Here is a 134,476-nt window from a genome sequence, read left to right as displayed (position 1 = left end):
ATATTGATACAGTACTTTTTAATATCGATACAGTATCGTGAAGTGAAATATGATATATTGCGATACCGGTCTACGTGACCGACTTCCGACGCTACGACGTGTTGAAAATGTCATGTGATTCAGTTATGGGCAGCCTGTGACCGTGGACCCCTAAGGGTTACAGCTACAGGCTCTTATTTTTATCCTTAGCAACTTGTCAGTACACTGACATGAAATATGACCTTGTAAATCATAATGATGCAAATATTAAATTATTATGATGTAAGATGTTATTAAATGCAATCAAATTATAAAATCACTAACCAATAAGGGAATTGAAATTGCCATCAGTTACCCAAACTATGCATACGGCGCCTATACAGGGTGTGGGAAGATAGAACACTCATTGCATGTGGGATTGTGCAGTGCATCAGTGAATATTCATTGAAATATCAAGGCTGATCAAAAATTCAACCAACATCTACATTATCCTTATTGAAAAAACATGAAAAGAGCTTGAATGAGTGAAAATGTAAAGTGTCTCATATTTTCCCGGTATTGTATCTCTATCTGTGTTGCTGCATTGCTTTCTTTCTTGTATTTTTTCATACCTGTAATCGGATTAATTTTTGTGATTTTTGTGTGTTGTTTTTAAGGGAGGTTCAGTACAAAGGGCAAAAATAATTTTCTGCATGTTAATAGTCACTGTAAGGGGAGAAGGGAATGATTTCTTTGTTCTTAAACAGACTTTTCCAGCCTAATGAGGGCAGCTCATTAGCGCCGTCCAGGTCCTCAGACTAATCCCGTTGCCGTGGTTGCCGTACACTATGTCCAGGTAGAGAAGTGACCGGCCTGAGGCAGATTTATCCTTCCTGCATTCAGCTCAGTTGTTTGGAGTCTGTCGCAGTTGTCAAAAGTGTGTTAGATGTGATTCCAACGCTGCATAGAGGCTGAAAACAACCGCAGTCTGAGGGAAAAACGCAGAAAAAAGAAAGAGTCTGATAAATTAACAATAAGGTAAATGTGTTTCAATGCATTTCATTCAGTTTATAAAAATGGAAACTACTCCCTTAAGCGGGTGTGAGGCTTATTTTAGTTCAGGAGTCGTATTCAGCCCAATATGAACTGATGTGGGCGGGGCCAGGACAATATTAAGGCAAGGCAAGTTTATTTCTATAGCACATTTCAGCAACAAGGCAATTCAAGGTGCTTCACACAGGACAGTGAAATACAGCGACAAGGGAAAAAGAAACACATTTAAAACATTATAAAGAAACATGTGAAAGGTGATTAAAAACAGCAAATAAGAAAGCAACACAAACCCAAAACTATAAGAACACACACATATTAAAGTAAGAGTTGCAGTGCAGAGTTTCAAAAGAGAATATAAAACTTAAAAAGTAAAAAGCCTTTTAGTCAAAGGCAGCAGTGAACAGGTGAGTCTTTAACCTTGACTTAAAAGAACTCAGACTCTCAGCAGACCTGATATTTTCTGGTAGTTTCTTCCAGATATACGGAGCATAGAAACTGAACGCTGATTCTCCATGTTTAGTTCTGAACAGTGAAATAAGTACAATTACATGATCAAAATGTTTACATCTACAAAGTATCCTTAAAATGTGAATAACAGGAACAACCTGATTTGTCATAAGAAAACTAAGTACAATTTAACAATATTCTGCCTCAGCTAATTATTTATACAAATTAAAGTTACAGATCACAGTGGATCTACAAATACACAAAGCACTTAATAACAGCTAGAATATTGGTAAAATTGCACTGACTTACTTTAAGACATTTCAGGTTGTTCATATTTGTTCAGATTATTCATATTTTTTGTGAAAGGATTATTTATAAATGTAAACATTTTCATGTAATTTTATTTTTTTTCCCACGAAAACATAGAAAAATGTGTAGTTGTCATTATTTATAGGTTATTATGATAAGATTTTACTGGCCAAACCCACTGGAGATCACATTGGTCTGTTTGTGGCCCCTAAACTAAATGACTTTAAAATCCTTGATTGTTAATATTCACAAAATCATCCCATGGCCAGATTGAACCCTATGGTGGGCCAGTTTTGGTCCACGGGCCGTATTTGACACCTGTGCCCTAAAGTGTATGTGACTCGTCCTGGTTCCCTTGGTAACGATACTAGATCATTAATAAACTCAAGCCGCTCTAATGCAGATATTTATCAAAGTGGATATTTTTCTGTACGGTTTGGCGTCTTGTCATCATTTAAACAGTGTTTTAGTTTTAGATTTTCTAAACTCTGGTATGTGTTTATCTGTGTGTTGGAAAACAATGGCATCACACACAAGTTTGCTTTGTAGGGCATGTCTGATGACCATGAAAAGCAGAAAGACTGTATTTTACCTCTATTATTGACATGTATTGATAGGATTAGTGGATCAACGGATATTAAATATTTTAGATCAGTAGGTGGTTTTGGTCAGCGGTGCCTGTTTAGGTTAATTGACAATGAAAAGAAAATGATTTTCTTTGCTGGAGCTTCACTTTTGTACCCCGTCCACACTAATGTAGATATTTCCATTACAGTTACATGCAAATTTCCAGTTATGCAATTTAGGTGATGACATCATTGAGCAACTTCTAGCGACTTTTAGGACAGACAATAGCTACTTTCCTTGGCAACACTGTCATCATGTGTTCTTCTTCAAACTGAAACACACAGACCTAGACGTTTATTTTAACAGCCAGTCAAAATAACACTGTCTTATAATCTTCACGTGCTGCATCAGCTGATAGTTTATATTCTAACTTTGTTAGCTTAGCTCTGTTTTTAGACAGAAAACAGAACCAGTAAAACCACAAATCACCTTCTTATTTCCTTTTTTTGCCATTTTATACCAAATGTTATCAGGACGTCACAAACTGAGCCTTTAACGGTTTGGAAAATATACCTGTTGATATACTTTTGTGATTTTATGTAGTAATAATATTCCACACTGTCAACCAGAACACACTTAGCACTATCAAAACCACCAACAAATCAATGCTATATATCTACAGATTGTATCAGTCACTGAATAAAGTGTACAACTCATTGTTTTTACACATCAGTATTATCAAGTTTTCTTCTGCAAATTAAAACTCATGGACACTTATTTTAACATTTGGTCAAAATAACACTGTGTCTTATAATCTTCATTTGCTGCATCAGCTGATAGTTTATATTATAGCTCTGTTAGTTTAGCTCTGTTAGCTTAGCTCTGTTTTAGACTGAAAACAGCCACAGTAAAACCACTAATCACCTCTGTTTTCTGTTCGGGTTGTGATGTCAGTAGCTGAACTAAAGATGTGTTTGAATCCAACAAAAAAGGTCAGAACCATCACAGTTTAGTCTGAACCGTGGATCAACAAACGGCAAACTAGCAAAGATAATAACATCCCGTAATAACTTCATACCTTCATAAGCCTCAGAATCAAACCCACCCCTGTAGAGGAAACACTGACATTTGTTTCTAGACTTTATTTAACAGAAATCTGACCTAAACAAATGGCTTTTCATCTGACAAACTCCATAAACTTGTATTTGTTCGTATATAATTGCTAGGGCTGGACATGAGGGTCAATTCACTGAACCTCCTACAGTTTTCCTTTAATGTTGTTGGTTTTTTTTTTTTTTTACTCATGAACTGATATTTCATTCACTCTCTATAAGGATAAAAAGAAGACTTGTTCTTGAAAACCATCGAGGCGTGTAATCGATTTCTTTGTTGCTGTTCTTCTGTGTATGATTAATTCCTCGTTCTGCTTTCCTCAGTGTGAGGGTTTTTCTGCATTTCTTTGTCCTGATTATGAGCTGTTTTGTTGTCAAATCGCCAATTAAATCGATTTGTTGATGAAATGACAGGAATCAGCAATGGGTTTGATAATAAAAGGCTGTTTTGTTATATAGTTCCTGTTATGTGAGGCTGTTTTCATCATTTATCTTGTAAATAGAATATCGTGTGAATGTTGGATCATTAGTTGAAATGGTATTTGTGGTTGTCAATCAATATCTTCAGGTTTGTGACTGTTTTAACATGTTGATGACCACAGATAATCATTTGACAGATGAATCTCTAGGGCTGCAAATGAGAATTATTATTGTTATTGCCAGTTAACTTGTTGATTATTTTCTGTACTAATCATTGTGTTAGTCATTTGGTTTGTAAAAAGTGTCAGTGTTAATGTCCTCAAATGTCTGAAATACTCAGTTTACTGTCGAAGAGAGAAGAAATCAGACAATATTCAACTGTACAAGGTTAGAATCAGTGAATTTAGTTGAATCAGTTATCAAAAATAATGTTAATTGATTTCGTAATGGACAGTTTTGTCTGATTTATTGATTATTGTAGTTCTAGAAATAGCAGATGAATTCTTTGACAGTTTTTCACACATTTTTTCTCAAAACTATTCACATAAAACCCAAAGTTCAGACTAAATTTACGAAATCTGTCACTATTACGGCAAAAAGAAAAAACAAAACAACTGCCGTCAAAACTGTTTTACCTCAAAAGCAAACGCTGCTTTTAGATCATATTCTGTAATTAAAACTGTAACTGAAAAGCAGATTACAGGAAAAAAAAACACAAACTGGAATAGTAATGTTTCGTCCTTTCTGTGTTGCGTTCAGGGACACTCTGTTCTTTTGCTCTTGAGGTTCAGCTGTAGAAGAACTGACACTGATGCATCATCTTAAACACCTCCTGCTGTTTGTTGGTATTTGCTGTACTATCATTTGGAACAACTTGTGTCAAACTGATGACGCTGGTACTTTTGCAGCTTGCGTTCACCACTTTGCTCATTTGGTTCACAGCAAAAAATGTGTTTTGTTAGTGAGAATGCATGGACTTTTGCAAAAAAGTATGCTACAGATTTGCAAATGTTGTCCCAAAAGAGTGGCTGATTTGATAAATTGTTTATGTTTCAGAATAATGAGTTCCGATATGGCGTCTAGTGTTTTAGGGAATCAGAAAAACTGATGAGAAGGTTCAGAGTTCAATTCCCAGTTGGCTCGTATTTGTGGTGTTTGGATGTTCTCATGTCATGCAGGTTTCCTCCAGGTTCTTCAGTTCACTCTCGAAAACATGAAAAGTCAAGGTTTTGGTCAAGGGCACTGACAGGAGAATAAATGTAGCATTCGTGTCCCTGACCAAGTACAGGCTTAGATCTGGAGGTGTTAGGTTAGATTAGGTTAGGTTAGTTAGGTTAAGTTTGGTTAGGTTAGTTAGGTTAGGTTAGGTTAGGTTAGGGTTAGTTAGGTTAGGTTAGTTAGGTTAGGTTAGTTAGGTTAGGTTAGGTTAGTTAGGTTAGGTTGGTTGTTGGTTTTGGTTAAGTTAGGTTTGGTTAAGTTTGGCTAGGTTGGTTGGTTGGTTTTAGTTAGGTTTGGTGTGGTTTGGTTAGGTTTGGTTTGTTGGTTGAAAGTCAAGGTTTTGGTCAAGGGCACTGCCAGGAGAATAAACCTAGCATACGTGTCCCTGACCAAAGTACGGGCTTAGATCTGGAGGTGGTTGGTTAGGTAGGTTAGGTTAGGTTAGGTTGGTTAGTTTGGTTTGGTTAGGTTTGGTTAGTGGTTGGTTGGTGGTTGGTTATGGAAATATACCATGCATCCTTGTTGATTTTGTGAAATTTCCCTTTTTTTTTTTTTTTTAACTTTTTATTTAGATTTTTGCACAAAACAAAACAAAACATCTGGGATAAGACACACATAAAAAAAAAAATTACACCACATAGTAGTATTATTGTTGCAGACACTACACTACATCTATAGATACATTGCCAAATATCAAAACATTCATATATTTGTATTCTTTGCACACATCTATATAATACAAAACACCTCATGTCAGGGCTTATAAGAGCAATTTTCATTAACAACCCAAAAAGTTTAATTATACAAATAGTCTTCAACCATGTGCCATCTCCGCTTAAAAGATCCATTTTCATTTGTAGTGATGCAGTCATTCTTTCCATAGTGTACACTTGTTTCAGTCTTTGTTTCCATTCTATTACCGTTGGTGATCTGACACTCTTCCAATTTACTGTTACTATTTTTTAGCAATCAATAGTAAAATGTAAATATATCTCTGCTCTGCATTAAAATCATTGATCGGTATGACTCCAAGTAAAGAACAAACATTTGAGGGACTTCTCTTTTTACAATTCTTTCAATTTCTTTGAAATTTCACTTTTTTGAGGTTATTCGCATAATTTTTGCTAAAGGACAGTTTGTAGACATTCCAGGTTGTTCGTATTTGTTCAGGTTATTCAAATTTTTATTGTTAAAAGATAATTTGTTAATGTAATTTTTTTCATTTTTCAATTTTTCATTACTTAATGTTATTTTTTGCACAAAAAAAGACAAAAATTTGGAGTTGTCATTATTTAGCTTGTTATGCTGTTATTTCACTTGAGATATTGGTCTGTATGTGGAAATTTGAACTAACATCCTTGACTGTTAATATCTTCAGTGTAATTTTTGCACTTTGCAAATTCTCACAGGCCGGATGTGAATCCTGGTGGGCCAGTTTTGGCCTCTGGGCCATATCTTTAACACCCTACCCTAAAAGTTTATAAGTCTGCCCCCCCCCCAACAAATAGAACCGATAGAATGTGTGAGATTCTGAAAACTGAGTAAAGACACTGATTTGGCTGTGGTTCATCAGAGGTCTGAAGGAGAAGTCAAATGTAGAGGTTGTGTTTTCTTAAGGGGTTCATTGGTACGTGGCGTTTGATGAAGGCCAGGCTCACATGGAGCCTCGTGCCCTCAGGTTTCCTTGAAACGTACTCGGGCCTAGCGCCGGCGTTGCGTCGATGCTCTGCCCGCGGCTCGGCTCTCTTTCCGTGGGACTCCTGCTGCTCGTATCGTGACGCTTCGCCCCAGCGTCTTCTTCATCCGCCTGCCCTGCAACCGATCTGCCAAAACAGGCTGGAGGTCAAAAGCAGATGTGTGTGTGTGTTTGTGGGGTGTTGTGTGTGTGTGTGTGGTGTTTTGGCCCAAACACTGTCTAAAATAGGCAAAAAAAATACACCACAGTGACTCTGCAGCATGAAGATGAAACAGAATATTAGACTGAGGCATGAAAGGAGGCTGAATGTGATGTAAGACATGATCGACAAATGAAAGATTTACAGATCATTTGTTTTTGTCACGGAGCAGGAATGACACATGACGCATCGCCGCCCTGCAGTTTTAACTCATGTCTTACAGCAGTGGTTTCCAACCTTTTTTGGCTCGTGACTTCTTCTAACATCACACATTGTCTGGCGACCCCAGACATTCAAACTGGAATCTTTTTTTTTTTTTTTGCTAAAATTAATTTGTTTTTTGATCATGTAATGTGTGCTATGCTATGTTGCTAATAAACGCTAATTTAGATGACATTTAGTCTATATAATGTACAGGGTGGGGAAGCAAAATTTATACATATTTTGAGCAGGGATTGAAGACAGTGTATGACCAATTAGTTTATTGAAAGTCATGAGAATTTATTTGCCACAAGAAATGGACATAATAGAAAATGTTTTTATTCTATGGGTCCTCCTTCTTTCTCAATAACCTGCCTTCACACGCTTCCTGAAAACTTGCGCAAGTGTTCCTCAAATATTGGGGTGACAACTTCTCCCATTCTTCTTAATAGTATCGTCCAGACTTTCTCGTAATAGTTTTGCTCATAGTCATTCTCTTCTTTCCATTATAAACAGTTCTTTATGGACACTCCAACTATTTTTGAAATCTCCTTTGGTGTGACGAGTGCATTCAGCAAATCACACACTCTGTGACGTTTGCTTTCCTGATTACTCATATGGACAAAAAGTTCTGAAAAGGTATGGATAATAGGTTAGGTATGATTATGACATCAGTATATTGTTGGTTTCAAAACAATTGACGTAGTGCCTGCTGAGAAAAAACACTAAATTTCATTGTAAATTTTGCTTCGCCCACCCTGTATGTTATTATGGACGGAGGCAGAAAGCCGATGTAGATTACTGCACAAAGGGAGAATTTGAATTTCCTTGGTCAGGATATGTACAGTCAGTCCGCTTGGTTTACAAGCTGACAATTAATCTGAACAAACAAGAACTCAAACTATGAATTATGAAGACTGCAGCATCTGAAACTGTCCCAATGAACATTTACCAGATAAACCAGAACCACAGTGCTGCAGTTGCAGCTCAGTTTGTCATGTCTTTATGGATTGGGATTGTCTCTGTCAACTCACCATATATTTTTACTAGTAAGTTTTGTTTTGTTTTGCTTTTTTTTAAATCAATTTCTAGACATTTCAGGCAACCCCATTTGAATTCCAGGCGATCCCACATGGGGTCCAGACCCCAAAGTTGAAAAACACTGATTTAGGGTATGATGATCTCAAAGGGGTGGTAAAATAATATCCTATAAATGGGATTAAATAAGTTTTTTCTTCTCACTCCTTTTCAAGTGTAATGAATGATGTTGGAATTATTTAACCCTCTGGTATCCAGGTGCGCTTTTTAGGCACACTTTGCACTTCATTTTAAAAAAATTCATATTATTTTTCACAATTTAAATAAGGTTAGTATTCAAAAGTTGTTCATTTTTGCATGATCTTTAAAATTCTGGCCACCAACTAAATTTGCACATTGTAAACAAAGAAAATTACCAGACTAGCATCTGTCTCCCAAGTGTGCCTAAAACGCACTGTTTCTTCCACTTGATCTGTATGATTAGGGCTGAGCTTGATTTACAAAAATAAAATCAAATTAGAGCAGAAAAATAAATCAATACATAATATTTGATAGTTTAATTTATAGGTGTGCATTTTATACACACTGGTGACAGATGCTAGTATTTTTGAACATTTGGACCTAGCACCAAAAATACAATGCAAATTAACCAATGTTGGAGTTATCATTGGCATATGCCAGATGAAAAAAATCATATAATATGTGATCCACTTTTTATTAGTGTATTGAAAAAAATTTTTTTTTGGTGTTTTTGCATCCAAAAAATGGTTCGTTTACATTACAAACACAGCATTTAAAGGGATAAAAAACGTGACAAATTATTGAGTATTTGGTATTTTTATTTACGGCCCAAGTTGATGAAATAGAAAAAGTGTAAAAGAATTAAAAACAACTGTATGAAAATTTTTTTTGGACATTAATACCACAGTGTGCCAAACAAGGTACACTTGGTGCTTAGTAAGGGCCTTGGTGGACGGGGTACCGGAGGGTTAATTTACATGTATTCTGTAAATGCTCCAAATAAACAATGAATGATTTTAGTATTTTACTGGTCTGACCCACTGAAAATGAAAAAATGGCTGATTGAAAATGAATTTGACACCAGTGTTTGTTAAAATTTCAGGGTAATTTTTGTATTTCGTAACTTAATCCCATGGGCCATATTTGGACCCTTTGATGGGCTGGTTTTGGTCTGCGGGCCACATGTTTAACACATTACTATCAGTTTTTTTCACTACATGCACAGAGATCAACGACCGCCATATTGAGTTCCAGTTCTAATAGTTTTATTGTTTTTGTTTCTCTTGTAAAAGCAGACCCCACCCAAAAGGACAGTCTGTATCATGCACCCACGTTGCTGCAGCTTCTTCTTCTTCTTCTTCTTCTTGTTTTTTTGTGGTTAATTCCGTTAGCAGACTGCGAGGCCTCTGCTTTGACTTTAGTCCCTGCTGAGCTGAGAGCAGGCCTTCACTCAGGCTATTAAAGCTCATTTAACCTGATTATGGCCTGTGTTGTGTGAAGGAGGGCCACCGAGTCTTCAGCCCCATGACGTCGGCTCAATCAAATAAAGAGGCACTGCTTCACGGGCGCCGTTTTCACCGGAACGCCGTCTGTTAGAAAGTGAAACACTCCAGGGGAAATGGTCAGCGCTGCCCACGAACGTACACTGATAGAAGAAGCCTGTGGTTTACTGGTGTCAGAATATTATCAACAAATACTATCTATCTATCTATCTATCTATCTATCTATCTATCTATCTATCTATCTATCTATCTATCTATCTATCTATCTATCTATCTATCTATCTATCTATCTATCTATCTATCTATCTATCTATCTATCTATCTATCTATCTATCTTCATTATTTTGTCTTTTTCATTTTGTGCTGATTTGTTTATTTTTTGTTCACTTTGTTTGTTGCCTATTTTCTTAAATTTTATTCATTTTTCACTAATTGTGTTGCTTATTTTGTGCTGATGCTTATGTTTGTCTGTTGTACCAGTGTGTTATCACATAACTTTTTTGTTTTTACCATTTTTAGAATAATCTATTCATGAAGTTGACATATTTTTCCATTATTTGTGTCCTTTTCTGTTAATTTTATTTATTATTTTGTTCTTATTGTTCAATTTTGTTGCTTTTTGTTATTTTATTTATTTATTTTATTTATTTAGTTATCTCCCCGGTAAGTCGCTTGTGGAAAAAAGCGTCTGCCAATGCATAAACATAAACATAAACATTTTGTTGCTTATTTGTTTTTTTTTGTTTATTTTGTTGCTAATTTTTGTTTCTTATTGTTTATTCTATCTATCTATCTATCTATCTATCTATCTATCTATCTATCTATCTATCTATCTATCTATCTATCTATCTATCTATCTATCTGTCTATCTGTCTATCTATCTATCTATCTATCTATCTATCTATCTATCTATCTATCTATCTATCTATCGTGTGTCAAACCATAAAATACTATCATAATAACCTAGAAATAATGACAACACCAATTCTGTTTTTGTTTGAGTGTAAACATAAAAACATAAAAAATGTGGGAAAGTGTTTAAATTTACATACTATCCTTTGACAAAAAATGTGAATAAACCTGAACAACATATAACATCATGAAATGTTTTAAGAGAATTAGATGGATTTTATCAATATTTTGCCTGTTATTAAAGTTTTGTGTATTGTAGATCCACTGTGATCTGTCAGTTGTAATGTACATGTGTAAATGATAAACAGAGGCATAATATTGGTTAAAATTGCACTTATTTTCTCAGTCAATTTTAGTGTTTTCATGGTTTGTCATGTTTTCCGTGTTTTTTTTGTTTTTTTTTAAAGGATAGTTTGTAGATGTAAATGTCTTCATAATCTAATTTACTTTTTTAACTCAAAAACATTAAAAACATCAAAAACTTTATTCATCTATAATGTTTCGTAACTGCTGACACACTAATCCTATTAAAAACATGTAAATAATTGGTGTAAAATACAGTTGTCATCTTTTCATGGTCATCAGATATGACCCATCTGGACGTTCAGTGGCTCCGTAGTTACCGTGGAAACACTGTCATCTTCTACAATATTGATCATCAGTAAAACCCATGGAGTGAACTCAATGACAGTGGATGGAGACACGGGGGTTTATGTTCACTTATGTTTTATTTTGTTGAAAAAGTCACTTTTCTTCAGTTTTCTCTGTTTTTGATATAATCACCCTCAACTTTAATCTTGAGCTTTTTATGACATCTGCCAGATCAGTGAATTAAATATATAAAAAAAATAAGATTTACAGCTGAAAATGCAAAATACAGAGGACAATATTATAATAACTGGTATAAATTACTTAAGAATCATTAAATAGACGTATTTGAAACATAAATAGAATAAATAAATTTGGCGTAATAGTAGAAATCAGTCTTAGTTTGGGCAGTTGTTGTGTCTGTCCTCCCATACAGCACTAATGTCTATATGATGGAATCAGTGTTCTCTGATGCCCTTCAGACTCCTGCTGCTGTGAAGAGGTCAGTGTCAGCTGAAACAGACACCTCGAACCTCCCGCAAGTCAGGAAAAGGCAAACAAAGGCATGACTAAAAAAAAAAAAAAAAAACCCTTATATCTAATCAAAACTGGTCCTGAATAGAGGTGTCCCATTTCCAGGTTGATTATATCCAGTGAAAATAAGTGGCTTTAAGTCCGGGTTCATGGAAAAAGGTCTTAAAATAGACTGTGTGCAGCGAAATTCAGTCTGGAATAGAAGCCTCCTGTCTCAACACTGTGGACCCTGAGCAAAATGAGTCACTGAAGCAGCTGTAATGAACGGTTATGGTGACGCTATAAAAGCATCGTCGTGGTGACGGCGGGGGTGTCAAAGTCATTTTAGTTCAGGTTCTACATTCACCCAATGTGATCCCATGAGTCAGACCAGCAAAATAATAACATACTAAGCCTATAAATTAATGACAAGTCCAAATTTTTCTCTTTGTTTTATTGAAAAAAAAAAACCCATTCTGAAAATATATACATTTATAAACTGATTGTTTTAACCAAAAAATGTGAATAACCTGAAAAAATGTAATTTTTAAAAGGAAAATAAGTGCAATTTTTGTAGGTTACAGATTCATCCCATGGGCCGGATCGGACCCCTTGGTGGGCCGGTTTTGGCCCACGGGCCTCATGTTTGTCGACCCTGAGCTGAACCTGTCGGACTTTGTGTAGACTTTTACTGGTCTTTTCCCTGTTATTACATAATGGTCTGACTCAGGGTGGTCTGAAATGACTCTGATCATTCTGCATAATCGTGATAATTGCTTCCATTCACCTGCATGAAAACAACCTGATGAAACAGAAACACAAATGTCAGTCCTTCTCTAATTCCCCATGATTTTCCACCTTTTGAAGTTGAATGTCATCCTGTTTCGTGCCCTTGTAAACCACTTTCATTTCTCATGCTGACTCATAGTGGAAATAATTGTGTGTTTATGTAATACTGTGTTTTTATTGAGTCCCATCGGGTGTAAATCAGTGACAGTGGTTCAAACTGTGACCTTCTGACTTGTTGTAATGGATCTAGTCTGTGTTGGCGTACGGACATATGGACAAACAGACGAACAGATTGACACTCCCGGTGGCGTCGTCGGAGTTCAGAGCTTATCGTCTGTCGCAGGCTTATGTCCGACCTCAGGGGGTTTCAGAGGATAACTGTTAATAAGTGAGACATGTGCAGACAGCCAGGCAGTCTGGGCCCATGACACTGATCCAAGACCCAGGTGCACTGAGCAAAAATGGATCTTAATGGGAAAACCGTCCAGGAGAGCTTTGTTTGAACATTTTACTGAACACCTGCTTCACTTACCAGTAGGGATGTAACGATATGAAAATTTCATATCATGGTTATAGTGACCAAAAATATCACGGTTATCATTATTATCACAGTATTATTGAAATTGTGCTCAAAATTTTAAGAAGTACTAACACACACACTGAAATTCTTTAACCAAGTTGTATTTAAAAAAAAAAAAGATAGCTGGCACAATGTACCTTCTGTTGCAGAAACATTCAAGTATTAACCCTTAGTGGTCTGAGCCTATTTTGGCTGTTTTTCAGTACCTTTGATTTTGCCTTTATATACTATATAAACAAATGTTCACTATACCCATGTTTGGTATCTTTTTTTTTTCAGCACAACTTCATCTATATCATCTGCTTTTTTTTTTTTTTTTTACTTTAATCTACTATATCAATGTAAATGGCCAGAAAACACACAAAAATATATAAAATCCAGTTTGAAAAATGTATATAATTTATTGCATAAATAACACACAGATGCTTAACGAACCTTTTCATAGACTTTAAAAGTGAATATTGGTTCCAAATATTAGGTATATAAAATCAAAATTGTAATAAATTACAACTATACTCAAATATTTGACATAAAAGCATAGCTTTACATAGGGTTTTTTCCTCTGAAAGTGCGGCAATCAAAGACGGTTATCATGATAATTAGAATTTAAAACGGTAATACTAACCGTCTGTAATGTTACAGCGGTTTATCGTTACTATCGTTAATCGTTACATCCCTATTTACAAGGTTATCAGAATCAGAGTTTACTATATTATTCCCTGGAGGAAATGTTTGGTTTGTCACAGTGGCTCCATTTTAGTGCAATAAGAAGCAGCAGGAAAGAAATTATCAATACAACAACAATAAAAATAATAAATACAAATATATATGTACAGTTACAGTCGCAGAAAAAATTATTAGACCGCCCTTGTTTTCTTCAATTTCTTGTTCATTTTAATGCCTGGTCCAACTAAAGGTACGTTCCTATGGACAAATATAATGATAACAACAAAAATAGCTCATAGTAGTTTAATTTCAGAGCTGATATCTATCCATTTTCCATGTTTTCTTGATAATAACCTAAATCACTTCAGTTCTGACATAAATATCTATGGTAGGGGTGTCAAACTCATCTAGTTCAGGGGCCACATTCAGCCCAATTTGATGTCAAGCGGGCCAAACCAGTAAAATAATAGGTTTATAATAATAATATAATAATAAGATAAGATAAGGTTTTCCTCCAGTTGACAGCAGGAAATACAAAAATAAAGTGCAAAAAAGACAGAAAACCGAAAATATACACTTGTGAAACATAAAATATAGAGAAAATAGCATTTATATAAATTCTGTCGTATAAATAAGCGTGCAAAAGTAGTTGTGTTATGTAAAATAATGTGGTTATACAGTAGAATTAAAAAAGTGTGAAGGCCACAGGCAGGACTGATTTCCTGTGTTGTTCAGTTTTTATTCAGGAAAGAAATAAGCCGACGCGCTTGTCTGTGTAGATGTTGCGTAACAAGTCGGTGTTGCAGCGGGACTAAAATCATTAAAAACTGGTGTGCGGGGTACTTAGCTGAATTAGCAGCATTAAATCATCTGAAGGACCGAGACTGATCCAATACTATGAACGCAAGTAAGCAGAAATATACAGAGGCGGAGACGTGAAGCATCTGTCCTTCAGTGCACACTCAGGTTGGAAGCGTTTAATCAGCAGAGACACTAAATATCAAACTGACATGTTCGAGAGGATTTAGACTAATCCTCTAAACGCCAACAACACACACACACACACACACACACACACACACACACACACACACACTGCAGCGACACTCACCCTTAACTTTAACTTACTATTAGAAGTGACATTATGTACGTGTTTAGGTGAAACTTTAAAAGGGCTAAATGATGTAACAGGGATCACAGTAATACAGCAAAGCAACAGGAAAAACTTCATAAATAATAAAACACCTCAAATAGTATAAGAACATTTTTTCTTCGCTCATCTGAAGTGACAGGAGTGAAATCTGAGTGGAAAAGTGGAAAACCTGTGACAGACCTGATTCATAGACTGTAGATAAAGATGGACACAGTGACGACTCCCCAAAAGTGAAGGCAGAACGTCTCCGTCTCCCCCTGGTGGCTGGATGAAGTACAGGTCATAGATCCCACCTAGATTAAAGTCACAGTCAAAACCAAATGTACCAAATGTCTAAGGACCTGTTTATGTAAATGTACTGTATAATTTAAAATCTATCTATGTAATAATGCACGTTCTGGGTCCGTCCAGGCGTCCGGTGTCCCCGTGTCCGATCGATGTTGCAGCCTGGGAGGGCGTTTTAGCCACGGGTACAGTGCCGCTAGTATAAAAAAAACAACAAATAAAATAGAAAAACAAAACAAATGTATGCACCCAAAACGCAACTCCTGGAAGTTTTATTCAAATGTTTATTCAGAACAGTCTCAGATATTATACAAAACATCATTCATACAAAGTACACTGTTCTTTTTTTTTTTTTTTTTTTAAGAGAAAAAAAAAGGGTGTCAATAATGCTCACTGAAAGGAAGAAAGAGAGAAAAAAAAAGAAAAAAAAGGAGTATAAGTAAATTAAATGAGTGTATAAAAAAATGGATAGTAATAGTGATATGAACAAGCCTGCACACATAGCCAACTGCACATCTAGGAAATAAGATTAAAAAACAAAGAAAAAAAAAGATGCATAAATACATATATATGTAACTACTGGAAGTTTTGTCTGTCAAATACAAGTATATTTTGTTTATATATATATAACACCTAATGGATATATACAGGTTATAGAGGACATATAGAAGTATGTTGTGTTTATATTTACAACGTACTGGGGCGCCGCTAGGAGTTGTTGGCCCCATGAAAGCTAAAAATTGTGGGCCCTTTGTAAAATTCACAGTATCTTGTGGATTTGTTGGGGGGGGGGGGGGGGGGGGGGGGGGGGCGGCAGTGGTCTAACTAATGCAACTAACGCTGGTGTGAAGCGAAAGTGAAACTTAACATACTTTCAACGACCGATTCCTGGCGTATATGCCTCTGTCATACAGTGGATCTTACACCACATTTTCACAGCTTCTAACCTGTATCCACTGGACCCCCTCCACTGCTCTATGGGCCCCCCAGAAATGTTGGGCCCCATGAATTTGTCACGTTTACCCCCCCTTTACAGTACCCCAGACAACATACAATGGATATGTACAGGTCATATAGGATATAGAGTATATATATATCTATATTACCCCAGTATAAGGGGTATTTTTTTGGTTTGGTTTGTTTGTTTGTTAACACTTTACCAAATTGGGGTTATAGATCGCCAGTGACCCAGAATAGATGTCATTACATTTTGGAAAAAATAGGTCAAAGTTCTCATTACCTCCACCTGGAGGTATTGTGACCACTTTGCTTTGTGTTTGTTTGTTAGCAACTTTACAGGAAAACTATTCCAACCATCTTTACCAAATTGTCCCCACAGATAGGCCTAGGCCCTGGGACCAACCCATTACCTTTGGGACAAGTTGGCCAAAGTTCAAGGTCACAAAATCCCAAATTTTCCTCTCTCTCATCATTGAGCAATTTTGAAAATTCATTAAAAAAATTCAAAACGCCTCCAGTTAGCCTCCAGTGTGATCCACCTGTTGCTTAGAACAATATCTTGTATCTGGCAACAAAATTGTCCACATCCACTGTGGAATCTGGACTCTGTGGACATTTACATTTAACTCTGAAAATCCCATTTACCACACATTTTTCATTATAACTCAACAAATATTGATTGGAATTGAATATAATTTGACATGCACATGACTGGTACCAAGCTTCACCTTGTTCTGCTGTATGGAACAACCTGGAAACTGTTTAATTAAAAAAGAAATAGTCGATCCACACATGCACACTGTTCGGGGTGCTTGGCGGAGGTTTGCGTTCTCTGAACACTTGTTTTTCAAGAATTTTTAAGATCTTTTTTCCCATTTACTTATAATGAGCTAAATTTGTCTATGCTGTCAATGTCTATGATGACATCAACTGGATCGATGCCAAAATAAGCCACAATATGTGTGAGGGGCGGGGTTTGTTGTGCCTGGCATCACTTGTTATTATTATTATAATGTAGGATATATACAACACATATTGGATATATACAGGTAATATAGAATATATACAAGTATACTGTGTTTATATTTACACTAAACACAACCGATGAAAACAGTTTTGTGGGCTCCATCTGTATGTTCTGTCCAAGTCCTGAACAGCCTCAGTTCATCCACACATTTGTAAGGACGTGACACCGAGCGCAGCCCTGAGCTGAAACACAGGAACATGTTTCGTATTCTTTGATCAAACCCAGGACAGAAGGTTGCTAGGAAACTGAAGTGAGAAGATGTTACAGCGTGAGAATGTCATTGGTGCACAAAGACTGGGAGAGACAAAAATATAATCCAGGCTCTGAAGCTCTTTACAAACAGCCTTGATAAAGCTTCTTCTGTCCAACGCAGAGTCATTGAGTGCAGGTGAAAGAGTCTGAATCCCAGAGGACGTTCAACCACTTGGTCTGTACTCAGATGAGTGCAACAGGTTCACACTGACCATGAGGACGGCAGCACATTTCAGTTATATAACGCAGAGGGGGGTTTTTTTATGAGGTGCTATACCTCCAAGGCTGAAACGGATAAGTGTTATGGAGTTTATGTGAGAAAGAGATTTAATGACATGTTGTGATCTTATTTACCTCCTGAATAAAACCAAAGCTGTAACATCAAGTATGTGGACAAAAGTATGTGGACACTTTGATTTCAGGTGTTTCTTTTCTAACAGGGGTCTGGGATACAAAACAATAATGACTTATGTAATAATATAGTTTTATGATGGCATAAATATCATTGCATTGGTTAGTTTGGTTTAAATTGTTATCTTTGTTTCCCAAATGCCTCACTGATAATTTTTACTTAATTTCTCTCAACATTATTATTATTTTTTTTTTTTTTTAACTATGACTATGATTTTAAATGTTCTACCTCTAAATTTCTAAAATATTTTCATGCTCCGACTGTAAATAATAATTTTCTTCCACAACTAACCATCTACTTTCTTCACATCTCACTGAGGAAGAGAAATCTCCCTTAAACTTTAAGAAAATATTGATGTTTTTATCTCAAATCATCATGAACAGGACATCTTACAGCTGTAGACATATATCATCCATATAGTTTATACACATCAATGTCATTTATATATATAATACAATATAATATACACATCAAGTAAAGTTTACTTAAAGTTTTTCTACAAACTCTCCTCAAAAAAAAGTGAATAAGATTGACAACCTGAAATTTCTTGATTGAAAACGTGCAATTTTAATGATATTGGGCCAGATCTATCAAAGGTCTGCGTGTATTAAAATGTGTGTCTATGACAAAACTCCTCCAACGTCACATTTCCGTGAGTCTGGATCATTCAGTCTCTGTTCCCATTAGTGCTGGTTTATCATTAGTGCTGCTATTTCCCAGAGCAGTTTTTACAGCATATTGTCTCCAGTAGCGCACGCAAAACCCTCATTTAAATAGGGCGGTCTGCAAGACTTTGCACCTGTTATAATTTACACAAGCAATCTGCATAAATCACCCTCAAACCGTGGTCACACCCCACACGCAAAATTCTAGACTGCGCAAGCAAATTGCTACACACAAACTGGGATCTTAGTAGATCCGGCCCATTATGTCTCAACTCAGAAAGGGCATTTAATATGTGATTTATCATCTATTTAGAATTTAGAGCAGGGGTGTCAAACTCATTTTAGTTCAGGTTCCACATTCAGCCCAATATGATCTCAAATGGATCAGACCTGTAAAAATATGTTTATGTTTATGTTTATGTTTATGCATTTGGCAGACGCTTTTTTCCAAAGCGACTTACAGGGGAAAACCAATGAAATCACTCAGTCAATCAAATTTTGTTTATATAGAGCCAGATCACAAAAAAGTTATCTCATGACACTTTATATATAGAGTTGGTCAAAACCAGACTCTAAGCCAATTTACAGAAACCCAACAGAATCCTCCAGGAGCAAACACTTGTGACTGGTGACAGTGGAAGGAAAAACTTCCCTTTAACAGCAGAAACCTGGAGCAGACCCAGACTCCAGGAGGATGGCCGTCTGCCTTGACCAGTTGAGGTTAAAGAGAGAGGGTAAAGAAAGAGAAAAAGAGAGAGCGATAGAGACTGGGGGAGAAGGGGGGAGTAGGGGGAGACACATGGAGGCAGTTGAGGATAAGTGGGTGATGATGATGAGGGCAGGGGAGAGGCAGGACCACCGCAGCAGGTCCAGAGATAATCCTGGGAAAAACCTGGGAAATAATAACATAATAATTTAGAAATAATGTCAAGTCCAAGTCCGGCGTCATCTGTTATTATTATTGGTGCATACTGTATATGTTATATTTTCTATGCAGAGATGGAAATATAAAAGACAGTTAATGCAAACACACCCGCTTGTACTCTTTTATTCTTTCACCCAATGAGAATCAATAAGGAATTGGATCGATAAGCAAAATCGATAATAGAATCGGAATCGTTAAATTCTTATCGATTCCCATCCCTGTTTATACACCTGGATTTAGGGATGTAACGATATGAAAATTTCATATCATGGTTATTGTGACCAAAATTATCACGATTATCATTATTACCGCGGTATTATTGAAATTGTGCTCAAAATGTTCTAAACGTACTTATACACACACTGAAATAATTTAACCAAGTTGTCTTTTGAAAAAGATAAATAAATAAAATAATCGGCACAATGTACCTTCTGTTGGCAGAAACATTCAAATATTAACCCTTAGTGGTCTGAGCATATTTTGGCTGTTTTTCAGCACTTTTGATTTTGCCTTTATATACTATATAAACAAATGTTTACTATACCCATGTTTGGGATGTTTTTTTTTTTTTAGTACAACTTCATTTATATCAACTGTGTATTATTTTTTCCACTTTAACCTACTATATCAACATAAAAGGCCAGAAAACACAAAAAATATATAAAATCCGGTTTGAAAAATGTATATAATTTATTGCATAAATAACACAAAGATGTTTAACGAACCTTTTCAAAGACTTTCAAAGGGAATATTAGATCCAAATATTGGGTATAGAAAATTCAAATTGTAATAAATTAAAACTATACTCAGATATTTGACATAAAAGCAGATCTTTACATAGGTGTTTTCTCCGGAAAAGTGCGGTAATCAAACACGGTTATCATGATCGTTAGAATTTAAACAGTAATACTAACCATCTGCATTTTTACCACAGTTTATCGTTGTACCGGTAATCGTTACATCCCTACTGTATATGTTATATTTTCTGTGCAGAGATGGAAATATAAAAGACGGTTAATGCAAACACACCCACTTGTACCCTTTTATTCCTTCACCCAATGAGAATCGATAAGGAACTGGATCGATAAGCAAAATCGATAATAGAATTGTAATCATTAAATTCTTATCGAGTCCCATCCCTATTTATACACCTGGATTAGATGTTTCAGGTGCATCGCACAAACACATAACAGACATGAACAAAATGGAGTGTGACCATAAATGCACAGTTTCTAAAAAATGTACCTCTGGAAAAAGTTTGGAAGAGAAAATGTGAATGAGAAAAATAGAAACTAGGCAAAAGCTCCTCATTAGTGTGGACAGGGCATCAGCTGGAATCTGTAAACAGCATTAAAAACTGAACACGTCAGTAAAAATAAGAATATTATAGCAGCTCTGTGGGATCATCTTAAGAAGTCTTAAGGAGCTCAGCATAATAAATATACGCAGAGAGACTTCAAGATGGATTCACCCATACAGACCCAGAAATACTTTTCTCACATGATATTTTCTCTCTATTTAACATTTCTTAAGTGATTTATCACCATTTATTATCATGTTATCCTCTGTATTTTGTGTTTTTTCAGTGTAAACCATGTATTTTCCTATATTTAATTCACTGATCATGTAGATGTTCATAAAAGCTCAGATTAAAGTTGAGGGTTATTTTACCGGAAAAAGAGAAAACTGAAGAAAAAGTGACTTTTTCAGCAAAATATACCAATAACTGAAGCTAAAAACAAGTGTCTCCACTGTTCTAGTTCACTTTATTGACCACTTTGGCTGTTTTTGTTCATTTTGTTACTTATTTTATTCTTTTTTCCTTCATTTTAGTCAACTTTTTGTTTATTTTTTTCAGGTTATGTATTATTTTATAATCTTTTATACATTTTATTTATTTAATACAAACCCAGTGTGTCCATCCACTGTCACTGATCCAGCTCCATGTTTTGTTTTGTTTTTTTGTAACTTATATTTTATTAGTTTTAAAAGAACAACAACAAAAAGAAAACACAACAACATAAATAGGTCTGGGTAGCACAGTCTTATCAATTATTTGCTTATATAATGTCCATTTTTTCCACTTTTTGCTCATTTGTGGTTCTTGTATGCTCAATCTGTGTGTTAGTTTTTCCATTAGAAATATGTCCTCAATCGTAGTTAACCATTGATCCTTTGATGGTACGTTCATCTTACCCCAATTCCTTGTTATACATTTTTTTGCAGCTATCAACACCACCTTTACCAAATATTTATCGTATTCACGTATAGTGCCATCACCAAAGTTGCATAAATAAAGAATTTCAGGTTTCTTTGGAATTGTATATCCTAATACTTGACATAGGACATTGCAGATCATTTCCCAATATTCCGAAAGTTTTGAACATTTCCAAAAAAACATGAGAATGGTCAACATCCATCTCCCTGCATTCTCTCCAACATTGCTGATGCCTCTGGAACTGTTCACTTTTAAATTTATCAAGGCTTTATATAATGCTGAGATTATCCTGATATTATTGTCTTTATATGCTTTAGTCATGATTTGAACCCCACTGATTCACCAGTAAAACCCATGGAGTTCAAATCAACTCCATGGGTTTTACTGGTGAATCAGTGAGCCTGTTTATATGACCAGAAAAATCCGATAACTGGGAGTAATCCGATAATTGCCACAATCGGATACGATGCTTCAGAAATGCGATAATGGAAAAACCCTGGTTTACATGTTTCAGTCCGTTATTTGATTTCTTCGGAGTATGTACGTACGTCATGACATAAAACGTACACTTCCTGTTATTTTCAAAACATCCGGTCTGGTTTCGGATATTCTAAAGCACAGGTGTCAAACATGCAGCCCGGGGGCCAAATTCGGCCCACCAAAGGGTTCAGTCCGGCCCCTGGGATGAAATTGTAAAATGCAAAAATTACACTGAAAATATTAACAATCAAGGATGTTAAAATCATTTTAGGTCATTTCAGTCTAAAGTGGATCAGACCAGTAAAATACTATCATAATAACCTATAAATAATGAGAACTGTAAATTTGTCTCTTTGTTTTAGTGTAAAAAAGTAAAATTACACAAAAATGTTTACATTTACAGACTAGCCTTTAACAAAAAATGTGAATATCTGGAATGTCTTAAGAGAAGTATGTGGAATTTTAATAATATTTGTCCTGTTATTTAATGTTTTACGTATTTGTAGATCCACTGTGATCTCTAAGTTGTGATTCACTTGTATAAATAATACACTAAGGCATAATATTGTTAACATTGCACTTATTTTACTAAAGAATTTTCAAGTTATTAATATTTGTTTATGTTATGTTCAAGTAAAATTCATAGATGTAAAAATTTTCATTACGGAATTTACTTTTTACACTCAAAAGTTCTTATCCTATTATTTATATTATTTTATTGGTGTGGCCCACTTTATATCAATTTAGGCTGGATGTGGCCCCTGAACTAAAATGAGTTTGACACCCCTGTTCTAAAGGACAACTTTTGGAATCTGTTGCAGTTCCTGTATTTGATGTTGACAGTTTCATTTGTTCTGGCATGAAATTTGTTTCCTCTTCACTCCAGAAGTGAGTCTTTACCGTGTTTGTTTACCTTTGTCCTTAGGCTCATGTCGCTGCATAACTTCCATTTATATTGATTTTTTTTTTTTTTTTTCTTACACATGCGCAGATGTAAAAGAACAAAATAAATCACATTAGCCTGTATACATGCGTGAAGACATCGAAGTATTGGGGAGAAATCTAGGTGTGTTAATCCGATTTCTCCTAATCAGATTACTGCCGTTATCGGATAAAGTTTATCAGATTATCCTGTTTACATGATCACTTGAATAACCTGAAAACTCCAGAAATCGGATAATGATCAGAGTATTGGTGTGCATGTAAACGGGCTCACTGTTGTAGAAGATAACAGTGTTTCCATGGTAACTACGGAGCCTCTGAACGTCCAAATGGGTCATATCTGATGACCATGAAAAGATGAATAACTGTATTTTACACCAATTATTGACATGTATTAATAGGATAAATGGATCAACAGGTATTAAACAGTTTAGATCAGTAGTTGCTGTTGGTCAACACTGGATGTTTGGGTGAAAATACTGACCTTTACTTATAGAAGCCTTTTAGTTCGTGTGTGTTTTTGTTAATGTGCACATGCTTACCGTATATTAATTTTTTAACTTAATAGAACATGAAAAATGCTGAAAAATACTGCATGTGCATGTAAATGTATGGAATAAATGAATATAGGCCCATGACTCTGCAAAAACAGCAGATGACTGCGACTGTGAACAGTTCTGGAAATGAGACGCTGTGGCTGCACATTAATAGAATTACAGCTGTAATTTATCACAACAATGGGAAAAAAAAGAGGCACAGCATCTGTTTTTTTTGTAATATCTTAGATTTAGTGGCACTGAGCAGAGTCGTCCTGTGTAAAACAAATAGGAAAGGGACATTTTTGTTGTGTTTCATATAGTTTTATTCTGTACTAGAGCTGCTTTTCTTCATTTGTTTTGCTTTACTGTGTGTTTTAGCGTCAAAATAGGGTGGAATAACAGAAAAAGACAAAGAGAGGTACTGAAGTTTGACAGGTTTTGACTAAATAAGACAGTCAGAATGAGGAGATTTAGGATGTTGAACAAGAACTGTGAACTGGAACCAGAGGTGATTTCTCATCGACTGAAAGGGAAGCTCCCCTAAAGTTACTGAAATTAAATGGTTAAATATGTACGGTTGTGTTGACATTTTATTGACTACAAATGTGTTACAACACGTTCATCTCACAGACGAGTTCGTTCAGAATCAGCTTTATCACAAATCAACAGACTGGATGTTGTTCACTTCTCCTCCATTCCCACGTCTCTGTTTTCTCATTCGATCTCTGCTCAGTGCATTTGTCCGTAGACGTCCATGCACTTCAATGGGACTGAGTGGAACAGTTTTTTTCATTGCCTCAAAACTGGACGGTAATTGGATAAATGCCACGGTTTTGTCCCGCCCCCGGACGCCCGGCTTCTCTGGGGGTGAATGGAGCTGTGGGCGGAGCTCGGCCGGGCTGGACGCCAGGCTTCCACGTGCTGATTGGAGGATCAGTCGAAAGGCTGAATCCCATTTGATTGACAGCTAGTTTGAGAACTACTCCTTCACTGACACAGTTCAGTTTAATACTGTCGCACATTCTGCTGTGAAACCAGAGAAACCACTACAGAATGACTTGTTCATTTCTTGCACTGTAAATAAAACACACTCATTGTACTTCCTTGTTTCAATTTAACATAATTTCAGCGTTTTCTTGTTTCAGTTACATGATTTAATCATTTCTTGTTTGAGTTTAATATCGTTTTGTAGATAGTTAAATCAATCATACTGTTGGCTAAGTCGGAGTGAACTGGCAATCTAGTAAGGTGCACACGATGGCAGACAATGCTAATGGAACGGAGGGCCGAATTTATGTTTAAATAACGAATTTAAAAAAAATCTTCAATTAAGTAAAAAAAATCTTCAATTAAGCCAAAAAAAATTCTTCAATTATGTAAAAAAAATTCTTGAATTAAGCAAAAAACAAAAAAATCTTCAGTTAAATAAAAAAAATCTTGAATTAAGTAAAAAAACATCTTGAATTAAGCAAAAAAAAAAAATCTTCAATTATGTAAAGAAAAAAATCTTGAATTAAGCCAAAAAATATCTTCAATTAAGCCAAAAAGAATTTAAAAATCTTCAATTAAGCCAAAAAAATCTTCAATTAAGTAAAAAATATCTTGAATTAAGCCAAAAAAGGAAAAAAAAAATCTTCAATTAAGTAAAAAAAAAAATCTTGAATCAAGCCAAAAAAAAATCTCCAATTAAGCCAAAAAATCTATAATTAACAACTTTTTTTTTCTTTGTTCTAGTGCAAAAAATAACATTAAATTATGAAAATATTTACATTGACAAACTATCCCGTAACACTAAAATGTGAATAACCTGAACAAATATGAACAACCTGAAATGTCTAAAGAAAATTAAGCCCAATTTGAACTATTTTTCTGCCTGTTCTTCAGTGTTTAGTGTCTGTGTAGATCTGGTCCAGAATGCACATGGACAAATGAGAAGTTGCGGAATAATATTGTTAAAATTGCACTAAATTTTCTTGCGTTTTTTAATTTAAATTTCAGTTTTTTCAGGGTTTTTTTTTTTTTTTTTTGGATAGTTTATAAAAGTAAGTATTTAATTGGGGGGGGGGGGGGTGTTACTAAAACAAAGACAAAATTTTGGACTTGTCATTATTTATAGGTTATTCTGTTATTATTTTTCAGGTCTGGCCCACTGCAGATGAAATTTCGCTGAATATGGCCCCTGATCTAAAATGAGTCTGACAGCCCTGGGTTAAAGGGTTAAATCTAAAACATGTAGACTCTGGGCTCAGCAGTCGAGGCTCATCCCTCCTGGTTTTACTCTGTCTCTGAGGTCAGATGAGCTTCGTCGGTGCCTCGGTTGAACCTCAGGGAAACAGAGCGTCCATTGTCTCCGTCTGGTCGTAAAAGCTTTGCATAGATTAACTGTGTGTGAATGAACATTAGCATCAGAAAATACAGGACGAAGCACTTTGGAAAGGGTTCATGTGGGTAAATATGTTCTATATGTTCTGACAAATGGGAAAAAAGTGACAGTAGTGGCACCGTGTTTGTTTTAAAACTCTTCTTCACTTGTTGTAACGTCTGTCAACCTGCTTTTTTTTGTACTTGTGAATCTAGTTGCGCAAAAAGGTCTTTCCATCGCTGTTTTGTGTAATGTACCAATTTCACTGCACCTGAAAAACCACCTCTTGCAAGCGCCAAAACTTTTCATTGAAAAATGAGAATTTGGGCAAAATTGTCGTTTTTCCATCAGGCAAATTTTTATGCTCAAGTTATATTTGGACAATTTGAGGGTTTGTTTATTTGTTGTTTATTTATGTATTTCAAATATTGCAATAAAATCAAACAACAAAAGAATTATATGAAAAGAAAGTAAACCATTCAAAAAGGAGCGGGATGAAGTTTAATTTATAAAAATAGATTCTGACTATGCACACAACACAAAATGGCTGTACATATCAAGTATAGACTGTCCATTTTGCTGCAGCATTACACATGAAAATAAACTGTGTCCATTTCATAACAATATTACACATATTAAACTAAAATAAACTCTGTCCTTTTCATAACAATAATACACATGTTAAAAAACTAAAATAAACTGTCCATTTCATAACAATAATACACATATCAGAAAAACTAAAATAAACTCTGTCCATTTCATAACAATAATACACATATCAAAAACCAAAAATAAACTCTGTCCATTTCATAACAATAATAACCACATTAAAAAACAAAAATAAACTGTCCATTTCATCACAATAATACACATATTTAAAAACTATAATAAACTCTGTCCATTTCATAACAATAATACACATATCAAAAAACTAAAATAAACTCTGTCCTTTTCATAACATTAATACACATTAAAAAACTAAAATAAACTCTGTCCTTTTCATAACAATAATACACATTAAAAAAACTAAAATAAACTCTGTCCTTTTCATAACAATAATACACATTAAAAAAACTAAAATAAACTCTGTCCATTTCATAACAATAATATACATATTAAAAAACCAAAATAAACTGTCCTTTTCATAACAATAATACACATATTAAAAAACTAAAATAAACTCTGTCCTTTTCATAACAATAATACACATATTAAAAACAAAAACAAACTCTTTCCTTTTTATGACAATAATACACATATTAAAAAACAAAAATAAACTCTGTCCATTTCATAACAATAATACACATATCAAAAACCAAAAATAAACTCTGTCCATTTCATCACAATAATACACATATTAAAAAACTAAAATAAACTTTGTCCTTTTCATAACATTAATACACATTAAAAAACTAAAATAAACTCTGTCCATTTCATAACAAAAATGTGTGGAGCATCGGCATCTCCTTCTCATCCGTCTGTCTTCCTTCCTCTGATCAAACCTCCCATCCTTGACTCGTGCAGTCGAGCGGTGACTCACTCCCCCGATGATGTCACGCCTCCTCGGTTGCTATGGCCGTCGTCATAGCGACCAGCGTCTCTCTGTTTCTGTAGCGTGTTAAGGGGCGACTGACAGGAGAAGCTGAAGGGGTTTCATATCAATAGCTGGGGCCTAATTATGTTCAGAGCGGAGGGCTCAGGTGTCTGAGAAAATACCATCAGAGGTGAAAAGATGCAACAAAACAACAAGTGTGAGCGATTTTCCCACCGGGAAACACCAGTAGAGGAGACGGAACTGAGCAGAAAGAGGAGAGAACACATTATAGACCACAACCTGGTGGGCTTTACTCTGCAGACGCACACTTTTATTATTATTAGTAGTAGTAGTAGTAGTATTAATAATAATAATAATAATAATAATAATAATAATAATAATATGTATTATTATTATTATTATTAGTGGTAGGGGTAGGAGTAGTTATAGTAATTATTTTTTATTTTTATTTATTTATTGCCATGGAGTCAAGTATTAATATTTAGTATGAGAATTTTCTTAATATTCTCAACTAATTCCTTAATTTGTTTTGCCCATTTTGTTGATTTAATGCTTATTTCCTTCATTTTATTTTTTATTTTATGATCACTTTTGTTCATTTTTGTCTAAATGTTGTCTTGCTTGATGATATCATTATAAGTTTTTTTCATTTTGTTAATTGAATGCTTATTTTCTTCATTTTATTTTTTATTTTTCTTCATTTTCTTGATTATTTTCTTCTTAATTCTCTTGATTAATTCCTTAATTTTTTGCTCATTTTGTTGATTTAACACATTTTCTTCATTTTACAATGGCTGTTGTTCATAATTCTGTTTTTTTCTATCTTTCTTGATACTATCCTTTATATTTTTGGTGTTTTGTTGATTTATTGCTTATTTTCTTCTTTTTATTTCTATTTTTATTCATTTTTTGGATTGTTTTCTCTTAATTGTCTTGGTTAATTCCTTAATCTTTTGCTCATTTTGTCAATTTAATGCACATTTTCCTCATTTTATGATTACTTTTGTTTATAATTGTCATTTTTTTATCTTTGTTGATGAGAGCCATTATATTTTGTTTTGCTCATTTTGTTGATTAAACACACATTTTCTTCATTTTACAATGACTGTTGTTCATAATTTAGAATTTTTCATATCTTTCTTGATGCTACCCATTATATATTTTTTTGCATTTTGTTGATTTATTGCTTATTTTCATTTTTCATTTTCTTGGTTATTTTTTCTTATTTCTCTTGCTTAATTCCTTAATTTTTGGCTCATTTTGTCAATTTAATGCACATTTTCTTCATTTTAGATTACTTTTGTTCATAATTGTTTTTATATATATATATATATATATATATATATATATATATATATATTCGATGAGATCTATTATATACATATTTTTTCATTTTCTTGATTTAATGCTTATTTTCTTCATTTTATTTTCATTTTTATTCATTTTCTTGATTATTTTTTCTTAATTCTCTTGATTAATTCTTGAATTTTTTTGCACATTTTGTCGATTCAAGGCTGTTGTAGTATTTAGTGTGACCTCCCTTTGCTCTTAACACGTCTTTAACCCTTTTATTCAGACGATATTAGATTTATTGCAATAATTTTATGAGGTTTTACACCAGATTTCATTCAACACAAGTAGTGGTGATGGGAGATAAACCTCATTTTCAAATCAGTTTATTCTACAGCTTTACAGTTTCCTTCACCTGTCGACCTATAAACCCACATGGAGCGTCCTTTCCCATCCATGTACTTCCATAAATCAGCCCAGATGACTGCTCTCGGCCTCTGACTGCAAAAAAACAAAAAAATAAAATAACAAAAAAGCTGTAGCCGAGTCTTGAGGAAAATGCGACTGACATTTTCCTTGTGTATAATAAAGCTCGTCTGTCATCTCTGACCTTCAGATGTGGGTTTGGAAGAGAACGCCTCGATTTTCTGTCAGAGTACAGGATCGTTTTTACTGCTGGGTTTTGTAAGAAGCCGTTCCGAACAGGGAGGAAATGTCAGAAAAGAGAGTCAGTGCTTTTGTAACACTGACCGATTTGACATGAAAGTCAGCCCAAAAGGAGTAAATCTCATCATTATCAGTACATGAAACAAACACACTTTTTTTTTTCCTACTTAAATGATGGAACTGCAAATTTCCACACTTCCATTCTTATTGCTGTAAATATTAGCATCAAAAATACAGAAGGAAACACTTTGGAAGGGTTTTATGTGGGAAAATAAGGTATTATGTTTTGACAAAAGGGGAAAAATTACTCGTTTTTCCATTGACCCTCAAATTGCGCGAATATAACTTGCACATAAAAGTTTACCCAATGGAAAAAGGACAATTTTGTGAAAACTCTTCTCAGTTTAATGCACATTTTCTTCATTTTATGATTACTTTTGTTCATAATTTAAAAAAATTTTTCATTGTTGTTGACGAGATCCATTGTATATACATATATACTTTTTTTTTTTTGCAAATTTTGTTGATTTAATGCTTATTTCCTTCATTTTATTTTTAATGTTATGATTACTTTATAGTTTTATCTTTCATGATGATATCCATTTTTAAAAATTCATTTTGTTAATTTATTTTCTTAATTTTACTTTAATTATTTTTTAATTTTCTTGATTTTTTTTTTTTTTTTTTTAAATTCTCTTGGTTAATTCCTTAATTTTTGGCTCATTTTGTCAATTTAATGCACATTTTCTTTTTTGCACTCTCGTTTTTCAATTTAAAGTTTTTGCTGTGGTAAGAGGTGGTTTTTCAGGCATAGTGCAAATGGTGTATCAGGCAAAACTGCAATGAAAGGACCTTTTTCAGCAATTAGTCACGTGAATTAAAAAAAACAGATGTTGACACACATCACAACAAGCAAAGAAGAAGAGTTTTAAAAGAAGCGTCACGGTATGTGTGGACACGCCAGGCAACCCAATAATTTTTTAATTTAGTAGGAGATAGAGGGGTAATATAGAATAATAATGAATAGGTCTGTAAATAAACACAATATTTATGTTGGTTGCCATGTTTATGGAATGACTTCTCATGTCATCTCACAATAATAAATAAACAAATCATCACATTATGCACTTCTGTTTTTTCAACATTTAGTAAATATCAGTAAAGTTTTGCCCATATCTCCAATGGAAAAGCAACTATTGACTTTGTGTGATGTGTAATTAATATTTGTCTGTTTATGTGGAGCATTTGACAACCTGAAAATCAGCGCTTTAACATTCATTTAAAAAAGAAATATTTAGCTTCTTTGGGACAATGTCTACAAAGTTTGTTCACAGTTTTGAGAAATTTAGATTTTTGAATTTTTGACAAATTTTTGTCATATTAAAAATGTGTCTTTACTTATAATGGTCCAATTTAAGATAAGATATGCCTTTATTAGTCCCACAAGGGGAAATTCCAGAATTAATTGTTATTATTATTATATTAATAATAATCCTACTATATAATGCACATGTCGGCCCCGCCCCATGTCCCATCGATATCCGCTCGATCGATGTTGCAGCACGGGAGGGTGTACGGATACAGTGCCGCTGTTGCACCACAGGAAGGCGCTATCGTACAATGGCACCGCGGGTACAGTGCGGCTGGTGATATTTACATTATATTTATGCATTTGGCAGATGCTTTTTTCCAAAGTGACTTACAGGGGAAAACCAAAAATTTAAAAAATAAATAAAAAATAAAATAAAACACAAGAATAGATTAAAGACGTAAAGCAGCTGTACAATTAAATATATAATAATGATATATGTTTTGTCTGTACTTTTAACCTGTGTTTTTAAATTTATTTTATTTGTTGCTTCCTTGTTTGTTTGTTTTAAAATGGACTGCCGAGTCTGGAAATAATGATGATGATGATGATAATATATTATTAATATGTTAACCCTTTCATACATACTGGTCACTACAGTGGACAGCTATTCTACAGCTGTTCTCTTGTATATTCCTGGGTTTTGTTGTTTTAGTTCCATATCAGCCAACACAGCACCATCCCATACACTGCAATTCATACCATTACTGTAACTTTCCTGTTCTTGGTAAACCTGATCTGCACTAACATGTTTGAGTGTAAATCAATTGCTTATTGTTTTTAGACTGTAATTAACAGTTTTCTTAAACAAAAAGTTTGTTTTTGTTTTTTTTGCATATTATCTCCATGAACTGAGTGATAACTAGTATTAGAGTATGATAAAAGATGAGAAAACATCAGATCTGCTGCATTAAAAATGTTTTTATTCCATAGTTTTCACACAGTATATCATTTTCTGATATTACAATTTAAATATGTTTCTTTGCTTCAAAAATTAAACACATGGTGTCCAAATGAGTGGACTTTTTTTGTAACTCCACAAAAAATTGGTCCATATAAAAGATATTAAATCACATTCTTTTTTTCATGCCTAAAGAGGAATAAAAACACTCTGGAAAAAAATCTTGAGTAAGGTTCTCAAAATTCATGCATGAAAGGGTTAAATATTTTGATGGATTATAACATGTAAATAGTTAAAGATATCAGTATATGTCCTATTGATCACTGATAGGAAGTCGTATACTGACTTTGACTGAATCAGTTGAGTTCTCCTCCAGTGAAAGTCCCGCCCATTTTTATTGGCAGATGGATCTCCTGCATCAGGACCACAGGACTCTAATATAGAGACAGAACCGGACAATATTGCAAATTAAACTTGATATTGATTCTTGATAGAACATGACGCTAAGTTACAGGGACATTGGTTCTATTTCAGTTTTTTTTTTTTTTTTTTTTTTCAATAATTGCACTGGTTCCTAATTTCAGTGCACACACAATGACAACAAAGACAATTCTGATTTTCTTCTTCTGATAATGACAGAAATGATCATGAATTTAAGATGCAAACATTAACAAGTGCAGCTGAAATGTCCATTTGTTGCGAAAATGTGTCTAAAGACCCCTGAGTCGGTGCAGGTGTTTGACGTAAGTGTTGTTTGTCCGTCTGCAGGGTCTCATCTGTGTCCTCGGAGTTTAGATTGCGCCCGAGCAGGACGTCACTTCTGCCAACAGGGAAGCTCGCACTGCGGCCCCTGTCTCCGCCCACTGGTGGAAAACTCCCACGGACGCTGCGTGATCAAGAGGAGACACCTTTCCCACTCCACTCAGTCCGCTAAAGGTGGGTCACCAAGTCCGAAACACACCTAGGAGGAAATGTCTTTTTTTTTTATTCAAATTTTTATTCAGAACAGTCTCATAAGACATTGTACAGGACACCAATAGTAAAAAGTACACTGTTTTGGGTTTTTTTTTTTTTTGTTTTTTTTTTTTGGAAAGAAAAAAAGAATATCAATAATGCTCACTGCAAGGAAGAAAAGGAACGTGCAAAATAAATAAATAAATGAAAAGAATAAATAAAGTAAATAAGTAAAAAAATGGATAATAATGATATTAACAAGTTTGTGCACATAGCCAATCACACTTTTAGGACATAAGACAAAGAAAATTATGCATAAATAGATATATATATGTCTACGCACAAAGTATTATTTATAGTCATAGTTCAAAGAGATAGAAAGAAAGAAAAAAGTAAATGAGTAAAAAAAGGATAATAATAATAATAATAATAATAATAATAATGATATTAACAAGTTTGTACACATAGCCAATTACACATTTAGGACATAAGACAAGCAAAATTCTGCAAATATATATATATATATATATATATATATATATATATATATATATATATATATATATATATATACATATATATATGTATGCACACACACAGTATTATTTATATTTATAGTCAAATAAGTACAAAAAAATGGATATTAATAATGATATTAACAAGTTTGTACACATAGTGAATCACACTTTTAGGACATAAGACAAACCAAATTATGCATAAATAGATATGTATACGTATATGGGTTTTTTTGTTGGGTTTTTTTTGTGGATCAAACCAAAAACTAATAGAGTTATAGCCGATTAATAATGACAATTCCAAACTTTTCTCTGTTCTAATGTGAAAAATGTAAAATTACACGATGTAAATGTTTACATATACAAACTATCGTTTCACAAAAAATATGAAGAATGTAAACATTCATGAACAACCTGGCATTTCTTAAGAAAAATAAGTGGAATTTTAACAATATTATGATTGTTACTAAATATTTTGCACCTTTGTAAATCCACTGTGATCATGTCGAAATTGTTGATCCATAATTTTGTTAATATAGGACTAAAACAAAGGCAAAATTTGGAGGTTATTATTTATAGGTACTTATGTTATTTAAGTTTATATTATTTTATCGCTCCAACCTGCTTGAAATCTTTTTTTTTTTTGAAGATGCAATGTCTTAAAGGCACAGGTTTGTAACTGTAATCTTCACACCTCTGAGCCTCTGTGCTTGGCCTGGATTTTTCCTTTTTTTTCTTTTTTTCAGTGCTTTTAGTACATTTATGGACATTGAGGTTGTACCTGCAGCCAATAACAGCATCACACAGTGTTTATTTATTTATTTAACCTTTATTTAACCAGGTTAATTGATAACTGATTCGCATTTACAATAACAACCTGGCCAAGAGACAATATAACTGCATACAGGTGGATATTATGTAGAGCTGAAGCCCCGCCCCTTCTTGTTACCTCCAGTGGCATGCATTACAGTCAATGATGAAAGACAAGTCCATTTTTGATCCCATTTGATTCCATTATTTACACATAGGTTTTTCAGTTTAACCCCTAAAGACCCAAACATCCACCATCGAACAAAATCATCTACTGATCTAAACTGTTTAACTCCTGTTGATCCACTAATCCTATCAATACATGGAAATAATTGCTGTAAAATACAGTTTTATCTCAATTATTCATAGGATAAAATGTACAAAAACTTGTAAAATGACAATAAAAGGAGCAAAATACTTGAAAAATACAGAAAAAATTAACCAAAAAACTTAAAATATGGTATAAAAGAGAACAAATCCTTCTAAAGTGAGGAGAAAATGAGTAGAGTTCATCGTTTTCTAACATCTTGAACCCTGTATTTATTCTGTTAACCCTCAAAAACTAAAACCATCTACTGATCTAAACTGTTTAATACCTGCTGATCCACTAATCCTGTCAATACATGGAAATAATTGGTGTAAAATACACTTCTTCATCTTTTCATGCTCATCAGATATGACTCATTTGGATGTTCAGAGGCTCGGTAGTTACCGTGGAAACACCGTCATCTTCTACAACATTGATTCACCAGTAAAACCCATGGACATCCACAGTAAAAGCACATGTGTCCAGTTGTGAGGCGTGTGTGTGTGTGTGTGTGCGTGTGTGTGTGTGTGTGTGTGTGTGTGTGTGTGTGTGTGTGTGTGTGTGTGTGTGTGTGTGTGTGTGTGTGTGTGTGTGTGTGTGTGTGTGTGTGTGTTCAGAGCAGACTCCTTCAGCTTCCATTTCCCTCAGTGCAGATCAGATCAGATCCAGACTGGACTCAGCTGTCAATCACAGTCCAAACTAGTGCAGAATGGACTCAGTCTGAATCTGAAGGACTCATGGATCTAACGGGAGTCACTGATGGGTCTGGACAGGGTGGACTTCATCACACTGCTCCTCCTTCTCCTCCTTCGTCACCCTTCTCCTCCTCCTTCCCCTCCTCGTCTTCTTATCGCATCTTCTTCCTTCTCCCCCTCCCCTTTCATCACCCTCCTCCTCCTTCTCCTCCTCCTCCATCTCCTCCTCATTCTTCTTCTCCTCCTTCATCACCCTCCTCCTCCTCCTCCATCTCCTCCTCATTCTTCTTCTCCTCCTTCATCTTCCTTCTCCTCCTTGTCTTCCTCCTTCCTTGTCGTCTTCCTCCTCCTCCTCCTTCACCATCTCCTCCTCCTCTTCCTCCTCCTCCTTGTCTTCCTCCTTCCTTGTCGTCTTCCTCCTCCTTCACCATCTCCTCCTCCTCTTCCTCCTCCTCCTCCTTCACCATCTCCTCCTCCTCCTCTTCCTCCTCTTCCTCCTCCTCCTCCTCCTCCTCTGTCTCCTGTCCCTCCTTCCTCCTCCTCTTCCTCTTCCTCCTCATTCTTCTCCTCCTCCTTCATCACCCTCCTCCTCCTCCTCCATTTCCTCCTCCTCTGTCTCCTCCTCTTTTTCCTCCTCCTTCATCTACCTTCTCCTCCTCGTCTTCCTCCTTCCTCATCCTCCTCCTTCATCACCCTTCTTGTCTTCCTCCTTCCTTGTCGTCTTCCTCCTCCTCCTCTTCCTCCTCCTCTGTCTCTTCCTCCTTCCTCCTCCATCGTCCTCCTCCTCCACCTCCTCTGTCTCCTGTTCCTCCTTCCTCCTCCTCTTCCTCTTCTTCTTCTCTTCCTCTTCCTCCTCCTTCTTCTCCTCCTTCACCCCCCTCTTCCTCCTCCTTTATCTCCTCCTCTTTCTCCCCCTCCTTCATCTTCCTTCTCCTCTTCGTCTTCCTCCTTCCTTGTCGTCTTCCTCCTCCTCCTCCTTCACCATCTCCTCCTCCTCTTCCTCCTCATTCTTCTCCTCCTCCTTCATCACCCTCCTCCTCCATTTCATCCTCCTCCGTCTCCTCCTCTTTTTCCTCCTCCTTCATCTACCTTCTCCTCCACGTCTTCCTCCTTCCTCATCTTCCTCCTCCTCCTTCATCACCCTTCTTGTCTTCCTCCTTCCTCGTCGTCTTCCTCCTCCTCCTCCTTTTCCGCCTCCTCTGTCTCCTGTTCCTCTTTCCTCCTCCTCTTCCTCCTCCTCTTCCTCCTCCTTCACCCCCCCCCCCCCCCCCCAATCACAGACTGAACTGTGTGTGAGTTCTCTTATATTCAAACACATCAGTGATGAATCCACTGAAGTGTGTGGATTCATCACCATGAACTCAAACACTGTCGTTTATTCTGACTCAGCCGGAAACACTCACTACTAGAGCTGTCACGACCAGGACGTTTGAACTACTCATTAATAGTAGAAGTCCACCAGTTTTGGTTTATTTTTAGCTCATCTGTTGTGAAGGTGCTGTGTCTGATGTCACGGATGTCATGAATTAGAAGGTACTAGAATCAAGCAGTAATAATAAAAAATAGTCATAAATGAATAATTATGTTATAATATGCAATAGATAGATAGATAGATAGATAGATAGATAGATAGATAGATAGATAGATAGATAGATAGATAGATAGATAGATAGATAGATAGATAATTAATTAATTAATTACAGGATAAAAGTTATAATAAAGTGATAGTAATCATAATAGTAGTCATAACAACAATATATAAGTAGTATACTATGTAAATAATAGTAATAATAAGCAATAAGAAAAAAAAATTACATCAATAAACAACATTGCACAACATAAACTACACAGTCCCACTGGTGGAGCAATAATATAATGTGATTTCTGTAGAAAACTTCCCCATTAGGTAAATCATCTTGGTTTTCAGACAGTAAACAGGGTTAACCCTCCGGTATCTGGGTGCGCTTTTTAAGCATACTTTGCACTTCGTGTTTAAAAAACTTCATATTATTTTTCACAATTTAAATAAGGTTAGAATTCAAAAGTCGTTCATTTGTTCATTTGTAAACAAAAGAAAATTACAAGACTAGCATCTGTCTCCCAAGTGTGCTAAAAACACACTATTTCTTCCATGATAACCACTGTTTTTGATCTGAAAGCCATTAAGGCCTAAATCCTGCTTTTACTGATATCTGGGCTTCATTTGAGAGGTGAGGGTCTAAATTAATTTATTAACATTGTTAATGTTGCTTTTCATCATTGACATATGCCAGGCAGCAAAAATCAAATGATATGTAATCCAATTTTTAAGTAGTATTTTGAAAAAAAAAAAAGACATTTTGTGTTTTTTGCATCAAAAAATGTAGTGACATCATGATGAAAAGAGATTGTTTAAAGAGTTTTTAAAAAATCTAAAATGAATGATTATTTGACATGTATTAGGGCTGACCTTGATTTACAAAAATAAAATCAAATTAGAGCAGAAAAATAAATCAATATATAATATTTAATAGTTTGATTTATAGGTGTGCATTTTTGGCACACTCGGTGACAGATGCTAGTATTTTTGAACATTTGACCTAGCACCAAAAATAATAATGCAAATTAACCGATGTTGGAGTTAATCATTGACATATGCCAGGATGAAAAAATCAAATAGTATGTGATCCACTTTTTATGTAGAATACTGAAAAAAATTAGTTTTTTGTGTTTTTTGCATCCAAAAAAATGGTTTGTTTACATTACAAACACAGCATTTAAAGGGTTAAAAAATGTGACCGTTATTGAATATTTGGTATTTTTATTCATGGCTCAAGTTGATGAAAAAAAGTGTAAAAGAATTAAAAATGGATGGGATACTGGAGGGTTAAATCTGTGATTGACAGCTGTACCTACCAGTCACTGATCAGATTCAGAGTAGACGTGGACATGACTCTGCTTCTCCACTACTGGCTTCACTTTTCTCAGATTTACATTCAAACCAGTCACTGAACTCCACCGTGACAACCCTGCAGTTCTTCATCCTCCTCCTCAACACAGAAATCCCTGACTCTCCTTTCCCTCCTTCTCTTCCTCTCTTTCCTCCTTGTTGCCATGGTGACAGTTTTCATTCATGCTTCTCGGGAAGGCCTGCTCCACTGTCAGGGTTGTGTTTGGTTTTTTCTTTTGTTTTTTTTTTTTCCCTCTGTCCGCCCACACTGTGATCAGGGGACAGTAGAGCAGTGGGCCACCCACCCACACTCAGCGATACACACCGAGTACTACTATAATAAATGAAAGTACACACATACCCATACAGTGTTTACACCAAACACACACACACACACACACTGCGTCACTCTGTCTGTGTGGCTTCACCCACTCGTCACTGATGTAAACTCCCTCTGCAGCATACAGGAGGTGGAGGCAGCACCAGGAAAAACACACTGGATGCAGTTGTTTTTGACACCACACAGAGGCGGTGTTATCATCAGCCCTCTGCACATTCCACACTTTTAATTCCAACAGTCAGCAGAGGGTTTATCTGTGGAAATTTCCACTGGAAAAACAACAATACAGTGATTTAACCCAGAAAACTGAATTAAAGAAAAAATTACAACAGACTGATAATAATAACACAACCATACAAGAAAAACTATATGTAAATATAAAGAAGAAGAATATATATAATTTATTATAATATATATTTTATATACCAAATATATCACAGGTGTCAAACATGCGGCCCGGGGGCCAAATCTGGCCCGCCAAAGGTTCCATTCTGGCCTGCAGGGTGAAAGTGCAAAAACAGTCCAGGTTGTCCAAATCCTTTTGGTTCAGGTTCCACATACAGACCAGTGTGATCTCAAATAAAAATAACAACAATAACCCATAAATAATTACAACTACAAATTTTCTTTGTGAAAAATTATGTGGAAAAAATGTAAGTGGAAAAAAATAACATTATACTGTGAATGTATGTACATTTGCAAAACTATTCTTTCACAATAAAATGCAAATAAATACGGAAATAAAAACAAAGATGAACAACCCCAGATGTGCAATTTGAACAATATTCTGCCTGTTACTAAATGTTTTGTGCATTTATGGATCCACTGTGATCTGTAGTTGTGTTAATATAAGATCTAATATTGTGGAAATTGTTCAAATTTTAGTTCCAAAATCCAGAATTTTAACAATATTCTGCCTGTTACCAAATGTTTATGTAAAACTGTGTGTAAATGTACATGTATAAATAATAAGTCGAGGCATAATATTGTTAAAATTGCACTAATTTTTCAAATGAAATTTCATTTTTTTCAGGTTATTCACATATTTTTTGTAAAATATAAATATTTTCATCATTTAATCGGGGGTTTTTTGTACTAAAAGAAAAAGAAAAACTTGGATTTGTCATTATTTATAGGTTATTAAGTCATTATTTTACTGGTCTGGCCCACTTGAGATCAAATTGGGCTAAATATGGCCCCTGAACCAAAATGAGTTTGACAGCCCTGAAATATACATTTTAAACACTTTATTAAACACAGTTAGAACAGCAACTTCTATAGTATGTACTAGACAATGTATTTTCAATATGATAGTTAAAGAAATATACATAAATAAGTGTGCAAAAATATTGTCTGTAAGTAGAATAGAATAGAATAGAATAGAATAGAATAGAATAGAACAAAATGACAATTTTCCAGTATGTACAGGTAAATATAAATAAGTATAAAAGTTACATAGTAATATAAAAAAGAGTACCATCATAGTAAAGGTAAAAAATAAAATAAGAAATACATTACATATATTTTACATCAGGTGCTACGTATGAATGTTTTTTATTTGATAGAAAACCAAAGCAGACAGGCTGAAAATCCCAAAAAAACAGTACAAGTATTGCATAAAGGTTTTCATACTTGGAAAGATTTCTAACAGTTAATTGTAAATAAGTGTAGTTTAAACACATTTAGTGAAAAATGATGTGTTTGTGAAGCACAAATAATGTGAACAGATGCATGTTTTCTGTGCGAACCACACGTTATAAAAGCGAACCTCCTCCTGCACTGAATTACAAGTAGATGTGTAAATATTCACCAGCGTCACGGTTCAGTTTATTGAATTTCATGCATTCAGTTTGTTTATTTATTCAAATTCCACTTAATAAGGAATACTGTTGGGAGCCACCTGCTCTGCTTCTGGTAAAATAATGTTGAAAAGCGCTGTTTGTAATAATGTACATAAAATGTTTATAGCTAAAAATAATAACACCTGCTTATATACACAACATATGGGAACCCTTTGATAGATAGTATGTGATAGATTTTTCAGGGGTAGTTTTGTTTCCTGGATTAGATCAACAAACAGCAATTTAACAAAGATCATAACATCCCATAATAATTTAATAGCTTTACAGGCCTCATAATCAAACTCACTCATGTAGAAGAAACGCTGTCATTTCAGTGTCAGACTGCTGCAGACACTGACTCACTACTCCCTCTGTTGGTCACATACATGTAATCTAATGATAAATTTAGGTCATTTTTGATGTTTTATGCTACAAATACTGCATTTAACACACTTTTTTTCAGGGGTGGTTTTGTTTCCTGGATTAGATTTGTGTGTGTGTGATCCATGTGTGGTATAAGATGAACACATTGTCTGGTCTGTAGATGTTGTGTCAGTGATGATGTGTGTGTTTTTGTGTTCCTCCAGGTAAGATAAGCCCTTACCCTGAACTGGACGAGGAGATCGACATCCTGTCGGCCATCATCAGTGAACAGAGGACTGAGACCAGACTGCCAGGTACGACTGTCACACACCTGTCACATACTGAGTGTACACTGAGGCTGTAAAGGTGGAATACAATATTTTCTACTTCCCCTCATGAAATGACTGTGACAGTGTGATATGTTGTTAATAGATATGTTAGTTTTATATTAGTTGTTTATTTTTACTTTTGTTTTTTAGTTGAGTTGTACAGGCTATAAGTCTATATTTATTTTATTACAGATCTGTTTAAAACGTATTGTTATAAATCTGCTCTATCTTGGTGATGCAGTGTTGTTTATATCATTTATTGTCTATCCCAGTTAGGGATGGGAATCGAGAACCGGTTCTTTTTTAGAACCGGATCCCAGTAGCTCGATTCCTTGGAATCGAGCTACTGGGATCCTGCCTGCCTGCCTGCCTGCTTAACGATTCTGCTTATCGATTCCACCTTTGTTGTGCATGACGTCACACGTATGCTACATTGTTTTGGTCAGAACGTAGTCAACATGGCGTTGAGGCAGAAATGGTCCAAACAGACGACACCAGGTCCACTGGAACACTGTCAAAGCTTCCATTTCTTCAAAAGGGTGGATTCCCTCCAATATGGTCAAGCATTTGTCCACAGCTTGTGATTCATTTGATTCACTACTTAGCTGCGCTTGTGAATGTAGCAGTAGACTGAACACCAGGCCATCATTCGGACCCAGTTCCGGTTCCGGTGCGGGCAACAAACGTCGTACCCCCTCAAATACAAGTTTCCAAAGGTAGGGGAAAGGAAATGAGGTGCACAACAACGGGAGACGGGCAGAGTCGAACCGGTTCCACGTAGTGGAAATGTGGCAATAGAGGAATTAGTAAAGCATCTTTAGTTTCACTGTCACTGCATGCCCACCCCCCCAAACCGGTAGCGGCGTCATATGTTGTTATTATTTGTGCATACTGTATTTGTTATATTTTCTGTGCAGAGATGGAAATATAAAAGACAAACACATTCTTTTGTACTCTTTTATTCCCTCACCCAATGAGAATCGATAAGGAATCAGATCGATAAGCAAAATCGATAATGGAATCGGAATCGTTAAATTCTTATCAATTCCCATCCCTAATCCACATACTGTACATACTGTGCATATTATAATATGACAGAATTACTTTTTAATTATTATTTATTATTAGTAGTACTTTGTTATTTATTATGTATTTCCACTAGTACTTTCTAATGAGCAATTGCCTGTTATTTGGGGGGGGGGGGGTTCACTGCTATTTTTATAGCTATTGTTATTACTATTTTCTTTGCTTTTGTTTTGTTTTATTTCTTATATGCATAAATTCAGTGTTGTGCTGCTTCTGGAACCCTAATTTCCTGAGGGCTCTGCCCAAGGGATTAATATAGTTCCATCTAATCTAATCTAATCTAAATCACATTAAAGGTGGAAACTACTAAACTAGGCCTACATGAAAATAAACTGACTTTCACTTTCTCAACCTGCAAAATTGTTCAAACTATCTTTTTAATTCCAAACATTATAAATTAATAGCAATATTTATATGCTTTATTTAACCCCCAGTAGTTGAGACCAAATATGTCCATTGCTGTAAAACAACTGTTGAATCCCTAATCGTATCAATGTGGAGTTTATCTGTTTTTTTGTTGTTGTTGTTTTTTTAATTAAGATTCTTCATAATTTATGCTAACATATATGTTTTGCTGTTGCTCATAAAGTCAGACTAAATTATTTTTATTTCTTCTGATGAAATGATTGTGACAATGTCATTTATTGAATATTGAACTCCATTCTTTACATTTACAGCTGTGTCCAGTGGAGAACACCCTTTTTATTAACACTAATAATTTGGTCTTTTTTACTAGCACAAAAATGGACCAATTAAATGCAGGACATTACTCATAATATTTCATAAAAGAGCTGAATATTTATCTTTTTTTAGACAAATATCAGGTTTATGTAGAGTTCAAAGACAGGGTTTTTTATGGTCTTTAAGTAGTGAAGACAACATGGAAATGCAGCTGATTGGGTAAATGTAAAGGACGATCTTTCACCCAATGTGGGGCTCGAACCCACGACCCTGAGATAAAGAGTCTCACGCTCTACCGACTGAGCTAACCAGGCTGGATTTTACAGAAAAATAGTTGAAATTTCCATCCTGATTAACACGTTTTCTGAACATTAACAACTTCTCTTTCTTACCAGCATGAATATCTACAAGAACTTTTCCCCAATGTTTAGAAAAAGACCAGAAACTTAAGGTATTTCGGAAACGTTACCACCTCCACCTCAAATAATCAAACTTAGACGAAACGCTGCCATTTAAAGGATCAAACGGTTGCAGACAGTGACTCACTACTCCCTCTAGTGGTCACACATGTAATCAATAAATAATTTTAGGTATTTTTGATACTTTAAACTACAAATACAACATTTAACACCTTTAATACTCACATCCTCCCTCCTCGTCTTAGCTCCTCCCTCTCAGGATGTCCCCAAACCCAAATCGAAGGAACTCAGCGAGCCTGGCCCCGCCCACACGGCGTCCGCCACAGAGCAGCCAACGAGCACCAGCGCCGCCAGCGTCTTACCTGTCAGCTTGACTCCGCCTCCCATCGCCACAAACCACACCCCCGCTCTGCTCAGGGGCCCCGTCATCGTCCCGCACCCGTCCAACGACCACGTCTTCATCAGTAAGTTAAGGTTTAGCATCGACATAATTCTGAAACAATAGTTTTTATGATATATGATAATGGGGTTATATACAAATTTCAGATATTAAAAAAGTTATTAAAGCATTTGAAGACATTTGAACAAGTAAAGTTAAATTGTAAAAATCTTTCCATGCACATACCAGTGTTTCCTGTTGTTCTATAATCTGTCAATATTCTCAAATGTGTATAATTCGATAATTTTGTGGTACTTTTACAAACTCCGAATCCAGTAAAACACATATTTGAGCGCTTAAAGGCAAACACTGTCTTATTATAACCTGACAAAGTATTCAAGACATTAATTTAGACAATAGAGAGAGAAAATAATGAAGCAAACACAATGGGTCTAATGTGAGAATCACTCATATCGTCACATTTATTCTGTTTTTTTTTTCACATTATGAAGCTTCTTTCAAGTGTGAATGTATTTTATTTCAGACCTCTTGAACAAATTACATGTAATGAGTTTGCTGTGATTCTAGTGGAAGTGCTCTATTAATAATTATCTGTTAGCATTTAAGCGGGGCTGGATTCAGGAGGGAAAAGTAAATTTGCGATTATATCATTGCAATTTGAGACTAATAGCTTGGTGATCAAGGAAAATGCACAGACTTAAAAATGAGCAAAAGCACTAAGAAAACACTAACTCAAGGATAAGGTAACAGCTATAAAGAATTCCGCGTCATTAAATCCGAAATACCACCATAAAGCACAGACTCGGTTTAATTTATTTCATTTCTACATTAAATGTCCCTAAATCCATTGAACATTCACATTGCAGCCTTTTCCAATTATATGCACAGCTGGAATTGTGAATTGTGCACCCGCACTTGGAAGCAGTTTGGAGCTTTTAAGGACCTCAGTTCCAAAATGAAGCTAGTATCATAAAGGTGTAATACCACTGACTGCCACTAGATGCTGCTCTATAAAACTGTGGCTTCAGTAGACTGACTTTCAACTTTTCTCTTAAGATACTAGTCACTAATATTTTTCCAGGAGTCATTCTGCTCTCATTTGTTGTATTTGGACCCTCTAGTAAGTGTTCTGGTCCATCTTTAAATTAATTTTCTTTTATAAGATCTCAAGTCACGTAAAAGCTTTAATGTCTGCTGTTTCCGATTTTGACTGAAATATGTATTTGTGTGGTTAACCGGTTCCACTAACAAGACTGGAAAATTACTTTATTGCACAATACTTAATGAACTTTACTATTTTTATGGCATCAGCAAGCTAATGTTTAGCATTAGCTTACTTCTGATCCCTTGTGCTCATGTTGTCCCACCCCTTTTGTCTAAATGTGGTCACTTCTGGCTCCAAAAAGCAAACATGGCCATGACTTAATCACAAACTACTGCTTTTAAACAGCAGTTCAGAAACCAGTGGGTGACATTATGGTTTCTTCATCTAATATTCAGAATTCCTGACATTCTGCTTTACACAACTGGTTGCACATGATGCGTTCTTCATTTTCATGCAGAATTCTCCTGTCGGTGCACCTGACCATGGTGCTGATAAAGATCTGGAGTTGGTCCCGGAATGCTTTCAATGGCAGCTCACTGCTCCTAATGCTAATGCTAATGCTAAAGCTAGGTGCTGTGTGTGTTAGAACAGGAGAAATCCACAGACTGACTTTCCTTACTGGATGACAAAGCAAGTTAGCCTTTAACCTTTAACCTTTTAATAAGTATAATTGGTCATATTTAGTGGAGTTGGTCCCTGAGCACCTTCAATGGGAGCTCACAGCTTTTAATGTGTGCTATGTGCCAATGCTAATTGCTAATGCTAGGTACTTTGTGTTTATTGATATGGTAAATATCTGAGACTGAATTTCCCTACAGGGATAATAAAGTGAGTTAACCTTTAACCTTTTAATAAGTATAATTGGTCATATTTAGTGGAGTTTTTCCCTGAGCACCTTCAATGGGAGCTCACAGCTTTTAATGCGTTCTATGTGCTAATGCTAATTGCTAATGCTAGCTACTGTGTTTTTTTTATCTGGGTAATATCTAGAGACTGAATTTCCATACAGGGATAATTAAGTGAGTTAACCTTTAACCTTTTAATAAGCATAACTGGTCACATTTAGTGTAGTTGGCCCCTCAGTACCTTCAGTGGCAGCTCACAGCTTTTAATGCACGCTATGTGCTAATGCTAATTGCTAATGCTAGGTACTTTGTGTTTGCTGACATGGGTAATATCTAGAGACTGAGTTTCCCCACAGGTATAACAAAGCAAGTTAACCTTTAACCTTTTAATAAAGTATAATTGGTCATATTTAGTGGAGCTGGTCCCTGAGTACCTTCAATGGGAGTTCACAGCTTTTAATTTGTGCTATGTGCCAATGCTAATTGCTAATGCTAGGTACTGTGTGTTTATTGATCTGGGTAATATCTAGAGACTGAATTTCCCAACTGGATAACAAAGCAAGTTAGCCTTTAACCTTTAACCTTTTAATCAACCATAATTGGTCATATTTAGTGTAGTTGGTCCCTGAGCACCTTTAATGGGAGCTCACAGCTTTTAATGCACGCTATGTGCTAATGCTAATTGCTAATGCTAGGTACTGTGAGTTTTTTGAGACTGAATTTCCCTGCAGGGATAATAAAGCACGTTAGCCTTTTAATAAGCATAGTTGGTCATATTTAGTAATTCCTAATAATAATAATTGCTAATGCTAGATACTTAATTTACACAGTTTGCGGAAGTTATTAGTGTCTAGAATCTGTTGCAGCATCTCTTAAGAATCCTACTATACTGAACGTTCTGTGTCCGGCGTCCGGTACAGGGTCCGATCGATGTTGCAGCACGGGAGTGTGCTATCGTACAATGGCACGACGGGTATAATGCCGCTTGTCCACTATAATAGAAAAGTTTGGATACATAAACGTTCTTTCATGTGGCAAATGTGTGTTCAACCTAATACCACACACACAGTCCTGACATGTCGTAACTGAACACATGCATTAAATTTTTATCACCGTTGGACAAAGTCTCTTTATTAAATTTCCGACCCTGTTTTGGTTGTGATAACCTCACATAGACTCTTTCTATTTGTTCAGGAGGTTTGAATCACCTATTGTGAGAACCTAGAATCATCTCATCTGAAAACAAACAGAAGTCACAATCTCGTACCAGCACAAGGAGTGAGGTTTATAAAAAAAAAAAAAACCCAAAAAAACAAGTTCTGGGAATTCCAGCAGGAATTTGCCGCCTTTGAGGTGGACAAATCAGGAGTTGAACCAAAGAGAATCATTTAATCCTTTTACCCAACGCGGAAAAACCCACAGGAACAAAAAAGACCATCTATATACAACATTTAAAGACACTACAGTATGAATACGTTTACGTTTTTGAATGTAATGAACAGTCACACTTTGTAATCCACACCATGAATGCAGTAGGTGATGAATTTACCTGCATTTTGTTTTATATTATTACATACTGCGGTGGTTATAACAAAATGCACTGTTGCACTTTTGTATGATAAAAATCTATTGGTGCAGTTATTTAAAAAACCAACCAAAATGTGTGCGCTCAGTTATAAAAATTGTCAGACTTTCATGTAATTCTAGTTTAAGGCGTTGTACAGCGGTTGTGGTTGGGAAATTTTCTGTCAATTGACAGGATATTTGAGGTTTTATTTTCACATGTTTTAGTTTAAAGCATAAAGTGTGTAGACCCATTTACATAACCAGGGAGTTTGGAGTTTATTGCAAGGAAATGTACATTTTTTTTAATGAAACGTGGTTAATTTCACATCACTTTAGATCACAGGTGTCAAAACCAGCCCGCCGAAGGGTCCAATCTGGCCCCTGGGATGAATTTGTGAAATACAAAAATTACACTGAAGATATTAACAATCAAGGATGTTAAAATCATTTTAGGTCAGTTCAATCTAAAGTGGGTCAGAACCAGTAAAATACTATAATAATAAACTATACATAATGAAAACTACAAATTTGTCTCTTTGTTGTAGTGTAAAAAAAGTAAAATTACACAAAAATGTTTACATTTACAGACTAGCCTTTTGCAAAAAATGTGAATAACCTGAAATTTCTTCAAAGAAGTATGTGGAATTGTACCAATATTCTGCCTCTTACTAAATGTTTTGTGTATTTGTAGATCCACTGTGATCTGTAAGTTGTGATGCACATGTATAAATGATAAACTAAGGCGTAATATTGTTAAAATTGCACTTATTTTACTAAAGAATTTTCAGGTTGTTCATATTTGTTCATGTTATGTTCAAGTACGGTTCATAGGTGTAAACATTTTCATAAAGGAATTTTGCTTTTTTCACTCAAAAACATAGAGAAAACTTTGGAGTTGACATTATTTATAAGTTCTTTACCTATTATTTGTATCATTTTACTGGTCCGGCCCACTTTAGATCATATTAGACTGTATGTAGCCCCTGAAATGAAATGAGTTTGACACCCCTGCTTTAGATAATTATTTTACCATAATAACCTTCTCTGTGTACAAAAAATTGGAAAAGCCAGAACAGATAATAAATAAATAGAAAGCTTAAAAACAAAACCCCAACTTCTACATCTAAGAAAATGCTTTGAGACAATGTTGATACTTAATGCACTGATTCACTGCAAGAAAATGTACAATTTTTCACTTAAAAGTGTATGATTTCACATTACTTTAGATAATTACTTTACCATAATGACCTTCTCTGTGTACAAGAAATTGGAAAAGCTAGAACAGATAATAAATAAATACACAGCTTAAAAACAAAACTCCAACTTCTACATGTAAGAAAATACTTTGAGATCATTTTCATACTTCATGTATTGATTCACTGTAAGAAAATGTACAATTTTTCACTTAAAAGTGTATAATTTCACATTACATTAGATCATTATTTTTGCCTTAATGACCTTCTCTGTGTAGAAAACAGCTGGAAACTATAGAGCAGGGGTGTCAAACATGCAGCCCGGGGGCCAAATGCGGCCCCCCCAAAGGGTCCAGTTCGGCCCCAGGGATGTTTTTGCCAAGTGCAAAAATTCTACAGTCTTGAATTGAATTAAGCAAAAAAAGAAAACATTGGCTTGAATTAAGGAAAAAATCTTGAATTAAGCCAAAAAAAAAAAACAAACTTCAATTAAGTTAAAAAAAAAAAAATCTTCAATTAAGCCAAAAAAAAAAATCTTCAATTAAGCAAAAAAAAAAAATCTCAAATTTAGCTATATATCTTCAATTAAGCCAAAAAATCTCAAATTTAGCAAAAAATCTTGAATTAAGCCAAAAAAAATCTTCAATTAAGTAAAAAAAAATCTTGAATAAGCCAAAAAAAAAAAAATTCAATTAAGTAAAAAAATAAAATTCTTGAATTAAGCCAAAAAAAAACTCTTTAATTAAGTAAAAAAAATCTTCAATTAAGCCAAAAAAATCTCAAGTCTAGCAAAAAATCTTCAATTAAGCAAAAGAAATCTTCAATTAAGTAAAAAAAAATCTTGAATTAAGCAAAAAAAAAAATCTTCAATTAAGTTTTAAAAAATCTTCAATTAAGCAAAAAAAATCTTCAATTAAGTAAAAAAAAAATTTAATTAAGCCAAAATAATCTTCAATTAAGCAAAAAAAAATCTCAAATGTAGCAAAAAATCTTGAAATAAGCAAAAAAAAAACTTCAGTTAAGTAAAAAAAAATCTTGAATCAAGCCAAAAAAATTCTTCAATTAAGGTAAAAAAAAATCTTGAATTAAGCCAAAAAAAAAAGAATTCAATTAAATAAAAAATCTTGAATTAAGCCAAAAAAAATCTAGAATTAACAACTTATTTTTTTTCTTTGTTTTAGTGCAAAAAATAACATTAAATTATGAAAATATTTACATTTACAAACTATCCTGTAACAATAAAATGTGAATAATCTGAACAAATATGAACAACCTGAAATGTCTAAAGAAAATTAAGCACAATTTTAATAATTTTTCTGCCTGTTCCTCAGTGTTTAGTGTCTTTGTAGATCTGATCCAGAATGCACATGGACAAATGAGAAGTTGAGGAATAATATTGTTAAAACTGCACTAAATTTTTGTATGTTTTTTAATTTAAATTTCAGTTTTTTCAGGGTTTGTTTTTTTTTTTTTTTGGATAGTTTATAAAAGTAAGTATTTTCATAATTTATTGGGGGTTTTTTACACTAAAACAAAGACAAAAATTTGGAGTTGTCATTATTTATAGGTTATTCTGTTATTTTTCTGGTCGGGCCCAGTTCAGATCAAATTTAGCCAAATATGACCCCTGAACTAAAATGAGTTTGACACCCCTGCACTAGAGCTTAAAGCTTAAAAAAAACACTCCAACTTCCACACCTAAGAGATCATTAGATAATTTTGATACTTTATACATTAATTTTACAGTATTTTGGTTTTATCTGTGGCCAAATTGGCTTATAACAGAAGGGAAAATCCTGGAAATCCACCACTGATATGTCATGGATAATGTACAATGTAGTGATGCATGACTGATGCGGATAATTTGTTTTTAATTTCGTTGTAATTATTTCCAAAACGCCTTAAAATGAATGAATTTTCAAGTGCGATAACTGAGAGGGCCCTGTTTTACATTTTTTCCACTGGTCTTAAACTCCTCTTAAACTGACGTCATTTACACCAGTGGAATAAACAGATCCTACAAACAGGACTTGACTTCTAATTTGCTCCGGATCTGTTTTCTTGGTCCCGTCAAACCGAGAACTAGACCACAGAACATGTGGACGACTTCAGGAAAATGGTTCCTTTGTCTGAATCGATGTTGGTACAGATTGTTTGTAAATGTCAGGACTGGCCTCAGATTTACTCCATTAGTCGTGCCTGGCTTCCATGACCGCCTCCACAGTTATTTTCAGCGTCGCTTCTCCAGACCCGTACGTGCTTCGGACTCGTCTGAGCTCAGTCGCCATCATGTCTTCGGCGTCTAACGTCCCCAGACCCACCGACCGTCCCTTCGTGCTCACTCTCTGTATGTATTTCTTCTCAGTTCTCAGCAGCGTCTTCGTCGTGGGGGGGTCGGTGGCCCTGATCATCGCTGGAACCTGTTGGGTCAGGTAGGACGTCCAAAAAAAAAATTATAAAATATACTGTATGTGGATGGAATTGACCTTTTTACAGCAGATATTTGGACTCATTATGGTGAAAACATACAGATGTCTTAAAAAATGGTTGCATCTTTTGTAGGTGTCAGTGTAGTTTGTTGTTTTGATGCTGATTCATTAAAATTGTTAAATAATAATAATAATAATAAAATACAACAAACCACCATTAAACCATAAAGACCCAGTGCTAGTTTTGTGCCAGTTCCCGAATGAATTTTTCTCTATTTCTACCTTTCTTAACTGATTTATCACCAGTTTTTAATATACACAACAAACAAAAAGTTAAGGATATTTCTTTTTTTTTTTTTTTTTTGTCATTTTTGCCATTTGTAAATAAAACTATGTCTGGTCATTGAAAAAAATTGTTTCAATTCACACACAAAAAAGTAAAAAAAAAAAAAAAAAAAAAAAGTGCTGTGCAAGAATCCCAACTGAAAAAAATTGCCCCAAAATTTTTAAAATATCCTTAACTTTTTGTTTGCAGTGTATGTAGGTGTCAGTGTAGTTTGTTGTTTTGATGCTGATTCATTAGAATTATAAAAAATAAATAAATAAATAACAAAATACAACAAACCACCATTAAGCCATTAAGACCCAGTGCTACTTTTGATGAATTTTTCTCTTTTTCTACCTTTCTTAACTGATTTATCACCAATTTTTTAATATACACTACAAACAAAAAGTTAAGGATTTTTTTTTTTTTTTTTTTCATTTTTTTGGCATTTTTACTGTTTGTAAATAAAACTATGTGTGGTTAATGCAGTTCACACAAAAAAGTAAAAAGCGCTGTGCAAGAATCCCAACTGAAAAAAACTTGCCCAAAAATTAGAAATATCCTTAACTTTTTGTTTGCAGTGTATGTAGGTGTCAGTGTAGTTTGTTGTTTTGATGCTGATTCATTAGAATTGTTAAAAAAAAAAATACAGCAAACCACCATTAAACCATAAAGACCCAGTGCTACTTTTGTGGCAGTGCCCAAATGAATTTTTCTCTAGTTCTACCTTTCTTAACTGATTTATCACCATTTTTTTAATATACACTACAAACAAAAAGTTAAGGATATTTCTCTTTTTTTTGTCATTTTTGCCATTTGTAAATAAAACTATGTTTGATTAATACAATTCACACAAAAAAGTAAAAAGCGCTGTGCAAGAATCCCAACTGAAAAAAATTGGCCAAAAATTAGAAATATCCTTAACTTTTTGTTTGCAGTGTATGTAGGTGTCAGTGTAGTTTGTTGTTTTGATGCTGATTCATTGAAATTGTTAAAAAATAAAAATAAAAATACAACAAACCACCATTAAACCATAAAGACCCAGTGCTACTTTTGTGCCAGTTCCCAAATGAATTTTTCTCTAGTTCTACCTTTTTTAACTGATTTATCACCAATTTTTTTAATATATACAGTATATATATATATATATATATATATATATATATATATATATATATATATATATATATATATATATATATATATATAATATTATCCTCTGTATTTTGCATTTTTTGGTATAAATCATATATTTTCCTATATTTAATTCAGACAGCATGTTGATTTTCATGAAAGCTCTGAGTAAATTCAAAGTTAATTATATAAAAATGAAGAAAAAGGTACTTTTTCAGCAAAGTTATTGCTAACTGACTGTAAAAACAAGCGTCTCCATCCACTGTCATTGATCCAACTGTGAGCTCTGGAAACCGAAATAAAAACATTCCCATATTTTCTAGTATTGTTTCACTATCAACAGCAAAAGTATGTAAATTTATGTCAAGCATTTCATACATACACATTCAATAATTCAATAATGATTCAATAATATAATAAAAACAAACCAGTAAGACCATATTTCCTGAAACAGATAAAGATTAAGAAATGATAAGAAATAATCTCCTGCCAGATAAAAATACTCTTACTAGGAAATTAAAATTGCACGAGACGGCGATGGAAATTGGTTCCATCTGAATATTTATATGGATGAAAAATATTTGCTTCACGAGATAAACGCTTTAATTCCAGTGTGTCACACAACACTGACCTCATTTTACTCTCACGAGTCGATCACTGTGTTGTAAAGAAAAGACACACACCCCCCCCCCTCCTACTTTTTCTGTTTCTTTTGTAAATAAGTGACAGGTCGATGGATACCACTGTGAGTTCTGTCTTAAAAATGAATATGATATTTAGAAATATACTTAAAAATGACTACAAAGTGGAAATAACCTTCTTCATAGTTGAGTTATTTTCATGTTTGGATTCATGTGTACTCATTTATTTTAATTAATTAATAATGGTCAAATTTAGCTGCCATGTTTTCTCAAATAGTGACCAGGCTTTTATTTTTCTCAGCTTGACGTTTTGCTATCTGTTCTATGTATGCAGCACGTCTTTTCTGGTTTCAAAATAAGAGCCCTCTAGTGTTTTATTGAACTGAAAACATTCTTTGCAGGACAGAGTTTTTATTTTGTAAAATGTCTTCACTGAAAAAGAAAGACACACACCTGCAGTGACCGAGATCCGACAGTAAGACTTCAGATGTACAAGTGTTGAAAACAGACAGATTATATTATTGAATGTATTAGATTAAACATGAAAATAACAATTGTTTAACTGGCAACACATTATATGGACAGACACTGGAGTTTTAGACATTTTTTTTTTTAATATTTTTACTTTTTTTTTTTTTTTATATGAGGAAATTGTATTTACTTGTGTCACCTTCAACACTAGCTAATATTAGAGACAAGTTTTGTAATTAACCACTTTCTATATGAGGAAATACTGTAAAAATATGACAAATTGCCCCTTTAAATAGATGTTTTTACATGCTGCGTATGAAAGGAAAGCTGCACTTGTTTTTGTTCTGATGTTTGTTTAAGACTTGGATAAATATTATAAAAATACAGCAAAATGCTCTTTTCCACAGAAGCATTTGAAATACATTTGATTTCATTGTGGCATTTATATCCCTTGAATTAAATTAATCTCTATTCTGGTAAATGTCATTAGAACTGAAGTGAAAATAACTGTTTTTACAGGTTGCAGAAAAGTGTTCGTCTAACCCAGAAGGTGGACTACCCCGCATATGGACTGATGAGAGCCCAGACCTTTGATAATGTGGTGAGTGGAAACTAAGATAATGGAGGAAATATTACAAAAATTACACCAAAGTTGTTAAAATCCTTTTAGTTCTGGTTCCACATACACACCAATGTGATCTCAAGTGGGTCAGACCAGTAAAATAATAACATAATAACCTATAAATGATGACAAATCCAAATTTTTGGTAAATTTGAGATTTTTTTTTTTTTTTTTTGCTTAATTGAAGTTTTTTTTTTTTACTTAATTGAAGATTTTTTTTTGGCTTAATGGAATTTTTTTTTTTTTTTTTACTTAATTTAACTTTTTTTTTTTTTTTTGCTTAATTCAAGATTTGTTTTAACTTAATTGAAGATATTTTTGGCTTAATTCAAGATTTTTTTTAACTTAATTCAAGATTTCTTTTGGCTTAATTCAAGATTTTTTTTTACTTAATTGAAGATTTTGTTTTGGCTTAATTCAAGATTTTTTTTTTTACTTAATTGTAGATTTTTTTTTGGCTTGTTCAAGATTTTTTTACTCAATTGAACTTCTTTTTTGTTTTTTTGCTTCATTCAAGATTTTTTGCTAAATTTGAGATTTTTGGGGGGGCTTAATTGAAGATTTTTTTACTTCATTGAAGATTTTTTTGGCTTTTTTTTTTTTTTTTCTTGGCTCAAGATTTTTTTCTTGGCTCAAGATTTTCTTCTTAAGATAATGGAGGAAACATTACAAAAATTATATCAAAGTTATCAAAATCCTTTTAGCTCAGGTTCCACATACATACCAGTGTGATCTCAAGTGGGTCAGACCAGTAAAATAATAGCATAATAACCTATAAATGATGACAAATCCAAATGTTTCTCTCTGTTTTTGTGTGGAAAAAGTAATAAAACAATTAAAATATTTACATTTACAAACTATAATTTCACAAAAAATATGAATAATAAAAACAACCATGAACAACTGGAAATTTCTTAAGAAAAATAAGTGGAATATTGTGCCTGTTACTAAACGTTTTGTGTATTTGTAGATCTATAATCCATAGATCTGTAAGTCGTGTAAATGATAAGCTGAGACATAATATTGTTAAAATTGTACTTATTTTATAAAGATGTTTATGGTTGTTCATGTTACTCATATTTTTTAAAGGACAGTTTGTAGATGTAAACGTTTTCATCATGTAATTTCACTTTTTCACTCCTAAACATAGAGAAAATCTATCTATCTATCTATCTATCTATCTATCTATCTATCTATCTATCTATCTATCTATCTATCTATCTATCTATATTATTTTGTTCTTTTTCATTTTGTTGCTGATTTGTTTATATTTTGTTCATTTTATTTGTTGCCTATTTTCTTAAATTTTATTCATGTTTCACTAATTTTGTTGCTTATTTTGCGCTGATGCTTATGTTCGTCTGTTGTATCAGTGTGTTATCACGTACTTTTTTTATTTTATTTTTTTTTATCATTTTTAGAATGATCTGTTTATCAAGCTGATTATTTTGTCTATTTCTACTAACATTATTTATAATTTTGTTCTTATTGTTCATTTTGTTGCTTTTTTTGTTTATTTTGTTGCTTATTTGTTTATTTTTTGTTTATTTTGTTGCTTATTGTTTATTTTATCTATCTATCTTTCTGTCTGTCTGTCTGTCTATCTATCTTCATTATTTTGTTCTTTTTCATTTTGTTGCTTATTTTTTTTTTTTTTTGTTGCTGATTTTTTTTTATTTTGTTGCTGATTTGTTTGTTTTTTGTTCATTTTGTTGCTGATTTCTGTTCATTTTCTTGTTTATTTTTTGTTCATTTTGTTTATTGCCTATTTTCTTAAATTTTATTCATTTTTCACTAATTTTGTTGCTTATTTTGTACTGATGCTTATGTTTGTCTGTTGTACCAGTGTGTTATCATGTACTTTTTTTTTTAATTACCATTTTTAAAATGATCTATTTATCAAGCTGAAAGATTTTCCATGATTTTCTCCTTATTGTTCATTTTGTTGCTTATTTTTTGTTTATTTTGTTGCTTATTTGTTTATTTTTTTTATTTATTTTGTTGCTTGTTGTTTATTTTGTTATCTATCTATTCATCTCATCATTATTCTGATAGTATTTTACTGGTTTGACCCATTTGAGATCATACTGGACTAAATGTGGAACCTGAACTAAAGAGAATTTCACACCCCTGATATAGAGCGTACATTAATAAAGTATGACTCTACATCATTAAGTTGAGCTGTTTTCACTCATAAAACCCTTTGTTTTTTTCACATATTTGTTGGATATCATGTGTATTGTTCCCAGTGTCGGTACATGTCTTTACAACTGTGTCATATGATTCCGTATGATGTCAAACGCTTCCATTCTTGAACACGTGCAGTCCGGACACATGCTGTGCAGTCAGTGTCATCAGCAGACGTGACTGAGTGCAAACTAAAGCCTTTGTCATGTCCACTCTTACCCCTCACTGTGTTCCAGCCCGGGGATAAGAAGCTGGCCCACAGTGCCCAGATGTACCACTATCAGCACCAGAAGCAGCAGATGCTGTCCCTGGAGAAGTGAGTCACCCCCCCACCCCCCCATCTGCCCGTCAATCTACGCAGTCGCCTGGAATATCTTACCCATAAACACCCAGTGCTACTTTTTTTTTAAACCTTTCTTAAGTCATTTATTTCCATTTTTTATAATATTACTTTCTGTATTTTTCATTTTTTCAGTGAAAATCATGTATTTTCCGATATTTAATTCACTGATGATGTAGATGTTCATAAAAGCGCAGATTAAAGTTCAGGGTTATTATATCAGAAACGGCGAAAACTGAAGAAAAAGTGACTTTTTTTAACAAAACATAACAAAAAGTGATCATAAACCCAGTGTGTCCATCCACTGTCACTGATCCAACTCCATGGGTTTTACTGGTGAATCAATGTTGTAGAAGATGACAGTGTTTCCATGGTAACTACAGAGCCTCTGAATGTCCATATGGGTCATATCTGATGACCATGAAAAGATGAAAAACTGTATTTTACACCAATTATTTCCATGTATTGATAGGATTAGTGGATCAGCAGGTATTAAACAGTTTAGATCAGTAGATGGTTTTGTCACCAGCGGCTGTTCGGGTGTTTCAGGGTTCATGCCTCTGTGTTTGTGTTTGACCTTTGACCTGCAGACACAGGGAAGGACCCAAAGTCCCCGACTCTGGAGCGTCGACCGATGAGGAGAACGAGGACGGAGATTTCACAGTGTATGAGTGTCCTGGACTGGCACCTGTGAGTAACCTCTGTTCTATTCTATTCTATTCTATTCTATTCTATTCTATTCTATTCTGTTCTATTCCATTCTGTTCTATTCTATTCTATTCTATTCTATTCTATTGTGTTCTATTCTATTCTGTCCTTTTTTATCCTGTTCTGTTCTATTCTATAATATTCTATTCTATTTTGTTCTGTTCTATTCTGTTCTGTTGTGTTCTATTCTATTCTATTCTATTATGTTCTATGCTATTCTGTTGTGTTCTATTCTATTCTATTCTATTCTGTTCTATGCTATTCTGTTGTGTTCAATTCTATTCTATTCTATTCTATTCTGTTCTATGCTATTCTGTTGTGTTCTATTCTGTTCTATTCTGTTCTATTCTATTTTGTTCTGTTCTATTCTATTCTGTCCTTTTTTATCCTGTTCTGTTCTATTCTATTCTGTTCTGTTCTATAATATTCTATTCTATTTTGTTCTGTTCTATTCTATTCTATTCTGTTCTGTTCTGTTCTATTCTATTCTGTTCTATTCTGTTGGTTGGTGTTACTTAAATTCATTCTTTCACTTTGAACTCTGAACTACATTACCCAGACTCCTTTGTGCTTGCTCATCTTCAGACAGGGGAGATGGAGGTGAAGAACCCACTGTTCGACGACTCCACCCTCTACTTCCAGAGGTTCCACAAGTAAAACCCGGACATTCACCGACTGACCCTGAACGCATCACCTGTGTGAGCGGCAGAGTCGACTGTACGGTGAACACGTGGGTCCAAACCCTTTACCTTCGCTCACCACGGAGAGTTTAAGGCTCACGGAGGAGCGAGGAGGAGGAGCGAGGAGGACGAGGAGGAGCGAGGAGGAGGAGCGAGGCCTTCATGGACGTCACGAGGCCGGGACTGAATCTGGGACCAACGTCTCCCGTTTACCACCGCCTTCTGTTCTGTTTTTTTGACGCCGTCGTTCTTGTGTTTTTATTTGTTTTATGAGCTGGAAATGACTCCTGTCAGGTAGCACACGCCCATAAATATCTCTATCAGTTCATTGATAGATACGTCCACGGTTATTTTATCGGTAAATACTTACTCATGTGTGGGGTTTTTTTCACTGAACTTTGCTTTTATGAGTGTTTTTTTAACAGACGTTTGACTGTGCCACTAACAGCACCATCATGTGTACCAGTATGTCCTGTCGCCATGGTGTTCTCAGTCTAGTTCCTCTATGCATGAAGTGATGACGCTGTGGGCTCACACCGACAGTCCAGGGTTTTCCTCTGCAGTTTTTCTTTTATTTTTACTGGAGATTTATCATGTTAACCCTCCAGTATCCGGATGCGCCTTTTAGGCACACTTTGCACTTTGTGTTAAAAAACTTCATATTATTTTTCACAATTTAAATAAGGTGAGAATTCAAAAGTTGTTCATTTGTGCATGATCTTTAAAATTCTGGCCACCAACTAAAATGTGCACATTCTAAACAAAAGAAAATTACAAGACTAGCATCTGTCCCAAGTGTGCCTAAAACACACTATTTCTCCCATTTGATATGTATGATTAGGGCTGACCTGGATTTACAAAAATAAAATCAAATTAGAGCAGAAAAATAAATCAATATATAATATTTAATAGTTTAATATTTAATAGCCCATTGGACCCGAAGGTCCGATGGACTGTTTTTTCAAGAATTTTTCAAGAATCTTCTCGGAAACCATCAGAACAGTCCGAATGACTTGAAATTTGATGTGGAACATCTTTGGGGTGAAGTCCACCCAGTATGCTCAAAGAATTCAGAAATATTGATTTTTGAATTTTTATGAATTTTTAAAATTTGGTTTATAATGGGACGCATTTCAAAGTGCTATAACTTGAAAACAGTTGAAGATATTGATATAATAACTATTGGCAATAGATAGGAAGTCACATATAGGCTTTCATTTGGTGCCATAACCTTTGACCTTGAGTGATCTTGAAAAGTCAAATGAATGTTAATTAGTGTTTTTAAATGTGCCGTTGGACTACAGAACCCTTGGTCCTAGTTCTAAAAATGCAGAGGCCATGAACTAATGCCACGTTTCCACTGCATGGTACCGGCTCGACTCGACTCAGCTCAGCCTTTTTGCATTTCCATTACGAAAAAGGACCTGGAATCTGGTACCCGGTACTAGTTTTTTGGTATCACCTCTGCTGAGGTACTAAACCGTGACGTATAACACTGCAGACCACTGACTGGTCAGACAGTTGTCTCTGTGACCCGCCGTTTTACAAAAAACAGATGTGGAAGTGGACAGTAAATATAGCGGTACATTAATCCACATAACAGCCCAAAACTACACCATGGTCGGTCCAGGAGATTCAGTCTTTGGTGGCCGAGGTAAAAATTCAGACGAGACAACACGCAACGAGCGAGTTTATCAGCAACTCTCTGAGCAGACGACACGGAAATAACGCACCACATCGCTATGACGTCCAGGTACTGAAAAGTCAGTGGTATCCTGTAATGGAAATGGTCTCCAGGAATACCGAGTCGAATCGAATGGAGTCGAGTCGAGCTGGTTCCACTTAGCGGAAACGTGGCAAAAATCACACAGGAAGTGGTCGTGCTCATAGAAGCTGAAAAAAAAAAACAAAAAAACAGCAACTACTAGAAAAGCACTCAGAGAGCGCAGACCTCTGCCAAGGCAGATCAGTGCCCCCCCCCAATCCCCACCAAAATGGAATCATTTGTTCCTTGTGCCAGTATCAACATTTCCCGAAATTTTCATCCAAATACATCCATAATTTTTTGAGTTATCTTGCACACACACACACACACACACACACACACACAGACAGACAGACAGACAGACGCCGGCAAAAACAGAACCTCCTTGGTGGAGGTAACAAACATATTATGACTGTATATCAACAGCTGAAAGGTATATTTGGCGTACAACCTAACAGAAACCTTTGGTGATAAGTGAACATGATAAATCTCCAGTAAAGGTAAAAAAAAATACTGAGAAAACCCCAGGACTTTTGGTTTGTGCCGTGGCTGTGTTCTAAAACCTGGGAGTCAATATGCATTTACAGTTCAAACAAGTTTCTTGTGCAAACTTGCTGATGATTCTTGAATGATTTCAAAGGATTTTGAAACTTCTTACCGTAGAGCTCTGAACCAGAGAGTCCATCCTGTAAATACACCGTATCTGACTAACATGGCTTGTCCCCATGGTTTTGTGATCTGTAAATAGCTGCTAACGTGTACAGGAAACGCGACTTTACCTCTCATGTACCGAGTGTGTGTACACCTGTTCCTTTAGAGTCCCGAGTGCTGTGTCCAGTATTGATCTGTTCCTTTGATTTCCCTGTCGTTGACTGTCGTCGCAGGGTTCCTACACACGATGAAAGGCTGGAAGATGTGACATTCAGTTATTCAAACTCCTTTTGTCAAATAGCAGACAAAAAAAAGGGTTTTATTAACCCATTAGGCGCTGGAGTTTTTTACAAAAAATATTCAATTTTGATATCACGATTTCAAAAAGCTGTAGCATGGAAATGGTTCAGTAGAGATAAAGGCATACTGTAAATGACAGAAATACTAGGTCTGACCCAAATTTTATTTATGTCTTTGTTTTACCTTTATTTATTCAGGAAAAAAAATGCATTGACTTTAAAAACCTCTTTTAAAACAGCAGCAAATACAACACACAGTTACAAGATTACACAGTTAAAACACAAATTATACACACTTTTATATAATCCTACTACTGTGTCTGACATGTGTCCAATCGATGTCCCGATGTTGCAACACGGGAGGGCGTAAGGGTGCAATGCCGCTGTTGCACCACAGGAGGGCACTATTCTACAATGGCACCACAGGTACAATGCCGCTAGTGCATATAATTAGTGAAATAGTTAGAAAAAAAAATAACATTTACGAGCAGATTCTCAGTGAAATTGACCCAGTTCTGCACAGACGGGGGGGGGGGGGGGGGGGGTCAGTAAATATCACAGATTGAACCTTTAAAGTCTTTGATTTGACCACTTTCCTTTTCCCACTAAAACATCTTAACGGTAGAAAACATACTTACCACAATCTGTTTCTGTTAAACTGTTCAAAGAAAAATGTTTAAATCAGTGTAAAGTACACGATGCATATGTGGACAAAAGTATTGGGACACCTTGAATTCAGGTGTTTCTTTTCTAACAGGGGTCTGGTGATGTTTAGAAACTATATGGACAAAAGTATTGGGACACATTATGTCTACAGCTGTAACATGTCCTGTTCATGATGATGGAGGAACTTCAGGGAATGCAAATATAGCCTTAGAACTGCTCTATAATGCATATGTTTATAGTGAAAAAGCATAGATACATGCACTATATGGACAAAAGTATTCAGACACGTTGAATTCAGGTGTTTGTTTTCTGAATGGGAAAGGAAATATTGATGATTTTTTCTCAAATCCTCATGAACAGTATATTTTACAGCTGTAGACATGATGTGTCCCAATATTTATGAGTGTGTGTAGGAACCCTGGGCGTAAACGTGGCCTCTTCGCTGTCGTCTCTCAGGAAAGCTGCTAATCTGTGGCTCCTCTTCTTCAGCCTGACCACCCCCCCCCCCGGCGCCCCCTCCCCTGGCCGAGGAGGAGCGCCATAAACTGTACTTGACCTGCACATATTTACATTAGTGTCACAATCCAAACACACACTATGTGGACAAAAGTATGTGGACACGTTGAATTCAGGTGTTTTTTTTCTAACAGGGGTCTGGGATGCAAAACAATAACCACTAATGTCAGAATATAGTTTTATATTGAGATACATGTCATTACATTGGTTAGTTTTGTTTAAATTGTTATCTTTGTTTCCAAAATGCCTCAGATGGTTTTTACTTAATTTCTCTCAACATTGATTTTTTTTTTTTTTAAATCCATGACTATGATTTTAAAAGTTCTTCCTCTAAATTTCGAAAATATTTTTCCTGCTGACTGTAAATAATACTTTTCTATCCCAACTAACCATCTACTTTCTTCAAATCTCCCATTTAACTGTAAGAAAACATTGATGTTTATAAACAATATGGACAAAAATATTGGGACACATCATGTCTACAGCTGTAAAATGTCCTGTTCATGATGATTTAAGATAAAAACATCAATATTTCCTTAAAGTTTAATGGGAAATTTTTCTTCCTCAGTGAGATGTGAAGAAAGTAGATGGTTAGTTGTGGTAGAAAATTATTATTTATAGTCAGAGCACGAAAAATATTTTAGAAATTTAGATGTAGAACATTTAAAATCATAGTGATCGATAAAAAAAACAAAAAATCAGTGTTGAGAGACATTACATTACACAAACATCAATATATATGATGTTTGTTTAACGCAGAATCATGTATTTAATAAGAATTATTCACAATAGATGATACATGTGTCTACCTTCAGATCAGACTTTAACCAGACTGTTTTTGTAGCAATTTAATTTTTTTCAATATTTAACCTTAAGTAGTTGTTTTATCCACATCTATTATAATTTTATCCTCTGCATTTTGTATTTTTCATTGGAAATCAGGTGTTTTCCTATATTTAATTTACTGATCATGCAGATGTTCGTAAAAGCTTCAAAGGTTATTATATCAAAACAGAAAAATGTGAATAAAAAGGGACTCTTTCAGCAAAATATTCACTATATAGACAAAAATATTGGGACACGTCAAGTCAACACTTGTAAGATGTCCTGTTTATGCTGATCTGAGATAAAGACATCAATATATGTGATGTTCATTTAACACAGAATCATGTGTTTATTAAGAATTGTTCACAACAGATGATACATGTCTACTTTCAGACCAGACTTTAACCTGACTGTTTTTGTAGCAATTTAATTTTTTTCAATTTTTAACCTTTAGTAGTTGTTTTATCAGCATTTATTATAATGTTATCCTCTGCATTTTGTATTTTTCATTGGAAATCAGGTGTTTCCCTATGTTTAATTTACTGATCATGCAGATGTTCATAAAAGCGTCAAAGGTTATTATATCAAAACAAAACAACGTGGAGAAAAAGTGACTTTTTCAGCAAAATATTCACTATATAGACAGAAATATTGGGACACGTCATGTCTACATCTGTAAGATGTCCTGTTCATACTGATTTGAGATAAAAACATCAATATTTCCTTAAAGTTTAATGGGAGATTTGTCTTCTTAAGTGAGATATGAAGAAAGTAGATGGTTTTGGATTATGGAAGACATGATGTGTCCCATTGTTTTTATCCATATAGTTTATAAACATCAATATTTCCTTAAAATTTAAATGAGAGATTTTTCTTCTTAAGTGACTTGTGGCGAAAGTAGACGGTTAGAAAATGTGGTAAAAAAAATTATTTAAAGTCAGAGCACAAAAAATATTTTAGAAATTCAGAGGCAGAGCATTTAAAATCATAGTCATGGATAAAAAAGCAAAAGAAATGTTGAGAGAAATTAAGTAAAAACCATTGCTGAGGCATTTTTGAAACAAAGATAACAATTTAAACCAAACTAACCACTACAAAGATATTTATCCGGTGTATATAAAACTATATTCTAACATTAGTGGTTATTGTTTTGTATCCCCGACCCCTGTTGGAAAAGAAACACCTGAATTCAACGTGTCCACATACTTTTGTCCACATAGTCTACATATTCTGTACATACAGGGAGATCTTTAACTGTGTTGTAAAGACTGTTTTGTTTTTTTCAATCCCACTGAGCTCGTAGATCAAACTGACAGATGGTTCATGGGTGGCAGTGTTGAGGAAACTCCAGACGTGGTCATGTTGTTATTTGCCTTTTTCTAAATGTTCACTGCTCTGCTTTCCCTTCGGGGGGGGGGGGGTTCAACACACAGCAGGACGGTGGTTGTTTCTGATGAATGTGTGTTGTGAAGGAACTGTCGAAGCGGTAAACTACCTAGATCAGCTCCCTTTGATACAGACTGTTTTCAGACTCCATCTGCTGGGTTATATACACTAAAGAGCAGAAGTCTACCACCATGTTTAGCATGCACGTGGATATACCAGAGCTGAAATGACCCAAATAAATATTTATATTATCTCAAATTCAACTGTGTCACAGAGTCTTTCATTAGTGAAAAGAACCACCAGGTGGATTTTTTTTCATCAAACAGATACAGATGCAACAAATGAACATAAGGAATCCGTGTATCATTCGTTCATTTGTTTTTCAATTTAAAACTAAAAACAAAAAAAACACTCGTTTTTTGGTTTTACATTTTCAAAACCAAAATGAAAAACGGATAACGGTTCATTTTTCTATTTCCTGATTTTGTGCTCAAATGAAAAATGGAAAAAACGGATAACGACCGTTTCATCCGATTTTGCTATTTTCGATATAGTTAAGTTGTCTGACCTGGAAGTAGTCATTACTAGGGAAAAAATAAACAAAGTTTAGTTGAGGAATAATATTGTTAAAATTGCACTAAATTTTCTTATGTTTTTTAATTTAAATTTCAGTTTTTTCAGGGTTTTTTTTTTGGGGGGGGGCGTAGTTTATAAAAGTAAGTATTTTCATAATTTAATGTTTTTTGTTTTTTTTTACACTAAAACAAAGACAAAAATTGGGAGTTGTCGTTATTTATAGGTTATTATGTTATTATTTTTCTGGTCCAGCCCACTGCAGATCAAATTTAGCTGAATATGTCCCCTGAATTAAAATGAGTTTGACACCCCTGTTATAATGGATGGTGCTTGTATGAAAACAGTACTACAGTGACCTCTAGTGGAAGAAAATGGAAAAACAGGTAGGATTGTTATAAAATCACCTAAACTACGTGTATTTGTTTACTAATAAAAACAGTAAATCACCGCAAAGACAAATAAACCTGGGGAGTGTTTTTGCTTCATTTAAACAAAAATATACAAATGTACAGTTTGTTTTTTGAAAAACAGATAGTGTTAAGTGCCACAGGATGTTTAGAGGGTTTTTTCCCTCTTAAACATCATACAGGGGTTGGACAAAATAATGGAAACACCTTCACCTCAAGATGATAATGCCCCAATCCATACAGCTAGAATTGTTAAAGAATGGCATGAGGAACATTCTAATGAAGTTGAGCATCTCGTATGGCCGGCACAGTCCCCAGACCTCAACATTATTGAGCATTTATGGTCAGTTTTAGAGATTCAAGTAAGACGTCGATTTCCACCGCCATCGTCTCTAAAAGAGTTGGAGGGTATTCTAACTGAAGAATGGCTTAAAATTCCTTTGGAAACAATTCATAAGTTGTATGAATCAATACCTCGGAGAATTGAGGCTGTAATTGCTGCAAAAGGCGGACCTACACCATATTAAATGATATTTTGTTGATTTTTTAAGGTGTTTCCATTATTTTGTCCAACCCCTGTATATTTCCTGTATATCCTCTGTTTAGCTTAATACAGTGCTGAAGCCCCGCCCCTTCCACTGTGCCCAATGGGATGTAACTTCAGAAAAATAGTAACTCACAAAGACCCAAACATCCACCACCGACCAAATGTATATCCTGATGTAAAGTGTTAAATACCTGTTGATCCATTAATCCTATCAATACTTGTCAATAATTGGTGTAAAATGCAGTTCTTCATTTTTTCATGGTCATCAGATGTGACCCATTTGGACGTTCAGAGGCTCCGTAGTTACCGTGGAAAAAGCAGAAGTGAGTAATGTCAGTTTTTCCATTAAATCACAAATGAGATGATTTGTTTATTTATTATCGTGTTACGCCCCGGCCTAGGGGTTTACCTAGGCTTGTTCATATTTTCAAAAGTAAACTTAAAACTTATCTTTTTAGTCTAGCTTTTAATTAAACCCTTACTCTAAACTTTACTTTGTTGCTTGTATTTTTATTTGCAACCGCGGGACGGTGGGGGGTTTTGTTGTGAAGCACTTTGTGCTACATGTAACATGTATGAAAAGTGCTATAGAAATAAAGTTTGATTGATTGATTGATCCACCAGGGCGAACATCATATGCTCACTTTGTCCCCTCCCAGCTCCCAAGCACACACGTCAGTCACAAACTAAAATTCACAAGGTTTATTATCACTACTTTTTTTTCAAACAACTAAAGAAGGGTTAGGGGAGGGTGCGGCTAAAACAACAAACAAAATATCTTCTTTACAGTTTAAACTAAATCACCTACTCCAAAATAAATGCACGAAATAAAATACAGCAAACTTGCCTAAACTTCCTAATCAAAAAAACAGGAGAAAAGGTGAAACAAAAAAGAGCCGACCTCCCCTACCAGAAAAAGGATCGAGTTTCCAAAAACATCAATTTACAATTATATACAATCGAATTGTTACACGAGGACACGAAGACTGACGGTCACACACAGAACACAGAGCTGGCAGGAGGCAAGAGAGAGGAGGGACGGAAGCACCAGGGCCAGTTTTAAAGGGGCCGGGCAATCATGCTCCACCAATCAGCAACCTGCAACACAAACAGACACAAAAGGACACAGCACACCTACAGGACGGGGAGAACACACACACTGAACAGAAAACATATGTACAGGGTGGGGAAGCAAAATGTACAATATTTTGAGGCAGGGATTGAAAGACAGTGTATGACCAATTAGTTTATTGAAAGTCATGAGAATTTATTTGCCACAAGAAAATGGACATAATAGAAAATGTTTTTATTCTATGTGTCCTCCTTCTTTCTCAATAACTGCCTTCACACGCTTCCTGAAACTTGCGCAAGTGTTCCTCAAATATTGGGGTGACAACTTCTCCCATTCTTCTTTAATAGTATCTTCCAGACTTTCTGGTAATAGTTTTGCTCATAGTCATTCTCTTCTTTCCATTCTAAACAGTCTTTATGGACACTCCAACTATTGTTGAAATCTCCTTTGGTGTGACGAGTGCATTCAGCAAATCACACACTCTTTGACGTTTGCTTTCCTGATTACTCATATGGGCAAAAGTTTGTGAAAAGGTATGGATAATAGTGTTAGGTATGATTATGACATCAATATATGTTTGGTTTCAAAACAAGTGACGTAGTGCCTGCTGAGAAAAAACAACTAAATGTTCATTGTAAATTTTGCTTCCCCACCTTGTACATATACATATGAATAGACAAATTATGACCCAGGGTCATAACAATCGCGAGATGACACGAGAAGTCGTTCCATAAACATGGTGACCAGCGTAAATATGGTGTTGATTTACAGATATATTCATTATTATTATTATATATTACCCCTCTATCTCGTACTAAATTAAAAAATGATCGGGTTTCCTGGTGTGTCCACACATACCGCAGCATGTTTCTTCTTCTTTGCATGTTGTAGCATCAGTCAACATCTGTTTTTTTTTTTGTTTGTTTGTTTTTTTAATCATGTGACTCCAGTTGCAGAAAAAAGTCTTTCCATTGCAGTTTTGCGTGATATACCATTTGCGCTACACCCAAAAAACCACCTCTTGCCAGCGCAAAAAACTTTTAATTGAAAAATGAGACTTTTGGCAAAATTGTTGTTTTTCCATTATGTAAAATTTTATGCGCATGTTATATTTGCGCAATTTGAGGGTCAATGGAAAAGCGACTTGTGACTCAGTTTCAGTCTCAACTCTTATTTTTACCCCACCATCCGAAAGGGAGACAAGGGGTACTGTTTTGTTTTGGTTTAGTTTGTTTGTTTCTAGCAAATCTATTGGTTGAATTCAGACCAAAGTTGTTTTATAAACTGCTAATGACCCAGAATAGATGTGATGTTACATTTTGGGAACAGTAGGTCAAAGTTCACATTTTTTATGAATTTTTCAAATCTTTTTTTTTTCTCCCATTGAATTATAATGGACGACATATCACATGTCAGTAAAAACATCAACTTTGTTTCAATTTACTTGAAACTTGGCACATATATAGAGGCAACTGGTATGATGACATCAGCACACGCATAGACATGATGTCATCAGCTGGATCGATGACAAAATAAGCTACAATACGTGCGAGAGGCGGAGTTTGTTGTACTTGGCACCACTTGTTTGTTTGTTTGTTTGTTTGTTTGGTTGGTTGGTTGGTTGGTTGGCGGTTTTTTTGTTTGTTTTTTTTTGTTTGTTTGTTTGGTTGGTTGGTTGGTTGGTTGGCGGGTTTTTTTTGTTTCGTTTTTTTTGTTTGTTTGGTTGTTTGTTTGTTTGTTTGGTTGGTTGGTTGGTTGGCATTTTTTGGGGGGGGGCGGGGTTTGGTTTGTTTGGTTGGTTGCTTGCTTGCTTGCTTGGCGTGTTTTTTGGGGGGTTTGTTTGTTAATCGGTTGGTTGGTTGGTTGGTTGGTTGGCGTTTTTTGGGGGGAGGGGTTTGACTTGTTTGTTTGGTTGCTTGCTTGCTTGGCGTGTTTTTTGGGGGGTTTGTTGGTTGGTTGGTTGGTTGGTTGGTTGGTTGGTTGGTTGGTTGGCGGTTTTTTGGGTTTTTTTTTTACAAATTTTTCTAAAGTTGGTGAAAAAATTGAAAGTTAAGACACATAATGAATCCCTACCAAGGTATCAGGGAAGGAGGTGCGACAGGGTTGGAGTTTACTGAGCTCCGCCTACTTTTCCACTTGTTATAAAGACATTTTGATCATGGTCATTGTAAATAATGTTTTTTCCATTTACCAAATAAAAATGGTCTGTCAGACTGTTCTTGCAAATTTTAGTTTAATTGAGGATTTCCAGCAATGTCAATACAGAGAAGATAGCCAATAATGCTAACTGATGACATTTAGTCAAAGCTAGCAACATACCTCAGAGTTCAGTGGTGGATGCAGATGCAGATGGTACCGTGCAAAACTGCTGCAACATTTCCATCGCCTCTAAGCCACACCCACTGATGTATCACCACAGACGACATCAGCTTATAATGACACCGAAACAGCGTAGACATCAGTGGTTAACGTACGATGCTTAGCCACATCGACAATGCAAATATGCTAGCCTCAAAAATACAACCCAACAGGATTTGAAACGTTGTGGTGCAGATATAAATACCAGACGGGCACTTTCACATCGCACCACCCAACGCATCTGGCAGTTTAACACTTACACACCCATGTTAAACATACGCCCAAGGCAAGATGTGATAGCGACGCATGGATAAGCCGGTGGTTATCGCAACCTAACACAGGCAGATGCTGCTTAATGCCATGCAAAAACAAAGGGTTTTCTTCCATGTTCATGCAGGACTAGTCCAACCTGAAGACCCCTAGTGTTTGGAAATTAACCCTTCACGTGTTTTTTACTCAAATTTACCGACATTATTCCTCAGTTTTGACATCAAGGGCGGGTTTAACATTGTTTAGCATCAGAGACCTTCATTTCCTGGAGGACTAAGAAGAACGTCCTTTCTTTGCCGTAGCATAAGCCTCCTGAATTTCCACTTCAGACACTGTTAAAACTTTGATTTGGAATTATCACCAGCGCTGCCTTTGTCGTCCTTTACCAGGAAATAGGATGAAAAACCCAGAGAGCACAGGTGTTAAACATGCTAAACAGGGGGCCAAAAGTCAGAATTCTGAGGGGAAAAAGTCAATAAAGTTGGAATTCTGACTTTTTTATTATTATTCTGAGAGAAAAGTCAATAAAGTCAGAATTCTGACTATTGACTTTTTTCTCAGAATAATATTAAGTCAGAATTCTGACTTTATTGACTTTTCTCCCAGAATAATAATAAAAGAAGTCAGAATTCTGACTTTATTGACTTTTCTCTCAGAATAATAATAAAAGAGTCAGAATTCTGACTTCATTGACTTTTCTCTCAGATTAATAATAAAAAAGTCAGAATTCTGACTTTATTGACTTTTCTCTCAGAATAATAATAAAAAAGTCAAAATTCTGACTTTATTGACTTTTTTTCTCAGAATATTAATTTAAAAAAGTCAGAATTCTAATTTTATTGACTTTTCTCTCAGAATAATAATAGAAGTCAGAATTCTGACTTTACTGACTTTTCTCTCAATAATAATAAAAAAGTCAGAATTCTGACTTTATTGACTTTTCTCTCAGAATAATAATAAAAGTCAGAATTCTGACTATTGACTTTTTTCTCAGAATAATATTAAAAGTCAGAATTCTGACTTTATTGACTTTTCTCCCAGAATAATAATAAAAGAAGTCAGAATTCTGACTTTATTGACTTTTCTCTCAGAATAATAATAAAAGAGTCAGAATTCTGACTTCATTGACTTTTCTCTCAGATTAATAATAAAAAAAGTCAGAATTCTGACTTTATTGACTTTTCTCTCAGAATAATAATAAAAAACTCAAAATTCTGACTTTATTGACTTTTCTCTCAGAATAATAATAAAAAACTCAAAATTCTGACTTTATTGACTTTTTTTCTCAGAATATTAATTTAAAAAAGTCAGAATTCTAATTTTATTGACTTTTCTCTCAGAATAATAATAGAAGTCAGAATTCTGACTTTATTGACTTTTCTCTCAGAATAATAATAAAAGTCAGAATTCTGACTATTGACTTTTTTCTCAGAATAATATTAAAAGTCAGAATTCTGACTTTATTGACTTTTCTCCCAGAATAATAATAAAAGAAGTCAGAATTCTGACTTTATTGACTTTTCTCTCAGAATAATAATAAAAGAGTCAGAATTCTGACTTCATTGACTTTTCTCTCAGATTAATAATAAAAAAGTCAGAATTCTGACTTTATTGACTTTTCTCTCAGAATAATAATAAAAAAGTCAAAATTCTGACTTTATTGACTTTTCTCTCAGAATAATAATAAAAAACTCAAAATTCTGACTTTATTGACTTTTTTTCTCAGAATATTAATTTAAAAAAGTCAGAATTCTAATTTTATTGACTTTTCTCTCAGAATAATAATAGAAGTCAGAATTCTGACTTTACTGACTTTTCTCTCAAGAATAATAAAAAAGTCAGAATTCTGACTTTATTGACTTTTTTCTCAGAATAATAATAAAAAAGTCAGAATTCTGACTTTAGTCTCAGAACAATAATAAAAAGGAAAACAGTCAGAATTCTGACTTTATTGACTTTTTTCACAGAATAATAATAATAATAATAAAAATATATTGGACCTTAATTTTTTTTTTTTTCCAGTGACCCTAATTCTCTTCCCTAAATTTTACATTAAGACAAATAAGAAGTTGTAGTTGTCATTGTTTATAGGTTATTCAACAGGGGTCAAACATGTGGCCGGGGCCCAAACCGACCCGCCAAAGTGTCCAATCCGGTCCCTAGGATGAATTCGTGAAATGCAGAAATTACACTGAAGATATTAACAATCAAGGATGTTAATATGATTTTAGGTCAATTCAATCTAAAGTGGGTCAGACCAGTAAAATACTATCATAATAACTTATAAATTAAAAAAAAAAAAAAGCAAGTTTTCATCTTTAAGTGTAAAACAAATATGAACATCCTGAAATGTCTTAAGAGAATTATGTGGAACTGTACCATTAGATCCTGTTCTGATTAAATAAAAATGTGTTTAGTATTTGTGCATATTTCTGGTGTAATTGAATTTTTCCAGGAAATAATCTTAAAAAAAACCAAACAGAAACAAAACCAAACAGTATCGTGATCTTTCGTGATATATCGTATCGTGATCCTGGTACTGTGATTAGAATCGTATCACCAAATTCTTGCCAATACACAGCCCTAGTCACTATCGATTGTACGTTTTTGTATTATGTGTTTATTATGTCTTGTTTTGTCACAAACTGTGTGTTATGCTGCTTTTCTTGGCCAGGTCACTCTGGAAAATTACATTTACAATCTGAATGAGACTTTTTTTAACCTGGTTAAATAAAGGATATATATGATGCTTCGATAAGGTAACATCCTGGGTTTTCAGTGTCAAGAATGTTGTTTACTCGCTTCCAAACTCAAACGAGATGCATCAAAATGTATAAACTCGCCACCTACTGACCATGAATTGCAAATCTAATAATCTACCTGTGACAAAACAACAAAAAGCAGTTAAATATATCATGTAAAATGGTCTGATGAAAGCACTAAAGCCTTGGATTTGTCCACCTGATGCTATTGGACGATCAGCCTGGCTTCTGCTTAGAAGTCTGTTTTTATTTTCTCCTTTATTTGGTAACGACCGTTTAACAGCGTCGGGTTTGAGCTGAAAAAAATAACACCCGAATTGTCATTAAATATTGATAAGAAAATTATCTCAGAGGTTCACATTTGTCAGTTCGTTACAGCTTTCCTTCCTGGTTCTTCCTGTTGTCGTTGCTTTTAAGCCTGTATTTTATTTATAAGATGCTCGTGTCTGTTCGGTCGTCGTTTTGGAAATATGTGGCTGTAGATGTGTTGAGGTTTGAAGACGTTAGAGTCGATAACTGTCTTGGTGAGGCGACTTAGCAGCGGCGATGAACAGTCGCTTTGGTCAAAATGACAACAGAAGGAAATCCTGGATCTGGTGAATTTAGTGATGCAGAAAGTTGATGCACGTCTGATATGATTTGGATTTTGTTTTTTTTTGTCTAAGCAGCGAACAGTGGTGTTTTTTGGAGGTGTCTGGTGCACTGTCGCCCCCTACTGTTGTTAGATGGAGATACTTTTTAGCAAAAACTGAATAATCTCCATATATATTAGTCATTATTACTTACTATTATCACTTTATTATAACTTTTATCCTGTGATTATTAACCCTTTCATGCATAGTGGACAGTTCTTCTCCAGCTGTTCTCTTATATATTCATGGGTTTTGTTGTTTTAGTTCCATATCAGCCAACACAGCGCCATCCCATACACTGCAATCCATACCATTACTGTGACTTTGCTGTTCTTGGGTAACCTGATCTGCACTAACATGTTTGCGTGTAATCAATTGCTAATTGTTTTTAGATTGTAATTAACAGTTTTCTTAAACAAAAAGTTTTGTTTTTGTTTTTTTTTTTGCATATTATCTCCATGAACTGAGTGATAACTAGTATTAGAGTATGATAAAAGGTGAGAAAACACCAGATTAGTGGCATTAAAAAGGTTTTTATTCCATAGTTTTCACATAGTATATTAGAGCTGCAACCGATTAATCAACTCAAAGTGATCAAAAAAAAATCATTCAACCACAATTTCTCCTGAATCAAAGCTTTGTTTCCTTCATTTCTCTGCTGTTAAATGTTGGTTCCACTGTTGTGTTTCACACAGACGCTTATTGTGACGCACAAAGAAGCTTCAATTCAGGAAAACTGCAATAGAATATCTCCCTTCAATCAATTCGAGTCGATTAATCGAATCGTGAATTTTTGCATTGGCTTCAAGCACCTGATCGATTAATCGATTACAGCTCTAGAGTATATCACTTTCTGATATTGCAATTTAAATATGTTTCTTTGCTTCAAAAATTAAACACATGGCGTCCAAATGAGTGGACATTTTTGAAACTCCACAAAAAATAGGTCCATCCATCCATCCATTATCTTCCGCTTTATCCGGGGCCGGGTCGCGGGGGTAACAGTCTAAGCAGGGATACCCAGACTTCCCTCTCCCCAGACACCTCCTCCAAAAAATAGGTCCATTAAAAGATATGAAATTGCATTCTTTTTTTCATGCCTAAAAAGTAATAAAAACACTCAGGAACAAAATCTTGAGTAAGGTTCTCATAATTCATGCATGAAAGGGTTAAACTACACATACATGCAATTGCCGTTGTTTTATTTTTCCACTATTGTTTTCATAGTTATTGCTATTGCTGTTGTTAGTTGGAGAAAGTTTTTAGTAAAACTGAATAAATCAAATCTTCCTGTGTAAAAGCTTTCAGACAGATGTAGTGGAGTAGAAACATAAAGACAGCATACGTGGAAATGCTGAAGTAACTCGCAAATATAAAATTAATCTTAAGTTGTACAAATTGTCCTATTTATTTTTCTTATTCCTTCTTGTTGTTATTAGTATTATTATTGCTATTATTTCCATACTTATATTACGTATTACTTATTACTATTATCACTTTATTATAACTTTTATCCTGTGATTATTAAACTATACATACATGAAATTGCTGTTTTCTTTTTTCACTACTGTTTTTATAGTTATTACTATTACTGTTGTAATAGCAATAACTGTGTACAATTTTTAGTAACAACTGAATAAATCAAATCTTCCTGTGTTAAAGCTGTCAGACAGATGTAGTGGAGTAGAAATATATAGACAGCATACATGGAAATACTGAAGTAACTCACAAATGCAAAATTATACTTAAGTTGAACAAATTGTACTATTTATTTTTCTTATTGCTTCTTGTTGTTATTATTATTGTTGTTATTATTTACATACTTAGATTACTTATCCATCCATCCATCCATCCTTTATCTTCTACTTCTTCCGGGGCCAGGTCAAAATGCTTTAATTACAGTGCACTTGAATGATTTCAGTTTTATGACATTATTATAAAATGTTCAGTATATTCTACTCATTTGTAGACATAGTCAAAAGTACGAAAAAGTTTAAGTTGAAGGGTTTAAATCACTAAGTTTTAGTCATGACCACACCTTTTTATCTTCGCATTGCATTGTGGGTATTGGGCATGTTGTTGAAAATGTGTTCTTTTTCTGTGCAGGGGTTCAGCGGGGTTGTGGTGTTAGTGTTAATTTGGATTTAATGTGTGTGTGTCAGTGTTTATTGGCCTTTTTGTGTTTGTTTTTGTATTTTTGTAGAGCTGCACCATGAGTCAGAGCCAGAGGAAGAACTATGGCTTTACTGTTCATCTACTATTAGTTTGTTGAAAATAAATCTAATAGTCTTACCATACAAAAAGCCACTTTTATACTGGAAAACTACAATGAATGAACTACCAGCCTAACTTCTATCTACATTATAACATAAAAAGTTGAATAAATCAATGGAGCCACTTATATTGCAAAATATATTAATTTAAATCAACTTGGAATTGAGTCAAATTAATGAACTGATGATATGACGTCTAATGATTATACAAAGCAACGGACATTGCAACAAATTTTAAGTTAAATTAACTTTGCATTTAGTGTGTTGTACTTAAAATAGCAATTCCATGCAAACCAAGCATTTAAGTTTAATACACTCAAGTTTTCATTACTCATTACTTACATATTTTAAGGCAACGGGTTACCTCAGATTGTTTATCCCTCTGGTATCCTGTCCACCAAGGCCCGTACTAAGCACCAAGTGGGCCTTTTTGGCACACTTGTGGAATAATGTCAAAAAAATTTTCATACAGTTTGTTTTTAATTCTTTTGCACTTTTTTCTATTTCATCAACTTGAGCCGTAAATAAAAATACCAAATACTCAATAAATGTTACATTTTTTAACCCTTTAAATGCTGTGTTTGTAATGTAAACAAACCATTTTTTTTGGAGGCAAAAAACAAAAAATAATATTTTTTTTCAATATACTACATAAAAAGTGGATCACATATTATTTGATTTTTTTCATCCTGGCATATGTCAATGATTAACTCCAACACTGGTTAATTTGCATTATTATTTTTTGGCGCTAGGTCAAATGTTCAAAAATACTAACATCTGTCACCAAGTGTGTGAAAAATGCACACCTATAAATCAAACTATTAAATATTATATATTGATTTATTTTTCTGCTCTAATTTGATTTTATTTTTGTGAATCAAGGTCAGCCCTAATCATACATATCAAATAATCATTCATTTTACTTTTTTTTTTTTTTAACCCTTTAGACGATCTCTTTACATCATGATGTCACTACATTTTTTGATGCAAAAAACACAAAATATGTTTTATTTTTCAAAATACTACAAAATAATTGGATTACATATTATTTGATTTCTGCAGCCTGGCATATGCCAATGATTAACAACAACATTAACAACGTGAATAAATTAATTTAGACCCTCACCTCTCAAATGAAGCCCAGATCTCAGTAAAAGCAGGATTTATGCCTTAATGGCTTTCAGATCAAAAACAGTGGTTATCATGGAAGAAATAGTGCGTTTTAGGCACACTTGGGAGACAGATGCTAGTCTTGTAATTTTCTTTTGTTTACAATGTGCACATTTTAGTTGGTGGCCAGAATTTTAAAGATCATGCACAAATGAACAACTTTTGAATTCTAACCTTATTTAAATTGTGAAAAATAATATGAAGTTTTTAACACAAAGTGCAAAGTGTGCCTAAAAAGCACACCCGGATACCAGAGGGTTAAGTAAATTCAATTCATCCAGTTTTACAGTGTGAGGGATTAATGAAGTTCTATGTAATCTAATCTAATCTAGGTAGTTGAGTAAAAGTACTGGACATGAGGCTCTTTAACTTGACTCTGATGTAAACAACACATACATCTCCCCAGTGGCTGGTTGGGAACTGAAACACAACATGGGTATTTGTGCGTTACGCAAAGTTCCCACTTCCACTTTTTTTTATTTTTATTTTTATTTTTTTTTTGAAGCAAACCAACCAACCACTTCAGATTTCCCTCTGCTGCGTTCACTTTCTCCGAATGTTTACTAAAACTGAACAGCTGACTGGTGTGGTTGAGTAGTCGTAGATTTACATGCGGTCACCGATCTGCATCTGTCGTCACTATCAAAACCTTTACGTTTGTGTTCTGAAAGCTTTCAAGATGCAAGATTTGAAGTGTTCTCTAATTCTGAAGAAATAAACAGATAAAAGTCAAAGTCAACACATGAACTGCTTCTTTCTACTCCTGTTCCACTGTATGTGTGAAGGCTTTAGTCATGTTTCAGATTTTGGAGATGAACCCTTTCATGCATTGTGGTCACTCCAGTGGACAGTTCTTCTCCAGCTGTTCTCTTGTATATTCATGGGTTTTGTTGTTTTAGTTCCATATGAGCCAACACAGTGGACACTTATGCAACATCCCATAATACACTGCAATTCATACCATTTCTATAACTTTGCTGTTCTTGATAAGCCTGATCTGCACTAACATGTTTAAGTGTAAATCAGTTGTTATTTGTTAGACAAAAAGAGTTGTTTTTTGCATGTTATATGAGGTAATAACTAGCATTAGAGTATGTTAAAATGTGAGAAAACATCAAATTAGCAGCCTTAAAAATGTCTTTATTTCATTGTTTTCATTTTACTTTCTGATATTGGGTTTTAAATACATAATTCTTTATTTAAAAGATTAAATGCATGGACATTTCTGTAACTCCATGAAAAAAAAAACTTGATCGCAATTTTTTTTTATGCCTAAGGAGGTGTAAAAACACTCCAGAAAAAAAAAAATCTTGACTAAGGTTCTCATAATTCATGCATGAAAGGGTTAAAGCCATTGTTTTGGACTTTTTCGTCTCCTGTCGTCTCACAAAAACCAGAATAACTGAGCTCACGAGCCCGTTCATACTCACACTAATACCCTAAACGTTATCTGATTTCTGGAGTTATCCGATCTGATCTGTTTTCTCAGATAACAGCAGTAATCTGAGTATGAGAACTCAAATTAACACGCCTGGATTTGACCCCAATACTCCGACGTCTTCACACATGTAAACAGGTTAATCTGATTTATTTCAAAATGGAGGAAAATAATCTAAATGTTTTGACATTATTAAAACTATTAAATTATTAAAATGCATCTGTTTTAATATGTTCCTTCCAACTAATCTGGGTTTGCCGTGAGTCCTTGGATTTGTCAGGTGTCTCTTTTTATAAAACTGCAACTACAACATAAAGGACAGGTGACCCACTTCTAATAATAACAAAAATAAAAATGTAATAATAATAATGAATTTTAAGTACATTTTTCTGCTTAGCTATGATTTTTTTATAGAATAGAATAGAATAGAATAGAATAGAATAGAATAGAATGCCTTTATTGTCATTACACATATGTTCAATGAAATTAAAAGAGACAACTCTCTAGTGGTACATAGTGCAAAACAGTTTAAAAGAAAGAAAAGAAAAGTGTAAATATACAGGGTGGGGAAGCAAAATTTACAATGAACATTTAGTTGTTTTTTCTCAGCAGGCACTACGTCAATTGTTTTGAAACCCAACATATATTGATGTCATAATCATACCTAACACTATTACCTTTTCAGAAACTTTGGCCCATATGAGTAATCAGGAAAGCAAACGTCAAAGAGTGTGTGATTTGCTGAATGCACTCGTCACACCAAAGGAGATTTCAAAAACAGTTGGAGTGTCCATAAAGACTGTTTAGAATGGAAAGAAGAGAATGACTATGAGCAAAACTATTACCAGAAAGTCTGGAACACAGGTGTCAAACATGCGGCCCAGGGGCCAAAACCAGCCCTCCAAAGGTTCCAATCTGGCCCGCGGGATGAATTTACAAAGTGCAAAATGCAAAAATTACCCTGAAGATATTAACAGTCAAGGGCATCAAACTCAAAAATAACAGCATAATAACCTAGAAATAATGAGTCCAAATGTTGTTCTTGGTTTAATGTGAGAAAAATAATATGACATCATGCCTGTAAATACAACACCATTTTTTTTTCTCTGATTTATTGCAAAGAACATTAAATTCTGATATCCTTTAATAATAAAATGTCAATAACCTGAACAAATATGAACAACCTGAAATATCTAAAGAAAAATAAGTGCAATTTTAACAATATTCTGCCTATTTTGTGTCTTGGTAGATCTGATATATAATGCACATATATTAATCATAAGTTGAGGCCTAATATTGCTAAAATTTTACTTATTTTTCTTCAGAAATTTCAGTTTTTTTCCAGTTATTCACATCTTTTTTTGTTTTGGATAGAAATGGTTTCATCATTTAATGTTATTTTTTGCACTAAAAAATTTGGGGTTGTCATTATTTATAGGTTATTATGCTATTATTATATTGGTCCGGCCAGCTGGAGATCAAATTGGGCTGAATGTGGCCCCTGAAAGAAAATGAGTTTGACATCCCTGATCTGGAAGATACTATTAAAGAAGAATGGGAGAAGTTGTCACCCCAATATTTGAGGAACACTTGTGCAAGTTTCAGGAAGCGTGTGAAGGCAGTTATTGAGAAAGAAGGAGGACACATAGAATAAAAACATTTTCTATTATGTACATTTTCTTGTGGCGAATAAATTCTCATGACTTCCAATAAACTAATTGGTCATACACTGTCTTTCAATCCCTGCCTCAAAATATTGTAAATTTTGCTTCCCCACCCTGTGTATACAGAATAAAAACAAGCATGTCACCAACCAAGAAATAGTAGAGATAAATATATATTATGTGTTTTTTGTTTTTGTTTTTTGTTTTTTTTTATACTCTGTATTTTAATGTTTTAAATCACTTTTACAGCGCATTAACAACACTAAATAAAATATTTAAAAAAAACAAAACAGGGGAAACACACACAATAGAACAAGGGGGATGTTGTTCCTTATACATTCGACTGCTTTTCCATACTCAATCTGATATCAAGAATCTCTGTCCTTGAATATGATCCGTTTGTCCCATCTTTGCTTAAAAGTTCCCATCTGAATCCTCAGTTGAAATGTTAATTTTTCCATGGAATATATTTCCTCTATCATGTCCAGCCATTGTTGTGGTTGCAGAGGGTCACTTTTGAACCAGTTCCTTGTGACTACCTTTTTGCAGCAAGAATTAAAATTTTAAATAAGTGTCTTTTAATTATGTCATCAGGTATTAGACCCAGGTAGATAGTCTGGGGGTCCATTGGAATTTTATAATTTAAAATATTCTCCATTGTCTGAACAACATGGTTCCAAAACATTTGTGTTTTTACACATGTCCAGAAGATATGCCAGTGGTTGGCATTCATGTGTCCACATCCTCTCCAGGATTGCTGCTGTTTTCCCAGTTGTTTTCTTTTAATATTTGGTGTAATAAAGAAGCGAACGAGGTTTTTCCAGCCAAATTCTCACCAACCTTTAGAGCTGGTGGATGTTAGCTGTGTTTTGCACATAGAATGCCACTCACTTTCAGACACAGTAATATTCAATTCAGATTCCCATTTCGATTTAATGTCAAATGAATTCACTGTCATATCAGTACCGGACTCTTGTATGTTTTGTCTGTCTTGTGTGTCACTTCCTGTTTTATTTTGTTAATCCTCCTCTTGTGTCATGTCTGGTGTCTTTGCTTCCTCTCCCTGATTGTTTCACCTGTGTTGATTACCTGTCTCCGCCCTGATTTGTTCCACCTGTGTCTCATTGTCTTCCCTCCCTTCTGTGTATATAAGCCCTGTGTTTTCCCCTGTCCTGTGCCAGTTCGTATTCCTTCCTTGTGGTGTGATTACCTACCAGCGATTCCCTGAACCTGTTTGTCTGCCTGTCTGTTCGTTCCTGACCCGGTTTGTTCCTCGTTTTCTGAGCCTGCCTGATCCCCATTGGTACCTCTGCCTGATTCTGCTACACTGGTTTTCGACTTTCTGCCTGGACTCACGGTTTGTGCTTTTTGCTTTTCCCCCATGTACCGTTGCCTGTTTTTTGGATCTCCTGTGTATGACCTGGTCTGTCCCCTGACATTTCTCTGCTTGTTTTTAGTCGGGTTCCCCTCGTGTGCTCCTGACCCGGGCAGAGAGCTCACCTTACTGGATTCGGACGTCGTGACGAATTCACGCTGTCTAACCTGCGAGGATTCTCTAAAGCAGGCATGTCCAAAGTCCGGCCCGGGGGCCAATCACGGCCCGCGGTCAGATTTTCTACGGCCCACAGCTTGGGTTTTATATTATATTATTTATGGCCCGCTTGGACTGTTGAACCGAGTACATGAATCATAAAAGGTTCCAAATGCAGTTCCTCCTTTCACCTCATGGTGGCAGCACCACTCTAACTCTATCTGGCTCTGTGACCTCGCCGTGAACCTTTTTCGCTAATTTCTAACCACGGCGCCTGTAAATAAAAAAACGAAAGTTGACAGTGAGGGCTGCCGCTTCCAGGAGAGATGGATATTACAATTTTTTTTCACTGAAAATTGAGGCAATTATGTTTGCGTAATTTGTCAAGAGACTGTTGCCTTGTTTAAGAATTCAATGTAAAGAGACACGAGCAGACAAAACATGCTAACGCATATGACAAGCTAGCAGGGAGTGAGCTGCTTTCAAGCATTCAAGATGCTTTAAACTCACAACAGTGACTCTTCATGTGAACATGTGAGTTCAATGAATTCACCACCAAGGCAGGATACCAAGTTGCCAGGTTAGTTGCCTCTAACTGCTGGTGTTATGTACTTGTAGATGTGACACAAATATTACTTTCTGAATGATTTTGTGAAAGACAAGAGTAAGAGTCATATGTTTTCATCTTAAACGTTAACAGACTTTGCATTACTGAGTAATATATGAGTAATGATTACTCATATAAGTCATGTTTAAAATGAATGTGGGGTTAAGATTTTTATCAACTTGGAAGTTTAAGATACTCCATACAGTTTGTTCTATGTTATCTGACTCCAGATGTGAAAGGAAGGCAGAACTGTTTTTTTTTTGTTTTTGTTTTTAATTTGTTCACACCTCAGTGGCTTAGATTTGGTTACATTGCCATTTAAAAAAACGATATTGTGACAATGAAAATAAAATTGTTGTAGAACAGCGCATTTATATGTAATTTTTACTGTTTAAAAAATGTCTGAAAGGACCACTGGCCCCTGGCAATGTCCACATTATCAGATCTGGCCCTCTTGAAAAAAAGTTTGGACACCCCTGCTCTAAAGAAACCTTTTTGTGAACTGTTAATTCTGTCCGTGTTTAATAAACACTCATTAACTTTATTCCCGTCTGTTGGTCGTGCATTTGGGTCCAAGTCTTGTGTCTCTGGTTCTAACATTCACACCGTTACATTTGTGTAGACCCTGATATAATTTAGACACAGTCTTAGTGGGTGTGTGTTTGTAAGCTCCTGTGAAGACCTTAATCAGTTCGCTGCCCTCTGATAAATTACTTTTAATCTCTGTCAAAAAAATGTTTTACCTGTAAATATCCATACTGATCCTTATCCTACAAATTATATTGTTTTTTAATTTTTTCAAATGATTTAAAGGTTTTCCCCTCAATGAGTGTACAAATGTATTATGTGGGGTTTTACCTGTAATTAGTATTTTTACATCACTTTTTTGGTGCTTTTGCTTAACCCATAAAGACCCAGTGCTACTTTGGTGGCAGTTCCAAATTATTTTTTTCTCTATAGTTAACTTTTCTTAAGTGATTTATTGCCATTTATTATGACATTATCCTCTGTATTTTCCTTTTTTTCAGTGTACATCAAGTATTTTACGATATTTAATTTACTAATTATGTGGATGTTCATAAAAGCTCAGATTAAAGTTGAGGGTTATTATATCAAAAACAAAGAAAACTGAAGAAAAAGTGACTGTCAGAAAAATATAACATTAACGGAAAATAAAGTGTCTCCATCCACTGTCATTGATCCAACTCCATGGGTTTTATCAGTGAATCAATGTTGTAGAAGATGACGGTGTTTCTGTGTTCACTACGGAGCCTCTGAACATCCAAATGGGTCATATCTGATGACCATGAAAAGATGATAAACTGTATTTTACAACGATTATTTCCATGGATTGGTAGGATTAGTGGATCAGAAGTTATTAAACATTTTACATCAGTAGTTTTGGTCGTCGGTGGCTGTTTGGGTCTTTATGGGTTAAATTGTATTTTAATTCTATTATATTTAAACACAGGATTTGCACATTCGTATATTTGCAGATGACTTTTTACTTCTGTCCTCATATATTTTTTCTCTGACGGTTGTTTCGCTGCAGCAGAGAATCTCTTTGTCAAACGCTGACAGATGTGAAATCCACTGTGTTTCAGTAAATCGTTGCACAATCTAGTTTTGGTCAGTCGTGCAGAAAATGCCACTGAAAATGTCAGCATAAATAAAAAGGAACTGAGGATCCTTTTCTGCAACATTTTTCTTACCCCAATTTGCATTTATTGGATTATAGTTTTTCTTCTGTCTTTTCTCGTCTGCGTTAATGTGATACTTTGACTTTCTGTGGCATTGGTTTGTGATGATTTATTCTTATTTCATTCCTTCCTGTGTGTATTAGTGGGCGTCAACTTAATTTTGGGTATTCGTTTTTGCCATAAACTTGGAATAATTTTGTTTTTAGACACATTGTTCTTCTCATTCCCATTTAACCCTTTCATGTACACTGGTCACTACAGTAGACAGCTATTCTACAGCTGTTCTCTTATATATTCATGGATTTGTTTGTTTGTTTGTTTTTGCACAAAACTTTATAAAAGTTTTAAGACACTACATATCTTGTCTGACATGAATTGGTAACATCGTGTAGATATCCCCTGAGCATGCTCTGACCCCCAGAACTACAAACGCACCCCCCCCAGATTTCACACAATTTATCTGTAAATACATGTTTCTTCATTTCAAAAATTAAATGCAAGGTGTCCAGCTGAATGGACATTTTTGCAGCTTCATGTAAAATATGTTCATAAGATCATTTTTATTAGTAGTAGTAGTAGTAGTAGTAGTATGCCTCTTTTTAACTTTATTTTTTGTTTTTTATATAGTTTTTGTTTATTTATTTATTTATTTGTCATAAGAAAATTTTCAGTTGCATTGTTTTTTTCATGCCTAAAGAGGAATAAAAACACTCAAGAAAAAAAATCTTGATTAAGGTTCTCATAATTCGTGCATGAAAGGGTTAATCACCTTTGACTTGGTGTGATGATTACATACTGAATCCCAGTTACACTTAAGAATAAATCACATAGTCACAATCATTTCAGGAAAAGAGGTAATTTAGTCCAACGTTATACAGTCGCAGAAAAAAATTACACTGGTCAACAAGAAATTTATTGTTTAAGTTTTTGGAGCTGATTTAGGATAATTTTGGTGTGCTGAATCCAAAAATCACATGAATTTTGCTCAATCAGGTCAACTTTCTGAACTATGCTACATATTGGCTTTTTAACATTTTTGCTTACATTTATGGGCATTTTCACATCATATGATACAAAATTCTGTCCTATTTCTTACAATAAACGAGATCTGAAGATTTGACTTTTGCCAATTTATGATGAATGTTTTTTTTTAATATTACAGGTAAATGAAATGGCTTCGACTAAAAGATCTTGCAAAAATAAGCCTGACGTATTCTGCTACATCTGCGCTGAATACACCATTGTACCTAACAGGAATCAAGTCACAAGTTTCATAAAGTGTGCTTACCAATCTTATTTTGGTATTAATTATTATATTTTGTGAGAAGATCAAATTTTTCAAAATCAAATTAGCAAAAAAAACCTGACCTGATTGAGAAAAACAGATGTCATTTTTGGATTTAGCGGTGCAAAATGGTCCTAATTCAGCTGAAAAAACCTAGACAACTTGCAAAAAACATTTTTTTGTAACCCAGTGTTATTAGACCATTAAAAGTCATTAAAAACAATGGTTATACAATCCAGTACTAACTCCTGTGTGTATCATGTGACTAAAACAGACAGAAAAGAAATCATGGCATGTCTAAAAGCACTGTTTTTGTCAGTACAATGAACATAGATACTGATGGAAGAACTGAAGTGATTTTGGTTATCATCAAGAAAACATGTTAAATGGATAGATATCAGCTCTGACATTAAACTACTATGAGCTACTTTTGTTGTTATCATTACATTTGTCCAAACAAATGTACCTTTATTTGTACCAGACATTAAAATGTACAAGAAATTGAAGAAAATAAGGGGTGGTCTAAGAATTTTTCCGCAACTAATCAGTTGACCTTCACGGATCACGTTGCCTCTGTCACCCGATCATGCCGTTTCACTCTGTTCAACCTAAGAAAGATCAGGCCATACCTAACCGAACAGGCCACCCAGCTCCTGGTGCAGACTATGGTTATCTCCCGTCTTGACTACTGCAATGCTCTTCTAACGGGCCTCCCAGCTTGTGTTGTCAAACCACTACAGATGGTCCAGAATGCAGCAGCGCGTCTGGTCTTCAATCAGCCTAAAAGGGCACATGTCACCCCCTTACTCATTGAGTTACACTGGCTACCCATAGCTGCCCGCATCAAATTCAAATCTTTAATCCTAGCCTACAAATTCTCCGTGGGTCTGCTCCTGTCTACTTAGGTGCACTAATAAAAGCTTATGTCGCCCCACGACCACTCCGCTCGTCTGGGGAACGTAGTCTGGTGGTCCCCAGACCTTGTACAAGACAATCCAGGCTCTTTTCATGGGTCGTTCCACGTTGGTGGAACGCTCTACCAAGTGCTACAAGAACAGAGTCATCCCTGCCTATCTTCAAGAAGCTCCTGAAGACCCAGCTCTTCCGAGAGCACCTCCTATCCTAGCACTTTCAAACATTCCATTTTAAATATTCTAATAAGGTTTTTCCCAGGACAACCACAGATTCTTTCACGATTATCTCTGGACCTGCTGCGGTGGTCCGGCCTCTTCCCTGCCCTCATCATCACCACTCACTTATCCTCAACCGCCTCCATGTGTCTCCCCCTACTCCCCCCTTCTCCCCCTCTTCCCCAGTCCCTATCTCTATCGCTCTCTCTTTTTCCCCTTCTCTACCCTCTCTCTTTAACCCCAACTGGTCAAGGCAGACGGCCATCCTCCAGGAGTCTGGGTCTGCTCGAGGTTTCTGCCTGTTAAAGGGAAGTTTTTCCTCGCCACTGTCACCAGTCACAAGTGTTTGCTCCTGGAGGATTCTGTTGGGTTTCTGTAGAATTGACTTAGAGTCTGGTTTTGACCAACTCGATATATAAAATGTCAAGAGATAACTTTCTTGTGATCTGGCGCTATATAAATAAAATTTGATTGATTGAGTGATTTAATTGGTTTCCCCTGTAAGTCGCTTTGGAAAAAAGCGTCTGCCAAATGCGTAAACATAAACATAAACATAAACTGTATGCAACAGTGTCCGTTTTTCTTTTTTTGAACTCAGACCTCAGGACACTAAACATAAATATTCCATCATTTTCACACTGGTATGGAATAGTCAATCTAAAATATCACAGCTTCTATCACTTCTGCACATAACAGTGATCTGTAATTTAACCTGTCACATATTTAAGCCACATATTTAACTCCGTACTTGCCTGAAAACACCTGTGATCATCCAGAATACTGTGGCAGAAGTTTGGTTTTCTACAACATGTAAGATGGTGCTGTCAGACCACTTCAATTAATGATAACAATGAAGATTTTCATGCAGGACTTTTTCCTGTAACAGTGTGTTTTTATCACAATGTACTGCTACTATTACTTAAAGGTGTTGTGTCAGATTTAGGGGCGTTCAGGAGGATCTGAAAGCATGAGTAGAATGTGATTTTATTAGTGCGTAGTCATAAAAGTTAATAGATTTTAAATGTATTTTCATGTCTATTCTGTTGTTTTTACTTGGTATTTTTATTTCACTGTTTTTAAGTGTACAGCTGCTTTTATGTCTTTTTAATCTGTTCTTGTATTTTATTCTATTATTTTGCTTTTTATTCTTCTGTACAGCACTGTTTTAATCGCACAGCTGTTTTATGTTTTTAACGGCTTACATCAAAAAAATTATCAAGTTATTTAACCCTTTCATGTATACTGGTCACTACAGTGGACACTTATTCTACAGCTGTTCTCTTGTATATTCATGGATTTTGTTGATTTGTTTTTGGGTTTTTTTTACACATATCTTTATTAAAGTTTTAAGACATTACATATCGTTTCTGACATGGATTGGTAACATTGTGTAAATCTCCCCTGAGTGTAATAGTTTTCACGCAAATATCAGTAAATGCATTTTTCTTCGCTTCAAAAATTAAATGCATGGTGTCCAGCTGAGTGGACATTTTTGCAACTTCATGAAAAATAGGTTCCTAAGAATTGTTTTTTTTTATTACTATTACTATGTTTTTTTAAATTTTTTTTTTTTTTTAACTTTTTAAAAATTTATTTATTTTTCATAAGAAAATTTTCAATCACATTGTTTTTTTCACACCTAATAAGGAATAAAAACACTCAGGAAAAAAATCTTGATTAAGGTTCTCATAATTCGTGCATAAAAGGGTTAAACATAAACTCGTCCCTCTGTTCCTTATGATTTGTGTATTTGTGTCTTTGCAGTGCAAGAAATGAACAAGTCATTTCGTGGTGGTTTCTCTCTTGATTTCACAGCAGAATGTGCGACGGTATTAAACTGAACTGTGTCAGTGAAGGAGTAGAGCTCAAAACAGCTGTCAATCAAACGGGATTCCGCCTTTCGACTGATCCTCCAATCAGCACGTGGAAGCCCGCCATCCAGCCCGGCCGAGCTCCGCCCACAGCTCCATTCACACCCAGAGACGCCGAGCATCTGGGGGCGGGACAACATCAATGCATTTATCCAATTACTGTCGAGTTTTGAGGCAATGAATAAAACTGTTCCACTCAGTCCCATTGAAGTGCATGGACGCTGAGAGTCTATGAACAAATGCACTGAGCAGAGATGGAGGAGAAAACACACACGGGAATGGAGGAGAAGTGAACAACATCCAGTCTGTTGATTTGTGATAAAGCTGATTCTAAACGAACTCGTCTGTGAGATGAACGTGTTCTAACACATTTGGAGTCAATGAAATGTCAACACAACCGAACATATTTAACCATTAATTTTCATAATTATAGGGGAACCCGAGCTTCCCTTACAGTCTGTGAGAAATCACCTCTGGTTTTTAATCTATTCTTGTATTTTTCTTTTCTTTTTGTTTTTTTCCCCTGTAAGTCATTTTTGAAAACAGCGTCTGCCGAATGCATAAATGTAAATGTAAGAAAATAAGACTTGCTGTTACTGTGAGAGGTTTTTGCCTACAGAGTGAGTCCATTATATGCAGTGCGTTTACATGCACAGCTCGACTAAACCATGCAATTATTCTGTTGTCTTTGTCCCAGTCTACATGCACAGGAGTGCAACTGATTTATTGCTGCAGTCATATCACCTCCACTACAATAGGTGGCGATATGCTCTTTCTGCTCATTACCCTACACAGACTGCAACGATAGTCAATAGCGAGCTAGCACGTTAGCAACCCAGAGGTAAACTGGAACCACAATGGACAACGCTGGAAATCTGTACATACAGGGTGGGGAAGCAAAATTTACAATGAACATTTAGTCGCTTTTTCTGAGCAGGCACTACGTCAATTGTTTTGAAACCAAACATATATTGATGTCATAATCATACCTAACACTATTATCCATACCTTTTCAGAAACTTTGGCCCATATGAGTAATCAGGAAAGCAAACGTCAAAGAGTGTGTGATTTGCTGAATGCACTCGTCACACCAAAGGAGATTTCAAAAATAGTTGGAGTGTCCATAAAGACTGTTTATAATGGAAAGAAGAGAATGACTATGAGCAAAACTATGACCAGAAAGTCTGGAAGATACTATTAAAGAAGAATGGGAGAAGTTGTCACCCGAATATTTGAGGAACACTTGCACAAGTTTCAGGAAGCATGTGAAGGCAGTTATTGAGAAAGAAGGAGGACACATAGAATAAAAACATTTTCTATTATGGACATTTTCTTGTGGCAAATAAATTCTCATGACTTTCAATAAACTAATTGGTCATACACTGTCTTTCAATCCCTGCCTCAAAATATTGTAAATTTTGCTTCCCCACCCCGTATACTTTGTGTCCGCTTTACTTTTTTTGCAGAGGAGATGCATGATACATGACTCTGGGGTCAGGATTTGGGTCAGAACACCAGGTCCTGGTTCAGTCCGACTGGTGTGTTTCCATACAGGAGCAGATGCACCGTAATTACATTATCTAGGTGTGTTCATCCCACTATTAGACATTTAAGTGGAGCTAACATTTTTAGATGTACTTTAAACCTCCTAAGACCCAGGAAATGTCAGCAAAGTACAAGCTTTTTTAGTGTTTTATTAAATAAGTGCCTGTTTTGGAAACATCATGATGCAACAGTTTTTTCAGATGCAGTTTTTAAAATGTTTATGGAATGTCCTTTGTGGTGGACAGTTTTCTTTTCTTTTTTTTTTGTATAAAGTTGTGAAACTCTTGTCCACAATTTTGGACAGAAAACCCATACCTGGGTCTTATGAGGTTAAAGTCCAGTTTTAGTTGGATTAATGGAATAATTCAATTTTTACGTGTCATGTAAACTCACTTAAGGTGAAGTCAAGTCAGTTTTTATTTGTCAGTTTGATATATGCAGATTACACAGAGAAAAGCTGAAATCACAACACTCTAAGGCCCTGGTGTCACAAAGAACATAGTATAAAATATAAAAAATAGGATCCAACTGTAAACATGCAATATAACTGTTACGAACTAACTGAGCTGCCATGTTTTTACATTTGTTCAAAATCAACTTCTTCTTTTTTATGTGTTCCAGTTCCAGTTATTATACCCTTTACGAAAAAAATCAAGAAAGAATCAAACACTGTAACTTTAACATTTTTTTTTTTTTTAGATGAAGTGATAGTTACTCAGCCAGATGCAGTCTGCAACTTCACCGCTAGAGGCACAAAATATTACTTTTTTGTGTCTTTAAGTGAAGGATCTGAGTACTACTGAAGCCCTGAACATGAAATCTAAAGAATTTCCTTCTCGCTCCCTGGGCTACAAGAACAAAATGCCGTAATTTTGTTCCTACAGCCCCAATTTTGGAGTTCTTGGAATTTGTTCTCGACCCATCATCCGGGCAGAACGTTCTTCTTCTGTGGTGTGCAAGAACTATTGTGTGATTGGTCGGGGATCTGAAGGGGGTGTGGTTAAAATAGAGGACCTCCCAGAAGTTCAGCGCACCAGAAGGAACTTTGTTGTTGTTCTTGCCACCGCGATAAAACAAACAACTTTCTCTGTTCTTGTGCAGTATGTAGCACAGCGCTCTCAAACTCATTTTCTTTCAGGGGCCACATTCAGCCCGATTTGATCTGCAGTGGGCCGGACCAGTAAAATAATAACAGAATAACCTATGAATCAGGGCTGTCAAACTCATTTTGGTTCAGGGGCCAATTTAGCCCCATTTGACCTCAAGCAGGCCAGACCAGTAAATTAATGACTTAATATCCTATAAATAATGACAAATCCAAGTTTTTCTTTTTGTTTTAATACAAAAAACCCCATTAAATTATGGAAACATTTACATTTTACAAAAAAGATGTGAATAACCTGAAAAAACAGACATTTCATTTGAAAAATTAGTGCAATTTTAACAATATTATGCCTCAACTTATTATTTATACATGTACATTACAAACAATGTTACGTAAACATTTGGTAACAGGCAGAACATTGTTAAAATTTTGGAGTTTGGAACTAAAATCTGAACAATTTCTGCAATATTCCATCTCTTATTATTAACAGAACTCCAGGTCACAGTGGATCCATAAATGCACAAAACATTTAGTAACAGACATAATATTGTTCAAATTGCACATTTCGGGTTGGTCATCTTTGTTTTTATTTATGTATTTATTTGCATTTTATTGTGAAAGAATAGTTTTGTAAATTTAAATATTTTCACAGTGTAATGTTTTGGGGGGGGTTTTCAGTTAAATTTTTTCTACATAATTTTTCCCAAAGAAAATTTGTCGTTGTCATTATTTCTGGGTTATTGTGTTGTTATTTTTACTGTAGATCACATTGGTCTGTATGTGGAACCTGAACCAAAAGGATTTGGACAACCTGGACTGTTCAGGTTCATTTTTGCACTTTCATCCTGCGGGCCGGAATGGAACCTTTGGCGGGCCAGATTTGGCCCCCGGGCCGCATGTTTGACACCTGTGCTGTAAATAATGACAACTCCAAATTTCTGTCTTTATTTTAGTGAAAAAAAACAACAATTAATTTATGAAAATACTTACTTTTAGAAACTACTCAAAAAATGTGAATAACCTGACAAAACTGAAAATTCTTAGGAAAAATAAGTGCAATTGTAACATTATTCTGCCTCAACTTATCATTTTTACATGAGCGTTATGGATCGGATCTACGAAGACACTAAACACTTAGTAACAGGCAGAATATTGTTAAAATTGTGCTTAATTTTCTTTAGACATTTCAGGTTGTTCATATTTGTTCAGGTTATTCACATTTTATTGTAACAGGATAGTTTGTAAATGTAAATATTTCCATGATTTAATGTTATTTTTTTTGCACTGAAACAAAGACAAAAATTTGAAGTTTGTATTATTTATAGGCATAATGTAATATTATCTTTTTCACATCAAACCGAGAAGAAAATATGGAGTCATTATTTTTTGTAGGTTATTATGCAATTATTTTACTGTAGATCAGGGGTGTCAAACTCATTTTAGTTCAGGGGCTAGATTCAGCTAAATTTGATCTGCAGTGGGCCGGACCAGTAAAATAATAACATAATAATATATAAATAATGTCAACTCTAAACTTTTCTCTATGTTTTAGAGTGAAAAAAGTTAATTTACATTATGAAAAGGTTTATATTTACAAACTATCCTTTCAAAAGATGTGAATAACATGAACAAACTGAAAAAATACATGTAATTTTAACAGTATTCTGCCTCAGTACATGGTCATTATAACTTACAGATCACAGTGGATCTGCAAACACACAAAACACTGAGTAACCGGCAGAATATTGGTCAAATTCTACTTACTTCTCTTAAAACATTTCAGGATATTGACTTTTTTTTTTTTTTTTTTTCAAAATTATACTGTTCGTTAGTGGAAATACATGGAAATATTTACATTTGCAAAGAGAAAAATTTAGAGTTGTCATTATTTCTATGTTATTATGTTAGTATTTTACTGGTTCTGCCCACTGGAGATTAAACTGGTGAATGCGGAACCTGAACAAGACGGAGTGTTAATATCTTAGTTTAATTTTTGCCGTTCACAAATTCATCCCAAGGGCCGGACTGGACCCATTGGTGGGCTGGATTTGGCCCCCGGGCCGCATGTTTAACACCTGTGCTGTAGATCATATTGGTCTGTATGTGGAACCTGAACTAAAATGAGTTCCACAGCCTTGACTGTGGAATTTTTGCACTTTGCAAATTCACCCCACAGGCTGGATTGGAACCTTTGGCGGGCCGCATTTGGCCCCCAGGCCGCATGTTTGAGACCCCTGATGTAACAGGTCTTATTTGTTAACCCAACCTGCCAGGTCCTGATAGACTTTACTGGTTTGTAAACTGGGATACTGGACACAGATCTGGCACAGTCTTTCCCTCCAGTCGGTGTAGGTTTGGACGGTGTGGGTTCGGTGCCATTGAAGGTAGGCCTCGTACGACTTCCTGTCTGCGGCCAAGTGTTTCAGATGTGCAGCCAGATCTGCCACGGTCTTGAAGTCCGCCACGTGGATAAAAGAATTGGGCGGGGCTAGGGCTTCGTAGGTGGCCCTGCTGGGTCCGAGGACCACCGGTACGACCCCCGCTTGGAAAGAGTTCCTCCAGAGCTTCTCGCTGATGTAGTCTGTCGCCACCGAGTTCTCGAACGCCAGGTAGAAGAGACACTTTGCAATAGTGGGTAACAGCTTCTTGTTCAACAGGGGTCTCTTGGTCCACTTGCCGTAAACCTCAATGGGAATGTAGTTCTTCAGACTTTGGTAAACTTGAGTGCGAACCTGCTGATTCTCATACTTGGTGACCACCCAACTGACAAGACACGAACGATTCGAGGGGGCGAGGTCTTTGGGACGGCTCCCCCCTGGAACAGTCTTTCCGTACGGGATGTAAATATCTGCGTCGCGTCTGTAACTCATGGTCCAGTTGAAGAGGCCGTTGAACAGGGTGAGGTTGGAGTTGTTGACGGGCGGTTCCATGGACAGCCACACCCAACGCTGCCACGCCGGCCGACCCAGGTGCAAAGGCAGCGTGGAGAGGCCGTTGCTCAGCTCCTGGTGGTGGAAGACGACCACGTCGGCGGTGGACAAGGCGGAGGCGTTGTTGGTGAGGAAACAGCGGCTGATGTTGTACAACTCCAGGCATTTGTTCCCGTGGAGTCTGTAGGAGACGCCGAAGGGCCAGTGCCACAGCAGGATACTGATGTTCCTCTGAAGAACACGAGGAGCGTTTCTTGGCACGATCTGGTCCAAGAAGCTGAAATAGAACAAGAAGCATGAGGAGCAGCTGAGGAGGACGAGGAGGAGGAAGAATCTACTTGTTGACATCGCTGATGGGTGTATTCAAGGTCAAAAGGGTATAGATCGCTGGTGTGGAACTTCTAGAAAGGAAGTAAGGGCAGATTGGAGATAAGAGAGATAATGTCAGAGCATGTTATCAACAGAGATGCAAAAATATGCAGAAGAAATTTGTTTTGTTTTGTGCACAGTTTGCGCAACGACCAGAGTTTGTGTTGCTTCTTTACTTTAGACCAATTCAGTTTAAAGATCCCACGTGGAAAATTTAGCTCAGACAACAAATAACACAACACAAATGTAGGATGTGTTGTTTTCCGGCAGTAGTCAGAGCAATGTTCGCATCTTTTATTATCTCTATAGTTATTGACACATTCAAGCAAGTTGTGTTAATCTAATATCATCACCTTCTTTATACTCAGTTTCTGGTTAAGCTTTTTGTGTTTCCTGAAAAACCTGGAAAAAAAAAACTCAGGCAGTTATTTTAGGAAGGTGATATTATAATAGGTTAGTAGTTTATTTTGCATCACATTCACTTTTTCAGGCTAAATCTAAACCTTAAGCTAATTTTTATACAGCATAAACACAAAAAAAACAAACAAACTAATAACTGATTTAATTTACTAAAGCTATTAATCCATGTAAATAATTGGTGTAATGTGTTTTTTTACTGCAGTAAGGGGGATAGTATGTGAAATATACTGCGTTGAACATATTTTAATCAATCAATCAAATTTCAATCAATCAATCAATCAATCAATCAATCAAATTTTATTTATATAGCGCCAAATCATAACAAAAGTTATCTTGTGACACTTTACATATCGAGATGGTCAAAACCAGACTCTTTTACCCTTCTTTAACAGTCTTAAAAGTCTCCAGAATTTATTTTTTAACCCATAAAGTCCCAAAAATCCAGTGGCGTCCAAAACCATCTACTGATCTAAACTGTTTAATACCTGCTGATCCACTAATCCTATCAATACATGGAAATAATTGATGTAAAATACAGTTTATCATCTTTTCATGGTCATCAGATATGACCCATTTGGATGTTCAGAGGCTCCATTGTTACCATAGAAACACCGTCATCTTCTACAACATTGATTCACCGATAAAACCCATAGAGTTGGATCAATGACAGTGGATGGACACACTGGGTTTATGTTCAGTTAAAGATAGATTTTACAGAAAAAGTCAATTTTTCTTCAGTTTTTACTGTTCTGATATAATAACAGTCGAATTTGAAGGCTTTGGGGTGCCTCAGGGCTCTATTCTGGATCCTATTTTCTTTGCATATGCTATCCCTTTGTTCCAGCTGTAGAAAGAAAAAGTCACTTTTTTGTCATTTTTCTCTGTTTCTGACATAATGACCCAGAACTTTAATCTGAGCTTTCATGAACATCTACACGATCAGTGAATTAAATAGAGGAAAATACCTGATTTTCACTGAAAATGTGCAAAATACAGATTGATAATGCTATAATAAATGGTGATAAATCACTTAATAAAGGTGAAATAGAGAGAAATTCATTTGGGAACTGACACAAAAGTAACACTGGGTCTTTATGGGTTAAGTTGTGATTTCTTCATGTTCAAGGATATTTTTAATTTAATTTTACATCCCAAGATCTTCATTCAGAAAAGGTATTCTGAATTTTTTTTTTATGTTGCTACTCAGGATGTAAATTTTACTGCAATAAGCTTCAATAAGTCTTTTTTTTCCTAGATATCGAACTGGAAGAAAAATCCAAGGCACTCTCTTTAAACATTAAAATGCCTTTATTAACATGGGACAGTCATATCTAGACCTAAAACACACTTCAACGCGTTTTGGCTTCAAGCCTTCATCAGGAAGTCACAATCAAGTGTTTTTTAGGTCTAGAGGGTGGGGAAGCAAAATTTACAATATTTTGAGGCAGGTTTTTCCATTGACCCTCAAATTGCGCGAATATAACTTGCACATAAAAATTTACCCAATGGAAAAACGACAAATTTGCCCAAACTCTTCTCAATTTAATGCACATTTTCTTCATTTTATGATTACTTTTGTTCATAATTTTTTTTTTTTAATCTTTGTTGATGAGATCCATTGTATATATATACAGGGTGGGGAAGCAAAATTTACAATATTTTGAGGCAGGGATTGAAAGACAGTGTATGACCAATTAGTTTATTGAAAGTCATGAGAATTTATTTGCCACAAGAAAATGTCCATAATAGAAAATGTTTTTATTCTATGTGTCCTCCTTCTTTCTCAATAACTGCCTTCACACGCTTCCTGAAACTTGCGCAAGTGTTCCTCAAATACTGGGGTGACAACTTCTCCCATTCTTCTTTAATAGTATCTTCCAGACTTTCTGGTAATAGTTTTGCTCATAGTCATTCTCTTCTTTCCATTATAAACAGTCTTTATGGACATTCCAACTATTTTTGAAATCTCCTTTGGTGTGACGAGTGCATTCAGCAAATCACACACTCTTTGACGTTTGCTTTCCTGATTACTCATATGGGCCAAAGTTTCTGAAAAGGTATGGATAATAGTGTTAGGTATGATTATGACATCAATATATGTTTGGTTTCAAAACAAGTGACGTAGTGCCTGCTGAGAAAAAACAACTAAATGTTCATTGTAAATTCTGCTTCCCCACCCTGTAGATATGACCGTTCCATGTTAATAAAGACATTTTAATGTTTAAAGAGAGTGCCTTGGATTTTTCCTCCAGTTCGATATCTACTTTTTGAATCCCTTTTTCCAAAGAGCACCTCAAACAAACTCTTTTTTGGTCTGAGAAGCTTTCCTTCCCATGAATTTTTTGAAAGTCTTTTTTTCTACTGCATTTCATGACATTAGCATTTATTTTAAAGCTGCGTATGACTTTCATCTCCAATTTTCCATCAAATCTGTCAAACCCCAGTCAAATATCACGAATCCGTAAGTCTTTCTGTGATTACCTGAATCTCTTCCCTCACGGTGAACAATTTCGAAGTGTACTCCACCATAAACAGTCCATTTGTTTCGGTAGGTCACTCAGGCATTTTCGGAAATTTGTCGCAACATGCATTGTGGGAAGCGGTGAAAATTGTTCACCGTGAAGGAAGAGATTCAGGTGCATGATCATGGAAAGACTTACGGATTTGTGATACTTAGGTTATGACTGGGGTTTTACAGGTTTGATGAAAAATTGTAAGACAGAAGTCGTACGCAGTTTTAAGTCTTATTTTCATATCATAAGGAATGGATTTCTCTTTATACGACGATAGGAAGGACAGTGCAATATGTCAGATTTTAACCCTGTCGTGCATAGTGGTCACTACAGTGGACCAAGGTTATTATCGTTAACGAAAACTAACAAAATGACGAAAACTAAATTTGTAGAAACATTTTCGTTAACTGAAATAAATAAAAACTATAATTAAAAGAAAAAAATGATAGCTAACTGAAACTGTATTGTGTGCGTACTAAACTAACTAAAACAGATAAAAATTATGGGTAAAATTCCCTTCGTTTTCATTTTTTGTCAATGTAGGATTGATACAAAATCAATTTATTCCCCTCTAGCAATTTTAGCTAGTGGTACCATATGATATTTAACGGTCTGTCACTTCTCATCACTAGTGGTTTAGAGTCATCTTCTGGTCCCCACTTTACCTGGAAACATGGAGACTGAAGTTGGGAGAAAGAACCAGAGTCCTGTGTGGGATTTATTTGAATACGACAGCTAAAAAGATATAAAAAAAAAAAACAAACCTAAAATTAAACTAAAACTAAGCATTTAGAAAGTAACAAAAACTAACAAAAACTAGTAAACCTGCTCTAAAAACGAATTAAAACTAACTGAATTAGAGAAAAAACAGTCAAAACTAAATAAAACTAAACTATAATGAAAAATCCAAAACTATTATAACCTTGGTAGTTATTAGACTGTAATTTAAAGTTTTCTTAAACAAAAAGGTTTTTGGTTTTTTTTGCTTATTATCTCCATGAAGTGAGTAATAACTAGTATTAGAGTATGTTAAAATATGAGAAAACATCGGATTAGCAGCATTAAAAAAATGTTTTTATGTCATAGTTTTCACACAGTTTATCACTTTCTGATATTGTGTTTTGAATGCATGTGTCTTTGCTTCAAATATTAAACACATGGTGTCCAGCTGAGTGGACATTTTTGTAACTCCATAAAAAAACAGGTTCATTAAAAAAATTTCAATTACATTGTTGTTGTTTTTTCATGCCTAAAGAGGAATAAAAACACTCAGGAAAAAAAATTTGACTAAGGTTTTCATAGGGTTAATTTAGAACTGAAGGTAAATATTTTATCTATTTATAACTTTTTTGATGTAGACTTGCAGGAGTTGCCAGATCTGGTTGTTGTTTTGTAACATTTCTGTCAAAAAGTGGTTTTCCTGTACGTTTCACACTTCCACCACTGCAGCAGATCCTGTACAAAAACTGTGACATTTGATGTAAGTGTTTTTCGATCATTTTTGCCATCAGTTTTTGAGAAACAATTGTTAGGAAGTGACACAATCATTTTCAGAAACCTAATGATGTTTGATTCTATCTAAGCTGCTCATCCGTTAACTTCAACCACTACAGCTGAAGTTCTGCTTCTGGATTCTTTGTTTTGTAGATTTCCTCATCAGTGTTGCACACTCAGTATCCTCTGGCAAAGTCAAAGTCAGCTTTATTTGTCCTCTGAGGCCCCCGGTGCAACAAGGAACAAAGTAGAAAATAGAAAAAATAGAAAATAGAATACACCTATAAACATACAATATAACTGTAAACAGCAACAATTTAGAATAAAAAATGGCCAAAATGTGTGAATCTGCTCTGTGACAGTGTTTTATTCTCTAAAGAAGATCAGTAACACTAAATATAAGAATGCATTTTTTTTTTGTAATTTTTTTTGCAATGTTTTTTTTTCTTAATTCAAGATTTTTTTTTTACTTACTTAAAGATTTTTTTTTTTGCTTAATTCAAGATTTTTTTTTTTTTTTTGGCTTAATTCAATTTTTTTTTTTTTTACTTAATTGAAGATTTTGTTTTTGGCTTAATTCAAGATTTATTTATTTATTTTTACTTAATTGAAGATTTGTTTTTTGTGTTAATTCAAGATTTTATTTTTTTTTTTTTACTTAACTGAAGATTTGTTTTTTTTTTGCTTAATTGAAGATTTTTTGCTAATTTTGAGGGTTTTTTTTTTTTTTTTTGCTTAATTGAAGATTTTTTTTTACTTAATTGAAGATTTTTTGGGGGGCTTAATTCAAGATTTTTTGCTAACTTTGAGATTGTTTTTGGCTTAAGTGAAGATTTTTTCTATTTTCTACTTTGTTCCTTGTTGCACCGGGGGCCTCAGAGGACAAATAAAACTGACTTTGACTTTGCCAGAGGATACTGAGTGTGCAACACTGATGAGGCAATCTACAAGGAACATAATAGAAAATAGAAAAATAGAAAAAAATAGAAAATAGAATACACCTCTAAACATACAACATGACCATAAACATACAATATAACTGTAAACAGCTACAATTTAGCATAAAAAATGGCCAAAACATGTAAATCTGCTCTGTGACAGTGTTTTACTCTCAAAAGAAGATCACTAACACTAAATATAAGAATGCAAATCTTAATTGGATCAGGTCTTTCTGCAGGAAGTTCGACAAAAATCACTCAACTGTGTCATTGGCAACAATTAATCCAGTCAGTACATTACCTGAGATCGTCGTGTATATGTTTTTACTTTCTGCAGAAAGTCCTGATCCACTCATGATTTGCATTCTTATATTTAGTGTTACTGATCTTCTTTAGTGAATAAAACACTGTCACAGAGCAGATTCACAAATTTTGGCCACTTTTTTATGCTAAATTGTTGCTGTTTACAGTTATATTGTATATTTATGGTCATGTTGTATGTTTATAGGTATATTCTATTTTCTGTTTTTTCTATTTTCTACTATGTTCCGTGTAAATTGTCTCATTAATGTCACAGTTGAGTGATTTTTGTCAAACTTCCTGCAGAAAGTCCTGATCCAATCCAATCCAATCCAAGATTTGCATTCTTATATTTAGTGTTACTGATCTTCTTTAGAGAATAAAACACTGTCAAAGTAGCAAATTTACATATTTTGGCCATTTTGTTTATGCTAAATTGTTGCTGTTTACAGTTATATTATATGTTTGTGGTCATGTTGTATGTTTATAGGTGTATTCTATTTTCTGTTTTTTCTATTTCCTACTATGTTCCTTGTAGATTGCCTCATCAATGTTGCACACTCAGTATCCTCTGGCAAAGTCAAAGTTAGCTTTATTTATCCACTGTGGCACCTCTAAACATACAAACATGACCATAAACATACAATATAACTGTAAACAGCAACAATTTAGCATAAAAAATAGCCAAAATGTGTAAATCTGCTCTGTGACAGTGTTTTATTCTCTAAAGAAGATCACTAACACTAAATACAAGAATGCAAATCTTAATTGGATCAGGACTTTCTGCAGGAAGTTTGACAAAAATCTCTCAGCTGTGTCATTGACAACAACTAATCCAGTCAGTACATTACCTGAGACAGTCTTGTGTATGTTTTTACTTTCTGCAGAAAGTCCTGATCCAATCATGATTTGCATTCTTATATTTAGTCTTACTGATCTTCTTTAGAGAATAAAACACTGTCACAGAGCAGATTTACACATTTTGGCTATTTTTTATGCTAAATTGTTGCTGTTTACAGTTATATTGTATGTTTGTAGGTGTCTTCTCTTTTCTATTTTTTCTATTTTTCTATTTTCTACTTTGTTCCTTGTTGCACCGGGGGCCTTAGAGGACAAATAAAACTGACTTTGTCTTTGTCAGAGGATACTGAGTGTGCAACATTGATGAGGAAATCTTCAAGGAACATAGTAGAAAATAGAAAAAATAGAAAATAAACATACAATATAACTGTAAACAGCAACAATTTAGCATAAACAAAATGGTCAAAATGTGTAAATCTGCTCTGTGACAGTGTTTTACTCTCAAAAGAAGATCACTAACACTAAATATAAGAATGCAAATCTTAATTGGATCAGGTCTTTCTGCAGGAAGTTCGACAAAAATCACTCAACTGTGTCATTGGCAACAATTAATCCAGTCAGTACATTACCTGAGATCGTCATGTATATGTTTTTACTTTCTGCAGAAAGTCCTGATCCACTCATGATTTGCATTCTTATATTTAGTGTTACTGATCTTCTTTAGAGAATAAAACACTGTCACAGAGCAGATTTACACATTTTGGCCACTTTTTTATGCTAAATTGTTGCTGTTTACAGTTATATTGTATATTTATGGTCATGTTGTATGTTTATAGGTATATTCTATTTTCTGTTTTTTCTATTTTCTACTATGTTCCGTGTAAATTGTCTCATTAATGTCACAGTTGAGTGATTTTTGTCAAACTTCCTGCAGAAAGTCCTGATCCAATCCAATCCAATCCAAGATTTGCATTCTTATATTTAGTGTTACTGATCTACTTTAGAGAATAAAACACTGTCAAAGTAGCAAATTTACATATTTTGGCCATTTTGTTTATGCTAAATTGTTGCTGTTTACAGTTATATTATATGTTTGTGGTCATGTTGTATGTTTATAGGTGTATTCTATTTTCTGTTTTTTCTATTTCCTACTATGTTCCTTGTAGATTGCCTCATCAATGTTGCACACTCAGTATCCTCTGGCAAAGTCAAAGTTAGCTTTATTTATCCACTGTGGCACCTCTAAACATACAAACATGACCATAAACATACAATATAACTGTAAACAGCAACAATTTAGCATAAAAAATAGCCAAAATGTGTAAATCTGCTCTGTGACAGTGTTTTATTCTCTAAAGAAGATCACTAACACTAAATATAAGAATGCAAATCTTAATTGGATCAGGACTTTCTGCAGGAAGTTTGACAAAAATCTCTCAGCTGTGTCATTGACAACAACTAATCCAGTCAGTACATTACCTGAGACAGTCTTGTGTATGTTTTTACTTTCTGCAGAAAGTCCTGATCCAGTCATGATTTGCATTCTTATATTTAGTGTTACTGATCTTCTTTAGAGAATAAAACACTGTCACAGAGCAGATTTACACATTTTGGCTATTTTTTATGCTAAATTGTTGCTGTTTACAGTTATATTGTATGTTTATAGGTGTCTTCTCTTTTCTATTTTTTCTATTTTTCTGTTTTCTACTTTGTTCCTTGTTGCACCGGGGGCCTTAGAGGACAAATAAAACTGACTTTGTCTTTGTCAGAGGATACTGAGTGTGCAACATTGATGAGGAAATCTTCAAGGAACATAGTAGAAAATAGAAAAAATAGAAAATAAACATACAATATAACTGTAAACAGCAACAATTTAGCATAAACAAAATGGTCAAAATGTGTAAATCTGCTCTGTGACAGTGTTTTACTCTCAAAAGAAGATCACTAACACTAAATATAAGAATGCAAATCTTAATTGGATCAGGACTTTCTGCAGGAAATTCGACAAAAATCACTCAACTGTGTCATTGGCAACAATTAATCCAGTCAGTACATTACCTGAGATCGTCGTGTATATGTTTTTACTTTCTGCAGAAAGTCCTGATCCACTCATGATTTGCATTCTTATATTTAGTGTTACTGATCTTCTTTAGTGAATAAAACACTGTCACAGAGCAGATTCACAAATTTTGGCCACTTTTTTATGCTAAATTGTTGCTGTTTACAGTTATATTGTATATTTATGGTCATGTTGTATGTTTATAGGTATATTCTATTTTCTGTTTTTTCTATTTTCTACTATGTTCCGTGTAAATTGTCTCATTAATGTCACAGTTGAGTGATTTTTGTCAAACTTCCTGCAGAAAGTCCTGATCCAATCCAATCCAATCCAAGATTTGCATTCTTATATTTAGTGTTACTGATCTTCTTTAGAGAATAAAACACTGTCAAAGTAGCAAATTTACATATTTTGGCCATTTTGTTTATGCTAAATTGTTGCTGTTTACAGTTATATTGTATGTTTATTTTCTATTTTTTCTATTTTCTACTATGTTCCTTGAAGATTTCCTCATCAATGTTGCACACTCAGTATCCTCTGGCAAAGTCAAAGTTAGCTTTATTTATCCACTGTGGCACCTCTAAACATACAAACATGACCATAAACATACAATATAACTGTAAACAGCAACAATTTAGCATAAAAAATAGCCAAAATGTGTAAATCTGCTCTGTGACAGTGTTTTATTCTCTAAAGAAGATCACTAACACTAAATACAAGAATGCAAATCTTAATTGGATCAGGACTTTCTGCAGGAAGTTTGACAAAAATCTCTCAGCTGTGTCATTGACAACAACTAATCCAGTCAGTACATTACCTGAGACAGTCTTGTGTATGTTTTTACTTTCTGCAGAAAGTCCTGATCCAGTCATGATTTGCATTCTTATATTTAGTGTTACTGATCTTCTTTAGAGAATAAAACACTGTCACAGAGCAGATTCACACATTTTGGCTATTTTTTATGCTAAATTGTTGCTGTTTACAGTTATATTGTATGTTTGTAGGTGTCTTCTCTTTTCTATTTTTTCTATTTTTCTATTTTCTACTTTGTTCCTTGTTGCACCGGGGGCCTTAGAGGACAAATAAAACTGACTTTGTCTTTGTCAGAGGATACTGAGTGTGCAACATTGATGAGGAAATCTTCAAGGAACATAGTAGAAAATAGAAAAAATAGAAAATAAACATACAATATAACTGTAAACAGCAACAATTTAGCATAAACAAAATGGTCAAAATGTGTAAATCTGCTCTGTGACAGTGTTTTACTCTCAAAAGAAGATCACTAACACTAAATATAAGAATGCAAATTTTAATTGGATCAGGACTTTCTGCAGGAAATTCGACAAAAATCACTCAACTGTGTCATTGGCAACAATTAATCCAGTCAGTACATTACCTGAGATCGTCATGTATATGTTTTTACTTTCTGATTAACGTTTTTCAATAGCGTCAGAGTGTGGCAACTCATCTAGTGAAATGAAACTGACGGAGGAAGGAGTGTTTTCTGAATCTGGTAAAGCTGGTTGCACCACAAACCAAACACAGAAAAAAAAGAAAATTAAAACTGCATAAAGTAAAAAGAGAAACCCTCCCAGCTGTCATTTTTACTAAACTATTAGTCTATTTGCACGTACATGAGAATTTAGAAGCTAAAAAAAATGTCTCATCCAAATAAATCTCAATAAAGAAAACCATGAGAAATGCAAAATTTGTGGCAGAATTCATCAGTTTCAGTCTTCACTTTCCACCTCAGTATCTGTGGTAGACATGTACTATTTACATTAAGATAGACATGATAACACCTACTTTATTGATGCCCCAAAAAGGAAATTCAAATGCACAGCAGCACAAGAAAAGAGCCATCAAATACAATAGAAGATGAAGAGAGGACAGAAATATAAAAGTTTGTTAAAGTGACAAAAAAGGACATAAATAGCATTAATAATTATAATAAATAAAGTAAGAAATGTGCAAGTGACACTGGCAGATGCAAACACACTCCTGAGGTGCCAACCATTTCTTATTGGTGCAGACTCCTGTCACGTACATAATAATTACTGTGAAAACCTTTTGTGAGATTTAATCAGATTAAATGAAAAAAACAAACGCAGTGATGTTGGTTCTTACCTGGGAAACAGTGTCAGGCGTCGTCTCTGCCCGTACGCTCGTCGTTGGCAAAACATCCTAGAATATATAGATAGGAAATCCTGCCCCCCCCCCCCCCCCCCCCCCCCCCCCCCCCCTCCCACCCCAGCCCTTGAATTTTTTTTGACTCAGCTTTTGCTTTACCTTTTTACATTCTCACCCTGCCCATGTGTCAGTGGGAGGGGCCGTCACACACACTCATGGTCATCTTACGGGAAACCAGCCTGAGCCGAGGCATGTTTTTACTGCGTCATATCTGTTCCATCTGTACGCCATTCATGCTCAGTCAGTCAGTTTGATCATTTTATTTTAGTAAATTTCATATACACAAAAATAAATATCGTCGCCTTCCTGATAAAACCTGCTATGTGACTTTGGGCAAATTTTACAAAAGAAACAAAAAACTGTTTATATAACCCAGGGCTGTCAAACTCATTTTAGTTCAGGGGCCATATTCAGCGAAATTTGATCTGAAGTGGGCCGGACTAGAAAAATATTCACATAATAACCTATAAATAATGACAACTCCAAATTTTTGTCTTTGTTTTAGTGTTAAAAAACCCCAAAACATTAAATTATGAAAATACTTACTTTTATAAACTATCTGAAAAAAAAAAAAAAAACTTGAAAAAACTGAAATTTAGATTAAAAAATGTAAGAAAATGTAGTGCAATTTTAACAATATTATTCCTCAAGTTATTGTTTCTACATGTGCATTATGGATCAGATCTACAAAGACACTAAACACTGAGGAACAGGAAGAAAAGAGTTCAAATTGGGCTGAATTTTCTTTAAATATTTCAGGTTGTTCATATTTGTTCAGGTTATTCACATTTTAGTGTTACAGGATAGTTTGTAAATGTAAATATTTTCATAATTTAATGTTATTTTTTTGCACTAAAACAAAGACAAAAAATTTAACTTGTTAATTCTAGATTTTTTTTTTTTTTTTGGCTTAATTCAAGATTTTTTTTTACTTAATTGAATTTTTTTTTTTTTAATTAATTAATTGAAGATTTTTTTAAATTTAATTGAAGATTTTTTTTTTTTTATTAATTCAAGATTTTTTTTTACTTAATTGAAGATATATATATATTTTTTTTTTTTTTGGCTTAATTGAAGTTTTGTTTTTTTTTTAAACTTAATTGAAGATTTTTTTTTTTTTTTTTGCCTTAATTCAACATTTATTTATTTATTTATTTATTTTGCTTAATTGAAATTTTTTTTTTGACTTAATTCAAGAGTTTTTGCTAAATTTGAGATTTTTTTTTTTTGGCTTAATTCAAGATTTTTTTTTTACTTAATTGAAGATTTTTTATTTTTTATTTTTTGGCTTAATTCAAGATTTTTTTTTTTTTTTTACTTAATTGAAGATTTTTTTGGCTTAATTCAAGAAAAAAAATTTTTTACTTAATTGAAGATTTTTTTTGGCTTAATTCAAGATTTTTTTTTTTACTTAATTGAAGTTTTTTTTTTTTTGGCTTAATTCAAGATTTTTATTTTTTTTTTACTTAATTGAAGATTTTTTTGGCTTAATTCAAGAAAAAAAAATTGTTACTTAATTGAAGATTTTTTTGGCTTAATTCAAGAAAAATTTTTTTTTACTTAATTGAAGATTTTTTTTGGCTTAATTCAAGATTTTTTTTACTTAATTGAAATTTTTTTTTTAATTAATTGAAGTTTTTTTTTTTTTTTTGGCTTAATTCAAGATTTATTTTTTTTTTACTTAATTGAAGATTTTTTTTGGCTTAATTCAAGAAAAAAATTTTTTTACTTAATTGAAGATTTTTTTTGGCTTAATTCAAGATTTTTTTTTTTTACTTAATTGAAGTTTTTTTTTTTTGGCTTAATTCAAGATTTTTATTTTTTTTTTTACTTAATTGAAGATTTTTTTGGCTTAATTCAAGAAAAAAAAATTGTTACTTAATTGAAGATTTTTTTGGCTTAATTCAAGAAAAAAATTTTTTTACTTAATTGAAGATTTTTTTTGGCTTAATTCAAGATTTTTTTTTACTTAATTGAAGTTTTGTTTTCGTTTTTTTTTTTTGGCTTAATTCAAGATTTTTTTTTTTTACTTAATTGAAGTTTTTTTTTTTTTTTGGCTTAATTCAAGATTTTTATCTTTTTTTTTACTTAATTGAAGATTTTTTTGGCTTAATTCAAGAAAAAAAAATTGTTACTTAATTGAAGATTTTTTTGGCTTAATTCAAGAAAAAAAATTTTTTACTTAATTGAAGATTTTTTTTGGCTTAATTCAAGATTTTTTTTTACTTAATTGAAGTTTTGTTTTCGTTTTTTTTTTTGGCTTAATTCAAGATTTTTTTTTGTTTTTACTTAATTGAAGATTTTTTTGGCTTAATTCAAGAAAAAAAATTTGTTACTTAATTGAAGATTTTTTTTGCCTTAATTCAAGAATTTTTTTTTTTTTTTTTGCTTAATTGAAGATTTTTTTTGGCTTAATTCAAGATTTTTTGCTAAATTTGAGAATTTTTTTTTGGCTTAATTGAAGATTTTTTTTTACTTACTTGAAGACTTTTTTTGGCTTAAGTGAAGATTTTTTCCTTAATTCAAGCTAAAACTTTTTTTGCTTAATTCAATTCAAGACTGTGGAATTTTTGCACTTGGCAAAAACATCCCAGGGGCCGAACTGGATCCATTGGTGGGCCGCATCTGGCCCCCAGGCCGCATGTTTGACACCCCTGATATAACAGGAAACTGTGAAATATGACCAAAAAAATATCTGTTCCTTTAATGCTGGTACTTATGGTGGAATGTAAACAACTTTCACAGGAGACTGAAATTAGAAGCTATAATAGGGGAGGATAGCAGGTTTTTATTCTCAACCAAAAATGTCACTTAGCAGGTTTTATATCCTTGCAATGACTTTATGAGACAAAGATTCAATATTGAGAAAAATAATTGTGTTTTTTTGTCAATTTGAAATCGAATCTTTAGAACATGTATTTTTTGACTGCCCATATACCAGGACTTTTTGGACAACATTTCAAGAATGGACATCTGAGAAGGACACTCAACCACCCACTTTGGAATTATAATGGAAAACAGAACACTTTGATTATTATGGCTGAACAATTTATACACAAATGTAGATTTCCGGAAAAAAAAAAAAAAAAAAAAATCCATTGTTCTTAATTTACAAAAATGAAATTACAGACTTTAAAAAGACACTGAGACATGTGAAAACCAAATGAGCTTTGATTGTTTATGAAGATTTGAATGTGTTGATTCCTGATTAGACCTCTGACTTTATTTTGATAATTATTTCATTTATTTCATTTTAATTTATTTTATTTTATTTTGTTTTATTTTATGATGTTCTTTTCTAATGTTGTTCATTTAAGTTGGATATGGTTGCTCAGTCTGGAAAAAAAAATAAGTATTTTTCTTTGAAAGTTATTGAATGTATAACCAGATTTTGATTAATAAAGTTGGAAAAAAAAAAAAAAAAAAAGTTTGTGTTTCTTGTATTAAATAAATACTGAGAGAACAGATGGCCAATAAAACACATACTACAAAAAAAAAAAAAAAAAAAAAAACTTAGCAGGTTTTATCAGGAAGCCGACTATATACCAAAAAAACACCCAAATTTTAAAATCTTCCTGATGGAATTTGAAAAATATATTAAATCTTTGGAATTTATCTTTAACAAAAAAAAGCACTAGTACCTTAACAATTTATAAAGAATTCTTTAAAATAGACTGAACTCTCTGAAGCATTTATTTCTTTAATTTTGTTAGATATATTGTTTTTTTTTATACTATTATTTGTCTATTCTGCCTTGTGTCTTTAAATCTATGCCTTTTTTTCTTAAATGTATTTGCTCAAATGCTTTTGCTTTTTGACATCTTGGTGTTTGTTTGTTCAAAATGTATATGTTTTGTACACCTGAATATTTTCAATAAAGTTGAGGGGGAAAAAAATCATGCTCAGTCAGTTGTGCAGAGCTGTTTCTGTCATGGGGGGGTTGACAGTACCAGGGTGTGTTTGTTCTCAGGTCTGTGGTGTGGGTGCCACTGTGCCACCCAGCTCCACACTCATTTATCTACCTGTTCAAACCGCCTTTTATGATGCAACCAGCCACTGCCACCCTGAAAAACAACAGTAGATTTTCAGTTTCTGAACCACAGGCTGGTCTTCCTGTTCCTGTTCAGCACAGCTCTGCAGAGAAAAGGGGCACAGGTTACAGCTCCGACAGGCATCCACCACATCGTAACTGACGACTTTGCCAGATCATGTTTAATTTGACAGCTTCAAGCAAAAACAGCCACAGTTTTCAAACCTCCCACACTTTTATGATTCATTTCTATCGATACTCTGCTTTTACTCACATCTTCTAACATCTTCTTTACTGTATTTTTCTGCTTTCATTATCTTCTGCTTCTTCTTTTTTTTTTAACCAGCATAACAAGAAAGCACAATTGCATCGATCAAAAACAGTCACACCCTTATTTTTTTCATTTCTTGGTTGGGGATCAGCTTAGTAAATCATATTCTAGCTTAAAGGTTCCAAAACTTTGACACTCACAAGCCCCCAAAATGACTGGCAACCCCCACTATCCCTGAAGAGACGGAAATATTTAAAAATTAGAAAAGCACTCGGGGGCAGATCAGTCCCCCCCACCACCACTAATATTTAATCCTTTGTTCCTTGTGCCAGTATCAACATTTCCTTCTTGTCTTTGCTTTACTCTGATGCACTCACTCTGTCACAGCAGATTCATGTGAACAACGGATGTTGTGTGGATTTGTTATACTAGTATTATTTGGGCGAACGTGGTGTATGATGTTCTGTTCATGCTTTCTTTTCTTATATTCATCATGTAATAGGTCTTATGTATTTTATTTTATTGTAGTTTCGTTTGTTTGTTTTGGTTTTTTTTCTTTCTCTTCTGCTCAGGTTACTCAGTTGTGGTTGTAGTTATTGTTACCATTATAATCATCACCATGGTTGTTATTGTTTGTATTGTTGATATTTTCTTGTGAGGGTCTTTGCCACCTTCTTCTGCTGCCCCCCGCCCCCCGGCATCAAAATGTGGTTCAACAAAACTCATAATAAACACAGTAGAATATCAAGGGGAGTTTCATATACTTTCTGAAGTTTCCTTTAGCAAAGCAAATTTGTTCAGCACCAAAAGGAGCTAGTCTACCATTCTGCTGTTAGGATGCTGGACAAGACAAGTTAAAAGAAAAAAAACAACAACAAAAAATGTTTCCTGAAAATTTCCTGAAAATCCGTCCATAATTTTTTGAGTTATCTTGCTAACAGACAGACTGACAGAGAAACCCCAATGAAAACATAACCTCCGCCGTTACACTTGGTGGAGGTAACTAGAAAAGCACTTGAAGAGTGCAGACCTCCGCCAACGCAGATCAGCCCCCCCCCCCCCCCCCCATTCACCCTTTCACCACCAAAACTTAATCATTTGTTCCTTGTGCCAGTATCAACATTTCCTAAAAAAATTTCATCAAAATTCCTCCATAATGTTTTAAATTATCTTGCTAACAAACAGACAAACAAACAAAATCCCCCCCTCCCCCCGATCAACACCAAAAGTTAATCATTCGTTCCTTGTGCGAGTATCAACATTTCCTGAAAATTTCCTGAAAATCTGTTCATAATGTTTTGAGTTATCTTGCTAACAGAAAAACAAACAAACTAGAAAAGCACTCAGAGCTCAGGCCTCCGCCAAGGCAGATCAGTCCCCCCCTACCCCACAATCACCACCAAAATTTAATCATTTCTTCCTTGTGCCAGTGTCAACATTTCCTGAAAATTTCATGAAAATCCATCCATAACTATTTGAGTTATCTTGCTAACAAACAGACAGACAAACAAACAAACAAACCCCAATGAAAACATAACCTCTGCCGTTAGACTTGATGGAGGTAACTAGAAAAGCACTCGAAGACTGCAGACCTCCATCAAGTCAGCCCCCCCCCCATTCACCACCAAAACTTAATCATTTGTTCCTTGTGCCAGTATCAACATTTCCTGAAAATTTCATCAAAATCTCTCCATAATGTTTTAAGTTATCTTGCTAACAAACAGACAAATAAACAACCCCCCAATCAACACCAAAATTTAACAAGAAAAGCACTCGGAGAGGGCAGACCTCTGCCATGACAGATCTCTTCCCCCCCATGCCCCCACCCCCCAATCAACACCAAAATTTAATCATTCGTTTCTTGTGCGAGTATCAACATTTCCTGAAAATCCGTCCTTAACGTTTTGAGTTATCTTGCTAACAGACAAACAAACAAACTAGAAAAGCACTCAGAGCGCAGACCTCCGCCAAGGCAGATCAGTCCACCCCCCTGCCCCCCTTCACCACCCAAATTCAATCATTTGTTCTTTGTGCCAGTATCAACATTTCCTGAAAATTTCATCCAAATCCCTCCATAACTTTTTGAGTTATCTTGCTAACAAACAGACAAACAAACAAACAGACAGAGAAACCCTGATGAAAACATAACCTCTGCCATTACACTCGGTGGAGGTAACTAGAAAAGTACTCGTAGAACACAGATCTCCGCCAAGGCAGATCAGCGCCCCCCCCCCAGAGAGCTCAGAGAACGTCCACTAGACCAGCTAGCTTGCGTCGGGGTTGACCGGCCTCTCCTCATGATGTCCGACTTTTTTGGAAAAGTCCAACTTGAAGAAAGATTTTTAAACATGTCCGAGACCAAATCATTTTCCTCTCCTCCGTCAGCTATTGTGGGGTCATAAAACATTCTACCTCACATGGATTAACAGTTCAGTTCCATTCAAATGAGCTTTATTGGCATGACTCAAAGACTGTCGATTAAGTTGTATCAGTAATAGTTTTGCTCTTACCATCCAGTCAGAGGAGGATAAATACTGACCACATTGTTCACACAGTATTTGGTCAACATCATTCGTAAGGCTATAACATTTTTCTTTTTTTGTATTAACATTTTGTGGTCTTTTTATTTTTTTTTGCAGGTTTTAAAGCAATCATCATTCCTTGCAAAGTGGAAGTTTTACTAATACTAGCAACAACTTTTGGGGTTTCATAGTGAACGTTTCAAGACAAAATATTGTGAAAAGAGGAAAAAATTGGTTCAATTTGTTATTTGTATAAGTCACAGGTATCAAACATTCAGCCTGGGGGCCAAAACCAGCCCACCAAAGGGTCCAGTCTGGCCCCTAGGATGAATTTGTGAAATACAAAAATTACGCCGAAGATATTAATAATCGAGGATGTTGAAATCATTTTAGGTCAACTAAATCTAAAGTGAATCAGACTAGTAAAATATTATCATAATAACCTATAAATAATGAAAACTGCAAATTTTCCTCTTTGTTTTAATATAAAAAAAGTAAAATTAGAAAAAAAAGTTACATTTACAGACTATCCTTTTACAAAAAATATGAAGAACCCGAACAAATATGAACAATCTGAAATGTCTTAAGAGAAGTATGTAGAATTTTAAGAATATTGTGTCTGTTACTAAATCTTTAAGTTGTGACGCACGTGTTTAAATGATCAGCTTAGGCATAGCATTGTAAACATCGCACTTTTTTCTTAAGAATTTTCAGGTTGTTCATATTTGTTCGTGTTATGTTCAAGTACGGTTCGTAGGTGTAAACATTTTCATAATGGAATTTTACTTTTTTTTCATTCAAAAACAGAGAAAAAACTTTGGAGTTGACATTATTTATAAGTTCTTATCCTATTATTTATATCATTTTACTGGTCCGTCCCACTTTAGATCATGTTAGGCTGTATGTGGCCCCTGAACTGAAATGAGTTTGACACCCCTGGTACAAGTCATCAGAACACCATAACAAGGCTGTAATGAAGTAAATCCACTAGAGGGCAGCACAGGATCTGATTCCCACAGAAGGAAGATAGATTTGATTAACTCTGGAGCTTTTAAAGAAAAATTTATCAATAAATGTCCACATAGTTTTTGAGAATAAGACAGATGATACCTATGACTGGGTGGAAAAGGAAAGGACAGACTCTTTAACAACATTTTAAGGTTAATTCCTTTAGAAACTTTAAATTATTATTTCAGTTATATCATATTTTTAGTTCTTTTTGTTTGTTTGTTTGTTTGTTTGTTTGTTTGTTTGTTGTTGTTGTTTTTCTTCTTCTTCCTGTGTATTGTTTATTTCCAGGGAAGTATTCACGTAAGTCTTTTTTGGCTTCTATCCTCTTCTACACAATGATGATACTTGTTTGAATGTTGTTCTCTTGCTGATAATGATGTGCAAATAAATAGAATTTTAAAAAATAAAATACAAAAAAAGAAACCTAAACCTAATTTGACACATTTACATCAGATTTTAATGACTAATCTTGTATTTCTACTTAATTTATTTTATATCCCTCCCTTCTGCAGTAAATTCAGAATACTAACTGTCTGCAGATTTATAAAGAACTAGAATTAGTACAGTTTTTGAGGCTTAAATTCATTCTTTAGAGTAGAACAACCAGATTCTAACAAGAAAAATGTAGAGCAAAGTCTATTTGTCAGGACAGGAGGAAGTTCATCATTATAAAATATATGCTTTAAAATGCATAAATTTAGATAGAATACAAGTCTATTGTATTGTACAGTCTGTAACTCAACTCAACTTTATTTAAAAATCACTTTAAAAACAACACAGTCAGCCGAAGTGCAGTACACAATCAGTCAAACAGTAAAATATAATAGTATAATGCATTATATGTTGCAGTGTTATAAAAAAAAAAAAAAGAATGATAACACTGGGTTACAAAAAAATGTTTTTTGCAAGTTGTCTAGGTTTTTTCAACTGAATTAGGACCATTTTGCACCGCTAAATCCAAAAATGAATTCTGTTTTTCTCAATCAGGTCAGGTTTTTTTGCTAATTTGATTTTTGAAAAATTTGATCTTCTCACAAAATATAATAATTAATACCAAAATAAGATAGATGGTAAGCACACTTTATGAAACTCGTGACTTGATTCCTGTTAGGTACAATGGTGTATTCAGCGCAGATGTAGCAGAATACGTCAGGCTTATTTTTGCAAGATCTTCTAGTCGAAGCCATTTCATTCACCTGTAATATTAAAAAAAAACATTAATCATAAATTGGCAAAAGTCAAATCTTCAGAACTCGTTTATTGCAAGAAATATGAAAGAATTTTGTATCATATGATGTGAAAATGCCCATAAATGTAAGCAAAAATGTTAAAAAGCCAATATGTAGCATAGTTCAGAAAGTTGACCTGATTGAGCAAAATTCATGTGATTTTTGGACTCAGCACACCAAAATGATCCTAAATCAGCTCCAAAAACTTAAACAATAAATTTGTTGTTGACCAGTGTAAGAGTTGAGTTATTTTTGTAGACAGCCTTGGAAAATCAACAGCTTTCTGATCACTAAGAGTAAAAAGTCAGAAAAATAAATATTCAAGGAAAATACAGATATGTGAGGGTTTTGTAACAAAATACTGACAGTGGACCTTTAAAGGAGTTAAATGTAATATTTGTACTTTCAAATATTAAAAATGATCTAAAATTATCATCAGTGCTTAGAATAAAGAGCTGTGAAGTTCTGCCAAAGATGCCAGTGTATTGGAGTGTACAGACAGGAAGTGGATTTATTTATAGTGAGGGGCCGGGTGGGGGTGGGGTGTGACCACTAGAGGGAGTAGTGAGTCACTCTGCCAGTTTAACATGGTGACAAAAACTAACATGGCTGAGTTGAGGATGAGAACTGAAAGAAACAACAGTCAGAGCCAAAGAAAAGAAGTGATAAAAATAGAAGCTGTTGTTTTCTCCACTGGACCCAGTCGTAAACGTAAAGAATGAAGTTTGATGATGAAACGAAAGAGTTTCTTCTACACAGGTGAGTTTGATTATTAGAGGTGTAAGCGGTAACATTTCGAAGACATTTGAAGTTTATGGTCTTTTTCTAAATGTTGAGATTCTTGAGTATGACTTTTCTGCTGTGTTTACCTCCATCTTGTCGATAATTTGAACAGAATTGTCAGACATTTCTCATACCCCTCTGTTTGTAGTGTGGTCCTGAGGAATTAGCCCTTAGTCCAGTGTTTTTCAACCTTGGGGTCGGGACCCCACGTGGGGTTGCCTGCAATTCAAATGGGATCACCTGAAATTTCTAGTAATTGATACAAGTAAAGAAAAAATTACCAATAAAAAGTGTATGGTGAGTTGACAGAGACAATCCCAATCCAGAAAAGACAAACTGAAGCTGAAACTGCAGCACTGTGGTTCTGTTTATCTGTCAAATGTTCATTGTGGTCAGTTTCAGATGCTGCAGCTCTTTCATAATTCATAGTTTGAGTTCTTGTTTGTTCAGTATTAATTGTCAGCCTTGGAAATCCAGGCTGGACTGACTGTACATATCCTGACCAAGGAAAATCAAATTCTCCCTTTGTGCAGTAATCTACACCTGGATTTTCTGCCTCTGTCCATAATAATATACATTATATAGACTAAATGTCCTCTAAAATTAATGTTTATTTGCAACATAGTAGAGAAAACAACAAACGATCAAAAACAAATTAATCTTAGCAAAAAAAATGTCTGGGGTCGCCAGAAATTTGTGATGTTAAAATGGGGTCATGAGCCAAAAAAGTTTGGAAACCACTGCCCCTTCACATGAAGGTGCAAAATGGAGGGGGAGGGGCCAAGGGGTGAATTGAGATTCATATACATAGGGTTGCTTCATTGGTGGTTTTGGTACTAAGTGTGTTCTGGTACCAGACTGCCCCCTGCTGGTGAGAGTTTATCATTACATCAGTATATCACTACAGCATAGAACTGGGGGGACGGGGTTATTTCAGGAAAATTTTCAGATTCAACTTTAGCCCAGATTTTCTTCTTTTGATAAAGTAACAGTCTGCTCATGCTGGGCCTTAAATGTTTATTGTGAGACGTGTCATGTCTTCAGAGTGCTTTGCACTACAAAAGGTGTAGAGTCAAGGTCAAATTCTAGGTCAAAGGTCACCCAAATGGTCCAAAATGTGTATTTGATGGAATGAAGCTGTTAATGTGGGTTCTTCCACATGTTGGGCTCAGGTTCTCTCCTCAGAACACATCTACTGACCACAAACAACTGACGTTCAATAAGACACATTAAACACAACTATTTACTCATGTATTCTCCATATGGACGTGTCAAAAAGAACAAACGGTAGTTTCACATGACTTTGACATTTACATGAATATGTCCTGGGGTGACACGGTGGTGCAGTGGATGGACCTGGTGCCTCACAGACAGGACGTCCTGGGTTCAATTCCAGCACCAGTCCATGGGGGTGGAACCTCTCTGTGTGGAGTTTGCATGTTCTCCCCATGTCTGTGTGGGTTCTCTCTGGTACTCTGGCTCCTCCCACCATCCAAAGACCCTGCCTTCGCCCATAAGTAGCTGGGATAGGCTCCAAGTGACCCCTGTGACCCTAGTGAGGTTAAAGCAGGTTCAGGTAATGAATGAATGAATGAATGAAGTGCTAGTGTTTCCTGCCACACTAATGGTGGTAAATTCAAATGGAATGTACATGTTGTAATATTTAGTCTGTAATGTGTCTTTAAAGGCCCAAAGGCCTTGGGGGATCCCACCAGGAAACCAGAAGAAGGAGAACTGAGGATATATTTGATAAAATGTCGGAATGTATGATTTTTTAAAAAAAAACTAGTCATTTTGGTGACCTTTAACCTCCAACATGAGCTTGACATTAGACTTCTCATAGTACAAAGTACTCTTACCATACAATATGGCACTGACAGATCATTAAATGGCCCATATGAACATATTTATACATTGCACTGGACAAAAGAGTGGAGAAGCTGTGAAAGTTGCGAAAAACGTGGATTTTCAGAGTTAAAAAAGTAACTTTCAGGGTGGGGGTGGGGGGGGTTGGACGAAAATTTCCAAAAAAGTACACAGGAGTGCTTAGAACGCAGGTGTCAAACGTGTGGCCTGGGGGCCAAAACCAGCCCACCAAAGTGTCCAATCCGGCCTGTGGGATGAATTCATGAAATGCAGAAATGACACTGAAGATATGAACAATCAAGGATGTTAAAATCATTTTAGGTCATTTCAATCTAAAGTGGGTCAGACCAGTAAAATACTATCATAATAACTTATAAATAATGAAAAAAGCTAACTTTTCTCTTTGTTTTAGTTTTAAAAAAGTAAAATTACACAAAAATGTTTACATTTACAGACTAGCCTTTTATAAAAAAAAAAAAAAAAGTGAATAACCTGAACAAATATGAACAACCTGAAATATCTTAAGAGGAGTAAGTGGAATTTGACCAATATTCTGCCTCTGACTAAATGTTTTGTGTATTTGTAGATCCACTGTGATCTATAAGTTGTGATTCACATGTGTAACTTATAACTATGTCTTTTTTTTTTTTTGTCATTTTTGCCATTTGTAAATAAAACTATGTCTGGTCATTAAAAAAAATGTGTTTCAATTCAGTTCACACAAAAAAGTAAAAAGCGTTGTGCAAGAATCCCAACTGAAAAAAATAGCCCAATAATTAAAAATATCCATAACTTTTTGTTTGTAGTATATGTTAAAATGTGAGAAAACATCAAATTAGCAGCATTTAATGTTTTTATTTCAAGTTTTCACACAGTATATCAGTAAATACATGTTTCTTTGCTTCAAACATTAAGCACATGGTGTCCAGCTTGGTGGACATTTTTGCAACTCCATGAAAAATAGCTTCATTAAATAAATAAATAAATACACAAACAAACAAACAAACAAACAAATAGCATTGTTTTTTAATGCCCAAAGAGGAATAAAGAAAAAAATCTTGATTAATGTTCTCATAATTCATGCATGAAAGGGTTAAGGTGAGTCTGTAACATTACACTGTCTTTTTCCTGCAGATCCACTTAAAAGTCCATCTGCGTTCGTCTGTACGTGACCCTGACGGGCCCAGACACATTTCCCAGCAGCCCTCTCATTTCGCTGCCCTGTTGAAAATAAGCCCTACTTGGAAACGGTTCTGGTGACCTTGCAATCCTGGAGGCCTGTCAATCTCACCGCTTTTCAAATTTGCACTAAAGCTCCCGAAATCTGTCCAAATAGGCACAACATCTGGACGAGGAGATCCTCCTGCGCGGGGCACGGGAGGGGAATCAGCCAATGGGACGGCACCAGGACAGAGGCCAGATTTAACAGAGTCACAGCAAGTTCAAGAGTTACAAAAGTGCAGAGATAGAGAAAGGAGAAATAAGGCTGTCGTTCAGGTTATTTATGTTTATTTGACTCAACATGCATTAAGGGAGAAGCCTGGAAACGCAAAATAAGAGACAGTAAAAGGTCAGTTAATGTAAAAAGCAAAGTAAGACAAAAATAATAACAACGACAATGAAGAAGAAGAAGAAACATGAAATAACCCTCTGGTATCCCGTCCACCAAGGCCCTTACTAAGCTCCAAGTGGGCCTTTTTGGTACACCTGTGGAATAATGTCAAAAAAATTTTTCATACAATTTTTTAAAAAATTATTTTACACGTTTTTCTATTTAATCAACTTGAGCCATAAATAAAAATACCAAATACTCAATAATTGTCACATTTTTTAACCCTTTAAATGCTGTGTTTGTAATGTAAACAAACCACTTTTTTATTTGGGGGGGGGGGTGAAAAAAAAATATATTTTTTTTCAATATACTACATAAAAAGTGGATCACATATTATTTGATTTTTTCATCCTGGCATATGTCAGTGATTAACTCCAACATTGGTTAATTTGCATTATTATTTTTGGCGCTAGGTCAAATGTTCAAAAATACTAGCATCTGTCACCAAGTGTGTGAAAAATGCACACCTATAAATCAAACTATTAAATATTATATATTGATTTATCTTTCTGCTCTAATTGATTTCATTTTTGTAAATCAAGGTCAGCCCTAATCATACATATTAAATAATCATTCATTTTAGATTTTTTTTTAACCCTTTAAATGATCTCTTTTCATCATGATGTCACTACATTTTTTGATGCAAAAAACACAAAATATGTTTTTTTTTCAAAATACTACATAAAAATTGGATTACATATTATTTTATTTTTGCAGCCTGGCATACGTCAATGATTAACAGCAACATTAACAACGTTAATAAATTGATTTAGACCCTCACCTCTCAAATGAAGCCCAGATCTCAGTAAAAGCAGGATTTATGCCTTAATGGCTTTTGGATCAAAAACAGTGGTTATCATGGAAGAAATAGTGTGTTTTAGGCACATTTTGGAGACAGATGCTCGTCTTGTAATTTTCTTTTGTTTACAATGTGCAAATTTTAGTTGGTGGCCAGAATTTTAAAGATCATGCACAAATGGACAACTTTTTAATTCTAACCTTATTTAAATTGTGAAAAATAATATGAAGTTTTTTAACAGGAAGTGCAAAGTGTGCCTAAAAAGCACACCTGGATACCGGAGGGTTAATGAGAAACTTCACCAAAAGCATAAGAAACTTAATGGAAACAATGAGAAACCTTTTAAAAATATTGACAAGCTTTATTGAAATAATGGAAAATTATCAAAATAACGACACATTATCATAAAATGACCCAAAAAACCCCAAACTTTTGACACTATTTAAATATAAAGGTGTCCCAATAACATTAATGTTTTGAGAAAAAGTTTCATTATTTTTTGTAAAAACTGCATCAAAATGTTTAGATACTGACTGATCTTTTATTTTGAATAAAGTATTTTATTATTTTTCAGATACTGAGTTAAAATTGTGGGATAGACTCATCAGCAGAGTTTTTTTTTAATCATATTTAAAAATTAAGCCTTCCTTTGATGCAGTATTTCATCAGTTTTAGACACAATCTTTGTTTCATTTGGATTAAATTTCAACATCTTGAAATATTGAGTTGTTATTTTATTTTGATAGAAGCCTGTAAATGCAAAATAAAAGACAGTAAAAGGTCATTTAATGTAAAAAGCAAAATAAGACAAAAATAATAATGACAATAAAGAAGAAGAAATATTAAATAATGAGAAACTTCATCAAAAGCAAAAGAAACTTAATGGAAACAATGAGAAAACTTTTAAAAATATTGACAAACTTAACTGAAATAATGGAAAATTTCAAAATAACGACGCATTATTATAAAATGACCTAAAAAAAAACCCAAACTTTTGACACTATTTAAATATAAAGGTGTCCCAATAACATTAATGTTTTGAGAAAAAGTTTCATTATTTTTGTAAAAACTGCATCAAAATGTTTAGATACTGACTCATCTGTTATTTTGAATAAAGTATTTTATTATTTTTCAGATATTGAGTTAAAATTGTGGGATAGACTCATCAGCAGAGTTTAAAAAAAAAATCATATTTAGAAATTAAACTGTCCTTTGATGCAGTATTTCATTAGTTTTAGACACACTTTATTTCATTTTGATTAAATTTCAACATCTTGAAATATTGAGTCGTTATTTTACTTTGATAGAACGTGTCATTTTCAGAAGATGAGTGAATATTTTCATTTCATTGTTTCAGAAGATTTCATTCTGAGATCCAGGTGATGATTTTCATAAAGTTATTTGTCTTTTATTTTATTAAATCACGTCATTATTCTCAGATACTTGAAATACTTAAAGATACTGGGTGAATACTGTTAAAATATTTAAGAGTCTAACTGAATACTTTACTAGGCGAATACTTTTAGGTACTGGGTAAATACTTGGAGATACTTCAAAACACTGGATGAACACTTTGAAATAGTGGGTGAATACTTTAAAAGACTAGGTGAATACTTTGAGATACTAGTGAGTACTTTAATGAAGTATTTCATTACTCTGACATATTGGTGAATATTCTGAAATATTGGTGGATACTAGATGAATATTTATATACGTATTTCATTATTCTGATATAGTGGTGAGTACTTAGTATTTCATTACATTCATTTCAATACTCTGATACTGTGTGAGTACTTGGCGGGTACTGTGTGAGTACTATGTGTGTACTATGTGTGTATTGTGTGTACTATCTGTGTACTGCGTGAGCACTGTGTGTGTACTGTGAGTACTATGTGTGTACTGTGAGTACTATGTGTGTACTGTGCGAGTACTACGTGTATACTGTCTGTACTGTGAGTACTATGTGTGTACTGTGTGAGTACTGTGTGTACTGTGAGTACTATGTGACTACTCTGTGTGTACTATGTGTGTGCTATATATGTACTGTGTGTATACTGTGTGAGTACTATGTGTGTACGATGTATGTACTGTATATGTACTATGTGTGTACTGTGTGAGTACTGTGTGTGTACTGTGAGTACTATGTGACTACTCTGTGTGTACGATGAGTACTCTGTGTGTACTGTGTGTGCTATGTGTGGACTATGAGTACTATGTGTGTACTCTGTGTGTACTGTATAAGTACTATGTGTGTACTGGGTGTGTACTCTGTGAGTACTATGTGTGTACTGTGTGTGTACTGTGTGTACTGTGTTTGTACTGTATAAGTACTCTGTGTGTACTCTGTGTGTACTCTGTGTGTACTATATGTGTACTATGTGTACGGTGTGTGTATTCTGTGAGTACTATGTGTGTACTGTGTATGTACTGTGTGTGTACTCTGCATGTACTGTGTGTGTACTCTGCATGTACTGTGTGTGTACTATGTGTGTACTGTGTGTACTATGTGTGGACTTATAAATACTCTGTGTGTACTGTGTGTACTTATAAATACTCTGTGTACTGTGTGTGTACTGTGTTTATTTATAAATACTCTGTGTGTACTGTGTGTGTACTATGTGTGTACTTATAAATACTCTGTGTGTACTGTGTGTACTTATAAATACTCTGTGTACTGTGTGTGTACTGTGTGTACTTATAAATACTCTGTGTACTGTGTGTGTACTGTGTGTACTTATAAATACTCTGTGTACTGTGTGTGTACTGTGTTTATTTATAAATACTCTGTGTGTACTGTGTGTGTACTATGTGTGTACTTATAAATACTCTGTGTGTACTTATAATACTCTGTACTGTGTGTGTACTGTGTGTACTTATAAATACTCTGTGTGTACTGTGTGTACTTATAAATACTCTGTGTGTACTGTGTGTACTCTGTGTGTGTACTATGACATCATGTCCATCCCTCTGCTCCTCCTCCCTGGTCCTGGTCCTCCTCCCTGGTCCTGGTCCTGGTCCTGGTCCTCCTCCCTGGTCCTGGTCCTGGTTCCTGGTCCTGCTCCTTCTCCCTGGTCCTGGTCCTCCTCCCTGGTCCTGGTCCTGGTTCCTGCTCCTCCTCCCTGGTCCTGGTCCTGGTCCTCCTCCCTGGTCCTGGTTCCTGCTCCTCCTCCCTGGTCCTGGTCCTGGTCCTGGTCCTCCTCCCTGGTCCTGGTCCTGGTTCCTGCTCCTCCTCCCTGGTCCTGGTTCCTGCTCCTCCTCCCTGGTCCTGGTCCTCCTCCCTGGTCCTGGTCCTGGTTCCTGGTCCTCCTCCCCTCCACACTCCAGGCTCCTGTCCGTGTGTCCGTGTCTCTTCTTCGGGCTTTTATTTTGTCGTCTGCCTCTGATCCGGAAGTCCAGATCCAGATCCTGGTCCCGGTCCGGGTCTCCGGCTCCGTGCTCGGCTCTCCCCCGCTCCGCCTCGGAGGAGCATTCCGCCTCCCTCCTCCCGCCTCCCGGACCCGGAGCTCCAGCGTCAGTCGGAGGATGACAGGCGGAGCAGGAGCAGCTCCTCACCGGGAAACAGCTCCCCTGCGCCGGGCTGACTGAACGAGGCCAAACGCGGTGGTGGGTCGTGTCGGTCCGGACCGGAATGGGACGGAACCCCTCTGAGATCCGCCTTTAACCCAGTCTTCTCCTGCAGGCCACCGGCGGAATGCGAATTTAGAGACCAGATCTGGACCGAGTCCCAGTGAAAATGGGCTTCCTGCACCAGCTGCACCTCCTGCTGTGGAAGAACGTCTCCCTGAAGCGCAGAGGACCGGTGAGTCCGGGGCCGGGATCCGGGGGCAGACCCACCGGAACCCGGGGTTCGGGGCGGCGGTTCGGGCTGCTGCATTCCCGCTGCAGCCGCTCCGTGTCGGGGCTAATTCCGGCGGCACCTGCGTGTCCGCGGATGTTAGCGTCAGACGCGGACACCGGACCGCAGTGGGCTCCGGGAGGGGGGGCAGGGGACCGGGTCTGAGGCGGATCCGGGGTCTGCACCGGCCCGAACCCACAAACAGGTGTTTAGTGGTAAACAACAGTTCAACTCCAGTGTGTGTGTGTGTGTGTGTGTGTGTGTGTGTGGCCTCATGCTAACCAAGTTTTACATGAGGATGATGAAGGTGTTTAGTGTCTGGAGGATGAAGATCACATCCATCATCATCATCATCATCATCATCAGGATGAATTGACTCAAATGCACAATAACATCATATCTATAATATTTATGGACATTTCTAGTGCTCACTTCTGTTCTACAGTCTTATTCCACCTCTAGTTTGGTTGTTTTTGTTTAAAATGATCAAACATATTTATTTCTCCTTTTATTTTCTTCACATACAACATCAGACACCAGTTGTTTACAGGTTTACTCATCACATTTTGCATCATCACCTTATTAAAATAATGGCCTTAGTAATAATTTTTAGGTTTTTCTTAAAAAAAAAAATAAAAAAAAAATCTCCTATACTCTTTTATTGAAAACCTTGGGCCATTATTTTCAGAAGGTGATGATATTTAGGCTCCTCCTTTATTTAACCATGCACCAAGGTTTTGGAATATTAAAATATGAAATGAGTGACTGTTTTATAGGAACATTAGACAGAAATAAATGAAATGTCAGAACGAGAGCAGGCGATGAATCTGCATGTACTCAGATGTAATTTTTTTTATCAATTTTTCTCTTTCTATTTTATTCTATTTTTCCTTCCACTGTCACCAAGTGTTTGCTCTTGGAGGATTCTGCTGGCTTCTGTAAATGTGTTTACTCTTCACATTTTGCTCATAAATGTGCATTTTACCATCATCACCTTATTAAAATAATGGCCTTAGTCATAATTTTTCAGTTTTTCTAAAAAACAAAAAAAAATCTCCTTTACTCGTTTATTGAAAACCTGGGGCTGTTATTTTCAGAAGGTGATGATATTTAGGCTCCTCCTTTATTTAACCATGCACCAAGGTTCCTGTTTTACAGAAACATTAGACAGACATAAGACTGAAATATCAGAACTAGAGCGGGCGATGAATCTGCATGTGCTCAGATGTTTTTTTTTTTTTTTTTATCCACTTTTCTATTTCTGTTTTATTCTATTTTATTCTATTTTTCCTTCCACTGTCACCAAGTGTTTGCTCCAGGAGGATTCTGTTGGTTTTAGTCTAGTTTTTGACCAGCTCTAAATGTAAAGTGTCATGAGATAACTTTTGTTATGATGTGCTGCTAAATAAATAGAATTAGATTGATTGAGTTATTCTTAGGGATGCATGGGGATGTAACGATATGAAAATTTTGTATCATGGTTATTGTGACTAAAATTATCACGGTTATCATTATTATTATGGTGTTGTTGAAATGTGCTCAAAATGTTCACAAAGTACTAATGCACACACTGAAATCATTTAACCACGTTGTATTTTGAAAAAAAACAAAAAAAACAAAAGACAAAAAGACTAATAAAATAATAGGCACAATGTACTTTCTGTTGGCAGAAACATTCAAATATTAATATCAGCTAAAATTTCCCTAGGGGGTCAAATGAGTGGCCATTTTTGTCAAAAAAAAAAAAAAAAAAGTTGTAAGAAATGCATAGAACTGTGTTGAAATAATGCTAATCCATTTGTGCACAGACTACTGATATTATTTGACAGTGGAAGCTCTATTTTCATAAATACTGGATTTTGAATAGCACGTGTATGTGAAAACTTGTGGACGGACATGACATTACCCATGATGCTCTGGTCAGTATCAGTACATTATCAGTAATAAACTTATAGACTTACTATTGCTAATTCTCCTCTTATTCATAAATGTTAGTATTGTGGATCTAAAACAATAACAGCTGACACAAAAACACAAAATGTGTCAGTGGACGGATGTGACATGGTTGTTACAGATCCCATCATACTGATGCTCGGCAGACATGTCACCGTTTACACTAATGATCCCAGTGCAAAAACTAGGATCACAATTATTTATTGTATAGTTTATCATCAGACTAAAGAGGAAATAACAATATAGAATTGTTATTTCTTTATAAAAATGCTTATTATTAGAAAGCTGTTGATTTAAAAAGTGACGTGTGACATTCTTCATGTATGTATTGGCGTAACATAAGCAGGATGGATCAGCACCATACTCCAGATTGAACCTGTAAAAATAAAACATGTGATATGTAGGAGAGAATCTGGTAAGAAAAACTGGGGAATCTAAAAGAATAGAATATTTGTTTTTCAAGTAAATTCAGTTTAAATCTAACTTGGCCATTTGTGACATGAAAATATAGCATTAATTGTGATGAAATTGGACATTTTTGAGCTGAAAACATAGTTCATATGAGCATCAACATGTTGAACAGAACTGAAATCCAGTAAATTTGCATAAGTTGCATTTACCAACACAAAGTTCCTTTGGGGATTCACTTAGATTGATTTCTTATGCACAAAGACACAAATAAGAGCTCTAAGCAAATTTTAGACGACATGTAAACATCAAACGTACAAATGTGCATTAAAGATGGCACCTGACAGCCATTGTTTGACCATTTTCCATATGAAGTTTCAGTTGTTTTAGTTTCTTTTTCATAGATAAATAGATAGTCTCTCTCTCTCTCTCTCTCTCTCTCTTTCTTTCTTTGTCTTTCAATGTGCAGTAATCAAACATGGTTATCATGATAATTACAATTTAAACAGTAATACTAACTGTCAGGAATTTTACCGTGGTTTATCGTTATACCGGTAATCATTACATCCCTAAGGATCCACCAATATATATCAGCCAATATCAGTATCAGTGTAAGATGTCTTCATCAGTATCAGTGTCGTGCTATATTTTCATATTTTTTTCTGTTTGCGTCTGTTTATTTAGAGCAGGGGTGTCAAACTCATTTTAGTTCAGGGGCCACATTCAGTTAAATTTGATCTGCAGTGGGCCGAACCAGTAAAATAATAACATAATAATATATAAATAATGTCAAGTCTAAACTTTTCTCTGTGTTTTCAGTGAAAAAAGTAAAATTTCATTATGAAAATTATTACATCTACAAACTATCCTTTCAAACAATGTGAATAACATGAACAAACAAAAAAAAAAAGTGTAATTTTAACACTATTATGCTTTAGTTTATCATTTCCACATGCACAGTATAACTTACAGATCACATTGGATCTACAAATACACAAAACATTTAATAACAGACAGAATATTGTTAAAATTGTACTTACTTCTCTTCAGACATTTCAGGTTGTTCATATTTGTTCAGGTTATTCAGATTTTTTGCAAAATTATACTTTGTTTTAGTGAAAATACATGAAACATTTACATTTACATAGAGAAAAATTTGGAGTTGTGAGTATTTATAGGTTATTATGAGATTGAATTGGTCTGAATGTGGAACCTGAACTAAAAGGATTGTTCATATCTTAGTGTAATTTTTGCATTTCACAAATTCATCCCAAGGGCCAGACCGGACCCTTTGGCGGGCCAGATTTGGCCCCCGGGCCACATGTTTGACACCTGTGATTTAGATTAACGCTTTGATAGAGTTCGTCATTATTCTGAGATTTCAGAGGTTTTATCATATATTATCTGTCGCATGTATGGACGTTTGTAGTGTACTTATTCCACCTTTATCTTTGTAGTTTTTGTAGGTTTGAAATGAAAATATAAATATATGTATTTTTCTTTTTTCTATAGACACCACCAGTTGAAGCAGTGTTAATTTTCTAGAGTTGATGAGTGTTGATTTGAACTCTGAGGGTGTTCCAATTGTTATTTAAAACTTGCGAGTTCAGTTGGTTTTATGGATATATGGAAAATTCTGGAGTTCAGTTCTGAGCTAAAGTCTTATTCCACCTCTAGGTTTGTTGTTTTTGGGTTGAAATGAACATATATTTGTATTTATCTTTTTTTTTTTTTTTTTCTATTTTTATCAGATCCAACACCAGACACCAGTTGGTTTGCAGGTTTACTCAGTAGATATACGACACATGGGTCACGTTTTACATTTATCGGTGCATTTGACCATATTTACTTTTTTTTTTTTTTTTAACATGCGCCAAGGTTTTGGAATATGTTTGGTCATTATTAGAATTTGTTGTGATTTTTGCACAATACTGAATGTGTAACTCCTGTAGTACGTTTTGTCCAAGTGATAATATTTGATGGATTATTCCAGGAATTTGGATGATTTGATTTGACTTTTTTTGAGATTTGCATTTCAGAAGCTGATCTGTTTCTGTAGATGTGTGTTTAAAGGTGGATTTTCATAAACTAATATAACCGGTGACAGGCTCCGCTTTGAACAACACTAGATGTATTCAAATGTGGAATGAGTGCATATGAATGTCCTGACTGTTTTATAGGAACATTAGACAGAAATAGGACTAAAATATCATAGAGTGTAGGTCAGAACTAGAGCAGGCGATGAATCTGCATGTACTCCCATTATTTGTATTTTTATCAGTGTTTTTATTCCTATTTTAATTTATTTTTGTTTATTCTAAGTAGGGGTGTAAGAAAATATCAGTCCTGTTTTATATATATATATATATATATATATATATATATATATATATATCTCGCAAATTTTCATTTCACAATACTGTATCGATATTAAAAAGTACTGTATCGATATTTTTTAGGTATTTATTCAAATGCAGATATTGTAGAGGTTCATTTTGTTTTTTGTTTTTCTTTTTTGTTTATATTTTATTTATTATTATTATTTAACACTCTTTTATTAAATAATGTTAGTTCCTTTGTTGGGATTGCACAAAAATAATGTTCTGATGTTAGTTCTGAACTAATAGAATATGAACATTTGGACAGGATCTTAAACTGTAATGTCTGTAAAACAGAATTTCAGTTTGAACACAGGAACATTTTGTGATAGAACATTAGATCCTGTTGTGATCAAATAAAATGTGTTTAGTATTTGTGCAGATTTCTGGTGTGATTCAGTTCTTCCAGGTCTGTCTTGGCGGAGGTCTGTGCTCTCCGAGTGCTTTTCTAGCTTTTCTGTTTGTTAGCAAGATAACTCAAAAAGTTATGGACGGCTCTCCAAGTGCATTTCTAGTTATCAGTGTTTTTATTCCTGTTTCAAATTACCTTTGTTTATGCTTAAGAATGCACCAATATATCGGCCAATATCAGTATCCGTGTAAAACGTCTTCATCAATATCAGTGCCGTGTTATATTTAAGGTTTTTCATTCATTTTTATGTTTGCGTTTGTGTTTATTTAAGTGAATGTTTTAAGAAACTGGTGGATATTTTGACAGAGTATTTCATTATTCTGAGGTTTTATCATATATTTTCTGTAGCATGTATGGAAGTTTATAGTGGACTGCACTGTGTCAAAGTCTTATTCCACCTTTATCTTTGTTGTTTTTGCTGGATTGAAATAGTTTTGTGTTTTTTTTACTTTTGTTGCAAAGTTTTGGCAGGGTATCAGTGAGCAGGAGGGGTAAAGTACTGAGCTTTTTCACAATGTTGACACATTTTTCTTTTGTTTTTATCAGTTTTCAACTGTCTGGTTTCTTCATTCTTCATAATATGAGTAAAATTATACAGAGGGGAACGTGTGGGTTAGGAGAATGAAATGATACTTAATCAATAATCAATGACCTAACAGTTAGGGGTGTAAGAAAATATCAGTTCTGCAATATATCACAATATTTCATTTCACGATACTGTATCGATATTAAAAAGTACTGTATCGATATTTTTAGGTATTTATTCAAATGGAGATATTGTGGCAGTTCATTTTCGTTTTTCTTTTTTCTTTATTATTGTTTAATACTGTTTTATTAAATAATGGTTATTTGAAGCATCCTAAAAGCACATTTTACTGTCTGAGAGGCAGATGGTAGTTCCTTTGGTGGGACAAAAATAATGTTCTGATGTTAGTTCTGAACTAATAGAATATGAACATTTGAACAGGATCTTAAACTGTAATGTCTGTAAAACAGAATTTAAGATTGAACACAGGAACATTTTGTGATATAGCATTAGATTCTGTTGTAATCAAATAAAAATGTGTTTAGTATTTGTGCAGATTTCTGATGTAATTCAATTCTTCCAGGAAATAATCATCATAAAAAAGAAACAAACTAAAAATGGCCTTTTTAACAGTATCATGACATATCGTGATGTATCGTATTGTGATCCTAGTATTGTGATTTGTATCGTATCGCCAGATTCTTGCCAATACAAACCCCTAATTCAATGGGATGCACCAATATATCAGCCAATATCAGTATCGGTGTAAAACGTCTTCATCAGTGTCAGTGTCGTGTTATATTTAAGGGTTTTTCTTACATTTTTATGTTTGTGTTTATTTAGGTGAACGTTTTAAGATACTGGTGGATATTTTGACAGAGTATTTCATTTTTCTGAGGTTTTATCATATATTTTCTGTAGCATGTATGGAAGTTTATGGTGGACTGCACTGTGTCAAAGTCTTATTCCACCTTTATCTTTATTGTTTTTGCTGGATTGAAATAGTTTTGGATTTTTTTTCTTTTATTGCAAAGTTTTGGCAGGGTATCAGTGAGCAGGAGGGGTAAAGTACTGAGCTTTTTCACAATGTTGACACATTTGTTTTTATCAGTTTTCAACTGTCTGGTTTCTTCAGTCTTCATGATATGAGTAAAATTATACAGACAGGAACGTATGGGTTTGGAGAATGAAACGATACTTAATCAATAATCAATGACCTAACAGTTAGGGGTGTGAGAAAATATTGGTTCTGCAATATATCAGGATATTTCATTTCACAATACTGTATCGATATTAAAAAGTACTGCATCGATATTTTTAGGTATTTATTCAAATGCAGATATTGTGGAGGTTCATTTTCGTTTTTCTTTTTTTTTTGTATTTTATTTATTAAAACTTTACCAATATTTACTAAATTTCCAAAAAAATAGAAGTGCGTAATGTCGGTTTTACTATTAAATCACAAATGCGATGATTTGTTTATTTATTATTGCAAGATGACATGAGAAGTCATTCCATAAACATGGTGACGAACATAAATATGGTGTTGATTTACAGATATATTCATTATTATTATATATTACCCCTCTATCTCATACAAAAGTAAAAAATGATTGGGTTTCCTGGTGTGTCCACACATACCACACCATGTTTCTTTTAAAACTCTTCTTCTTTGCTTGTTGTAACGTCCGTCAACATTAATTTTTTTTTTTTCATTCAGGTGACTCTAGTAGCGCAAAAAGGTCTTTCCATTACAGTTTTATGTGATAGACCATTTGTGCTATGCCTGAAAAACCACCTCTTGCAGCGCAAAAACTTTTAATTGAAAAATGAGACTTTTGGCGAAATTGTCATTTTTCCATCTGGTAAATTTTTATGTGCAACTTATATTTGCACAATTTGAGGGTCAATGGAAGAGCGACTAGTGAGTGAGTGAGTCCTTTGGTTTTGCTGTAAATGAGTCAAAGGTTCAGATGTAATTCTATTGTAAATGAATGCGGGTCATTTTGACCCCCTATGGGAGCCTGGGGTAGTAATACAAAATAAAATTTTATAAAATTTCTAAAAAGTTAAAAATCTAAATGTCATTATATCAATAACATGTTTTTTGAATATGAAATAATAAGAATGTTTATCCTCCTTAGACCCAGGAAAGTAAATGCTTTGGCTTGTGTCTCGATTGGAAAAAGCATAATGCAGCAGTTTTTCAGATACAATTTTTATTTTTATTTTATTTTTTTATGGAATATCCTTTGCAGTGGACAGGATTTTTTTCTAAGTAAAGCTGTGAAACTCTTGTCCCTTACATGTAACTAGGGCTGTGTATTGGCAAGAATCTGGTGATACAATACAAATCACGATACTAGGATCATGATACGATATATCACGATATATCATGATACTGTTAAAAAGGCAATTTTTTGTTTTTGTTTTTTTTTAATATTATTTCCTGGAAAAAGTGAGTTACACCAAAAATCTGCACAAATACTAAACATATTCTTATTTGATCACAACAGAATCTAATGCTATATCACAAAATGTTCCTGTGTTCAAACTTAAATGATGTTTTACAGACATTACAGTTTAAGATCCTGTTCAAATGTTCATATTCTATTTGTTCAGAACTAACATCAGAGCATTATTTTAGTTCAATCCCACCGAAGGAACTACCATCTGCCTCTCAGACAGTAAAAAGTGCTTTTAAGATCCTTCAAATAACCATTATTTAATAAAACAGTGTTAAATAATAATAAATAAGATATAAACAATAGAGAAAAACCAAAAAACAAAAATTGACCTCCGCCACATCTGCATTTGCATTCAATACCTAAAAATATCGATGCAGTACTTTTTAATATTGATACAGTATTGTGAAATGAAATACCGCGATATATTGCAGAACCGATATTTTCTAACACCCCTACATATAACCGGGTCATTTTTAACCCACTTCTGCATCTAAGGGTTAAATGATAGTGATCAGTCACATGTGTCCGTCGTGTCAGTGGTTCAGACAGATAAATATGCTGACAGATGTTCACATGTCGTCTCCACATCCTACACCGTGACCTCCAGCAGCTCGCCTTCTAAGTTTGCGTAAAGCGACGCCCTTAATCCTTACCCGATCTATTATTAGCCATCAGAAATCCTAATGGCTGTCAGCTGCTGTATCTGACTGATGGATGCTGCTTTCATAAGCCGCTGCTGCATCTGTCCTGAGGCGGCCTGGGCTTGTTTTTTTATTTTTTTATTTTTTTACCACGGTGCAATGCTTTTGCCGGTGTCCTGACGAAGCTAGTTGTCGGTGTTTGTGTGCGTTTTTAGGAGCAGCTATTTTTAGTCTATTCTACCTTCAGACTTCAGGCTCAGAAGAGGCACAAGCGACGTGTCGGAGTGTCTCAGGATTAAGAATAGTAACAGCTGCGTCATTGGGGGTCTATAGATTTGGAATGGCAGCGTCCTGGTTCGGCCCGTGAATAAAGCTGACCGCAGATTGATGGTCGGAGCAGAAACGGAGCAGTCAGCACTTTGTCAGGACAGATCCAATCCCACATGTTGGCCCTTATCGACAGGAAGCAGCTCCTGTTTTAATTAGAGGAACATCAGTTGATTAAAGTATATGAAGAGTTGCTAAAAATAAAAAACATGGGGTTTCTATAAAAAGGAATATGTGCAAACTAATGAAAAACACAGCAGGTTTAGTAGTAGGTACGTCAGGAGAAACTGTTGAAAATAGGTCTGAGGATGCATCTAAAACAGGGATGGAACGCTTATTTTAGTTCAGTGGCCCCATTCAGCCCAATGTGACCAGTAAAATAGTAACATAAGAACCTATAAATAATGACAACTCCAAACTTTTCTGCTTTAGAGGGAAAAAATTAACGGTACATGATGAAAATGTTTACATCTACAAACTATCCTGGAAAAAAATGTGAATAAAAAACTATTATATATTATATATTATTATATAACTAATAACAATAAAGAAACTATTTGTATTATTTATTATTAGAGCATTATTTATAGGTTATTATGGCTATTATAAGAAAAATAAGTGCAATTTTAACAATATTCTGCCTCAGTTTATCATTTACCCATGTAAATTACAAATGTATTTCTTGTCATAATAACCTATAAATAATACCCCAATAATAAATAATACACATTCTTTTTGTTTTAGTATGAAAAAAGTGAAGTTGTATTATAAAAATGTGAATAACCCAAAAAACCATGAACAACCTGAAATGTCTTTAATAAAATAGGTGCAATTTTAACAATATTCTGCCTCAGTTGATCATTTACACATTAAAGTTGAGGGTTATTATATCAAAAACAGAGAAAACTTGAGAAAAAAACGACTTTTAAAAATAAATAAATAAATAAATAAATATGTCATTAACTGAACATAAAACAAGTGTTTCCATCCACTGTCATTGAGCCAACTCCATGGGTTTTACTGTTGAATCAATGTTGTAGAAGATGACGGTGTTTCCACGGTAACTACGGAGCCTCTGAACGTCCAAATGGGTCATATCTGATGACCATGAAAAGATGAATAACTGTATTTTACACCAATTATTTACATGTATTGATAGGATTAGTGGATCAACAGGTATTAAACATCTTAGATCAGTAAATTGTTTTGGTTGCTAGTGGATATTTGGGTCTTTATGGGTTAGAATAAGTTAATGTTAACAGATATTTATGGTTGTAATAATAGTTATAAATAAAACTAATAGTATTTTGAGATTTGAGCAGTGATCTTTTAATGAAAATACAAACCTGAGCACCAGTGAAAAGCTTGTCATTTACTAATATTAGATAATAATAGGTAAATAATCATAACAATAATAGATACAGTTTGGATGTCACTGTATGAAACTATCCTCACAGGTTGGACATTCAACCAATAAGAACAGCCTGGGTTTATGAGACATTTACAGGTAATTACTGTCACTTTATCCTGTTAATCATTACCGTATTCATTACATTAGGACGGGAATTGCTACGATGTATTTCCTGGTGCTGGATTTTTCTTACTGGAAGTTCCTCACTGCTGGTTGTTTGCACAGCTGCAGCGAGATGAACCGATAAGAACAACATAGAAGATACGTAACAGGGATCCACATGCACATTATAACCCATACAATGAAAACAGAGCTTAAAGAAGAAAGCCTTCAGCAAACAACACAACACCTGTGGGAAAAACAAATGTGTTTCCAGTAAAAATCCTTACCTCTCCATCGCTAGCTACCGTTAGCTTAGAAATGTAGTTGTAGTCAATGTTTAACTCCACGTAAACGCTCATAAATCCGACACATTGAACCTTTAAGTAACAGTTAAGTAATTTTTCCAACTCAAATGGCGTCCATGTTTGTTTCTTGCATCATATTTTAAATCATGGAACATTGTAGCGTTCTCATTGGTCTACACAAGCAGACACATGATTCTTTTTTAGATTTTTTATTTTGTATATATTTAAAAAAAAAATCAGTTTTTACTCTATTTATACTCCAACAAATGAAAATGCAACTGAAAACAGCTGGATTGCACCTGTTGTGACAGTGAATGCAACACTTAGTATTTCGTAATGGTACTTGTTCTCAAGGCTCACTGTATTGTCATTACATGTAGTATATACATGAAACGAAATCAGCACTCAGGACCAGCAAAGTACACCATAAAAATTCTATAAAATGAATCCTATATTAAAAATAATAACAGTAAAACCTGAGAATAACAGTAAAACCCAATAATACATAATGAACTACTGTTGGATCTGGTTAGTGCTAGCTTATTTTTTATTTTTTTGTAGTGGTCTGTTATTTTATTAAATTATTCATGAAATAAGCAGGTTTCAGACTGTTAGTTTGTTTTAGATATTTGTCCATTTAAGTGCTTGTTTGAGATGTGTTCTGCTTCCTAAAAAACTGGTTTTATTGAGCTTTTAGCTGATGTTCTATGGCTATACTGCTACAAGCATCATTTAGCGCTACCATGGCAACACAGACAGAACAACGGCCAGGCTTAAAAGGCTACGAACACCGTGTTTTTTTGTAGTTGTGATGAGTTGTTTGATGCCAGTTCATGCAGAAAACTGGAGAATTTCAAAGAGTTCACATACGTTTTCTTGCCACTTTTGCATTTTTCTATCACATCTGCTCAGTGTTAGCTTAGCGCTGCAAAGTTTGTCTGGTTGGTTTGTTGTTTTATTAAATTATTCATGACGTACACTGATTTCAGACTGTCAGTTTGGTTTCGATATTTGTTGTTTGGATTGTGTTTTGTTTTTATATTGAGCTTTTAGCTGAGGTTCTTCTGTTTACGTGGATGTATCGAGTGTGTATACTGCTGCAAGCATCATGTAGTGTTACCATGGCAACACAGATGGAAGTGGGTATAAGAGGTGAACATTGTGTACTTGTGAGTTTGATGCCATTTCATGGAAAAAATAGAAAATTCCAAAGGGTTCCTGTACATTTTCTTGCTGCTTTTGCAGAAACAGTGATCAAATAGAACTAGCATTTTCTATCAGATCTGCTCAGTGTTAGCTTAGCGCTGCAAAGTTTTTGTCATTGGTTTGTTGTTTTATTAAATTATTCACGACATACACTGGTTTCAGACTGTTTGCTTAGTTTAGATATTTGTTGTTTGGATTGTGTTTTGTTTTTATATTGAGCTTTTAGCTAATGTTATTCTGTTTACATAGATGTATCGAATGTGTATACTGCTGCAAGCATCATGTAGTGTTACCATGGCAACACAGACGGAAGTGGTTATACAAGGTGAACTTTGTGTTTGTCTGTACTTGTGACTTCAATGCCAATTCATGGAAAAAAAAGAAAATTCCAAAGGGTTCCTGTACATTTTCTTGTGACTTTTGCTAACAGTGATTGAGTAGAACTAGCATTTTCTGTCAGATCTGCTCAGTGTTAGCTTAGCGCAGCAAAGTTTGTCTTGTTGGTTCGTTGTTTTATTAAATTATTCATGACATGCACTGGTTTCAGACTGTTATCTTGGTTTAGATTAAAAAAAAAAGATGGAAATTGGTTATATTGAGCTTTTAGCTGA

General features: G+C 34.6%; 2 protein-coding genes, 1 long non-coding RNA gene and 1 other non-coding gene across 4 annotated transcripts; 1 reads left to right on the top strand and 3 right to left on the bottom strand.

Moving 5' to 3' along the window:
* Nucleotides 1-31,030: 31,030 nt before the first annotated feature.
* LOC115425580 (neural proliferation differentiation and control protein 1-like) lies at nt 31,031-57,838 on the top strand. Its single transcript, XM_030143209.1, has 9 exons — nt 31,031-31,166; nt 32,559-32,726; nt 40,769-40,858; nt 43,305-43,523; nt 50,534-50,600; nt 53,688-53,769; nt 56,214-56,293; nt 56,908-57,007; nt 57,611-57,838. Exons 1-9 carry the CDS (start codon nt 31,031-31,033, stop codon nt 57,680-57,682), a joined length of 1,014 nt encoding a protein of 337 aa, XP_029999069.1. The 3' UTR covers nt 57,683-57,838.
* trnak-cuu (transfer RNA lysine (anticodon CUU)) lies at nt 42,882-42,954 on the bottom strand. Its single transcript has one exon. It is a non-coding gene; the product is annotated as a tRNA-Lys (tRNA).
* Nucleotides 57,839-63,711: 5,873 nt separating the features above from the next.
* Nucleotides 63,712-87,394, bottom strand: LOC115425138 (uncharacterized). The gene is made up of 3 exons (XR_003936192.1): nt 87,377-87,394; nt 77,455-77,462; nt 63,712-63,825 (listed from the first exon to the last, which is right to left on the bottom strand). It is a non-coding gene; the product is annotated as an uncharacterized LOC115425138 (long non-coding RNA).
* Nucleotides 87,395-91,994: 4,600 nt separating this feature from the next.
* LOC115425137 (alpha-(1,3)-fucosyltransferase 7-like) lies at nt 91,995-103,739 on the bottom strand. The gene is made up of 2 exons (XM_030142504.1): nt 103,708-103,739; nt 91,995-93,087 (listed from the first exon to the last, which is right to left on the bottom strand). The coding sequence occupies exon 2, from the start codon at nt 93,032-93,034 to the stop codon at nt 92,006-92,008; it is 1,029 nt and encodes a 342-aa protein (XP_029998364.1). The 5' UTR covers nt 93,035-93,087; nt 103,708-103,739; the 3' UTR covers nt 91,995-92,005.
* Between the last annotated feature and the right edge of the window lie 30,737 nt (nt 103,740-134,476).

This window comes from Sphaeramia orbicularis, chromosome 9 (assembly GCF_902148855.1).
Source record: "Sphaeramia orbicularis chromosome 9, fSphaOr1.1, whole genome shotgun sequence".
NCBI classification, from domain to species: domain Eukaryota; kingdom Metazoa; phylum Chordata; class Actinopteri; order Kurtiformes; family Apogonidae; genus Sphaeramia; species Sphaeramia orbicularis.
This window is presented reverse-complemented; position numbering and strand designations above follow the sequence as displayed.

Coding starts and splice junctions, on each gene's coding strand:
- LOC115425137 (XM_030142504.1), bottom strand. CDS start 93,034: ATGTCAACAAGTAGATTCTTCCTCCTCCTCGTCCTCCTCAGCTGCTCC.
- LOC115425580 (XM_030143209.1), top strand. CDS start 31,031: ATGTCGGCCCCGCCCCATGTCCCATCGATATCCGCTCGATCGATGTTG. Junction 32,727..40,768: donor CTCCACTCAGTCCGCTAAAG/GTGGGTCACCAA, acceptor GTGTTCCTCCAG/GTAAGATAAGCCCTTACCCT. Junction 56,294..56,907: donor CAGATGCTGTCCCTGGAGAA/GTGAGTCACCCC, acceptor TTTGACCTGCAG/ACACAGGGAAGGACCCAAAG.